This window comes from Chelon labrosus, assembly GCF_963514085.1.
Source record: "Chelon labrosus genome assembly, chromosome: 2".
NCBI lineage: Eukaryota > Metazoa > Chordata > Actinopteri > Mugiliformes > Mugilidae > Chelon > Chelon labrosus.
The window spans coordinates 10,982,857-11,127,035 of NC_140338.1; the positions used below are offsets into that span (position 1 = coordinate 10,982,857).

Genomic DNA, 144,179 nt, shown 5'->3' on the forward strand with positions numbered 1-144,179 from the left:
TGGGACAAATCAAGACACAAATTGTGTGAATCACAATTTAATGACTTAACCGTAGTGTGTGAGTAAGACGCACAATGCATAAAGCCGCCTTACGGGAGTTTGTGTGTCCATTTTAATCCACTTCCTGTCCGGTGTGTGTCTTCCTGGACGCTTTGCTTCCTTGACTCTCTTATGACTTGCTTTGAAATCTAATTCTGTGATATCAAGGCCACATTTATTTCGCTGAAACAATGAGTGAAAAGAAAGAACAACAGGATATGGGATATATCATTCTTCGTGTGGGGGAAGCGTGTTTTTATTTTTTCTCTCTCTCTCTCTCTCTCTCTCTCTCTCTCCCCCTCTCTGTGTGAAACAGGTGTTTCCCGCTCCACATGCACAAAGGCACAACCCTCATTTACCACGTCGCTAATGAGGGTGCAGATTGAAATACAATCCGTGTAGGTTGCAATCGGTTAAACAATGATTTCTTGTACGGCGAGTCACGCGGTTGTACGGTATGCATGGATAGATAAGCAGATGGGCGCTCGCTTGGGGATGCCGTATTTGTACATATTAGAATCATTCACTCCAGAGTTAACAAAACTATGTTTATTCAGGCAAAGCTGCAATTTTAACAAGCTCTTTTACCTGCCCAGCTAACACACACACAAGCACACACGCACGCAAGTCATTTTAAAAGAATTATTTGGCAATTTCATGATTAAAATATTCAAACAAATGTGGTTAAACACAAAAAAAGAAGTATTCCAGCTGTAGCACCGAACACATTTACACACTCCTTATCCGTTGTCGCCACCCAGCATGAATACAGGCTCATTGTCTTATTGTGCGACCTTTGCCTCGAGTTCACAGGCCTTTGTCCCGAGACAATGGGGTCCATATTGTAAACCATGCCAGTCAATGCCGTCCGTGCAGCTGCCTTCGAATGGGTGCAGACTGTCCAGGGTCCGAGTTGACGGCTTTGAGGCGGGGACGTGCGCCGCGTCTCGTCTGCTCTCGTGCGTTTTCCGTCCGCGCTGCTTGTGTCTGCGAGACGGACGCCTGTTTTCCAGAATCAGCAGATGGACCTGCGCAATTAGACTCGGCCTTCTTCTGTGTGCAAATGCACACAAACAGAAGAAACCCACACGCGGGCACACAGAGGAAGCACACCCAGGCTGGGTGTGAAGCAGATGTCTCTGAAACACTAGACCTGACGGATACTGTAATGGAGGAGGAAACTGTAGAATGAGTTCTGTGTGACTGTCAGGGCCGGCTGAGGAATCTGTTCTATATATATATTTATATATATCTGCTGGTGAATTTATAATACAATTTTTAACAATTTATTGTTGATCAGGTTAGTTAAACACTATCATATTTATGTTTTGCACGTATAGAGAGTTTAATCTCAAGTAATTTATCACAATTCTGGGCTTAAGTTAAGTAAATTATAAGTTTATTTTCATGCTATTCTTTCTTTTGTGTACCTTAATAGTGCCATACATGCAATAGCTTAGATCAGGCCGATCAGGCATAACATTACGACCACCTGCCCAATATTCAGTTGTGACTCATCAGAGAATGGACATGGGCCTTCTGAGGGTGTCCTGTGGTGTCTGGCAACAGGATGTTGTTATTGGGGGGCCTTTGGGTCCTGTGGGTTGAGAGGAGGGGCCTCTGTGGATCAGGCTTGTTCCATTGCATCCCACAGATACTTGATCCGTTTGGGATCTAGTGAATTTGGAGGTCAGGTCAACACCTTGTGCCGTTTTTCACGTTTTTTTTTTTTTAGTTGTTCCTGAACCGTTTTTGTGTGTGTGTCTGTGTCAGGCTGCATCCTGCTGGGGATGGCTGCTGCCATCAAGGAGTGTCATTGCTATGGGGTGGGGGTGCCTGGTCTGGTCTAGGTGGGTGCTACATGTCTAAGTGACATTCACATAGATGCCAGGTCCAAACGTTTGCCGGCAGAACACTGAATTGTTACAAGATGGTCAATGTTATTTACTGGTGATAATGTTGTGGCTGATTGGTGCAAGCTCACAGCATAGAAAGGTGATCATTTTACCAATGATTTGGTTCACGTTTGCCTCATTACGATAAATATTGATTTTGGAAAAGTGTCTATTTGACTCGATCAAACGAATGGTTCAAACTAGACGTGGAACGGCTGGTTGATCAATAGATTTGTCCGCGTGCAGAAAATCACTTAGCAGCTGTATTAATCCTTTGGCAAGCAGTTCATTAAGGCATTTTTCAATCAAAAATGCTAAACAGCTTTTCAACTTTTTAAGTGTAGTACCTTTTTTATGTCATATTTGATTTTAAATACATAACTTGTCGCTTTGGGACGTTATGAAACCGGTGTTCCTCAATGTTCTGACATCTAATGGGGTAAGTGATTAATGGAGAACACATTTTGTTGATGACTGTGAAGGTTCTCAGTCATCCAGGTCATGGTATATCCAAAAACGTTAAGAAAAATGTCAACATTTCAGGATATTTTGTCAATGAATCGACTATGGAGAAAAGGGCGAGTTGCGGCCCCGTCAGTCATATCCTATCAACAAAAGATAGTTACAAAACTCAGCACATCCTCTCTGCATTTAGCCTTGCCAGTCATGTATTGACCCGCAGTAACAGATAGGCTCAGAGGAAACGAACTTGTGACTGAAAGGTCACGGTTTAAAAAAACTGAGTGGTATGGTAGCTGCGAAAATCCTGGCGGTTTAAATCCCTCCACGGCTACCATCAGGGCTGCGACCTCTGGGCACTTAACCTTTAACTGTTCCAATGGAGCAGCTCTGTGTCCGATAGTGCGAGACTGCGCTTGTGCGCCCGGGCTGCACAGCTCCCAGGTGTGACTGTGCTAATGTGTGAATGTAGTCCTGCCCTTCTATCCCCTCGGCTACTCCCCCCTCCCGTCAGCCATTCATGCAAACACGAATGTGTTCTTTCTTAGTCAATGAGCCCGGCTAAGTGAAGCTGTTGATGGTTTTCTAAACGTGTGGCATATTGAGTTTATTATTCCGGGTTTGAGTGGCGATGCACTGCACTGCCGACAGCGAGCGTGAATTCTGTTTTGTTTGCTCCTGGCTGTGTATCCTGTTGACTGTGCTAAAGATACCAAGTCTTTCCCTCATGCGCTCCCTCTTCCCTCCTAAGATCGAGACGGGGCATCTGGGGAGAAAACGCGCACACTCACACACATATACACACCTCACCCAACAAACACAAACACACGTACGCCACTTACAAGCACAAATACACTGCCACCTGAGTGCAGTGGCACACACAACCCCCAACACGCATGCACACACGCTTGACGACAGGGAATTGCCCACAGAGATGCTCTTTGTCAACAACTTGGAAAAAGCAAGCTATTTAGGGCCTCTGTATTCCAGGAAGGATAAAGCCATCTTATTTGTGTGAAGAGCCTGTGTGAAACAAAACAAGTTATGGCAGTAACCATCACTTTTTTTTTTACCCCCCCCCCCCCGCCCTCCTCTCCGCCCGCCGATTCTTCGCCTGTTTGTGGTGTTCTGCTTCTGAACCGGCGCTAATTGCGTAAAGCAGGGATATATTGCGAATGCAGATCTCCGACGGGCCTGGCGTGATGACGAGCAGATGCACTCGCAGAAGTTTTCCCTCCATGTGTCTGTTTACCAGTTCAATTATCCCTATCGCGTACTGTAGAGATTTGTTGTTCTATCTGGGCGCTCCGGCGTGGATTCCCAACGAAAAAACACCAGTTACTGAAGTAACACGAGGCCCGGCGCTAACGCCGTTCGAGTCCGATTAGCTTGATACGTTTGGGAGTGTGGAAACGCTGAAAAATAAAACCACATAAACGCATCAAATACATTACGCAGCGCGTCTGAAAATATATCTCGTTCAAAGATCTTTATGTTGCAGAAGCATATCTGTTTTTGTTTGCGACGTTCACAGAAGGCTTTAGGGTTCAGATTTTCATACTTCGAATCTGCAAACAAATGAGTCCTTTCCTGTCCATTGTTGTGGCGGAAGCTTAAACGCCGTGTGAATGTGCTCTCTGAACGCACTTCCAGTTATTCTAAGGGAGAACGCGCAGCCCACGGGCGTCCATATGTAATCCTCGCATTCTGTTCATGTTTTAGGAACTTGAATCCATCCAGCGTGCGCTCCTGAAAGGGAATCGATGCTCGAGACCTCTGGCTAGAGCCTGAATGTGAGATCTGACCAGCATAAGAGGAATTTTTGATCAAATATGTTCCTCGCTGGCAGTGGTTAAGCATTGATGAAACGAGGAGCGAACAAAGTTTTGCACGCCCATGCCTTTCTTTTGTTCCCAACTCGAAGAAAATAAAACATTCTCTTGCCATCTCTGAATATACCTCTGTAAAGAAAGCCTAAAGAAACATTAACATACATGCGGAACGACGTGTCTCTGCTTCAGAGCTAAACATTCATTCCAAGCATTGTGATCCGTCTGCTAGCGCCACTGAATCATTGTGTTTTCAATGCATCTGCCTGCTCTGGTTTGCTGATTGGAGCACATCAGCACACCAGGGATATGAAATTGCAATAAGATCCAGGCCTTCACCCTGCGTGATTTGAATATGAAATGATTAGGTTATTGATTTTGGTTATTTGGGTCTCCTGCCCGAGGAGATATTGTGGCGGCGCAATCACCGCGGCTGACATTTAGCACTGTGTTTACCTTCGCTGTCACCATTGATTGCCTCAAAATCACCGCCCATACATCCCGCCGGAGCTCATTGTAGCGTCAGTTTTACGCCGTTTCGGAAAAAAAAAAAGTGATGGATGCAGCTTATCAAAAATGCAACAGTTGCGGTCTGTGTCGGTGCATAAAATAAGCACATTGCCCTGCAATCACGGCACGGTGTTTCTCGCAGGTTTGCATTTCAAACACCGTTGAATCTCATTACGAAGACGGCTGATGCAATTCATATCTGTGTTGTATTACTCCAAAATAGGTCTTTAACATACGCTTGATAACACAGGGAGGATGTTTATAGCGTTTATAGCCAGCGAGACAGATGAGGGTTAGAACTTAAATCCAAGGAAAACTGCCTGCTGAATACTGAAGCCTCATCCCAGCAGGGAACGGTAATAAGTCTTGATATTTATTTTTTTCTTCTATGTATTATACTTCCAGGTACATTTCTAGCTCTGAACAACCACCCCGATGTGCCTCCTCAATCCCAGTAAACTTTGAAGAAAATCTCTTCTTCGGTTTAGATTTCTTTTTTTCGATCTTGTGTTTCCGGAGAGAAGTGAAAATGTAATATCTAACAGAAGTGTTTGCTGACAAATACTCCCATATCACTGTGGACATGTGTCGTGAGACATTTCCCACGCATCGCTGCTCTGAAGCCGCGCCGCCGTCAGTGTTGCTCGAAAAGACTGCGGCGTTTAATGCCTTATATGATATGTGAAAGAAGAAGATTCCCTTTGTGTCCAGCGATGCACTTTCCTGCACATAAGTCAAGGTGACGTTCTGCAAATGAACGTACTCTCCCCTTTAGGTGGACCTCTCCGCGTTTTCCAACGCCATTCTCTCAGCAGTTAGGCAATCCAGCATTAAGTGCCTTCTTTTATATTTATATACCCGTGTTGGTGCTTATGCATTATTAAATGCCCAGTAAGCATCCCCAGAAAGGCTCCTTTGAATAAATATTTCATATACACAGTTCATATCTGCTGTTATGCAAGAGCAAAGGTTCGGCCCTAATGTCTAATGCAGATTTCTTTCTTTTTTTTTTTTTTTTTTTTTGCCTAACTGAATCAGTTGAGTCTAGTTTTTGAAGTCTGCTGATTCGGGAAAAAAAATAAATGTTTGAAAGTTTGCGTGTGCGTGTTTCCGAGAAAGCATCGGGATCCAGCATTGAGGAGTAAGGGCCTCATTATGTAGAGTCTCTGCAAGTCTTTCTTGTAATGTTAGTTTGAAATGGAAAACAATGGGCGGGGAGCACCTGGAGATGTTTTGTTTTTTTGTACAGAGACTGATATGGAAGATGGAAGAGTCGGAATGAAAGAAGCCAACGCTTAGAAGTAGACTGGATGCAGGATGGCAGTTAGGGTTGAGAATAAATAAAAGGAACAAATAGCTGGAAAAAAGAAGAAGATAAATGGATGATAAAGCTCAAAAACAAGAGCGAGTATGAAGACTGGAGAGTCCTCTCCTGCAAACCAAACCCCGGCCCTTTCATGAGGGTTTAAATCTAGGTCATGAGTGTCGTATCCTGCCTGTTTGTCTCCCTCCTCTTTAATGCAGCATCATTCACTGCTGAGGTGGCTGTTCTCTGTGCTGTACAGGACAACTTTCTCTCCCTCCCTCCCTCTCTCCTCTTCTTCTTCTCTCGCAATCACACGGACACACATACACTCACACACGAACTCGCTCAGCCGCTGGCTTTAAGGCAAGGCTCTGACAGATCCATTGTGACAGTACTGGGTTTAGAGCGCAGTGACAGAGAGGGAGAAGAGAGGGAGACGGCGACGGGGAAGAGAAAGGGTGGTATGAAGGAGAAGACGGATGAATCAAAGGCAGGAAAACAACAGCAGCGGCAGTGAAATCAGCATCGCTGCGTCTCTAGTTGACTTAATTGATTTCATCAGGTTTTGAAACCATTAACCTCCCCCCCAAATAGGTGAACCCAGACTTGAAAGACCTATGTACGTATGGCTGTGCGCTTATAGCATGCATATGGCAGATTTGTTTGTTGTGTGCATCGGTTAATTTGTTTTTGTTTACTTTCTTATTACCTAAGGATACTCGAATCACCCAGTCTTATATGCGTCTTAGTGTTTTTTTTCCCCCCGCAGTATATAAAGAGTGTATTTTCCAACATTTTGAGTATTTCACCGAGCTAACGCTATAACCCAATATGGAGTGGAAGTGAAGCAACAGCCTGTGATTCATTATCCTCCCAAAGTAAAGCTGTAGACTACTTAAAGCTGAGCAGTCATCAAATCAAGCGTGTGTTATGCTGTGATAATTGTGTTGATGCAAAGGGCTCTTCTGCAGTAGCATTACATAAACACAACTCTACCAACTTGTATAAACTAACATATGATCTTGCACAATTAGTGTTGTGGAGAATGCACGACTTCAGCGAGCACATGATCGTTCATGGACAGGACGAAGAAAGTTCATGGACAGGACGCAATCATCTTGGGTGGTGCTTAAACCGGGATGCAGTAATATTTTCTGTGGGGACCATTTTAGGTCTGGAGAAGCTCACATGAAGAGTAAAAAACACAGACAAGATGCTAGCTGCCAAATAAGGTTGTGTGAAGTGAAACAACTTACAAATTCTGAGTATGGCCACTAGCTTATGCTGCTTGCAGGGTATAAAGTTGCGGCAAACTGATTCTGATTGACGACGGCCATTTCAGAAAACGCACATCCCTGTTACGCCGTGGATCTTTACAACCATTCACAGAAGTTGAATGGTGCCGATCATCAAGGAGGTTGCTAGTGTCCTGTAGCAATTAGGAATTTGAAAGTGGTAAGATGCAGACGTTGAAAGCAGATGAAAATACAATGTCAAATACTTATTGTGTGTGAGCGTCAAGCTTCGTCGCAACTCTCTACACCTTGAGAGTCAGACTATCACAAGTGAACGACAAGATGGAAGCATAGACTGTAGGAAAAAAGTGTGCGCCATGACTGTTGCAGTATAGGTCATAAGCTCCACCTCCTCCATATTAGTGGATGGGACTTGGGCCAAACTAAAACACTAAAGTACACATCAAATAATTTTTTTTCAAGGATGGTTTCTGTCATTTTAGGCAATTAATATAATACTGATGTATGTTCAGTGTCAATTTTCCTGCAAAGTTTTTGTTTAGTTATTTGATGCTATATAAACAGGATGTGACATCATGATTAATGACAGTTGCCATTGACAACCAATCAGTGAAGAGGTCCTGTGGGACCGTGAGAGTAAGAAAAACTATAAAAAATGAAGTGTAGTATATAATCCCAACATTTCTTTGTAAATGGCGGAGGTAGAGGAGAGCGCAGTATTAACCAAACACGAACGCAGTGGGCAGTACTGCGCAGACTCTGGCTCCAAACTCACACGATGGTGTCCCGGGAATTCTAGCATCCGTGTCGCCAATAGGAGGTAGTGGAGACTCGCTGTCCATTTTATTTAATATTTTTTTACAGTCTGTGAATGGATGTAGCTAAAGGTTGGTGGGCGTAGACCAAAACCACTTTTGCTAGACTCAGTGGATTTAAGCAGTACCAGTTTATCTGACGTTATCCGTCTTCTCTGTTACGATTGGATTTAGCGTTAGCTCTGCCACGTATACAGTTCAATAACCACAATGTTGTAGCTTTTAAGTAAATAGTTCTAATAGTTCAGAAAATGAGATTACACACATAGCCAAGGCTAGCTGTTGGATGATGTGTTTGCTAGGGCGTCTTAGCTCGGTTAGTTAGCCTTTAGCATGACTTAATTGGTTTGCTGTTGCATTTTTCTCCGTGTTGATTCAATGTTACTACAGCAATACCTGCAATACGTATGGTGTGATGGTATACACACAGGTATTATTATTATTGTTATGACATAAGTAGGTCAGAAAAAAAACTTTCCAATCTTCGACCTCTCTCTTGCTAGCTAGCTAACTAGCTGTAGTCAGTGATTAAGTTTATCTATAATTTTATTTAGTGTAATTATCAATTTCTAATATTTTTATTGGGCAAAGCAGTTGTCAAAATCAAAACATATATATATATTGGGCTAATCTGTCGGCTAGTCACTGTGTTTTGAGAATTCTAGGAAAGTATAGTATGGGAAATATTTCTCCTGTTACAGTTGACAGTTCTGACATCTCAGGGCTTTTTTTCATAAAACTCCAGTCAAATATTTGACGGCACAGATTGACAGGGAGAAGAAAAGACAAATGTCCTTGGCTATTAGCTTTCTTTAAGATCCCATCGATTCCCTCTGATCGGTTTTGGCTTTCTCTGTCTCTCACTGCCTCTCGCCATCCTCTCTGTCTCCGTCCCTGTGTCACTGCAGTTTAAATCCATCCCTCAGTCTCTTATTTTTCCTTCCTGACCTCTTCCATATATTTCCTACTTCATCTTTTCCCCTCCTCTAATATATTCTCCTCTCTCTCCACCCCACCCATCTCCTCCTTTCCTCCTCTCCTCCTCTCCTCCTCCTCTGTCAGTTCTTGCTCCACGCATCCCCACCTTAGCCCGTCTTGTCTCGTGAGAGCGGAAGGGGCGCATAGAGTTGATTAGACTGGAGCATTAGAAAAAAATTCAGAGCTGAGCAGAGCGTGGTGTCTAGCCGCCAGGCAGAGAGGAATCAAAACGGCTGCGCCTTACAGACGAGGTCATTGGCGGTGGATTTTCAGGGTGGTTTCGGTGCATCGGGTTTCTGGGAGCATCCTCGGAGCAGTCAGAGGCGGCGATGCGGAAACTGCAGCGCTCCGGTCAAAGCCAGAGCCTCCCCAGATGCAATTTTCTGACGGGCGTTGCATGTCTAACACGGAGAGAGAGGATGAGGTGCTCAGCCCAAAGCTTTCAACTCTTTTGTGCGGAAATGATTTTAAAGGGATATGTCTTCTTTCTGTTTTTTTTCCTCTCTTTTTCTTTTAAATACGAACCTCTAAACTATAGCACAGTTTTAAGCTTCTTTACAGAGGAACAGAGGGAACTGGACGCATCGCTGCCCACACTTTTGCATAAGACAATTTTGTCTTATGCAAAATGCAAAAGAGGCCTGATTCAAGCCTGATCTGCTCCGTCACAGTCCATTATCCCTTATCGTAACGTGTTCAAACAGAATAAATGCTTTGATTAAATTAAATGCTGCATAAAGGCGAAATGAAACCGATAATATAAAACCCACCTTTGTGTTACATATGACAAGACAGCGCCAAACTGTTTATTTTTCACCGAGGAGGACATTAAATCGAGGCCCCGCTGACTAAAACATGTCACACTGATGTGGGGGTGACCTATACCTTTAAGGCTGCACTCCAGCACTCTGCAGTACTTCGCTGCTCAACCACACAAAGGATTTACAACCAGCGCTGTGTGAAATAAATTGCCAGCCGGGCCACTTGTCTTCAGGGCACTGATGACAATTGTGTGCACATTCCTACACACACACACACACACACATATGCGCTCGCCCGTGTGTATATATACTGTACATGTTCAGAAATAGCTAGTGGGAGCATGCACTCCGCTGCATCTGTCTGCACCAGCCAGATATATAGATTCAAAATGAGGGACGCAAGCTGACATGACTGTTTGTCTCGTCGAGTTAAGATTTGGCCGGCAACAAACATGTGACACTGACTCATTATTAATTGTGATTTTAATGTGGTCCGAGGGGGCTTGTATGCGAACTCCCGCTTTCCCAAAACACGCATGCAACAGTACGGATACGTGTTGTGGCTGAGACGTCGGGGCGCTCATATCGTCGGGAGTTGACAGTATGTTTTCCCCGAGACCTCCAGTCCCTCCGAGGGGCCACTCGCTGCTAATCAGTTTCTTAGGCTTCATCAGGCACAGGGCAATTATGAGGGCGGGCCTTCCCTTCAGAAATCACTCATGGTGGCAAACGTGTGCATGCTTGTTATTTGTGTCTGTATGTGTGTGTGTCTTTGTTTGCATTTTTCATACTCGGCGCGAGCTTGCGCACGCGTGTGCTCGGGTCTTACGTCTCTCATTATAGGCCACAGGCCACACTCCCACCAGGTTCCACCCTGATTAGTCATCTCTTCGGCTCCACACTGCCAAATTAGCTACCTGAATGTGTGTGTGTGTGTCTGTGCGCATGGTCACTCTAATCAAAATTCTCCCAGCCTGTCTACCTTTGCTGATGATAATTTGCCACAGTACCTATACCCACTCACACTCACCCACACAACCTCATTCCAAACCTCTCCATCACACACACACACACACACACACATAGAAATGGTCCACGGTGGTTAAACCTACCCTAGCAAGCCAACTGGAGGTAATTTACCGTAGCTTGGCGGACACATGCCATTTTACTGAACATGGTGCATAGCCCCCTGAGCTTTGTTCCGCTCAGACTTCTCTCCAGCAGAGCAAAGAACGAACAAGTGAAAAGACTAAAGCGAGGGAAGAAAAGAACAGGTGAGGAAAAACTAAGTGAAGCAAAATGGCAAGGGAAGCAGGGGGGGAAAAAAAAAAGAAGCATGCATAAACCGCCCGCGTTTCTTCATGTGCAATTACAGCACGCTGCAAATTCAAACCCGGTGCGACTGAATATGCGTATAATACGACATTTGAAGATATATGCATCAGCGTGTCATTATATTTGGACAAACACATTATTCCTCAGGCTGCGTTCGACAAATATCTCAAATCACTTCCTGAAATTGAAGGGCTTAACTAATGACGAGCGTGTTTTCTTTCCAAACAGAAGAGATGGTTTTCTTCTGCTCTAATTATGGAGAGTATACAGTTACGGCTACAAAATACTCGAATTTTTGAAGCATCTACGTCTTTTCTTCTTCTTCTTCGATCTACCGCGTAGGCAGCTTTCCCTAATGTGCACGGTATCCTTTTAGGGCGCGGGGTGGACTACAAATGCAGCATGGACACATTTGAGGCTCTCTGCCTGGAGGCTGAGAGAGCAGGGCATCTGGTCTCCTAGCGATAAGCATGTGTGTGTGTGTGTGTGTGTGTGTGAGCGAGCGAGTGTGTGTGTGTGAGTGAAAAGGCGCGCATGCGGGTGCGCGGGACGCATGTTGACAAGGTAGCCCAGTCCGGTCAGCACTCATTAGCGAAAGAGAGAATCCCAGAATGAGGAGTGCTGTGACAGGCAGGACTCTCGTTAGGGGACCGCAGCACACACACACCCACCCACACACACACACACGGGGGTCAGGCTGCCTTGGTGCACGGAATGAGCCCAACATCAATTAGTTCATGGATGCATGCAATATAGTCTGTGAGTGTAGCGGCCTCGGCAACAGCTCTGTTAATGCCGACCCTGTAGGAAATGAAGATTCAGGGCAGAAAAATATAGGACATAGAGACCGTGTCACTTATTCATGCAAGACGACTGGGGGCGGGAGAGGGGGGGAGCAGATTGTCCTCTTGGTACACTAAATAATATAGTGTTGTTAAGACAGTTAACCAAATTAATTGCGCTAATTAAATATAAATTCTCAAAATAAAAAGAGAGTATCTACAGTACTTATAGTATATCCTTCTAAACTTTGTTGCCAGATAGTTGAGAAATGCGGCGCGTACTCGTGAAATAATTAACAGATGTCTTCTGCGTCGAGATGGATGGGAACAGCAGGTGAGTCCCAGGTCTTGGATCTAGGGGAGGGATATTTGTTTTGGTCTGATCCTGCTTATTAGCTGATGTTTTGCTCCGTCTTATGCAGATGCTCCTTACTGCTAGGGAGCATCTCGAGCGGGATATGAGAGGCTCGAGATACGAGATATTGAGTCTAATTTCTTAAAAAAATGAATATATATGTGGCTTCATTATTTCATCATTTTTACAGTGAGTAGGTTCAGAGGGGACATGCGATGTTTTCCAAACCTTATGCGCGCTATCAACTGATGGATGCAGAGTGCAAACGCTGTGCATATGTTCTGATAATTAGCACAATTACCGCCTGTTTAATCCTAATATATTAACCGATCAACACGTTGAGATAATGAAAGGAAACAGGTTAGATAAACAGGGGCGATGCTCCGGGCCATCGTCGTTGTTTATGCATTATGGACTCTGTAGATGGAACATATTTCAATGTGATTATGCGAACATATGGAAGTATGCAGCCCTGCTGAATTATGGACGTAACTTGAGTGATTTCGAGTTTGGATCGGCCCTGGACTGCCGCGGGCTGTCACGCAACTATTGTCTATGAGCAGTGAGCACGGATGGACGGAGAGGGTTAATTAACTGATGGGCGAGAAGGTGGCGGAGCATACGAGGGGGGTGGGGGTGGGGGTGGGGTGGGGCGGCGGGTGATGGAATAAGCTTTTGAATTATGAAACAGAGGAACGCTGGTGGCTGGTGGCGTCCGGCCATATGTCAGCATGCGCCTTCCTCTGTCTAGCTGGGGACAGCTGGTCAGATTGCTCACGTTCAACCGAGTTAGGGACCAATCAATCAAAAACGGAGGGGCAGCTCGTTCACTTGTTTAAGTGGAGGCAAGAATAATACACAGGAGTCTGTTGTGAGTCTATCGCTTTAGGGCCGTGAGGGATTTGTCAAGAACTGTTAAGGGATATAAAATTGCGCTCAATTGGAATCAGTTGCACCACCGGATATTTAGGAGGCAGTACGTTGGTAGCATTTGAGGTTATTGAAGAGAAAGCCTGAGGTGATCCAAGAAATTGTGGGACTGAAACCTAACTCTTCCATTAACTGTTATTTTTTCTTCATCTGGTATTTTTTTTAGTTTTAGTTTGTGTATCAGAGCTGTGCTGCTGTTTTGACCAGTACTTAAAGGGGAACTACTGTTTTTTACAACCTGGACCTTATTTCTGGCACAAAATACGGTAGTTTACTCACCCATATAACTTTGCTGTAATTCATATTCCTTCGGGAGATAATTAGCTCAGCGTATCTAGTGGGAGTGAATGGGGCACCGAAACGCAGCCTCTAAATAACGCATTATCTGCCGCGAAACTCATTCATTTCACCAATATTTTGTTATTGTACGCTAGTGCTATTCCCCGGTGAGTCCGGAGTTACGTGTTATCATCAAAAAACTAGCAGTGACTAATTATAGGCAAGCAAGCCGACCGTCGCAGGTGCGCGCGGCGCTCAGCGACGACATCATCCAGGTCAGAAGACATCATCCGGGGTTTATAGGTCAATCTACAGACCCTGGATGATGATAACAGCTAACTCCAGACTCAACGGGGAATAGCACTAGCGTACGATAACAAAATATTGAAAATATTGAAATGAACAAGTTTCGAAGCAGATTATGCGTTATTTAGAGGCTGCGTTTCGGTGCCCCAGTCACTCCCACTATATGGATATACGCAGATCTAAATATCTCTCGAAGGAATACGAATTTCCTAAAAGTTATATGGGTGAGTAAACAATCGTATTTTATGCCAGAAATAAGGTCCACGTTGTAAAAAACAGTAGTTCCCCTTTAACAGAAAAATAGGTGTTTTATTGATTTTTTTTGTGCCAGGCTGGTTAAAACACTTCGGATTCTGTAAATGTGCAGCATCTTCGTTATATTTCTTAAAATTACAGGGTAGTGCTGTGGTTTTTGAACTCATGAAGGGAAGGTGGTAAGCTTTCGCGGACTTATCAACGGGAAACGTAAAGCAAATGTAAAGTCTCTTCCAGTCATGTAAAAGCTAAAACTGATAATGGTGGGCGACCAGACATTTTGGATAAAATACTGAATGCAAATGTTCAAACTGAGATAAAATTAAGTTCCGTTTTTTTTTTTTTTTTTTATCACAATAATTCGAAATGCATTTTCGTTCAAAATTTATTCTGACATCGACAAAAGGCCAGAGTCAATAAAATCCCAGATGACTACAACGCTCTTATCGCGCTCCCCTTCGTTCCCTGAGATTCAGATTGTGCAGAGCCCACATGCCTCTGGGTGTATCCGTCTGTCTGTCTGCAGTGTGTGGCCTTTTTTTATATTTTTTTTTTGTCATTGCAGACTCTCAGAGGGTGCGTTATGCAGATGTAGTATGTTTCTGGTGCTTATAAAAAGGTCTGCGTCGTTCTGTCATTCTTCTATCAGTAAAAATGCATATTTCCAGATAACAGCAACCGTGGCAGTGGCTAATGTGTGCGGGAGGGACCGTGCAAAGAGCGGCTACTTGCCATGGAGGCATGGCATGATGGAGATGGCTGGTTATTGTCTTATAGTCTCTGCTGGGCCAAAATGATATGGTCACGCTGATCAATAGTCTCTGTTACACATGATGTATTTCCCATGGCTCTGGCTGTCTGCTTTGCTCCATCTGTCCTCGGGTGTTGCAAATTTCTGCAGCCTCTCTCTCTCTCTCTCTCTCTCTCTCTCTCTGCCAGTCACACACAAACACACACAGACTTGACATGCTTGTTTACTTGGAGCTGGGTTATGGGTTCCCCCGAGAACAGCGAACATTTAGGCACAAAATAAGACCTTCAAACTACTCCCATGAAAAAAAAAAGGATGTGTATTTGACTAGGATGATTGAATAATGCCGGTGACACGTTTTGACCCTTTTTTTTTTAAACTCTCGAAAAGCACGATACAAAAAACGTTCAGCATCTTCTGAGGAAATCCGTAAATATCCTCACTTTTCGTGAATTTACGAGCGGAGAAATACAGCAGTTGAATTGTTTGTTGCGGGACTGGAATAACGCTGGTCTGCTTAATCGGAAAGAAACGCAGACGAGATGATGCTCGCCGGTATGCCACCGATACGACTTATGTCAAAGACCCTCCTCTTTATTAATTGTTTGTCGCTGATGGGGCGTGAAATGAACAATTAGATTGGGACATCAATACATTTCACACTTTGATACTGATGTGAAATATCATCTGAAGGGAATCCTAATATAGGCAGGAGCATATTTATGCCAACGTGTAGCCCAACACGTAGCATTTAGTCTCTCAATTCTCTAGTATGTGTGTTCATTCTTTTTGCAAGATCGTATGGGGACTCTGAAGAGACGACAACAAGACATTTTTTAGAATAACTTAATGACGGATAAACTACTTAGCTCAAATTAAACAAACGCGTATCGAATCACGCATTGCAAATATTGCACATTTATGCCCCAGTGCAGGATGTGCACTAATACGTGCATAATCGTGTATAATTAAATGGATCAGTTTCCAAAGTTTTCAAAGCTTAGACCTAATCTTGTTCTTCTTGTTGATTGATATTCTCTTATACAGTCTTTTAAGCAGGCTCTATAGAAAAGCCTTATTTTCCAACCAACGGACATCCCTAATCCATGCCTAACTTTGATATTGCCGAAAGTTGATTCATATTGAGCTGTTAATGATAGCTAGTGCTGCTATTATACTTCTTAATCATCTGTTTCTTCCAGTATTGTTTAAGACAAATATTGATTCTCACCGAGCCCACGTCGATATGACTCTCTAGGAAGCTGCACCCACCTGAGTGAAGTGCTGTTAAAATGTCATAAATCTTTGTAGGTGTCCGTTGTTTAAGCTGCCTATCAGTAATATTCAAGAACGTTAAAGAGAGGCAGCTGGACTTGTAGAGTTTCTTGAAGACGTAGCTTCTTCAGTTCCAAGTTGATGTTTCAATAGGAGCATCCGTGGGTGTAGGCCATCAGAAAGTTGCTTGACTAGTGTCTCAAGCAAGTTGCTGCACTTACAGATGTTCCTGTTAAACCTCATCTCGCCACCGGCCCCTTGGAACTGAAGAAGCTACTTAGATGACTGGCGAAAACATCTTCAAGAAACCTTTTGGATACAGCATGAGAACCTTCCCAGACACATCTATCAGTAATAATACAGAAGCTGATCTGTTTCTTAAAATATCCAGGAATACTTTTTATAGGTGCGCTTGGTAAACTGTTAACGAATCTGCAGCTGTGAAAAGAAATTGTGAAAATTCACTGTTAGCGCCAATGCTCGCTGGTGATTTTCGTGCACTGATACACTCATGACGGCACCCCGTGCTTTTACAGACGTGCCCCGGTGGCCTGCATGAGGCATCTTAAAGTGTTAAGACGTGGCAAGCAAGTGAGCAAATCCCTCTCTGTGTGACATTTGCAGGCCTGTATGGTGTCAGAAACACTGAGCTGTGAGAGAAACAGCTCACCACAAGACCGTCTGGGCTCAGCAGGAAGTACCTCCGCGTCTACTTCCAGGTCAACCTCGGACGTCATGTGGACCAGATGCTTGCTCTTCATCTCAGCCTTGTTTGCCCCAATTGCCACTGGTAAGAGATCACCCTTCCTTTTCTTTCCTTTTTTTTTTCTTAATCATAGTAGAGTTTTGTTAAAGATAACCTCCAAATGACTCTAAAGTTACACATCTACAGTACATGCAGCAACAGAAAAACGAGAGGCTGTGGTTTGGAAGTATTTACTGACCGCCAGCAGCTAGCTCATTGTTAACCAACGTTAAGTACGCACAACTCACATGGATTTTTGACAGCAAGACCAACGCAGGTGGTCACACAGCCACATATTACTGGCTCGCTGGCACTCTTTGGGTAGAACAGTGTCATGGTTAATGCAGTTCATGTTGTTAGGAGCAGCTGACAAGTCTGCTTAGACTAAGGCCTATAGCTGCAAGTTTAAATATTAAAAAATATATATATATATATATTATTATTATTTGTCGCAGTGCTATTGTAAGGAGCTCCATTTCATTTGTGTTTTCCCCCCTGCTAGCGCTGCATAAATCTGCAAACGCTCGCAGGCGTGTGTCAATTTATATACATATTTACAGCACATGCAGCGATCCGATGTATATTTTTGGTTTTGCATGTGTTAATCTGCCATATAAGAAATCAGATAGTCCCAAACTGCAGTGTGGTACCTTATTTTAGAGCTTTCACTCCTCAGCCACCTTCACATTTATGTCGCTCTGTACATTTATACAAACTGGACGCACACATGCACGCTGCAGATGCAGCCCCAGTAGGCCATCTGTATGTTTCTTCTCCTCCCCTGCGACGGTGGGCTTTGAAGTCTCCAAGAGGGAGCTCTGGCCCACTTGGACTTAATCCTATTAATGGCTGCTGTCAATCATAACGCGTGACACATACACACATGCATGCACACATGTATGACTCCTGGTGCCATACATGCACACAGATGATACACTTTGAACACTGGAATACCGCGCACCCTCATTGGCACAGATCCTTCTTAATAACACGCACACACACACACACGCAAGAAGTGCTCACGGGCAGCCGCTAACACACACGTGCACACACCAAGAGATGAGTTTGAGTCAAAGGTATTTGCATCAGCGTCTAAAGAATAAGTCGACATATGCAAATCACGCTGTTTATACTTAGCGAGGATTAGTTGAAACAAAGACAGTTTAGCTTGAGGACACACAGCAGCGAGCTCTCCATCTCCTCCACCAAGCCGTGTCTTGTCATTATTTCAGCATCATGAAGACGAATGAAAAAGGGAAACGGGGAAACAACCATTTTCAAAAAGAAATCACAGAAAAATGTAACTTTTTTTTTTTTTTTTTTTACCCCCAAAGGCTTAGAGTATATTTTTGGCACGAAGACATGAGTCGTTACCTGACAGAGTGGACTTGTTGATCGTGCTTGAGCTTGAACAAAAAAGTGAAGATAGCCGTAGACCACACACACACTGTAGCAAATACCAGAGCATTTCAAAATAAAGTGTAATGCTAATGCGCTGTAGGAAATAAGTGTTCCTCAGTTGTGTGTTTGTAATTCTTTTAAAAAAAAATAGATTTATTTGGACAGTTACGGGACAAACATATTTGCATATTTAGGCATCTTTTCAGTCAGGGGTCTTTTACAAGCACCCCTTGAGGACACGCCGCAGCCAGCCACCCATCTTCTCCAATGAGCCGTGTCTTGTCATTATTTCAGGGTTATGAATGTTTGTAATTTACTCATCTTAAAAGCGCCTCTGCGATAGATGTCACGCACGACAATGAAAGCTTTTTCTGATTCTAATTTCTAATTCTAAATAAAGAGGGACGGTTTCAAACAAAAAGCAGATTTATTTATGTCTTATACAAACATTCTGGGGCTTGGCATATTGCGAGATGTGCCTCGCACGAGTGTACTTGTTGATCATGACCTGTGTTGTGGACAACGAACACACATATTATTTTCTATTCTATTACAGGGCTGTCCACACTTTTTTTTTTTTTGGCTTGCGAGCTACTTTTACACTGACCGAGTCAAGACAAGAGACAAGACGAGAGGTTTTATTTGTCACATGCACAGTTATACATAGTACAGTGTACAGTGAAATGTATTTTTGTACCTGCAGCCAATAGTAGGAAGTAATACAGTAAAAACAGTAATACTTACACTCAGCACATAAGGTAAAAAAATGTAAGTATGAATGTATAACTGAGAAAAATAAAATAAAATATAGACTGTAAACTTAAAATGTAAACTTAAAGGGGGTAGCTCTATATACATTTACACAATTTAAAAACAGCTGTATGATTAAAGTGCAGCGATGCAGTGGCACTTAAGTCCAGCTAAGGCTCAGAGTTGAGCAGACGGACGGGTTGGGGATTGAAACTCTTCTTCCGCCTCTCAGTCTTTGTCCTCAGACACCAGAAAAACACCGGGCTGTTCTAGGATCTTCTTTGCCGTTAACCTGCAACGACTTGTATAAATGTCCTGCAGGTTGGGGAGGGGGGGTTCTGATGGTTCGCCACACTGAACGGACCACCCTTTTGAGGGCCTGCCTGGTGCAGTTTCCCATCCAGGTGGTGATGCTCCCACACAAGATGCTCTCTATGGTGCAGGTGTAAAAGTTCCTGAGCACCTTGAGAGAAAGTGTCCACTCCTTCCACCTCAGAGTCACTGATAATAAGTGGATGCAAGTCCCTCTGCTGTTTCAAAGTGATCTACGTACATATATAATATATTTAGATATATATACGGTATCCATATAACCTACCCCAAGTCGTATTAATTGTTGCTACAGCGTTAAAAGCTCTATCCATCTTAGTTTTTATTTTTCTAAGAAGAAAATTTGTAGCTTTTAGAAAAATGGCGCCGTCCCTTTAAGAAAGACGGTAGCCTTGAGTAGTTGTTGTTGTTGATGTTGTGCATGGCTGAGGATGTGTGCCGCTGAACTGAGGGCATGTTGCACGAAGAAAAAAAGAAGATGATAGACATCTAAAACATTTTTTTCAACGGCACGCCATCTACCCGCACCACAATCGAGGTGTTGGGCACCCCTGGGGTGCAGAAAATGCCATTAAAAGACCACATCTTGCCACATGTTTTCATCTGAGACTTTCTGATGGTAGCCCACCTTAAATACCTTAAATAAAGGGAATTATTGATACTGAATTACTGATACTTTTCAGTAAATGTTACCTGTGTTAGGGAACTATTTCCAGCCATGGCATTAATAAATTACAAAAGTTGAAAAGTTTAAATGAATAAAACAAATACGTTTAGATTTTTTTTTGGACACTCGTAGGAAAACGATCTCTGTATTCATATATATAAGCATCTTTTCGGTCAGAAGACATATCTGGTCAAACTTTGCTTCAGTATAATTGATGAGCAGTGATCTACCAACGTGGTGTAAACAGCCAGTGCAGAGTCAAAAACAAGAGGCTATATAAAGTTTTGGCCGCACAAGCTGCACTCATTAGGATCAGTTCATGTCTTGTTTACAGTTTATATATATATATATATATATATATATTTATTTATATATAGTTTGCCTTACCCTTTAAAACGTGCTCTAACTCTGGACCCACACAGAACCATCACCGGCCAAACGTTTTGGCAGCTCCAGTGAGAGATCACCTTTTAAATCTCTCTCCTCTTCCCTTTCACCCTCTCCTTCTCCTTCCTTCCATCTCCCCACCTCTTTCGCCACTCTCTTGTTCTTGGCCCAAATGTAAAAATCGATATCCTTTTGTTTCAGCCCCCCCGAGGCAACGAGAGTGTCTGACTAAGATTGTCTATATTGCCTGTGGTTGCCAAGTTTCTGTCACCACTTACACAACTAATGACAGACACATTAACATGCACTCGCCGGCTCGCACGTTATTACACGTCCGCGGAAGGCGCCGGGCTAAATATGGCCACGCGGCGCATGCGTGTATGTGCTGTCGCGTGTCTGCGTCAAGTGGCGCGGCGTGATTGCTTGTTTGGGGGAAAGAAAATAAGCGGCAGGGACATGTGTGGAGCGAGTCCTTTTTCGGAGGCAGGTTGAACAATGCGGTTTTATAGGTGCGGCAGCTGGTTTGAAGAGATAAATTAAAAGGTGACAGATGAGACGGGATGTTGCGCGCAAGTTAAAGCGTTTACTGCGGCTTATGAATGCAGAGTGGTTTTTAATTGGCACACGGAAGACCCCTCGTTTGAAGCGTGAGTGCGAGCGTTTGTCCTCGTGTCATAGAACTCGCTTTATCCCCTGAAGGGACCTCGCGAGGCAACACTGTAAGACATCTGATCCAAAGCTAGTCTAGACAGCTGCCTTACAATACAGTATTGATCCCTGCATGCTTCAATTAACCCTCTGTTCAAAATTCATATTCATGCTCACCAGGCAGTCATAATGCGAGCACCGAGAAACTAATAAACTCACACTCGCATTAACACAATAACGACCCAGTGCCCTAAGCACCGCTCTGGCTTGCACCCGAAGACGCACCGTGTCCGTCAGATTCTCGGCAGCTACCGGGACACGTGTCCCGTCTGAATGCGTGCTTGCGCTTTAATCATAGCCTGCAGTGATGTACCTACGCGTGTGCGTGTGTGTGCATGTGTCTGTTCATTAGAGAGGATATTTTGAGTAAATGTCACTTATATATCATTCTTATCTCTAAGCTAGAGCTTGCCATTATCAATGTTATGCCCTCAGGTAGCAGCACTACACAGATATCGGCTGCACGGCCTCTGAAATCCAGCCTCTACATTCCATCACTAGGAACATTTGTATGCGTGTGTGTGTGCGCGCGCGCGTGCGTGTGCGTGTGTGTCCGTGTGATGTGGTGAAGGGCAGTATTAAGTTGAGTCCGGGCAGAGTGTCATTGAGCTCATTCAGATTCTTCGCTGCGTTTGTGTAACCATGACGCTCCTCTAACCAATGAGGAGAGCCAAGGAAGGGAGGACGGGGGTTGCTATGGTTACCGTGACAGGGAGAGCCAGGAAGGAAGGTGGTGCCGCGTCCCGCTTTTGAGGATGTCTCGGGTCCGCCGATTGTCGGGCCCGCGCTCGCACGCACGCACGTGTGTGTGTGTGTGTGTGTGCTCTTGAGAAATTATTTGGGATTTCTCCAACAGATGCATAATATTATTTTAATAAAAAAATAAATCGACGTGAAATGAAACGGCAAGTCTCAAGAGCACGGCCACAAATGACAGACACTTGTTTTCTCCGGATTTAATATACTTTATTTGTTTATTCAACAGGGGGGAAAAAATGCATAGCCTACTGCTTTTGACACGCAGCGTAACGTATTAAACCTAATAAAATATGTATTAATATGATAGTAGGGGTAGGTAATGAAAAAATACAAAAACAAGCACAAACACCTCCGCTGATAATGTATCTATCAGGGGGATGACGGCTGATGCTCCCAGGGATCTCTGCACTCAAGAAGAGGGAAAAACAACATTCGAGCTATACCACAACAACCAATATCCCTGGGAAAATCCAGCCCCACGCCGCCAAAATCACAGCGCGCACACTGTATCCCGCTATATCAATGTTTGAATGCGATGCACAATTAAAGAATGGGGACAAGCGTCGAAGTTGATCTGTTATCTTGCCTTCTTTTTATTCAGCTGTTAGATGGCAGTTGAGCTGTATGGCGCATATGCTTAGAAAGCAGCAGCAAAAAAGATCTGAGCTCAGTAGATTCAATCTCTGCGGAATTAATAAACGTCTCCCCATGTCGGTACAGCACGAGCGGGACGCATGGATCGAATGTGCAACTTCTGAGAATAATTAGGCATTCCCGTCTTTGAATAATCTCTGCAACTCTAAATATCTGTTGAAGTTACCAGGCAATTACTCCCTATCTGGTCGGAAACTGCTAACTGCAAAACAGTAATTACCAAGTCAGTTCACTTGCGACAGGGACATGCCCTTTTATGATGCCATTGTCTACATACAGTGTGGATAATTAAGTCTATACGACAAGGGTACAAATACAGTTTTAGTTGGAAACAGGCTAATTTTGTATGACTTAGGCCTGCTCATGGATTAAAAACACTTACACAAATAGGCCAGGCAGTCGTCATCACGCCAAATAACATCTCTGTAACGCTGTTTTTGTGTGTCCAGCCGATGGACGTGCCCCCATCCCCATGGCAGTAGTCCGCCGGGAGCTGTCATGTGAGTCCTACCCCATCGAGCTGCGCTGCCCAGGCACAGACGTCATCATGATCGAGAGCGCCAACTACGGCCGCACCGACGACAAGATCTGCGACTCCGACCCCGCCCAGATGGAGAACACGCGGTGCTACCTGCCCGATGCGTACAAGATCATGTCTCTCAGGTCAGTGCGAGTTGGTGTGTCTGCGTGTGTTTGGGAAGTACAAATGTGTGTGGGAGTACGAAGCCCCTTGTCTGATGCTCACATTTTTTTTTCTTTCTGAGGACTGTAGAACAAAAACCGGACAACCGCAGTGAACATAATTAGTTCTGTGTATTGCTTTGTTAATTATGCCGGTCCCATGGTACGCTTTGGTGCAATGTGCGAGGCTGACTAATGGCGCAAAAACAGAGACAAAACAGAAACACTGTGAATTGATTTACTTCTCCAAGTCCCAGAGATCCTAGCCACAGTAGGTACCGAGTGTCAACCGTTAAATGAGCAGTCATCCTATTTGTGTCGAGTTTTCACTTGATCTATGTGGTAACCTACTTCCAAAGAAGTTTGTGGCAAACAACAACAGCGCAAAACAACAAAAGAATGCTGCAAACTTACCAGACTTGGTGTACTGTCAAAGAGGACAAAGGTGAGGGAAAACCAGAAACCAGAACACAGCGCAGTGTAGCACAATGCCACAAAGCTGCAGAGCCTTATCCGACACTGGGCACTACTCAGGTAACATGTTGTCTACACACCTCTAAGGTATGACCGCCTCATGTCCAGATAGTACTGTTGGCACCACAGTAATTGTAGTCATGGCTGTGACATTCCTTATTGTTAGGAGGCCTAAACAGCTATAGGTTTGATAGAATATGTTAAAATGATAACCTGGCAAACTCATACGACTCGTGCGACTGTTTTTTACGACCTGGACCTTATTTCTGGCATAAAATACAGTCGTTTACTCACCCATATAACTTTTGTGTAATTTGTATTCATTTGGGAGATAATTAGATCAGTGTATATCCATGTAGTGGGAGTGAATGGGGCACCGAAACGCAGCCTCTAAATAACGCCACGAAACTCGTTCATTCCACCAATATTTTATTATAATATAATGATAACAGCTAACTCCGGAGTCAACGCGGAATAGCATTAGCGTACCATAACAAAATATTGGTGAAATGAACGAGTTTTGCGGCAGATAATGCGTTATTTAGAGGCTGCGTTTCGGTGCCCCAGTCACTCCCACTACATGGATATACACTGATCTAATTATCTCCCGAAGGAATACAAATTACATAAAAGTTATATGGGTGAGTAAACTACCGTATTTTATGCCAGAAATAAGGTCCAGGTTGTAAAAAACAGCAGTTCCCCTTTAAGTCTTGTAACACAGCATTGAGATTTCATTACAAGACGTTCAACCGGCAACCGATACAGCAACAGGATAGTCTTACAACCAATCAGTGACATTTTGCTTTAAACCAGTTCAAGTAAATAGCTCCCAGATGACATGCATGAATATGTTGCTGTTGCTCTTCTGTCCATTACTTCATAAAGCCCGTCCAAACAATTTGATTGGCTCGGCAGATCTTTGCCGGAACATAATACTCCCAATGACAAAAATCTTTAACAGACATGCATGTTACATTTGGTAACAGTGCTTAATGTCGGGCCTATTTAGATGTAATGATACTGTCTAACACTATTTCTAAAGTCTTGGGATTATACTTTTATTAACACAGTATACAGAGTACTGTTTTACTTACCTTTTGATAATCAAATCCTTTTTTGGAGCTAAACCTTGCTGTTAACACCTGCCAGCTTAAAGTGTAGAGATGTGTTCGTGTGGTTTTTGCTCTTCTTGAATGGAAATTGTCCAGTACACGACGGTCTCTACACTCTGCATTATCAACTTAGTGGAAACCTGTAAATGCATTCAGTGGTGGCAACTAACCGGGAAATAATAGCCTGACAAAGCTAGCAATGCGAGGAAAGCAGTGCTCTCTAATGAGAATGTCTGGGTCTAAATAATTCATCATAGTAACCATTAGTATCTCGATTTTTCGGATCACATGTTAATCTGGCTTTGAGTGCTCTGCCCTGCTGTCCCATTGTTTCTTCTCATGTCTGTTTTCCGTCTCAGCGTTGCAGTCATATTTCTCCCTCCTCTGTTTCTCCATCAGACCACCTGTCCGTGTCATGCGGTGGCGCTCTGAATGCGATTGCTTTGGCCTGGCTCTGGCTCCACTCGCTCTGGCAGCTGCTGCTTGTGTGGCCACTCTCCTACGGCCCATTCCATCCATAATTTATACACAGGCGCACACTCGCACGCACACTCACACAAACACAAACACAGAGCATGTACCGCACACAGCATACACTGCCCAGGGGCTACACCAGACTTTAAGCTCCAATTAGCAGAGCCAGAGGCCAGACTTAATCTTGAGGGATCCTCTGTGGAGGTGACTCAGACTGGAAGCAACTGTTTGTCACATATATTTTGTGCGCTGCGAGAGGCTCCGAGTGAGCCTTTGTGGGTGTCTTGGAGGACGGCGCTATATGTGCACGGACACGAACTGAGCTCATATATGCTCATGCATGCAGTGAGAGTGTTTTAAAGGCACACCGTGAAACACAGAAATGCACACAGTGGGCACGTGAGTTTGTACTCATGCACATGTCTAATGTACACTGTGTGACAGGTGAAGTAAATAACATTGACCATCTTGTGACAATCTGAATCTTGTGACAATATAATGTTCTGCTGCGAGACTTTTGGACCTGACATGTGCCACCCACCTAGACCAGACCAGGGCTAACAACCACCCCATAGCAATGACACTCCTTGATGGCAGCAGCCATCCCCAGCAGGATGCAGTCTGACACAGGCACACACACAAAAACAGTAGAGGAACAACTCGAAAACAACATGAAAAACAGCACAAGGTGTTAACCTGGCCTCTAAATTCACTAGATCCCAAACTGAGCAAGTATCTGTGGGATGATCCACACAGGATCCTCCCCTCAACCCATAGGAATGCCAAGAACGGGTTGCGGGGAATGGAGATTTGGACCCAAACGCAGGACTTTAAAGGCAGGAGTAGGCAAAAAGGATATTTAATACAAAAAAACAAAACTTACAAAAACTAAGGTCGCTGCTGACGTGGCAGAAAATCTAAGAACAAACGAAAATCAAAACACTATCAATACTACAACTTGGCATGAAACGACATGGACAAGGCTGACAAACAGTATGACACAACAAGGAACGCAGGGCTATATATAGACACACAAGGAACATAGGGGTGACAAGACACAGGTGAAGGTGAAACCAATGACCTAATCAAAAGGAAAAAAGACATGGAGTAACAAAAACAGGAAGTCCAGAACTTAACAAAATAAAACAGGAAACAGAACAGAAAAACTAAACACTAACCATGACTATGAAAAAACCAAGAACTTAACAAAATACAATAAACAGAATCCCAAGAAACTAAACCATGACTGTGAAGACAGAAGAAACCATGACTATGAAAACCCAAGAAAGGAAGACATGACGGAAGACGTGACGGAAAACGTGACAGAAAACATGACAAGGACCCACCTTTAGAAGGCCCTTATCATCTCTGATGAGTCACAACTGTTTTGGAGGCACAAGGGAGACCTACACAATATTAGGAAGTTATGACTGATCGGTGTTATTGCACTTGTTAATACCGAGCCATAGCAATCAGGGCTGAACAATGCAATCAATGGGCTTTTACCACAAATTACACATCTCGTCAAGTACTGTCCAAATGACCTGGATGTGTTTCTGTTGCCTTGCCTGCTTATTGCAGACGCATTGGGATGTAAATTGTGTGGACTTAGAACAGCTAGGTATCCCAGAATGCACGACGAGGGTGGCATCAAGTACGCTGCTGTTCCAAATTACGGAATGAATGCACTTCATAGTCAAACTTATTAAAAGTCTGAACTGCCCTATAGGGCACCGACGAAGGCCCAGTGTGTTAAAACCCTTTAGCTAAATTCCCCATTCATGACAACTGAACATTTTTAGATGAAGCCTCAACAAGGAGGGTTCAGTCATTTTTATATACAGTGCACACTCAGTGTCCATTAAATGCTCCATTGGGGTTTTTGTACCCATTGCAGTTTTACTTCTGTGTATGTGCATTCACTCCTTTCTCCTTTCCACACATGTCTCTCCTTCAGTCTGTTTCGGCCTGTCTGGTCTCTGCTCTCTCATCCCCTCTACGTCTGTATCGTCTCTGGCTTTCAAGCTCAGCTCAACTGACTGATAAAATCAGAGCATGTTCCGCCTGCCCAGTGTTTTCCTCAGTATCACGTTCGCTCTTTGTTTTCCTCTCTACCACTCTCCAAGGCCAGGGAGCATGTAGGAGTGTGCGTGCGTGCGTGCCGCGCGCGAGCGAGCGTGTTTCCGAATGCGTGCATGCACGTATGCTTATGTTTGTGTGTATTTGTGTGTGTGTGTGTGTGTGTGTGTGTGTGTGTGTGCCCATACCACATAATTGGTCTTGATATCAAAGCCTCATATCTCCAGAGGGTCTCGCAAGGCTTCTCAGGCAACCTAGAAAGGACCTGATACTGCTGCATTTCCCAGATTATCTCCCCACTGGGATGCACTGGGTTGAAGAGGGGGGGGCGGAAACGAAGCCGCGGCCATGAAAGTTACGCTTAATCTGTTTTAGTGATATACTCGCCTCAGCTCAATGACTCAATCTGTTTTATCAGGTATTGAATCGAAAACGCCTCTATATCAGTGGCTGCCTTTGTTTTAAGGACATTTACAAGTGTTCTTTTGATATCTTACCTTTAATTAATTTTATAATTTATTAGACTCCCCGCGCCGTGCGAGCCTCCCTAGCTCTTTTCCAAAAAAACATCAATTTAATCTTCTCGAATTTTGGTTACGGTTCAGGTTTGCTTCGGCTGAGTCTGCTTAAAGTGTCACGGGGGAGAGTTATATCAGAAACATTTTGAAGGTTGGTTGATTTGCGCAGGGTTGCAAGCATAACTCTGGGAAATGCCTTCAACTTATGGTGATTCATTGAAAATGTCTTGACGGCTTCTAGGGAGACGCTTCACAATGGACTCCTTGTCCCCCTCATTGATACTTGAGTGCTTCATGGAGCAAGTACCTTTCAGTGCTCTCGGCCTCATTCTCGCACTTAATCTCGCACACACGCATTCGGGCGCTCGGGGCTGCAAATGCGGACGGTGTGAAGAAGGTGTAAGCGGCGCACACACCCAGGCACACGCGCGCAGGCACACACAGTCTGTTTTGCTACCTGTGCCACAGCTAGCGCATTCGAAAATTGCGTCTAGACTTCAAACAGACTTTCCCTCGAAAAGCTCTGCGGCACCCATTCCACCTTGTCACCTTGTTTGCCCTTCTCCCTCTCTTTTTTTTCCGGTGTTGCTCATCTTTTTCTCTCGCTTTGCTTTCCATCACTCTTGACTGAGTCCCTCAACACGGAGGAGAGAGAAAAAGAAAAAAAAAACACGCCGTGACAAGAAAGACAAGGGTAGGGACTTGTTCTCCCTTCTCCTCTGTTCCCCTTCAAATTCCTTGCTTTTGGAGGTGTTTAATAACAACATGCTTCATTTATTATTCTCCTATCTGCCCTCTTGATATTTCAATTTCCAGTTTTTATTCCTTCCCTCCTCTCATTCCTCAAACTGCTTCTCACTCCCCATTTCTCACCCTCGCTGTCACTTTTTCTTTCTCCCTCGCCATCTGTTTTAGCTTTCACTGCCTTTCCTGTTTATGTTTTTTTTTTTTTTTGTATTATTTGCTTTTTTTCTTTCTATTGGGAAATGTAGGGTAGAAGCTAAAGTGCAGGGGTCTTATGGTTTCCAGTACCTATGTTTTCCAGATTTTGGCCCTACGTTGACCGAATACCCCAGCCTCAACGGCCAACGAAACATCCTAGGCCTTAGGTGGCTGGTTTATACCTCTGTGTCAATTTTGACGCTGTAGCTACGGCGTCAGCCCAGACCCTAATGCCGTAGCCTGACGTGCACCTCCCCAGAAATGTAACCACGTGTCACGGTGACGCAGACCGCAAGAGCTGGGATTGGTCCGCTTGGTAGTAGCGTATATCCGCTTTAGTATTTCCAACTGCTTCTCCATCTGCACAGTTTTCAAATTGATTGTTTTGGATCAATAAAGATGGAACACATCGAGGAAAGGTTAACTGAGGAGGTCACAAACATTTGTACGACTGAGCTCGGCAACATTTTTGCGAAAGTTTCAGTCGCATTGTTGAAAGTAAAGCGGGAAGTAGACTCAGAAATGAAGCCGACCGACGAGTGCACAAGTATAAATGGCTCGCGCCGAAGGTATAAACAGCACTCAAAAGCACAGTCGCTACAAACAACATAAACAACTACGCACGAGCCCAGTACATGTTTGCATGAACACGCTTGTTTGTTCATGCAAACGTGCTCACGTGCTCTCTTGCTAAGACAACATTCACGCGGAAGGAACTTGGGAGGGAGTTTCTGAGCTCGGCCAACTTGTTCTGGCAGCGTGTCTCTGAGTCTAAGCCTTCAAAGCATCAGGCTAGTGTGCACGAAGGCTTTTTTGTGTAGAGAGATATATATATATATGAGTGGGATACGTGGCGATGTGTGCAAACGTGTAAATGCGCGCACCTATGGTTGATTCTTTTGTACGCGAGTGTGTATGTGTTAGTGGGCAAACATCAGCATGTTTGAACCGTCCACGCAGGAGGCTCTGAAGAAACCTCTGAAGTTCTTTTGCCTCTGACTCTTTGAATTATAGAAAAGCACTTGAATCGCAGACTGCAATCTAGTGTTAGCCATGCGCCGCAGACTAAGACTGCATAACCAGTGAACTATGCCGTGCAGTCTGGCACTATTTTTTCTCTTTTTTTCAGGAGTACCTACACTTCATCTGTCTCTCCAATATGAGTCTAATCCATCTCTGTAAATGCAGAAGGGGGGAGAAGGGGGAGGCGGAACAGAAAATGACAGACACAGATAAATACGTTCTCTAAACCTCGCCTAAATACATAAATCTTACACTTTTTGTGATTATTCCAGCCCAGCGACTCTAAGTACAAAAACAATACTATCTGCTAAATTGAAGCTTTGCGCTGAGGTATCTGAGGCCGTGACTGTGTTTTGTATGTGTGTGATATCCCGCGCAGGTACACTCAACACTATATATTAACAATCTTGTTATTATATCTGTCTCTGACTATTTTTTCCGTTTCAGACTCTTTGTTTCTCCTCCTTCGATTAACTCTCCTGCTTCCTTACTGAATGAGGTCATATCTGGAAACGTCCTACATAATGTGTGTGTGTGTGTGTGTTGCCACCCTCCCATAGTCACCACAGTTACAGGAGATGCCCTGCGGCACCCTGGGGGCCCAACTGTCACCCTTGCTCAGTGCGGTAATTAGGGCCCACACACATACATATGTGTAGACACACGCACACACAAAGGTAGATGCATTAGAGCTGAGGTAGACTTTTAGATTCTGTGAAAGTGAAACACATGCACAGGAACTTTCCTTCTGACAGCGATGAACGCGTATGTTCCTTTGCAATCTCATCAGTTAATAATATTGTCGTCCATCCACCCTATCACCCTGACTGTGCTGTTTCCTTCAAACCTCTATTTATTTATTTTTCCACTCGTCACCACCGCCTGACCCTTTTCTCGCGTCACCACGCCTCTGCTAACCTTAGTTATCATGCTCCACCGAGCACCAAAGCTACACGGCTGCCTGAAAAAGGCCCAGACGCCGCGCCGCTCTCTCCCTTTCTCCCACGCATCGCGCACGAAGTCTGACACATCCGGCAACTGGCACGTGAACCAGTGCCTCAGACATGACGGCTTTGCGTAGACAGTGGCCGACCACCTGATTGACTTGATGCTTTGACACTGAAGTGCAAATCCAAACCAGGGCTCGAGGAAGAGCCTGTCTCCCCTGTGCACATGCACCACATCCCAATTTCCTTCGCGCTTTGCAAGGTGAGGCTCGCTAAATCCTACAAGTCGCCTTGATGGTGACGCCGTCTTACACGCTCGTCGGCTTCTCACCGGAACGGGACAGACAACCTGAGACGCTACACGTCTTTTGGCTTTTGGGAGGATTTGGAGTTTGCGCGAGCAGGTGGTTTCGGATTAATCTGCTAAAGACGGAGGTGTCACGTCGAGAAAAGTCGGCGCGCACGCGGAAGGCAGAGAGAGACACGGGGATATCAGCAAAGGAATGTTACTGGGCGGAAGCGGGAGGAAGACTCCCCGAGTGTGTCCTGGAATCGGACGACGTAGGGGTTGCCATGGTTACCGGCGGAAGAGGAGAAGGGAGGGAGGGAAGGAGAGATGGCGGAGCGCAAAAACTGTACTTGGCCGTCAGCCTGCTAGGAAGGGGGAGGGAGGGAGGGAGGGAGGGAAAAGTGTGCTTGTTCCTCCGTGGATGAGAAGACGCACGGTAGCATAATTGTTGCTAAGCTGTGTTCTTTAAGGGAAACACTTTTAATTCTTCTAAAGTGTTTATTCAAATATGATATACCAACAAAATAAGGTCATGGATTAAAACAATTAAGTTCGACTGATTTCATTATCACCTTGCTTCAAACATATTCAGCAGCCATACTGAAATCCGATTGTGTTGTCATATCATATATTATCTTAACAGTGTCACAGGCATTATGCAGACCTCAGAAATGTATGCACTGTTTCTTTTTTTTTTCCCCCTACATTTGCATATAAATGGTCCTCATGCAGAGAGAGAGAGAGAGAGAGAGAGGCTTGCGACGACTGCGCCCGATTTTTTAAGGATAATACTTTATCTGCTCACGTGCGCAGAATGCGGCCGACTTCGCCGAATTACTCGACTGCGGGTTGAAGGACGGGATTCGGATTCAGAATTTTGTTTACTTTTCTAGTACCCTTGACTTGAGCGGTTTGAGAGACATCTTTCTGTTTTTTTTTTTTTCTCCCCCCAGTCTGTCAGGATACAAAACCTATTGTGCATGCTTGAGAATGACAGGGAAACAATGAGGCGCCGTGCGTTTGACGGAAGTTGCACGCTGGACCATAATGGAGCGTTATATATAACCACACATATTGCGCAGCATATATATTGTGTTTTGTTATGTCAAAAAAAATGACACTTGATATTGTTAGATAGAGTAGGGAGAAGAAAAAGAAGAAGAGAGTGGCATCCTCCAGCCAAATATTAATAATGTAACACATTTCAAAGTTTATTGCCAGCAGGGAAAACAACATTATTTTACCTGTGCCTTGTCTGACAGGCTACTCGAGAACTGACAGAAAACACATTCAGGGGGCTGCGGTGGATTGTGTTACTGTTTGTGTGTATGTGTGTGGGGAGAAAAAGAAAAAAAAAAAAAAAAGACAAAGAGAAAGAGACACGTCTGTCAGATCTTTCATCGTAAGTGTGGTGCTGGCACAGGATGCGATGCATCTGCTCGACTATACCCCACGGTAGACACATATATATGTATACTGTACACAGGCGTCAGTCTTTTGCTCCCTCTCTCTTACCTCTGTCAATCACAAGCCCTGCATCGCTCTTCAATTACTCACAACACCCCAGCATCCCCTGCATCCTTCCACAGCTTCTGCCCTTTCCTTTCCTCTCCTCTCCTCTCCTCTCCTTCCGTCCATTCCCATCACTCCATCCGTACATCTCCCGCAACAGCCTTACTGTATATGTGTGCGTAACCACATCAGGGAGCTAATAAAGCAGAAATGAGGCCAGCAGCAGAGGAAGCTCACGCGTGTGTGAGAGAGGGAGAGGGGGAGAGAGTGGCCGGCTTAACAGCTTTTTATCCTGTAGTGAGATACAGTAACTGTGCTCTGTCTGCTGTCAAATGGGTTTCCTGAACTCCCGCAGGACATAAAGAGCCCCGCCAAATCATCTCTACCCCTTCCTTTTGTTATTTCCACAAACTGCCTTTTATTTTATGTTTTTCCAATTGCGGAACTCCCACTGCTTATTTTTATTTTTCCCCAGTTTGGGGATTCCAGATTAATTTCTTTTCACAATGAGCTACAAGCTTTTAATATCTTCTTTTATTTTTATTTTTTTTTGGTGGTGGTGGTGTTTTCTTTTTTAATATGGGAAATAGTTGAGGCTCAGTGCAATACTCTACTCAGGATAATTTGGGCTATTGATGCGCTGTAATTCATGTGCTATTATCCATACACCAATCAGCCATAACATTATGACAGGAGAAGTAAATAAAATTGACCATCTTGTGACAATACAATGTTCTGCTGGGAAACTTTTGCACCTGGCATTCATTCATGTGGACGTTACTTAGACATGTACCACCCACCTAGACCAGACCAGGCACCCCCACCCCATAGCAATGACACTCCTTGATGGCAGCAGCCATCCCCAGCAGGATGCAGCCTGACACAAGCAAAAACATGAAAACGAACATGAGGTGTTGACCTGGCCTCCAAATTCCCTATCTCCCAAACTGATCAAGTATCTGTGGGATGCACTGGAACAAGCCTGATCCGCAGAGGCCCCTCCCCTCAACCCATAGGACCCAAATGCCCCCACTCACAACATCCTGTTGCCAGACACCACAGGACACCCTCAGAAGGTCCATGTCCGTTCTCTGATGAGTCACAACTGTTTTGGAGGCACAAGGGAGACCTACACAATAATAGGAAGGTGGTCATAATGTTATGCCTGATTGGTGTGTATAATTTTTCTGGAGAAGAGTTTATTTGCAAAACATTTTTTTTTCTTCAAATTTCCTAAGTAAATTGAAATGACAGCAAACAGTGGGAAGAAACTGTGATAATTACAGAGACATAATCAACACCAAGAACGAACAGATTGTATATCTTGTATAAACAAAAGGCAAACATTGTCACAAGGTACACCTGAATGGGATTCAAATCTGACTTTTGTTTTACTTAAATTTTCGCTTCACAAAATTTCAGCTCGTCTCGAGCCATCCCAAACATCCCCCACCTTCAACTCCATTCACTGCCCAATTTTGGGATTATGTATCCCAACTGTCAAAACTAGAGGAAATGTTTATTTTTTTTTCCCCACACTGTTTTCTGCGAGTTACCTCACAGTGTGGGTGAACGAGCCGAGAAAAATAACATGGCGGCATTATGCGCACCGTGAGCCCATATTGCTTGTTCCGACCATTGCACAACTCTCAGAGGGAGCTCTACCAGGAGATTTCTCAGTATTCTGAACCATCGGTGTTCCTGCCGGTGCAAAGAGGGAAGCCAAAAGATGCTCGGTAATGCGCTTATACAACACGATTTTAATTAGACTGGAAGACAGCCCGAACTGCCCCTTCAAACAAACGTTTTGTTGGGGGAGGGGGGATGATAGTCTGGAGTCACTTTACTGGGAACCGATTATGACCTGGCAAAGATCTAACAGACCATTCAAATATTTTGGGCTCCATGTATGCGGTGATGGACAGAAGAATAACAGGAAGGTTGTACACACTCATCTGAGCTCTGTTGAGTTGATTTTGTAAACGACAAAATGGCTCTGATTGGTTGCGTGCAGAGGTTCTCTTTCCTCTGTATCGGACTATACCAGGCTAGATTGTGTTTCTGATGTGTAGAAATAGGAAAAAGTAACGTACCTTGGTTTAATCCATTATACATAATATTGATTAATTTAAGATTTTAGACATGAGTTGTTGTTATTAAGTGTCATCACTGTGAGGTATAGAGCCACAGCCATGGGTTGTATTTGAATTACGAGAACTTGATACCACAAGATTCAAAAAGGGCATCCTATTAATTCCTATGAAAATGTTTCCCAGAGAATCAAGCAGCATTGCTCTGTGAAGGTTCTCAGTCATTCAGGTCATGGTGTATCTAAAAACGTTGACGAAGGGCAACTGAGATTGTAGAGTTTCTTGTAGACGTTTCACCATCATCATCCAAGTAGCTTCTTCAGGTCTAAGGGACTGGTGGGGAGAACATCTGTGGGTGTAGCCCAGGGGTGCCCAATACGTCGATTGCGATTGACTAGTAGATTGCGATGGTAGTGCGCCATTGAAAAAATTATGTATCTGCTGTACCTCCAGAACAAACAGCAGAGACAAATGCTCATATTCTCAACTAGAGACTACTGTCTTTCTTAAAGGGACAGCATGATGTTTCTAGGTGCTGTGCAACAAATTTTATTCTTAGAAAATAAAAACAGCCCTGCGATGGACTGGCGAGCTGTCCAGGGTGTACCCCGCCTCTCGCCCAATGAGAGCTGGGATAGGCTCCAGCCGCCCCCACGACCCTTCACAGGACAAGCGGTTACAGAAGATGAATGAATGAATGAAAATAAAAACAAAGATGGACAGAGCTTTTAACACTGTAGCAACAATTAATATGAGTTAATATATATATTTTATGTGTAAAGACTTTGACTTGGTCATTGTAAAAGTAGTTCACAAGCCAAAAAAGTGTGGGCACCCCTGGTGTAGCCCATCAGACACTTAACGTAACTAGTGTCCGTTAATGTCCTCTTTCTCCAGTTAATGGTTCTCTAACGACCATTATCAACCAGAGGCTCCAATCTCTGCTACCGCTCTCTGTTTGAAAAGTGGAAAGTCGACATTGCCCCTGCTCCGTTTGGCTTCACCCTGCGCTTCAAGCCTGTTATGGTCATGGTGAACCCAAGTAGCGGAGGGTGTTTGCTTGCAGAGAACGTTTGAGGAACTGTGCTTGTGTCACTCTCCGATTGGTCGTCTCCTCAGTTGCATTGCCTCAAAGTTGACGTTAGCTCAACGCTTTACCCGTCAGTGATTTTCCATTTGCCTGTTGTGATTTCGCTGAATTTCATTAAAATTCAATGGTCTATTGTCGCAACATTGCTGGCGGTCGCTTCTTGTGCGTACTTAAGAGTCATTTTTGACAGCTTCAGTGTTCTTCCGTGGGATGCTTAGAATTTTCATGGACCACCATCTATCGTCTGTGTATTGTGTCTTCCGCGTTTGTTTGTGATATTCGCACACTAATTCAGAAAGTGCGCATGTGTCACGCGTGTTCACACACGGCCGCAGATGACTCAGGAGCCGCTCTGGAGTGGTTCGACTGCGTTCGAATGTTGATTCCAGAGGACTTTGCCGAGGCTTTGTGCGTCACCCGCTCTCAGACGCCTCTTTCAACTCACAAGGATTAGCTCCCAGCTCTCACTTGTTGTGTAATTATATAGTTCTTCAACGCACCTGCATCCGAGCGCACGCACGCACAGACAGACACACACACGCGCGGGCGGGCGCAATCAAGTATTTATTCCCCGCTTTACATCTGCTCGCAGCCGCACGCATGTGCTGGCACACGCGCATAAACACAGCCACACACATGCTCCGGCAGCCAGCCTCGTCAAATCATCAGTCGGTCGGTTGTGTTTATACGAGGGGATAGAGACGGAGAGACGGAGATGGAGTGAAGGGAGGTCTGCCAAACAAAGTGAAAAACATCAGAAGCAATAACAACAGCAGCACCCACTGCAGCATCGAAGCTTTCTCTTCCCCTGCCTGCCACAGCTCGGCTTTGTTAGTGAATAGTTTGTTTGTGTGTGTGTGTTTGTTGCACGTTGCAAGGAAGAAAGCCAGCGGGCAAGGCGGTATCCAGGCCACTGCCTTGTTTTGATGTGGTCATGCTAATTAAAAAAAAAAAAGAAAAAAAAAGGAGTTTTTCTGCCAACACCAAGAAAAAACACACAGGAAGCATATAAGGCCGTTTTGGGTTTCGAGAGAATAGGTTGCAAAGGTGTGTGTGCGTGGGGGTGTGTGTGCAGTGCATGTTCTGCATCTGCATTAGTCACGGGTCACAACGCAGAGAGGACGCCGAATTGTAATTTTTTGTTTTTATGTTTTGTTTGGCTGCTGGATAAACACGTTGGCAGGGAGGGAGAAGGAGACGGAGGTAGTGGGGACACGAGGGAGTCTTTTTTGGATCTGACTCAGACTACTGGCTCAGACAGAGCGGTGACGTCAGCCCGGGCTTCGCCGAGGACGCAGGACGCGAGGGAGAAACGGGGGGAGGCTGGAGATGACGCCCCCGGGGGAGGCAGGGATGAGAAAGGTATTAGGGAGGGGAGAGGAAGAGAGAGCGGCGGCGGCAATAAGAGGCCCACCACATATATCTGGGTGTGACTTCGGAAACGGCAGCTAAGTGGGTTTAAGACAGATAAACAGACGGAAAAAAACAGACAGCCAGAATGAGAGACAAAGAAGGAGGAACGGAGAGGAATAAATCCTTGGCGAGAAGACGGAAGACAAAGCCTGAAAAAAAGAAATTGGTTTATTATCTCGGCTTAGAGACTGTGGGGAGAAGCAAGAAGAAAGGTAGTGCAGACAGAAATAGTCAGAGAAACGAGGAGTGATAGCAGAGAGATATAGCACACAGGAGATTATGTCAAATCTTTGGTCTGTACCCTTTATTTAAAATACCAGTCAATAACCCTCTGTGCTTTATGACTCAGCCGTAAAAGTCCTGAGCTGCTTTTTATTATTATTTTTTTCCTCCCGTGTCATAAAGCAGGAATAAATACACAAATACACAAATCCGCATCCAGTTCAAAACTTAAATTTTCTCCCCTGCGCGCTCTCTAACCCATTTGCATCCGTCCTTTCTTCTCGCCCTCCCGCTCCCTGCACTCGTTTGAAAGATTGCGTTTCAGTTATTTATGGATTTCGTTGGGTTTGTACAATGACTTTTTAATAAAATGTGGTTTCACTGCCCAGTTCACTTGGATCTTTTTGTGTCAGATGTTTTAATATTTTTTTTATTTTTTTTATTTTTTTTTTGTACTTCTTCAGGGATGACATATTATTTTTTTATAAAGCCCCTAGACTTCTCGGTGCTGCCGGTGGTCAGGTTTCCTCTTCTTAAAGTCTGTGCGTGGAAATAATTAATCCTGCAAATCTGAGCCCGTGGCAGTGCTTGTGAATCGGTTCGCTCCGATTGCCAGAGTTGTGACGTTGGCGAACGAACCGAATCTATTGAACGGCTCTTTGAAACAAACGATGGGAACCAAAGTGTAATATGGGTCCGAGCTTTATGTTGTTGGTGGTATAGCATCTATGCTATGTTGAGCATAGATGCTATACTACTTCCGCCTCTCAAGCAGCTAATCCGAGTTCGATTCCTGGTTTAACGCAAAGGTCTTTACCGAATTTGCCATCCGATAAATAAAGTATCTATCGAGAATCAATATTCGCAAAATAATTCAGGTAGCCCACCAGTGGAATTTAGTTTAAATGAGTCTGATCCGCTTCTTACCCTAATTATTACTCCCAGTGATTAATTCCCAGATAAAACGAGTCAGTCTTTTGAACGACTCTTTAAAAGGAACTGATCCACAAGATCCGGCTCGCTTTTAAGAGCCGCAAATCCCATCTCTGCTGATCACTCGTCTCCCGGTGTGATGACTAGCGGACGCTTTAAACGTTTTAACGTGGTCCTCAAAGGGGGTAACGTGTTCTGATTCACCAGGACGGGCCAGTCAGTCGTGTCCGTTGGGTGGCGTTGGGAGCAAAGTTGTGGCGCCGTTGTGTCAGTTTTGTGTCATCCCCCCCTCCCCACCTCCACCACCGAGTCCACAACTTGCGCTGATGACAGGTGACCGATGATGAAGGCACCGGGGCAAGAAATTAAAAAGCACAGGGGCGAGAAAAAAGAAGCGAGGGAGAGGGGAGGGAAGATGGGTGGGTATTGTTATTAGAATATGACAGACGTCGCAACAGGGCGAGTTTTTCAACCTTTTAAACTCCGCTAACCCTTCACTTGGCCGCAGACACGCTGGACATCGGTGCCAATAAATGTCACAGTAAGTAGTGCTCTGTAGCCTACATTAGTCCTCTGTGCAATATGTGAATATTGAACTAAGAAATTAAATCAGCTCTCATACATTTTTCATTATGCAAATTCTTGAATGATACCGTAAGAAAGGAGACTTGAGGGGTTTCGCGCGCTCATTAAAAATATCTCAGTGGGCAAATCGGAATGTTTTTAATGTAAATGTCGTCTGTTTGACAGGTGTGCTGAGAGGGAAAGACAGCACAGTTTTACTAATTGAAAGGAAATATTCAGAGGAGAAGAGAGGCAGCTCATCGGCCTTCTCAAAATAGCCCCCTTCTCTTCTCGTGTGTCCTTTGTCCCTATTCTTGTACATAATACATTCACGTGATTTCAATAATTTATTTAAACCAGGAAGTGCCATTGAGATAAAGTGGCACTCCAGCGTTGGGTAGCATTTTATGTTATTGCGCATATCCATCATTGGAGTCTACGGGCTCCGATTTGTCGCCGCCCAACAAATCATCTCTGGTCGCGGAGGAGTGGCCGCTGCGGGTTCAGTTACATCTAAAAATGTCATGTGTGCATTTTTATAGATACACACAAGCCCTCACAGGCACGTAGTAACTATACGTAGTGCTCTGCCTTACATAACCTGTGTTAATAGGAGTTAGAAATACTTACTTTTTGTGTGTCAGATGAGAGGGCCCCCCTGATAATTAGAATTAATTATCTTGAGTCTGGGGCGAAATGCTCTTAAAGACATAGGTCGTCGTTCTCGCTGCTGTACGCGGCGCACTCACTCACACATACACAAGTGTCCTTGTGCCACGGCTCTTCAGCATCCATTGTCAGCCGCCTCGTGTACGAGTGAACTCAGCGATTCCATTACTGTAATGTTCACTCCAAGTCTACCAGTAAGGACACATTACAGGTTCTGCGGCCAACATAAAGGGTCCTTAAACACAGATGACTCTTGAGTGTCAGGGTGAATGTGGTGCATTATATCGGTGGATGCGATCCGTCTCATTCTATATTACATCACGTAACGTCAAGATCTTGCATTGCAGAGCGGCCTTGCACAAAATCTTTCCTTTTACTAAGGCCAGGGTGTTCGACTTTTTGTTGAACCAAGGCCTGTTCAGACTTTGCATTAAGATCAGATCTGGTTAGTCCGATCGCAGGTTGACCTGGCGTTAACATGCGTATCCAGATCCGATCTCAGTTTCATGCTCTGTGTACAAGTAAACACCAGTGTCATCTGGGGCGCAGTAGAACAGTACAACAGCTACTGTCTTTAATGGATCTCTACCGCTGCTCCATAACCGAGAACAGCGCTGTTTTATGTATGTGCCTTATGACTTCTTTACAAGAAAAGTTATTATTTATTGATCTCCACCCTGATGTTAGTTAGACCAGCATTATAACTCCAACCCTGGAAGTTTCCATATGCACCGTAATCTCCGGTTAGAAAAATAAATAAAGACACCGGTAAATGAGGAAGTACTTAACCACACAAGGCTGCTCATGCATCAACACGACCGCATCAATAATTAACAGAATCGCACTTGCGTACTCATACTCATACTTTTCATTTGTAAATTCTTACTTGAACGCATTTATTTTTTAGTTAACAGCTACAAGGACAGACTATTTTAAAAGGCTCCCATTACTAATGAAGACGATCGCCCAGATTGGATCTTAATGCGAGGTCTGAACAGGCCCTTAGATGTTGATTGAGCCGCACAATTATTTTGGAAGATGGTGCCACTTAAGCGTATTATTTTACACTTAATTTGGTTAATTTGACCTGATTTCCGTCAAGCTAAAGAATCACCTGTCTGTATGAAGCAATGCAGTTCACACTGTGCGGATAGGCTTTTAAATACTGTACAAACCGACATCCTTTACATTGAAGCTCTTGCCAAGAAAGTTCACGCGTTGCCTACTAAGCCGAGGTTAATTGCTTCGTATATTTTTTCATTCCATGCACCGGTAGTGATGCGTTTTATATTGAGCAGCAATGATTGAGCTGAAGAGGGAACTATGAGCAACTATGAATAAAGCAGGGAGTAAAAAAGAGTTATGAATGTAACTTGGGTTCTATGAATTGACCGTCTACGGGAGTCAGTGAGACAATACAGACACTTCATATCTTGAAAGCAATGAAAAGTTACTCAAGCTTCAGATAAAGAAACTCAATATTAAGAGGAAGAACAGTCTAAAGAAACAACAGCCAGTTGCCGTGGTTTTCTTCGTTGGAAAAAAAAGGGGGGCCGAGTAGCTGTAGACATACATCATTTCAGTGTGTCAACGGTGCTTGTGTAATGACTTTCCCTGGCGCAAAAGATCCACACTGTAGCTCTAATGAAGGTGCGGTATTCGTCTGAAATCAATGGAGCTAGATTCTTTAGATGCATTTGATTCTGTGCTCAACTAACATCTGCCACTTCACCCTTCTCCTCCTCCTTGTTGTAGATGCAACAACCGTACCCAGTGTGCGGTGGTGGCCGGCCCTGACGTCTTCCCCGACCCCTGCCCCGGCACGTACAAGTACCTGGAAGTCCAGTACGAGTGTGTCCCTTACAGTAAGCACTCTTCTTTTTCTGTTTTTTAAATCTCTATAATTCGCCTGTAATGCCAGAGCCACTAGTCGTCAGCAACTACGTTCATCCACATGAAACTGGTCCACACACATAATTTCGTGGTAACTAACAAAATGCGCTGCAGGAGTAAGCTTATACAGAACGTTATAATGACATCACTCCCTGGGAAAGTACGAGGGAGGAAGGAAGGAGAAGGAGGACAGGCTCAAATGTTGACAGATGGTGATATGACCTTTGACCAGGTGGTAACAGACTGCGAGGTCGTATTCGCTGGGGTGAAACATTCGTGGGACATGTTAACAAAATACCCCAGCAACTGTGAAACTTTACCAGCGTAGTGCTCCCCCCGCACCCAAAAAAAAAAAAAAAAAAAGAAATATATAAAAAATCTAGGTTACAGCTCACTGCATAATAAATGCATGAGGGATCAGCATGTGGAGACTTAGCGGATTAAAGGCAGCTTTTTTTGTCCTTGATGCTTATTTTACGCTACATTCCAGCTTAGAGGGTATGTCCAAAGGCAAAGGTAAAACGCAACTTCAGCGTCTTATTTAGGAAACGGCTGACTCTCAAGCCAATCCCCAAGTGATGCCTTTAACTCCACTGTTGTCCGTAGAGGTGGAATGATTTTGTTTTCAGACGCATTCCTCTTTTTTTTATTCCTATTAACACTCGTCAGCTGTATGTTTGGAAGAGACTGATCGGTACAGTTTTGAGAAGATATGCACTTTATCTGTCGAGAATAAATCACATTGTCGCAATCATTTCATGAGAACAGGTAAAACAGTGTAGTTACTTTTCTGTCATAACAGGCATCCACGTTTTGAATTATGCTAATGTTATTCTTATGAGAGTTACGCTCGATCGTTGAAACATGTCGAAGTGCAACACCTATAATCAAGTGAAAAGCCAGTTGTTGAAATAGTTTTCAAAGCTATAAACTGCAAATAAAATACACTTCCACCAAGAAAGGACACATTGTCCAGTTAGTATTTTAGGCACTGAACTGAGCAGAAGATGCAGACTAACTTTCTTAATCCAACAGCAGACTCTCATTATACAATGACAATATCCAAACATGACTTTCAGATGAAAATTGATGATAATTACCTTCTCTCGAAGACATTTTCTTTTTATATATGTATATGATCGTACATACAGGCTCACATAATGAACACACGCCAACTGTCATCCTAGTGGAGTACATAAACCATATGTTTTCAATAAAAATGCTAATTAGCTTCACACCACAGCACCGTCAGGTTAACACATTTTCTGTATGTGTGCGCGCATGAGAAACAGAAAGGTCGGGGGGGAAAAAACAACACAAGAGGCATCTGGGGTACATCAAGCCTCAGATGAAAATTGATGATCTCTTCTAGTCAGAAACGTTTTGTTCCCTTCTCCTTGAATCTGGATGTCTCCAACGCGGCTTGAAGGAAAGTGGATGTGAAACATGTATCCGTTTTTGTTCGCGTGTGATTCCGTGTGTCTCGCTGTTGACATGTTTTTGTTTGCCGTGAACGTTGCTGCGGTGGCGCAACGTCACGAGAGACCTGGAGACGTAGACCTGGAGAGTTTTAATTGGAGGATTTATTTCCTGCGTGTTTCCATCTCCAATTCATAGCTGTAAATCTAACCAAAATTAAAGGGGAATTACCGTTTTTTTCAACCTGGACCTTATTTCTGGCATAAAATACGATTGTTAACTCACCCATATAACTTTGGTGTAATTTGGAGACATTCGGACGATATTTAGATCTGTGTATATCCATATAGTGGGAGTGAATGGGGCACCGAAACGCAGCCTCTAAATAACGCATTATCTGCCGCGAAACTTGCTCATTTCACCAATATTTTGTTATGACACGCTAGTGCTATTCCCGTTGAGTCCGGATATTGTGATAATGTGTTATTTAGCAGCTGCGTTCCGGTGCCCCAGTCACTCCCACTATATGGATATACGCGGATCTAAGTATTGTCCGAATGACTCCAAATTACACCAAAGTTATATGGGTGAGTGAATGATTGTATTTTATGCCAGAAATAAGGTCCAGGTTGTAAAAAGTGGTAGTTCCCGTTTAATCCAATACGCACACCAAGCCTAATTTGTTCTAGAGAAATTTGAAATTCATCCGTTTCAAATGTGTTACAGAAACTTCTAGTTTAGGGTGTATAAAGTTTTTATTGACCTTCTCACCGTACGAAATGACGAAATGTTTGCGTCGGCTACGATAGATCCGAAAGAAATGTGTTGAATTTAGCTCGTAACCCCATCCCAAAGCCGTGCAGAACTCAAAGGCTCATCTCGAGTCTTTCTCAAACAACGTCTACCGCCCTGGCACCACCGTCCATACAGACGGCCAAGGTGATCTCCCCACACTGAAGCATTCAATTATGTCTGGCTAAACGGCTCTTGCCTGGCGTCTAGAATGACCAGCAGATTAAATAATAGGACTATCAGAGCCCTCTCTGGAGCAGATGGAAACACAACCTGATACCTGCTTAATGCCCCACCAGGCACGCACGCACACACTCGCACGGCGCACACATCCAGGCCTCACAAAAAAAAAAAAAAAACGAGCGTGTACCAGTGTACGCTTTCACTCTTCAAATCGAGACCTGTCTGCATGTTCCGTCTTTATCTTTGATATAACTGCCAGCCCGCTTGAAAATAGAGAACGATTTATTTCATGGATTCGCCACCGTAAGGAACACTGGCTTAGCAACAACCGAGTGCAAATGGATATGAGGCCCGTGCGGATCTGATAAACAATGGGTCAGCCGGGGTAACATTTCTTCTCTGCAAAAAATAGACAGCATCCGAAACTGAGTCATTAGAGGGCTCAGCTAACACAAGGAGGGACGCGGCGAGGGAGACGGAGCACTGGAGAAAAAAGACAGTGAATGAGAGAGTTTGACAGTACATTAGCATCTTGTGCGTGCCGACTAAAGTGTTCTGGCAGGATCAGGTAGTGCTGCGATGCGCTACCCGGCTCCTGTGGGGTAGCCGTGAGACGGATGAGAGGAAATCTGTTTTGCAAAAGTGGAGCTCCGTGGATCCCGTGACTCCACGGTTTGCCCGATCCCGTCCGCCGCCACTCAGCCGAGAGCAAATCAATGCTGTCAGCGGCGTCGTTGCCAGAGATGCATAATGTGCGACATTAAGCGGTGAAACATCCCCAAAAAACGTTGCAATAACTCAAGACGGAGCAGTGGAGGAGGCTCGTCTTCTGAAACGCAAGACGGACCGCCGCCTGTCTAGGTCGAGCTTTAGTAAAACATTATATTTACGTTTGAAGGCGGGCTGCGCGGCGCACTCAAGCGGCTGCGGCGTCGAGGGACGTCCTCCCGCGACATTAGTCACACCGGTGGCTGCCGCTTGTTGAGCGTAAACACCTGAACCCTGGCAGTCACCTCTGAGGCCAGGTGTTGCTAATCACAAACCGCGCCGCATGGAAAGAAAATAAGCCGAGCTCCGAAGAGACTCGACTTTGGGCTGTACTTTTTTTTTTTTTCTTCCCGAGCGCCGCAGTTCAAGCCCAATTGGTATGTTTCCCCGCTACGTGGATATTGTAAACAATTCTCAAAGTGGGTTGAAACGCAGGTAATTAAATTATGCACGGTTCAGTTTTTAGAGAAATTGTGCTCCTCCATCTCCTCTCTCTTTTTTTTTTTTTTTTGTGTTTTTTTCTCTTCGTGAGGATTTTTTGGCTCGCGCGAACCGTCACAACTCCTCATCCCTCTTCACTGCACTGCAGGTTTTTGGCCGTTTTCCAAAGCTACAATCAAGTGCTGTCTCTTTGCTCTCTCCCCGGCTCCCTCTGTGGTACGAGTGTGTGGCGGTCGTGTGCCAAACTAGCCGGCTAGCTTTGGCAGTAATTAGCCACCTGTGTATAGTTGCTCATAGCACTGCGGGCAGACTATAAATATCCATACATTAGCGCGCTGCTGCACACAGCGGTTCTCCTAGGCAACTCTCACACACGGATGGCTTTCTGTAATCATGCCATGCGCAGGCGGGGGAGAAAAAAAAAAAAAAAGAAATGATGACAGGTATTGTTTCATTCGTGTTAGCCCGTTAAAAAAACAGCCGGGAACGCTCGGGATTATGTCTATCCATCACCTCATCTTCATCGTGTGGCGTACCCTGGCTCTCCTGACTGCTGTTATGAAGCAATTAGCCTACTACCACATTTAGTGTATTAATCAGAAAAGCCAGTGATATGTTATGCAATACCCATGCAGTCTATTTTAGACAATAGAGCTTGGCTCGGTAGGAAAGCTAATTAAAAGATAAAATCACCTTCTTGTCTGTCCAATTAAAGACTTCTGTCAGATTGGACCCTTGGAATAACTTCATCGCGATGACATGAGAGGGGCTGTGTGCGAGCCTACGCGTGCGTTGCAGTGGCAACAATTGCCCGCCGCTAGCATCCCGTCCTTGCGCGCGTGTCTTGGTGTTTGTGTGGCCACATATGCAGGCGTTTTCTGTGTTTCCCGGAGAGAGCAAGGGAAGATGGGAAAGGAACCAAAGAGACAGAAGGAGAGACAGCAGAGCGACAGCTGAAACGGAGATAGAGAGAAATAGGTTAGACGAGGCCAGCAGACGAGGAACAGAAAGAATGAATTAACTGATAAAAGACTCTCTGTGAGAGGTGGACAGGGTTTTGGGCTGGGGCGGGGGCGGCGGGGTACAGATACAGAGGAGGTAACGGAGGGAATGAAACAAGGGAGAGAGCATCGGATGAAATAATGAAAACGGAATGGCAGGTGAGGACAAGAGGACGGGAGAAAACGAACGGAATAATGGAGAAGGGGAGGAAAATGTCGGTGTCCATAAATGACCTTGGGCTTTAGCCGGGCTGAGCTGATTGGAGATCAGAGATAATAGCGGCGAGGCTGCTGTCGCCGCTCGCCGCGCGGAGGGCGCGCACGCGACCGCGCACACGGGTCCAACACATACCTCCTAGATGAAGACCTCCTTAATAAACCATACGTTTTCAATAAAAATGCTAATTATCTTTACACCGCAGCAGCACAGTCAGGTTAACACTGCTCCTCTCTGTGTGCGCGTATGAGAAATAGAAAGAGAGAGGTGGGGAGGAAAAAAAGCACCCAAGGCGTTCAAGGTACAATGTAAGAGAAGATTTTTATAAAATATTGACTCCAGATATTAATGAATTATTAGATGGTTTTTAATGCAAGTGAGACTAGACAGGGAGCACATCCTTACAACGCAGCATTTTTGTAAGCGTTATTATTCTGCCATTGTTTTCTAATATTTATCCAACGCCCTGCCAGGAATAAATGAGGAGATTTTTTTCCCTCTCTCTCTCGCTCTCTCTGTCTCTGTACCTGCGTAGCTAACTATTGAATAGTGCACCTCAAGTGGTTTTGCAAATGATCACTCAAAGACAGAGGATAGATTAAACATGCCGCTGCCTCTGCCGAATTCAATTATGAGAACAACATTGAGGGAAAAGGCGGCGAGGAAAACGCTTTCTTGTTGACGTTTTTTCTCGGAGGCGAGTACATTTTCTTGCGAGTTGTCATACTTTTTCTTCTACTTCTTCATTTAGTGGCTGAATTAGCGGGACCACAAAAGGCTTCTCATCGCTTGCATCATGCCGCGTGCTCGGGCTAACCTTGGCGAAACCTTGGGCTCCTAACAAACGCATCGCCAACCCTTGTTCGCCGAATACACGGACGGCTGTGATTCATGAAAATCTTTTCATTGCTTACCCTCGTCCTGGAGATTAAAGCGGAGATACATAAAAAAAAAAAGAAAAAGAAAAGAAAAACTCCAATGAGCTCACCGACGGAGACGTCCATTAATCTAGCGAAGCGACGGGCGGCGGTACAAACTGAATGACATTTGTTTGACATTTCCCGTGCCGTTTTTGCGTACCTGTTGCTGCCACACTTTTTCATTTGAAATCTATTAGTCGCTGGCAACCTTGAACTCTGCGCGTGTTTTTCCCGCGTGTCGGCGAGGCCGCGCGCGAGCCTCGGGTAATGTGAATGCCACGTTGTTTGCCGTCATTAATCCCTGTCTCCTCACCCACGTAAGCGTGTCTCTTTGCATTGTTTTACGCGTGCAAGTGCGCGAGCGCGCCGCTATCTGTCGTTCCATCGCGCGCGAAACCTGAAAGATCTGCTTTCTCTCCCTGCCGTGGCCACGGGGGAACCGCTTCCTCGCGGCGAACCGTTTTACATCTCCGCTCGCACAACAAGCCCGCGTGCACACGAGCGCGCACACGCTTGTTTTAGGTTTAACACGATCTTCTCCCAGAGATTGCTTATTTATCGGGAGTTGTGCTAAGCCGCACGAGTTACCATGCATTTTTCATGAGCCTAGGATTTAATGGTTGCGCGTGTGTGTGTGTTTCTGTGTGCGTCACACGTGTTTGTGTATGTCTTGTGGTCTGTGACGAGTTTTGGCTTTAATGCGTTAAAGGATTTATGCATCCACTATGCAATATGTAGTATAAGAACATGGGCCATCCGGAAGTTAGTCCAAATGTTATTCCTGTGAGGACTCTGCCTCCCTCTCCTCTCCTCTCCTCTCCTCTCCTCTCCTCTCCTCTCCTCTCCTCCCCAAGCTCCCCCCTCCCCTCCCCTCCCCTCCCCTCTCAGGGGACCAGTTCCATTCAGCAGGTCTCTAACGGTCTTGAAAGACACAAGGGCACTGCCGGCAGGATTAGGTTTCTGCCGTGTTCACATTCCACCCGTCCCCCCCCCCCCCCCCCCCCCCCGGGAGCAAGGTGGAATGAAATTCATATGTTTTAAGAGGTTTTCGAGCGAGCGCGCCCGTTTCATTGCGGGGCCCGACACGAGCAACCTTTTTTTTTCTGGAGCTCTGAGGACAGCGCTTTGAATATAATAGACAGGGAATTGGTGTTGTAGCAAAAACCGGTGTGCTCTCGCCTCCTCACACAAACACACACACACACAGAGTCACACAGATTACATGACACAAATGCACAAAGCATTAGCTCACCCACTGTGCGTCTGAAGGCATTTTAGTGTGGCAATTTTTGGCCGGTCCAGTGAAATGCAATCCCGGTAATCAAATCAATTTCCTGGTTTTCATTGCTCGTTCGCTATTAGCATACTTTAAAGAGCTTATTATCTCAGGTCATTTTGTGTCGCGCAGTTTTGTCGGAGTGCCACCACCCCCCTCCCCCCCGGACGCTGACATGTGTTTGCTTTGTTGCGCTCCTGTGCGTTCGCTCCTTCTTGTCTGTGACACGTGCGCCTCTGTTTCCCCATGTGTACGCGCGCAACATATGCGAGATGCAACGCTGTCAGATAGCTTCCCGATTGCAGTGCAGTCTTCTCAGACGCTTATGTAATGTTATTACCGATCACACATGGAGAGCATCCTGGCACTCTCACAAGGTTAGGATGAAATATGAGGACGATTATGGAGATCCGAGATTGTATTATCATGATTTCCTTATTATTGCATCATTAATCTATTTTTGTCTCTTGTCTCTGTCTTTCTTTCTTTCTTTCTTCCCCTCTCCGATTCTCCGTCTTTTTCCCCTTCAAATCTTTCGCCTATGGCTCCTGCAGAAGTGGAACAAAAAGGTAAGTCTGCGGCGCGAGCACGCCCACATCCGCGCACGCACGCGCGCTCAAAACCCCGGGATTGGCGTCACTTTTTTTGATGCCAGCGCCTGAAGTGTTTCGTACCTTGCGGCAGCGTGACATCTCTTTCAAAGTCACTGCTGCTATATTAAGACAGCTTGATCTCAGCGTATAGAGGCAATTTAGAAACACTGGTTCTCATTAGGCACACTCCGGGCCCGTATTATTCCGTGGCATTGTGTAGAATGTCACTTAACAAACTCTCCGTGGGTCGAGAACATTTTTATGATGAGCCAATGAGACAGGAATTAGACCGAGATTTAATATTTGCAATACTTCTTAGCGATATGAAGATGATGCCAGTGCTTCAAAGAGCCAGTAGAAATTCAGTCGATATTCCCAGCCCTTTGCGTGTGATCTGGAATTCTATTATTGAGCCGAATGGGAAAACCACAGCGCACATCTGGCAATATCTGTGTGTGGATGTGACAACATTCCTGTTAAATTACAAAGGTTCATATGACTTTGGTCACACTGGCTCCCCAGAATTTACTATGTCTCCCACAACCCTCATAAAACATGACCCCGGTATTCCAGGATGGGAATACGGAGCGTGGGGTGGGAAAGGAATTATTGTAAGAATTGCAAAAACAGCAGACGATAAAAGATGTGCCGGGTACAGTTGGTTGTTCCTGACAGAAATAGAAAGGGAGTGAAGGGAAGAAAGGGTTGTGAGACTAATGAGGAGCCGAGGAGGGAGAGAGAAATGGGAATAGAAGGGAAAGGGTGGAAAGTAGAACAAAACGTGCCACTTTCTCTTCATGTCTGGGAGCAGAGTGTTATCTGTTGAATGTAAATGCATACTGTTGCTGTGCTTAGGAATGACAGCGACTATGCATCCAAGTCACAACACAGCAAGCCTATCATGTCGTCATCATGCAGCGGCGGTTACGCCAAAACACAGTGTTGTATTATTATTAGGGATGCACCGAAAATTTTCAGCCGAAAACCAAAAATGCACTTTCGGCCAAAAAATTTTCTCCGAAACAACAAAGCTGAAACAGGATGTTGTGATGATGCAAGCAACAACCGCAGCGATTTTCGAAAATAGCCCAAAAGTGCATTTTCAGTTTTTCGGCCGAAAATTGCTGCGGTTGTTGCTTGAACGTGTTGTTTCAGCGATAAAAGTCCGAAATTTTTCTTCCGAAAAACCGAAAAATGCACTTCCGGGGGAAAAATTCTAGCGCCGAAACAACAACCGGAACAGGATGTTGTGATGATGCAAGCAACAACCGCAGCAATTTTCGAAAATAGCCCAAAATTGCATTTTCGTTTTTTCGGCCGAAAATTGCTGCGGTATTGCTTCAGCGATAAAAGTCAGAAAATTTTCTGCCGAAAATGCACTTTCGGCCAAAAATTTATCGCCGAAACAACACAGCCGAAACAGGATGTTGTGATGATGCAAGCAACAACCGCAGCAATTTTCGAAAATGTCCCAAAAGTGCATTTTCGTTTTTTCGGCTGAAAATTTTTGGTGCGTCCTTAATTATTATTTTTGAACATTTATGAAAAGAGGCAAACAGTTTGCACTTCAGAAACTCTGCAGTGTTAGGTTTGCATGAACCGTGACGACACTAATGTGAAAATGCTGTTATGTGTTCCTTAGTATTCCTGTGTCCTGGCATTCTGCGGGGAGTATACCAAAGCGAACACCTCTTTGAGTCAGACCACCAGTCAGGTGCATGGTGCAAAGACCCGCTGCAGGCCTCCGACAAGATCTATTACATGCCGTGGACGCCGTACCGCACCGACACGCTTACAGAGTACTCGTCAAAGGAGGACTTCATCGCGGGCCGTCCCACCACCACGTACAAACTCCCGCACCGCGTGGACGGGACTGGCTTCGTCGTCTACGACGGCGCGCTGTTCTTCAACAAGGAGCGCACCCGCAACATCGTGAAGTTTGACCTGCGCACGCGCATCAAGAGCGGCGAGGCGATCATCGCCAACGCCAACTACCACGACACCTCGCCGTACCGCTGGGGGGGCAAGTCGGACATTGACCTGGCGGTGGACGAGAACGGACTGTGGGTGATCTATGCAACGGAGCAGAACAACGGGCGCATCGTGGTGAGCCAGCTCAACCCCTACACCCTGCGCATCGAAGGCTCCTGGGACACCAGCTACGACAAGCGCTCGGCCTCCAACGCCTTCATGATCTGCGGAGTCCTGTACGTCGTCAAGACCGTGTACGAAGATGACGACAATGAAGGGACAGGGAACAAGATCGACTACATGTACAACACCGACAAAGGAAAGGAGATGACGGTCAACATACCATTCCCTAATTCCTACCAGTACATAGCGGCAGTGGATTACAACCCTAGAGACAACCTTCTGTACGTGTGGAATAACTACCACGTGGTCAAGTACTCCCTGGATTTTGGCAACAACGGTAGGTCCATCCTTATTCTATCTTCTTCTATATCACTTTCTCCTTTCATATTTTTCTTCTTGATCATTTCCAAACTAATATTGGGTATAGAAAGAAGAAAATTATGCCGGTTTGAGAACACTTCCGCACTAAAATCGATTGCACAGACTGCGATGCCTTTTTTTTTTTTTAAATTACATGAAATACCTTGGCATATTTGTACTGCTTTTAATATTAATTTTAATGATAAGTGGTTTTGTTTTTGTTGTGACATAAGGAATACTTACAGGCACTAATCTACCTCCGATGATTAATTCGGCAAAATAATTTGGAGAGGAAGAAAAGAGAAAAGCTCCATCTGTGCTGTCACGGTTCTCAATAATGCGTCTTCCCGCAGCCGTGATACGTCTGCACGTATCGGGAACGCAAATTAAAAACAAAAAACTTCCGCAGCCGTTCCTGGATGCACTGATGTCGCTGAAATTGTGGAAGTTAGCAGCGTTGCTATGTGGAATTGGGAGTCAGTGACATCAAAAAGACTACTGTACCTTGATCTCTACTTTAACCCTCGCCAACGACGTTATGCTGAGCTTTACATACTGTAAATGCTCCTTGCCTTTTTTTACTGCAGCACTTTCCAGCAGCTTTCTCTCCGGCTTCCCCGGCTGCCTAACAAATCATAATGCACTCCTCCTTGTGAATGGAGCCAGAGGTGTCTGTGGGGGGAGGGAGAAAGAGCTGATTATTGCTTTTACAGGACATCTGTGTGTGACGACAATCTGAAGACGCATTAACCTGTCTTTGACCTGAGCGTTTAACGTTTATTTTTGACTCATTCATCTGCCTGCTGCAAAAGGTTGTGAAAATATATTCCCAGTGGAAACGTATTTCCATTAAACCATTAGTAATTTAATAAGAACTATTCAGTAGAGGTCAGTTACGGCAAGAATAGTTGACTGTGTGCGATAGTTCCAATAGTTCCAGTGACGACACACAACGTGAGATGAGCTGCTCGTTGTAGCGTAATCACACATGATTCTGAGTAGACGTTGCAGTCCACCAAGAACATTTAAGCTCACTGGATTAGTTTAATAGCCTCCAACGTCTCTGTTTTGGTTTAGTCTCGCTGCTCTCAGCCACATTTTTTAGCAAAAAGGCTTCGACGAACCGACTGTAAACAAGTGTTGCCTTTCAATCCTTTGAGCGCCGCATATGCAGTGCGTCCGTTTGTGTTTGTTCGGCGTCGGAAATCCAACAGATGGAAATCAAATCTTTGGATGATTAACTACCAGCGAGGCCAGGAGTAATTGGAGTCAATTGGACCTTCGTGCTTGGTTGGTCGTCGACTGCAGGAATCGGGTCAAATGAAGGTTAAAGTGAAACCTGTTGTTTCGCAGCCTGATCCGTTTCCAAACCAGGCGGGGGATGAATTCAGTTTGAAGGTTGGGCCGTTTTGATCAACAAACCGGTTTTAAATAACATTGCCTCGCCCCGTTCGGAGGACTTGGGAATGTCGTCAAAACCCCAGACTGAATCTCTTTTAACTCTGGTGTGAGGTTAGAGTCCGCCCACCTCTTCTTATTTCCTCTGGATGAAGGGCTTAGGCCCCTGGAGCCTGAAGGGCTATTTGCCCAGCGTAATTGCCTTTCAGCACCTTTCTATGGAGTGGTCAAGGCAGTCTGGCTGTGTGTCTTATTAAATGATGTCTGAATTAACACATGCTCTTACACGCAGTTAGGAGGCGCAGTACAAGAAATTATAGAGAGAGGCAGCATTAAACTTGGTTTCCAACGATCAGTGTGTGCGTGCGTGTGGGGAGGGAAGACGTGCTGTAAAAAAAAAAAAAAAGTTGTGCATATGTGAGTGTTTACATATGCATAATGCCTGTGTGCTAAGGTACTTTACAGCACAGTGGGAGTTTGTCTTTCTCTATTCATGAGTGTGCATACATGTTTATCGGTGTATGCATGAGAATGTGATCACTCTCATAATGGAGCTCGGGGGGGGTGTCTCAGGAGGCTCTAAAGAGGAGATCAATGGGGATTCAATGTGGAGAATGACCTCCAGTGCACAGCAACAAGCCAGACTGCTGACCAGCGGGAGATAAATACATGCAATCAATGCTGCTCTGCTCTTTAACGCTTCTTCTCGCTCTGCACCCTCACTCAATGAAGACAAGGAATAAATTAGCTACCTTAACTGCATGATTTTCTCATTCCGCGGAAAACGGGACGACTAGTCGATTCATCCGAGTTTTACTTTGTCGAATCTTGACTCCGGATCTCGACACTAGCCCCTTAATGCCTTCCAAACAAAGGTTTTCTTTTTAATTCTCTATAAACGCATGAAGTATACACCGTAAGGTCAAGCTTGCCATGTTCCAGCTCTGCTTTCTTTCCCTTCCCGTAGTCGGCTCAGGAAACAGAGCAAGGAAGCAAGGGGCCATTCAGAGGGTTTCCACTCATTATGATGGAGCTTAATGCGCACCCTGTTTTGGTTTCGGCTCATATGGACTTGTTACGATATAAAAATGAGACAGGAAATGGGCCACGGTCTAAGAGAAGGACGCGGTAGGCCACAGAGGACTGAGTGTAATTGGGGTACGACACAGAGAGCACCAAGCGCTTTGTTATGTCTGTCCCGACTGGAAAAACAAAAGGCAGACGGTTTTAAAAAAGGGTCCACTCTGGCGAACATTTGAATACTTTCAAATGCGAATACTTTTTCGTCCAGATTTGAATACACCCAAATTCTGCAGGCCGGGGATGAAAGGAGTGCTAGAGAACTGAACTCCAGTGAAAGTACTGTTACTTAAAAGAGCGTTTTAAGAAGAAAAACTATATTTATAATGTCCTTATGCATAAAAAAAAGAAAAGAAAATGTATGGAAGTAAATGGTACACCTATTTTTGCATAATTCCTTATGCATTCCATAGACAGGCATTTTTATTCCGTGCACACACCTGAAATCACAAATGTACTCACAAATTATGAAAAGATGACAATTAAACTAAGTTGATTGACAATAAATAAAGGCGGTAACTAATTACGGTGCAAATGGCTTCTATAATTTCCAAGCTACACGTAACCTCCCACTTGCCCCAGAATCATCGGCGAACACATTAAATATCATTATCTGAGGCAGGGAAGACGGAGATAATCCAAAAAAAAAAAAAAAAAAAACTCACAACACAACAGCCGCAGCCGCAAACACATTTAAATTAAAAAAAAAAAAAAAAAAAAGAATAAAACGAATGCCCTGACGGCTAGGGAGCTCGCCCACACACTAGCGAAATCCTACATTGCTAGGTAACGCCGTCGGTTGTTTGCATTCTTCTCTGAGCGGCGGTGATATCAGGGGCGTGTTGTTGCGCTCGCCCCTCCGATCGAGCGCGGCGAAGTCGGCCCCTCATCGGCGCCTGTAGGCTCTCATCCCGTTCATCAGTTTCATTCGGCCCTTACCTTTCCCACTCTTGCTCGTCAAGGCTTTGAAAAACTTGAAGACGCTTGCAGTCACAACTCTGAGGAATATTTACAGTCGAGGTAGCCAGAAGGTGGTGCAGATCTCGCTGAAACAGAAGGTGCTTGTTAAATATAGAAGTAGCAGCTGAAGGGGTCCGTATCCACCAGTAGGGCTGGTTATTGAGTCTTTATCACGGTTGCCATGGTTATTCTGTGCCGGCAAAGTCCTAGTGTTGTTACATGTGCTGGGGCAACATAGGACGCCGTTTGTAGCGTCAAAGTATACAAAGATCGGATCTAAACGTCTGTCTCTATATTAGCACACGAGGTTTACTTTAAGTATTTTCACTGTGAAACAATAACCGAAGCGTGTTTAGTTCACCTTGGGCTAACACATTATAAAGGTTTACTCCATCTCATCACGCCGTCGATGCGGCCTCAGCAGAAAACGATCTTTTTTGAAATGTATATCCCGTCTCCCTCGCCGCTTAACAAGAAAGCACAACTGCCTCTTTACATTTATTGCTTCTCGTGTCTGTTTGTGTTTCGCCTTTGTCTGTTAAATCCCCCGTTCTTTCTCACACTGTCTCTCGCACAAACACTCACAATGGCAGGAATCTCAATATTTCCTCTTCTGCTTCTCATACATCTTTCTCTTTAACGCCGCGTTTTTTTTTTTTTCCTCCTCCCGGGTTGTTCTCATCCGCCGCCTAATCTGGCCTCCTTTTGTGCTCCCCAGCCCTTTCCCACATCACACGGGGCTTTTTTTTTTTTTTTTCACGGAGCGTCCTCAGATGTATATATTATGTGGGCCTTGAACGCCTATACGAAGTCAGAGTCGCTTGTCTCGGCATCACCCCTTTCTCCCAAATGCGCTCTCATTCTCTGCTGTTTATGGACTTGTTTCATCATGTCTTCTTACATGCATATTATAGAGGCTTGCCCTACGCAAGCAGCATGGCTCCGATGAAACATTTGAATAATTTATCACCTCCAGTCTGCCTTGCCACACTTTAGAAAGTTTTCCCAACAAAGTCTCAAAATTATTCATGTTATCTGCATCTTCGGGCTGGGAGGGGCAAAAAAAAAAACAAAAAAAACGGAGAAGATGGCAACTGCCTTTCTTTTCTCCGCTCGTCCTCCCTCTCCTTTCATATTCTCTTTCCACTCCGCTCCTCTTGTAATTTTTCCTCTGCTCGCTGCAAACTTTCACACGTTCTCACAAGTGCTATATATTCTCCTGCTGGGGCTGTCCCGCTGCCCTTTAAGGTGATGATACTACTTAAGGTCTTGTTTCGTATTCTGTTGGATAGAGGCGGTACGGTGAAATTGGTTTAAAAAGAAAGATGCATAATTATTGGAGTTCGGTGAGCAGCCTTGGGGGAATTTATTGTTTTTTTTTGTTCTCTCAAATAGAGGCAGTGTTGAAGAAGTTAATCAGAGCGAGACAAAAGATTTGACTGTCATTTGAAAGTGTAATTTCTTATGGATTATAAGTCAGTGATAACTTTGTCAAAACAACTTAAGAGCAATCCCTTTTTACATTCATGTACTTTATTAAATATATATATATATATATTTAAATATTGGCTATAGTTCATTTCCCCCAGCATGTACTTGCTTCTTAGCAGTATTCAGAGATTTAACAGCTAATACATTTTTAATGCTATATTTCTTATTTTGCATTGTGTTTAAGAATCGATTTCCCATACGATGCTAATCCGCCTGGGTCTGATTTACTCCTCCATGGTCTCATAGCGGGCGGCACAGTGGTGTGGTGGTTAGCACTGATGCCCTGTTTCTGCGTGGGTTCTCACCAGCTTCCTCCCACCGTCCAAAGACATGCTCTTTAGGTGAATTGGTGATTCTAAATTGGCCGTAGGTGTGAGTGTAAATGGTTGTCTGTCTCTCTGTGTTGGCCCTGTGATAGACTGGGCGACCTGTCCAGGGCGCCTTTCGCGCAATTACAGCTGGGATAGGCTCCAGCCCCCCCTCCGTGACCCTCCAGAGGACAAGCGGTTACAGAAGATGAATGAATGAACGAATGGATTCTCTCATAGCGAATCGGAAATGTTTTCGCACGTTTGAAACAGCGTGGCGCTTTGGTTGTTTTTCCTATTGCTCCCGAAAGCTCTTCCTCGCTCGCTAATTTCCAAATTCGCCTTCCCCCACTGTCCCCCCTCCACAAACACCGGCCGCTCACCTGATCTGTACTGAATTTGAGCCGATGGAGATAATGGCACGGACAACTCATGTAGCATGTGGCGCTATTTGTGTTGTTTTCTAATAAAAATTGATGTTGCCGCCACTTTTTAAAACCCGATATTTGTGTGTTTGATTTTTTAGACCGTGGAGATTTACGATTATTTAAAGACAGTTGGCCAAAACCAAAATTAAACGACTCCAGACATAACGCAAACTACTAGCTTAACTTTATACGCGCTAGCTAGCAAAGACAGATCGAAAGTCAACTGTTTACTATAAAACAGATTAATTTGCTGATACTTTATTTAATTTTACATACATTCGTGAACAGAACACCACATTTCAACAGCTTATGTTTAGTTTTCTTGCATATAAGCTGCACAGGATGCTGCTAACTGTCGCTAAATCCAATATTCGCGTTTTTACGCTAATTTATGACGGACTGATACTAAATGCAGGCTCTTATTTTATGTGCCATATACTGTATAAATAGTTGGGATAGCATCATAGTTTGGTGCTTTTGTTAAGACAGTAGAACCCCCCTCCCCTTACCAAAAAAAAAGCCAGGGTCTTGGACGTGGCATTGTCAATCTCACTTAGAGGGCAATCAAACACTGGAATTCAATTAAATCTATTAAACACACAGCTCCAGAGAGGCGACCTTTACTTGTCACCCCGTCGGGTTACAAAAATTTAAAGGTTCACCTTTGAACCCTTAATGGTCGACAGCCACAGAGTTCCATTTCCTAAGGAAGTCAAGCATGGAGCATCTATTGTCTTTAGCCTGTCTCCAGCTATTTACTCCACCGCCTCCCCTCCGCTCCCCTCCCTTGCCCTGCCCTCCCATCCCCTCCCCTCCCTTATTTGGCACCAGATTGCAATCAAGCAGCAAGGCTAAGCAGTGCAGGAAATGTTGGAAACAAGCTAAAGTGGAGAGAATAACAAGAGTTAATGGTTGAAGTGGAGACCCTCTTTCACCAGATCACTGATTAGAATAACCCTAAGCGCATTTCTGGCTTGTCAGACTAAGTGTGTGTGTGTGTGTGTGTGTGTGTGCGTGCGTGCATAATTTCAGAATGTGTGCTAGGCCCTTGAGCTGTGCACACAGCTTGAGAGGGTTCAGCTCTGCTAAAAAATGAGACAGGTTTTACTTTGCATGTTTAATGATTGCACACAGAGTTGGAATTCTGTTTTGAGAATCCTATACTCCTCATATCTGGAGATATCATCACAAAAATAAATGTCAAAGGAAACTGTTCATGTGTTAATCCCTAAGTCAAAACATGTCATGCGCATCTTGTGACATACAGCATAATAGGAATCATTTCCAGACTCTCGCCGCTGTGCCACCGGTGAACATCACCCCACAATGAAACATGTACCTCAACGCTGTCTACACTCCCACTTCTGCCCTCGCTCTTCTTTGTCTTCTCCACCTGCATTCATCACCCGCTTGTCTGCCCCCCCCCCAGCCTCCCCTGCCCGTCTCCCTCTGTCCCAAATAGATTACGACAGAGCGGCCTCTGCAGAGACTGAACTCTGCTTCACAGAGTTTGCCTCACCTGTTCCTCGCCTGCAGTGTGTCCTTATCGATTGGATAGCCCCAGCCAGGTCCTCTGTGTGTGAGCGCTTGGCTTCGGCACCGCTTCGCCTCTGCCAAACAGCAGATGCCAAATTAAGCGGGCCCAGCCAAGACAATGGGGTGGAAGGGAAACCCAAAGCCTTGCAGGAAGTAGACACAAACGAGAGCAGCTAGCAGAGCGTGTTACCATGGCTCTATTCTCTTCAGAGTTTTATTTTGGACAATATATATAAAATGTGCATGTTAAAAATGGGATGCAGACTTAATTATTGAACGACGGGCTTCACAATAAACTGGGAAGCAAAGTACTGAATCTGTACAGCGTCACATGTTGAAGGCAGGTGTCCTCGAACTTGACAGAAATTCGTTGCATGTCTGGAGAAGATAAGGCCACAATCTGGGCTTTAAGTAAACATGTACACCGATCAGGCATAACATTATGACCACTGACAGGAGAAGTAAATGTCTTTGAGCATCTTGTTCTGCTGGGAAACTCAACTGGCATTCATGTGGATGTTACTTAGACATGTAGCACCCACCTAGACCAGACCAGGCACCCCCACCCCATAGCAATGACACTCCTTGATGGCAGCAGCCACCCCCAGCAGGATGCAGCCTGGCACGGGCACACACACAATAACAGTTTAGGAACAACTCAAAAGAAACATGAAGAACGGCACAAGGTGTTGACCTGGCCTCCAAATTCACTAGATCCCAAACTGATCAAGTATCTGTGGGGTGATCCACAGAGGCCCCTCCCCTCAACCCATAGGACCCAAAGGCCCCCCTCTAACAACATTCTGTTGCCAGACACCACAGGACACCATCAGAAGACCCATGTCCATTCTCTGATGAGTCACAACTGTTTTGGAGGCACAAGGGAGACCTACACAATATTAGGAAGGTGGTCATAATGTTATGCCTGATTGGTGTACGTGTCTCCTCACATTATAAAATGAATCAACAAAACATGAAGTATCCTATTAGCTCCTTGCTTTGAACAAGCGAACTTCACCCTGATTAAGAAAGAAGCGTATAATTGGCTAACTTGCTGCAGGTGCCTCCGAACCCAGCAGAGGGACGACACGTGAGCCAACGCGGCCGAGCGGCGACGCTCCCGCCGGCTGCGGGAACGTGTCGGTGCCCGGCAGCCATTTTGAGGGGAGGCTGTATTAGTCAAGGTTGTGTTTTTTTCTTCTTTTTTATATATTTTTTATCTAAAAGTATCACTGCTTTGAAGTGCTCCATTCTGTCTTATCAGCCGGCTTGAGCCACGAGCTCTTCGCTCGGTTCGTGTGCTGCGCCGCACACGAGCACGCGGGCAGCTCGGCGCACAACCCGGGCAAAAACGAAGCGTCTTGACGAGGGAGGCGCCTTTTTTGTGTGTGTGTGTGCGCTCCAGCCACAGTGCGTTATCTCAGTACGCAGCGCCCATTGAGTGTGTGCGCGCCGCTATCCAGCCTAGAAAGCTTTGTGCCCTCTGGTCAGATTATCGTTTTGCAGCTACCCCTCCGGATCCCTCCTTCCCTACTGTTCAGGGCGGTGCGAGTATGTGTGCTCGACTAGATGAAGGCTTTAACTTTTAAACGAAGAAGCGCAAGAAGTACGTAGTCATCTTGCATATTAACAAGTGCAACACTTCATCTCAGCCCCGCGAAACCTCCCCCTTAATTCAAGTCCCTCTTCTCTTTGCATCCGCGTCACTCTTCCCCTCCCTCTCACTCTCTCTTCCCCGCTGTCGCTTTCTTTCCGACGGTGTGGGAATCTTGCCAGGGGAAGTTTGTGTTTTCCCACTCCTCCATCCTCCTCTCTTGCCTTCTACCTTTTGTTTTGTGGATTTACCATCCCTCTGTTTACCGAGCGAGGAGTCAACAAGAGCATTCTCGGCAACAGAGCAGAGGCAGAGACAGGCTGTCTTACCCGCACACGGATAAAAAACAAAAACATTTCACACACACACACACACACACACTCATGCTCAATGTCTGTCTGCACGTCAGACGATCATGTGCTTGCATCCCGGGCTGACAGACGGCATCTCTGTGGCCCCTCCGATGCGGTGACAGATGACAACTTCAGGAACAAGTTTACTGCCAGCCTGTCATTGTCTCACCTTCCCCAGGGCTCGCTACAGGTCAGGAAAACAAATAGAATAAAGTAGAATACAATACAATAGAGTAGAAGATGGCCTTTTTTTTTTTTTTTTTGTGAAGCACCTTACGCCTTCTTTTGTTTGCTCAAAAGCTCACACTGAATGTTTATCCTTGACCGAGGAGTCAACAGATAACGCGGTTATCTCACCACAGGGCCCATTAGTGGCTGATCCGCCGCTTTCAATCATATCACACGAGCTTCCTCATCAGATGAAGAGAAGATTTCCCAGTACGGTTGAATAAAATTACGGGCAATTATTCAGTCTCATTGTTTATCAGCTTCATTGTTCCGTTGTGATGTGATCATATTGTGTTACGCGGGTATAGTATCACAATGAGTTGTTTCAAAAGAATTATAGTTAACATCTGAGAAAATGAGAGATTATGGATTCATCCGTTTGAAGACGGCGCTCCATCGCTCATTTTGTTGACTATTAATTTGATCGTTTTTTATATTTGTCATGTTGGGATATACACCGATTGGGCATAACATTATGACCACCTTCCTAATATTGTGTAGGTCTCCCTTGTGCCTCCAAAACACTTGTGACTCATCAGAGAGTGGACATGGGCCTTCTGAGGGTGTCCTGTGGTGTTGTTAGTGGGGGACTTTGGGTCCTGTGGGTTGAGGGGAGGGTCCTCTGTGGATCATCCCACAGATACTTGATCAGTTTGGGATCTAGTGAATTTTGAAGGCCAGGTCAACACGTTATGCCATCCTGCTGCCATCAAGGAGTGTCATTGCTATGGGTTGGGGGTTCCTGGTCTGGTCTAGGTGGGTGCTTCATGTCTAAGTAACATCCACACGAATGCCAGGTCCAAAAGTTTCCCAGCAGAACGTTGTATTGTCACAATATGGTCAATGTTATGTACTTCTCCTGTCAGTTGTTTTAATGTTGTGGCTGATCAGTGTATAATTGATACCGGGAAAACTCACATTTACTGTCCTATTGATTTTCTTATTGCTCTGCTGTAAATAGAATAGTTAATGCCCTCAGTGTGGAAAGCCAACATAGCAGCAAACCTACGTATACATGTGTTTCGTAGAATTCCTGATGTGGCATGGCAGATCGTGTCGTAACCGACGCTTCTCCCGAAACGTGTTTGTTCTAATGTCACCCACGAGCATGTGTGGTTCACGGAGAAAGTTCACGAGCTTTCAGACTGTACATTTGCCTGCTCTCGCCGCGTCGGTTTTGTCACCGGGCGCGATTTTTATTTCGGTTAGCCGTTAGCTGACATCTTGAAGTTGTCTAAGCGCGTTTACTTGAGGTTTCCTACGCTTAAACGCGGGGAGATATGTCAGTCCCCGCGAGTACAACCTCTAGCCTTTTTCCTCTATAAATGTTTCATGAACCTGTTTCGTCACATTCCTTCCCCGAACCCTCTTTCACAGCACCCAGACTGATGCAAGTGATGAGCACATCACGTTTAAACAGCAATCGATGGAGGTCGGAATAAGCTCAGGAAGGAGCGCACACGTTAAAGAGAGCCCCTTCGGAAAATGTGGAATTTGAGATTAGCGGAACGAAAGAACAATGGGCGCTTAAAAGTGTTTGAAAAGAGAGTTTAGATCGGGATAAGATCGGGCGAAAAATGTCAAGAGAACGGAGAGCGGCGGGAGGAAGGAAGGGGAAAGGGAAGGGGGCGAGAGGCAGAGATGCATGTCCAGTGGAGCGATGTGGCCTCATGCCTGGGATACTCTCAGACTTTTGTGTTACCTCACCCTAAGCTGCCAGCCGCCGTGTTTTCCGCCCTGTACTCAGATGACAGCAGACATCAACCTCAGACGCGCGCATGCACACGCCATTACTCTCCCATTGTTGTGGCACAGCCCCTAATGGAGCTTCCCGTTTGAGTCCAGATAGTCCACACACACACACACACACACACACACACACACACACATACTCAGTCTCTGCCTCATAAGTACAAACGCACACATACACACACGCGCGCAGATTGACAGCCGGTCCCTAGGCCACCGCTGCCACGCATGATTGATGGCAATGTTCCGTGGAGAATGCATGAGGCAGGGCGGCAGTGATTCAGGAATGGAGTCGGGGAAGGGGGGGCTGCAGTTTAGGTACGGAAACACTCCATTGAGTTGTGGAGGAAGAGAACAGAACGTACAGGAGGAGAGGGGACGTTACACGGCTGTCAGTCAAGCAGACGGACAGAAAAGGGAGGAAGACGGAGAGAGGCAGAGACGTAGGGTTGTCTTTAATTAAACTTCGAATCCGCGGGAAGAGGGGCGACTTCGGTTCACGGTAAATAATGTAAAAACCCTCACACTTCTTCGTTCTCCGCTCTCTTCGCGCCCTTCACCCCCTCCAACATTTACCGGTGCGCCACAGAAACTTGGGCCGGTCACGTGCTGTTGCCTCCGATTATGCAGAATACGGTGCAGTTGGCCCCTTCTCTCCAGCAAAGCAGCCACACCGAGAGACGACAAACCTGAAACCCTTCAATGTCAATGACCACCATGTAGTACATATTATAGCCCAAGGCACTCCAGGAGAAACACAAGTGCCCGCGCTTTCCGTTTTTTTTTTTTTTTTTTTGCTGAAAGTCATGAAATTGTGATTTGAGCTGCATAAGGCAACTCTCTACCTCCGCTATTACAACTGGCAGCTGGGTTTTCTTCATTTTTTTTTGAAAGCTCAACGGACTTCATTAATCAGAGCTCAGGTAGCGTGATTTGGGGGAAATAGCACACTCTTTTTTAACAAACAAGACAAAACAAATCTTATTCAAGGATCCGGGTGGGCCTGGAGAGAAAGGGAAAGTGGAGCAGGGTTCGGTTTCCTCTGGACAGGTTTTTAGCTTGAGGTTTGTTCTAAAATATACATTTCTGTCATATAGCATGAAGTTGTGACAGTTCATATTGGCGCACCCTTGGGATTTAGGATAGCTGCTCTGTTTGCCCCTTTGTTTGCGTACTTCAGGAGCTATACCGAGCCAAGACACTGTTATCAGCCTCATGCCGTAGGCCTTCAAGCAGTGCTGTGTTGATTTTGCATGAAAAAACTCAAAGCTGTAATTGAAATACAAAAAAGGAAAGGGAATAAAAGTTTATAAAATACTCAATGTTCAAATATAGTCCGCAGACAAACTAATTCACATGACGCAAAAAAATCTCCAAAGTAGGTTCAAATTCGAAAACACAGATATCTGTAATTAGAATTTTCCTAAAAATGTTCTCGAGGATAATTTGCAGATTTAATTCCACAACGCTCGGCTGTACGGTGAAACTGGGGCCGGGCGCGCTTTATGAAAGCAAAGATGCGGATTTAGAAAATATGCTCCAGCTGCGCACCGTATTACCCGTAATGACTTCCTAACGATTCGAGACTAATAAAATAATTCAAAGGGGAAACTGTAAATAACTACTCGGCTTTCATTCCTTGCGATGCGCGCGCCTTGTGCCCGTGCGTGGCTAAAAGCAACAGGAGCGAAAAAAAAAACGCGGGCGCGGTGGCGGGAACGCTTCACAGACACACGCCCCCACCCCCTCCCCTCTCTCCTTCGCCCCTCTCTCTCTCTTTCCATCATCTCGTCCGTTCATTCATTCTTTATTCCTGTCCCCCAGTGTGAATAATTGAGCCTTTTTTACAATGAAATATTGACAGTAAAAGAGTGTGGCATATGCATTTAAGTGGCCTCCCTCTCCCCTTGTGATGTCACTGTCTTATAAATCATGCCCGACTCTGAAAGAATGTTTTTTTCTGCCAGGTTAGGCAGCAAGAACCGCTACTGTGCTACCAGTCCCATAGGAAAGGCTGGTAATCCTGCGCAGGGAAAATCAATCAGTGGTCCTGCATACGGCAGGGCTGGAGATTTGGAGTTTAATTATAAAAGTTTCAGCAGCCCCCGCCCCCCCGCCTTGTTTTAGCACGCCGACTCAAACGGGCCGAGTTGCTCAGAAACACGTCTTGCACTTGTGCGCGATAAATAACGCCGCAAAGATCTGGCATGTGACGAGGGATGAAACGCTAACATGGGGGAGTCGACGGAAACATGAGCTACCCTCTGTCAAAGCTGTTTAGCGCCCTGCAAACGAATGCCTGCGCATGTGTTTGCGTCCGTCACCGTTATCCATGCTCGTGGGACAGCTCTCGGGCACACTTGGTTCTAATCCAGATGTTCGTTTCTGTCAGAGTTCTTTGAATTCTATTGTCCTTACTTTTCCTTCCCGGCCTTTGAACTCTTGTTCTGCTCATAAAAACATCCGCATTCCAATCACGTTTGGTTCCACTAATCTGCGCAACACATTTTAGGCTTCTGGCTTCCCCTCGTGGAGCTGCGTTTTCTCAAACCGTCTTTTCTGTTCTGTCCTTTCAGACTATCGTCCGCCTCCCATGATGCCCCCAAACCGGGGAGCGGGACCGGCCGGCGGGGGAGGAGGCTCCTCCTCCTCCTCGTCGACCAGCAGGGCCACCACCACGCGTTCTCCTCCCTACTACACCACGCCGAGGCCTCTCCTCACCACCTCCCCCGGCCAGCGGTACCGGACGACCACCACGGTCCGCCAGCCCATCCTGGTCACCGGCCGGGGCTCTTCGTCCGACGCCAATCAGATTCCCGACACCAATAAGAAACCTCCAGCGCAGGTCCCGCCGGCAGCGGCCCCGCAGCCCCCCGCCCTCCCGCCCCAAGACTTCTGCAGTCCGAGGGTGACGGCAGACATATCGTGGCCCAGGACGCAGCAAGGCCAGACGGCCAAGCAGCCTTGCCCTGTAGGGACACTGGGTAAGGAACCTGCACAGATAGCGGACTATTTAACTGGCATGACTTCTTTCATGGCAAAACTTTAAGTGAAATAGGTGAAAACTTTTTGAAGTAGGTGTATCAATGCTGCTATTGAAGACAAAACCAAAAGCTGCGGAAAACAGCCAACAAGCAATGGTGCATTACATTTTACGAGCTAAGCGTTAGCATGTGAAACCTTATCCTTAAGCTAACTATCTACTACCTCCAACAGATGAATGTGGTAAAGTTTATTTCATTTTAATTGGGAGTAAAGGGTTAAAAGTTGAGGATCTGAAATGCAAAAGAGGGACCGGAACAAAGTGAAACAGATATTTTATATTTCCCGCTCAAAACATTTTTATCCGCTAGCTGCCACGAAAAAGAAGATTCTTCCTTCCTCCATCTAGCATCCACACACACACACACACACACGGGCGAATACTGCAAACACCCCTAGCGAACCTCGGGCACCTCAAGAGTCTTGCCGTCTCCCGGTGAATGTCAGGCTGTCTCACCCTGTTTGCTTTGCTTATCTTGCAGGCGTGGCTACATACGTGTGCGTGGCCCATTTGGGCTACTGGGATCCCCGAGGCCCTGACCTCAGCAACTGCACGTCGCCCTGGGTCAACCACATCATGCAGAAAGTAAGTCTGATCGCTGCTGGCCCTCGTGGCTCCCACCGAGCCCTGGTTTAAGGGTACGCGATACGGATAAAGTCCCGGAGCAGCGGCACCTCACGCATGAAGAAGCACCGGCTACGGGGGGGAAGGATTTAGGCCGTGTATCCGTCTTCATTTGTTAACCCTAACGCGCGTTTAAGATCTGAACGGTGCCGCATAGCTGTAGGGGGGGGGGGTAGAAATGCGCTATCATCAGAATAGGCTGACAACGGGCTTCATGATAGGCTAATTTGATGTATGCATAAATGTTTCATTGGGGAGGTTATTGCTTTTGATTCCTCAGGATCCTCTGGCTGGGAAAAGTGTCTCCACAGTTATCGTAATTGACTTCATTGCTTCATGTTGGTTCTCACATGAGCCTTAATCCTTTTTTTTTAATAAGACCTAACTTGGAAATCAGCATTGCAATGGCACGCTTCTATAAAGTGTTCTTTAATGTCTTTATGATAACTTTCACAAGCTGCCGGACACATTACACCGAACGATCTAACCTATTAAACTGAATGCACTTCCCGTTTTTTTCTCTTCTCTTCACATTTACATCTGCTCCTCCATCCGTCCATCACCTCTCTGTCCTTCCTCTACTGCCTTCCCTCCTCTTCCTCACCCTTTTCCAACTTTCCCTTCGTTTCTCACGTCACCCGACTCCCTTTGTGCCACGTCTTCGTCTCGCAGCTCCGGTCGGGCGAGACGGCGGCGATCGTCGCCAGGGAGCTGGCCGAGCAGACCAAGGGGCTCCTGCGCCCCGGCGACGTGCCGTCCACGGTGCGGGCCATGGCCCAGCTGGTGGAGCTGCTGGACGTCCAGCTCAGGAACCTCACCCCCGGGGGCAAGGACAGCGCCGCCCGCAGCCTCACCAAGGTACGGCCTCGAGAAGAAACGGGAGGCGAATGCGTTTCCGAGTGACGGAGCGAGATAAAGATTTTCTCTTAAGCGCACGCACGGAGAGGCCGGCGGTTTAATTGACGCGAAATGAAAACAAAGAGGAGCGACGGGGCGAAGAGGGAAGAGACGGAGGGGCTCTTTCAGGTTAACAGTGAGATGAATGCCGTCGGCGGTTAGCGCCTTTGTTTTGCACTCGTTCTCAGGGTTAAGAAAGTCTCTTGAACAAGGATCGTACGTAACACCACTGATGATAAATAGCCACTTTCAGATGTTGCTTTCTTCTTCAGTTTGTGGCTCTTTTGTAAAAAAAAACTTTGCTCGAGATTATGAGTGATGGATAAGTGCTTTTAGTCTTCGGCAAGGTTTTCTCAACTCTTCTGAGATCAGGACTGAAACTTAATAAAAACTCTGTCGCCCCGGCGTGGGAGTTATTCTTAATAAAACAAACAGCACAGGCCCTGGACACATTTTACATCACGGCTCATTGTTTAATGAACTTCAGCCCTTGAGCTTGGGGCTGTGAAGACGCCGTTGACAATCAGGCTTGAGTGCTTACTTCAGGATTACATTAATGGAAACCCGATCCGGAGCGCGCTAAGGATCTGTTTTACGACGGCGGTAGAAAGACTTTGGTTCTGTACTTTGTTCGCCATTCAATTAAAGTGAGTTAAATCACTTGGGAAAGGCTGACTGGCTGGCTGACTGACTGACTGACTGACTGGATGGTGGACCGCTTCTTGATGGTCTCTGCCGAGGTCGACGGTGATGGGCGGGGTTTAGCAGCCAGATTGACAGCTGCTGCCTAAACAGCCACTCTCATTTGTTTTATTTAGCCTCAGCCCCCGGGGTCCTCCTGCGCTTTCCCTCTTCGTCTCGTTATCGCGCCCGGCACATCTCCTCTACTTCCTCTCCGTAATTCAGCAAACACGTGTGAAGCGGATACATTTTCCCGGAGCACGTGCAAGCGGAATCGTTTAAGCCGCCGTTTTGCCGCTGACCACGTCGGCCCATTAAAGGTGGAATTTGTCGACGGAAAGGGAAAAGCGTTCCAATAATGGCCCAATTATGCACACGCTGTACATCCAGTTGAGTCATGCGATAGCTTATTATGCAAATTCGTGGTTGGGAAATCGAATATGACCAGTCGCGCACGAGTGGCGTCATAATTAACGCCATCAATTCACTTGACAGTAGATGCAGAGAATGAGTAGGGAAAGAAATGGAGGAAGAGAGGAAGTTATTAGGGGGAAAGAAAAAGTACGGCGGTCGAGGAGAATAACATTGTATTTTTTTTTTTTTTGCGACCTAAGTCCTTTTTTTTTTGTTTTGCGCAGTGTTAATGAAGTGGGCGTGCGCGCCTTTGTGTGTCAGTGTGTGACTGAGAGGTGTTACATCGCTAACAGCTGACTTGTTTGAATTTGCAGCTCCAGAAGAGAGAAAGGTCCTGCAGGTTTTTCACACAGGTATTTCCGCTCTCCTGGTATGGTTGATTACTTTGCCACACCATAGTCCCACATCTTTTTTTTTTCTATTTTTTTTTTTTTTTTTACACTCAGCATGCAATCCGCTAAGCAGGCTCGTGCGCCGCATATGTGTGTGTGTGTATGTGCAACGCTCTCAGTAGAATTCAAACCCAGCGCCGCAGCAGTCCCCTTTTAATTTGCAACCGAACCCTTTGAGGAGGGTCTGCCCCCACGGTGCGGGTTTGGATCGCCGGCAACTGATGCCGCCGCCCCCGCTGATGTCTCCTAACAAAAGTTTTTAGTCTCCTCAAAGGGTTCTTCTGCTGCCATTCTTTTGTTTTCAATTTCACTTGGTTTTTTATTATTTCTTTTTTCTTTTTCGCATTCCCAATCAATGGCGCTGATAAGAGGCCGTGATCAATATCAATAATAGCTCATCTGTTTTGCAGTTCTGTCTGCGGAATTGTAAACAGGTGCGCCTGGAACCAAACGGCTCGCCATCCATCTCCATTGAGTGAAAAGCCCTCTCTGCTGCTGCTGCATCGGAGCGAAGGGACGACTGAGCATGATGGATACCCCGTTGCATATTGCTTGATCACGGCCTCAGCGCCTTTAAAAAAAAAATATATATATATAATAATAATACCAGCCTGTGTTTGCGGCTCGGTATTAATTTATTCCCCCGTCCTTCGTGGTCTGCTTGCATTGATGTATGTTCGTGTTGACGCCACGGGCCCGCACCATTAACGGGAGAATCTAGCATCAATTAAGCATGTTTGTGGTCAGCTGAAATCACTATTCAGGACATCAAAGCCCACCCCCCCCAAACACACACACACACACACACACCCACCCACCTTCCTCATCCATGTGCCGTGGATAGACTGCAGAGTCTATCTCTGTCTGCACCCTCCGACGCACACACACTTGATGGGGTAGCTCTTTTTCTCCTGATGCAGGCTTTTTTTTTTTTTTTTTTTTCTCTCTTTCCTCCCCACTCTCTCCCCTGAAAAGTCTTAACGTCAGCACCAGTCAGCAATGTCACATCACAGAACATGGCTTAGGACTGTATGCGAGCTGACACGCACACACTGGCTCACACACACACACATGCACACGCCACAAATACACACAAGTATTTTTAACAGGCGCGCGTTTAAGAGCGTTAATCTAACAAGAAGCGTTCGGAGGCGTGGCTCCGTTCAGGCAGCCGGCGACGGGTCAAAATAAAAATTAAAACAACAAAAAAAAAAACGTTACGCCGCACACCTTGGGTACTGCAGGGGGCTGGGAGTGATCGATTATATAATTAGCCTTAGTAATGTGAAACAAAATTATACCAACAGTCCCTTACCCTGCCAGATAGAAGTGTGCGTGATGAGGGATGTGGTGTGGCGCTGCCCTCTCCTCGTTAATTATCTACAGCACTAATTGCCAAGTGAGGAGAGTGGGCAGGAGGTTTGGGTTCTTAATAGAGACAAAAAATAATTGAATTCTCTCTCTCTCTCTCCATCTATCTCTCCTTTTTCTCTCTCCTTTTCTCTCTTTCTCCCCTTCCCTCTCACACTTTGTCTCCCCTCCTCTCTCACTCTCCGCGTGGGGAGCTGGGGACTCGTTTCATGTATACTAAATTGGCAATTTATTCATGATGAAGTTGGCGGCGTGGAGAGGCTTTGATGCTTTAGGGTGGTGGATTGACGGAGGGAGGTGGAGTCTGCAAGGTAGACGGAGGGAGAGAGAGGGAGGGAGCAGAAATTAAACAGAGAGAGAGAGTCACAGAAACAGAAATGGAATGGGAGAAAGCGAAAAAAAAACAATAAAGGGGAGCAGCGAGGAGACAGTGATGCTCAATGACAATGTCTAATTTGCCCTCTATTTATGGATGGCGGGTCAGAACATGGCATGCGGTGAATTTAAAGCCTGATTTAGCTGCGAACTCATCCTGTCAGGGGAAGACAAACTCCAACAACAACTGACAGATAAGCCTGCTCCTCTGATGAAAACATTTTTTCATTTTTTATTTTTTTAAATGTGCACTTTCTCGGAGCTCAGCCAAGCGAGTAAAAGAAAAAAATCCGCTCTGCTCTCGCCCCCTTTTTCCATACTTTGAGCATCCTTGTTTCACCCGTTTCCGTGCGCGGGCTCACGCGTACGTGCGCGCGCCCGTGTTCCCCCCCTCGTAGTCGTGGACCGGCCCGGCTCTAGTCTGCTTTACTGCTGCTGTTTACGCTGGATTTACCCCGACGCTTCAAAGCATTTCACTTCTGCCCCATTTACTGACGCGCAATGCCGTGTGCGAGCGTGCACGCGTTTCCCTACCCCGAAACGCGTAGCCTCGCTTAGGCATGCACACACACTCGCTCACTCGCTCGCACACAAACGACACCCTTATCTGTCTCTGCAGAGTCTCTCCCCTCTTTGAAGACCCCTAAAAAAAACCTGTCTCTATTTTAGCCCTCAAGTCCTCGTACTTGTGCGGATAGAAATGTCACCACTGGCAAGAGAGCTTACAGGCACATCCACCCACCCCCCTGCCACACACACACATCCACACACACACACATATCCACACACATATCCACATACACATATTCCATCTCCGGCTTTCTGATGCGGAGATGTCAAGGAAATCACTCCGCTTCCAGAGATGTAATCAATTATATGAAATTGAAAATGCGAGATATTCAAAAGTTCAATAAAAAGCATTGGGAAGTTTAATGAGGGTAAAAAAAAAAAAAAGGGTTATCTGCAACACATCAAAGCACTGCACCAGCAGCTAGAGCGAATGGAAAGCAATGCCACTGCTCTTGTATCTGCCATCCCTTCCTCTCTCTCTCTCCCTTTCTCTCTTTCTCTTTGTTGCCCGGACGGCTACTACTGTACAGGAAGTGGAGCAGAATGATGCACAGCGATGCTTCTCCCAGCCGCTTGTGCACACCCTCAACTGCACACACAGACACAGAGACAGAGACAGACACACACACACGTTGGAATGCTAATTCACTCGCAGGCACGCGGTCCCATTCAATATGCGCCGCGCACATTCTTTCACACGCGCCCACGCCATGTATGTACGGCACGTGCGTCTCTAAATATAATTCCAGCTGGAAGACATCTGATTCTCATTTGATATTATTTATGTATCCTTTTTTTTTTTTTTTTAGTGAGAGAGAAGCAGGAGATACGTGTCAGACGCTCCACAGGTGTGCTAAACTTCAACGGGAGAAAAAAGTTGAATATGTGAACAGCATAATCTTTGCACCCCTAAATATTTGTCGGCTCCTTTAAAACCGATAACTGATGAACATTTTTTTTTTTTTTTTGCAATTAATCATAAAATGTCACAAAGACGAGCTGGAAATAATTTCACTATTATTTGTCCACAATTAAATGAATTAATCTTCCAGTAGTTCGTCCTTATAAAATGTCAGAAAAGTGCAAAAAAAAAATCAAAAATAGATAAATATTCCATGCAAGACAGGAAAAAACAAAAAGCAGAAAATCCCCACATTTGAGAAGCAGGAGAGAAGCAAGATGTTTGCTGCTGCGTTTTTGCCGCTCATATAATTGCTTTAACACTGTAGTCTGTTTTTAATCAGTCATTTGTCTGACCACTTCTTACCCATCAAGGCTCTTACGTCTTGAATATGAATTTCATAACAGACAGTACAGATGGGCAAATCTGCAAAAAAAAAAACAAAAAAAACAAACGCACAGAGGAAAGACTCAACCCGAGCCGTATTAAATGAGAATTTTCCTTGAAGTGCTTGTGAAGCTCGCACGCCGCTGAAAGGGATGAAACAGGTTCCGTCGGTGCGTGCGCTTGCGCGTGTGCGTCTTCAGAATCCACTCCCGCTTATTCTCGTTGTTTGCCGAAGCAGTGGATTAATTAGTTTTTGTTTACATGTATCCCTCCCAAACTCATTCAATATGCAGCCCCGCTAATTAGCTGCTAGTGCTAAAAGCGGACATAATATTATCATATTAACTTGTTGGCTAAGCACCAATTCCATGTGTGTGATACACTGTATCTACATATGGATATCACATCGCCCCCCGAAAATAAACAGGTAGGATTAGTTCTAATTACAGAGGCCGACTGCGCATTTTGTAGCACATGTCATCGACACTTGCATGAGTCATTGTCTTCACCGCGCGCACACACACACAAGCAAACGCTTGCTGTGTACCGCCGCTCGCCTCCCTCCTCCCTCCTCCCTCCTCCCTCCCGGTCTCTCACTTCTTCTTAACCCCGAGCGAAAGGAACAAGGAGGAAGTCAAACGGAGGATGTGTGAATGCCAGTAAGCGGACGTTTCTCACTCTCCCTCCCTGCCCTCGCAACTCCCCACTGGAGGCCCCCGCTCGCTCGTATAATGGCACCTGCCTTACTTTTTTCCACTCTCGCATCCAGCCTCCCCCCGCGAGAGAGGGAAGCACTGAAAGAGTGAGAGACGAGTGAGGGATGGGAGTGTGTTTGCCGAAAGGGGCGGCTCACGGAGAAAGGGAAAATAAAGAACCAGACGGGAGTGTGAGATGTGTGCGTTTGATAGCACCTGTGTTCGCTTTTCCGCCTCTCTTGTTCCCAGTGGACGCCTGTCACCATGGACTCACTGGACTGTTTTATCGCTCTCCCATGGCTCTGCTCCCCTCTCTCTCTCCCTCCCCTCCTCTGCACCGGCTCTCTTTTCTCCCTGCCTCTTTATCTCCTCCGGGGTCTTTTAAGATGTGTATATCTGCGAATGTGTGGCATTCGTGTCTGAAAACGAGGAGGTGAACTCTTAGGAGCATAGAGGAATGTGAGCCGGAGACAAAATAAGTATTGTTTCGCCGAGAACACTTCATCTGTGCGAGCCAGCTCTCCTCCGTTTTAATTCGGTAATATTTTTGGATTCAAAACCGTTCTGCACGGCTGGATATGACCCAGCAGACATTATCTGATAAAACTCTAATTTCTTCTCGGGCCCTCAAGCACAAGTTTTCTAACTCGGAGATAAGACTGTTTCTTTAAAAGGAAAAAAGAGAGAGAGAGAGAGAGAAAGAAACTGAACCAGGTTTTTGGGGTGTAGACACATGGTGATTGCAATCAGCTAATTAGCTTAGCTTGATTTTCAGAACATCTGTGATGGATTTTCTATCACAACATCTTCACATAAAGAGAATTTTGAAAAGAAAAGGCTGATAATAAGCATTAAAACCTGCGTGGTACGACTTTGAAGGTTTAATTCAATGGCTTCTGTGTTCTTGCTTTTGTCGTGTCTGCATGGGAATGCCACGTTTGCATCGCCGACATGTTCATGTGTCGTGATTTATCAGCGCCATGAATGAAAAGCCGCCGCATTCTCGCCGTTTGCTTCCCGCTGTCTGCTGCCTTCGCTAGTCAGGGGAGGGTAGCAATGGGTGGATTTGCATTCATTTTCACATTAGCGCCGTTGACTGGAAGTTGCAACAGTGTTAGCGTTAGCTTCCTCTCTGTGACCTCCGTGTCTCTGCTGCTGCCCCAGGCCATGGTGGAGACGGTGAATAATCTGCTGCACCCACGAGCCCAGACGGCGTGGAGAGAGCTGTCCACCGGCGAGCAGCTGCACTCGGCTACCATGCTTCTCGACACGGTGGAGACCGGGGCTTTCATGCTGGCTGACAACCTCCTGAAGACCGACACCGTGCAGGAGACCACCGACTACATCCGTGAGTACATTTTTTAGGTTCTGTCCTCAAAACTCGGTTAGACCTTGCAGCCGTCGAGAAGCCCGGTTGAGATGCCCTCGAGCAAGGCACTTAGCCTCCATTTGCTAGAGCGGATCAGAATAGTGTCCGAGAGTGGAAGGCTGTGACTGCACTGCTAACGCCTCAGGTGTCGGACTTGGGCACCTGCAGTCGTATTTACCTGACCGCAAAGTAACAGAGGGAAGCATTTCTAGAACTTTGGCAGAAATGGAGTTCTTAGATGTCACAGTTGTCTTTGTTTTTTTGTTTTTTTTTTATCTTTTACAGATCTTGTAACAACATAAACCAGATCAGGCTGCTTAAGATCTAAGAATATGATGTAATGTGATAGTAAGAGGGAACGCTGACAGCAGACCTCGCCACATCTGCAGCCTCAGATCTATGTTTTATAATGCAAATGAGAATCAAAGTGTACTGACTGCACATCATCCTTCATGTGTGAAAGCACACACATATGAGTGGACGCAAATGGAAATGGGGCAGAATAATGCTACTGTTTTATTGCTCAGAGGGTTGAGAGAGAATCGAACATGAACATATGCAAGACTTTATTATATATTATTATATCAAGAGGATAGCTGTAAAAATAGATTTCTATTTGCACAAACATATAAAATGTATCTGTCGTGTTTTATACAGCACTATGTGTGCTTTCCGAAGAATTTTACTTTATATAGAGAGGTCCAAAAGAGAAAACAAAACATGGGAGACTGAGAGAATATGATTCTCTGATTTGCTTTTGCATCCACAAATGTTTTTCTTTTCTTCAGACATATTTTAAGACTATTTTTTAGATGTAAAAAATCTTTGATCAATTGAATGCAATACTTGTTAAGTCATACTGTCAAATTAATACAGTTGTGGGCATGAATGAACAGTAAAGTAGATTAAAGGAGTGGGAATGTGTTATCAGAGGTGTCAAGTAACGAAGTACAAATACTTCGTTACTGTACTTAAGTAGATTTTTCAGGTATCTGTACTTTACTTGACTATTTCTTTTTCTGACGACTTTTTACTTTTACTCCCTACATTTCTACACAAATATCTGTACTTTCTACTCCTTACATTTGAAAAACAAGCTCGTTACTTTTTTAACCTCCACGTAAAAGACGTGACATGATCGGACATGACTAAAGAATATTATTATTATAGAGAATCGGACTAGAGAAGGAAAGTCGACGATGCGCTTCCTGTGTTCTTCTTCTACTGTTTTGAACAGGCAGCCTGTTGGTTAGTTTGAGCTCTGCTGCCACCTAGTGACTGGAGGCGTGTTTATCGTTCAAGCATCAATAAAGACAGTAATACTGAAAGTCCACCTGACCCCACTATTTGAGAACTACTGGTCTAATGTGAAAAAACTAATTCATGTGTGGTGTGGTTTCTGTTGCTATCATTAGCTTTTTGAGGATTTTTTGGAAGCTAGTTTACAATGTTAGCAATGCTATGGGAACACATCGTTTTGATAGTTTATAGCTAACACTAGCTAGCGGTTTAAAAACAACAACCCAATAACCCTCAATTTATTATTAAAAATTATTCAGATGTTCACGCAGGACATCTGGTCCATTCAGTCTAGATTATTCTGCTAGAACTTTTTCATTTTGCAAAATTAACGGATGAATTGTTTCATTAATGGCAAAATCATTTTTACTTTTTACTTAAGTACATTTCAGAGCCTGTACTTTCTTACTTTTACTTGAGTAAAGGAGTTGAATCAGTACTTTTACTTTTACCAGAGTATTTTTTTACACAAGTATCCGTACTTTTACTTAAGTACAGAATGTGAATACTTTTGACACCTCTGTGTGTTATCTCGATCCAAAATCCAACTGGTTCCAAAACAATCCCATGTTTAAATTCAGACTTATTTCCAATACAAAGGGACTGTTGAAACAACACCTGTTATTTTATTTTTTTTCTAACAGAGTTGTGGAACAATCAGAATTTGTATTCAGCAATCTGATGGCATCTCTGTGCTAAAATCTAAAATCACTGATCTGCCTTCTGGAGCCATAACTCTGACCCCCCCTACCCCCCCAAGCTACAATACTTTATACTCTAATTTTGTAGATTGTGTACATATCATAGACTGTATAAAGATGAACAGCGGAACAGCTCCTTAAAGGTGAATCCAAAACAAGTAGAGCTCCCCCTGGTGTCTGGCTGCAGTATAGAACATAAGCTCCGCCTCCTCCATGTTGGTGGGTGGGCCGAACTGAAAAACTGAAATACACGTCAGATATTTTCAAGGATAGTTCTCCTGTCATTTTAGGTAGTTAATGTATGCTGATGAATGTTCAAGTGTAATTTTTTTTCCTGATACGTTTCAGTTAGTCAGTTGACCCCATAGAGACAGGATGTGACCTCATGATGACTACCAGTTGCCATGCCAACCGCTCTGTAAAGCGGTCCTATAGGGCCGTGAGAGTAGGAAATTTAAAAAAAAAAAAATAAATAACTACAGTGTATAGTCCAACACTTCTTTGTAACTGGTGGAGGTAGAGCAGAGCGTAGTATTAATTAAACGAAAATGCGAATGAGTCTGGCAGAAGAGTGGGCGGGTCATCAGGATCGCGGCTCCACGTGGCTCCACCCACGGGCTGTACTGCGCAGACTCCGCCTCCAAACTCGAAAGATGGCGCCGCCCATTTCGTCTGGAAAATAGCACCAGTTTGACCAAAGCAAGGAAGTAGGGATGCATTGTCCATATTTATATACAGTCTATGTTACACATACAATCACTTGCCAAAACATTAGGTACACAAGTGAAAACTTATGCATTATAATGTAACTAAGTCATCCGGCACTAAATCCCCCTTCATGATTTATGTTCAGTTATGGCTGAAACAGCGTCAGAAAGGTGGTAATTCAACTGTTTGACCATTTCGGAAGATGCGGTATCTGATTATGAAACACAAAATGGGGTTGTCAAAATAATAGAAACATGCATCAGTACAACACAATACAACAGATCAATACTACAACAATCCACAGCCTCCAAAACGAAAACACGATTGAATCAACAGCTCTCTCTGTTGTTTTCAACAAATACTGAATACCGTAACCTTAACGAAGCTTAGATGTAGTGCAGGACTGTTACATTAGAGTGCATTCATTTTCACTAGTGTACCTAATGAACTGGCAAACGAGTGCATTATAAATATTTGCAAACCAATTACAGATTTGTGCACAAAAATGTGAAAACATCCTGTGGTTGCTATCTATTAAACTTATAGAAGCACAAAAAAAAGGACCTAAAGCAGAATCCGTGATTACATTTGCCAGAGATGAAATATTCATGCGGAAATCCAACGTTTTGGTCGCGATGGCATCAGCAACATGTACAGACTGCCTGTATTTACAGCTTTGAATGCCTGCTTTGTTATGTTATGTACGTGTGTGAAGATGTGACAGGGAGGTCACGGTGAAGACATCTGGGTCGTTGCGCGGGAGGCTCTGAAGGGTCAAACCCGTGGAGATCCTCATCCAGCAGAATGCAGTAAAAGCATTGGCCGTAGTCAGGCATGGATTGTTTTCCAGTCATTTTTATTTATTTATATATCTGTTTAGCCGTATTTTCCTCCCTCCACTTGTAGGCGGAATTGACAAAGCAGAACAGAGCTAGTTACGATGGCGCCTTGCACACATCGCTCTCCTCCCCTCTCCTTCTCCTCTTTTCCATCATCTCTCGCTGATCACCTCGCCACATGGCCACGGAGCGAGGCAGATTTTGCTGGAGAGCGCAAATCCCCCTTTTGCTTTCCCATGCCTTCAGATGATGATGATGATACATCTGCGAGCCGCCGTTTCATCCGCGCCCAGAACAGCGCGCCGCGCTCACTCATGTCCCCCCTCGGTTATCCTCCTGTTTTGCTCCCCCGTTTGATTTGATATTTCAAAATTTCCTCCACATCATTTCCCAATTACCAGCACTCGCTGGGCTCGTCTGTTCCTCGGCCGGAGATGAAAAGCCGCGGATGAGGAGGAGCGGGGAGAGGAAACCGGCGGTGATAAAGTAAAGAAGGAGACCGGATGAGTGCGTGCTCGAGGGTTGATGGTGGTGGTGGAATGTCAAATGATGCTCTCAGGGTTTCGTCGCGCGCTTTCACATCAGTAAGCAATGAAATTACAGCTATTTAAGTCGCTCAGCGTGGTGATAACATTACAGCATTTCATCTTATCAAAGGCAGACGGCACAGCCAGATAAGGCTCCACAAAGTCACCCCCCCCCCCCCCCAACGCGACTTTGTCTCGATTAACTTTAAAGCACAACAGTTCATCCCGTCGACCGACACCCTGCAACGGCTTCACCTTGGCATAATTTCACACTTGCGTCACCTCCAAATTTGTTTTATTTTTTATTTATTTCCTCCCCTCTTCCTCCTCGAACGCGGTTACATAAACAGCCGCAGAGATGCGCCGAGATGCTGCTGCTGCGTCTCTGAGGAAACTTAAAACAGGAAGTGCTCTTTTTGTGGAGAAATCTCCTCATTCCTCCTCCTTTTTCTTTTTTTTTTTTGGCGCCGTTAATCTTCCCTCCCAGCTAATCCAGTGGGCAGATCCACCGTGATTATCTCTCCTCTTTATTCATAACCGGCTCCGTGCAGCCTGTCATCTCTCTCTTTCTCTTCTCCCCTCCTCACTTCTGCCTTCCTCTCTGCGATTCCTCCATCCCTGCTCTCTTCCTCGCACTTGCTAAGCAGCCCCCTCCCCTCCTCTCCCCTCCCCTCCCCTCGCCTCTTTTTTATTTATTTTTTTTTCCTTTTACAAGCCTTTCAGATGAGAGTGACAAGAATAAATTATTTGGCGCATTTTAAAGAAGCACTGCAGCTAGTGTTAGTGATATAATTGTGTTACATTGCATGTGTGTGTGTGTGTGTGTGTGTGTGTGAGTCGTGGTATTAGGCAGATGCATAAATAGTGTTATTATTAGAGTCAAAACAGTGATTTGAAGGGATAACACAGCGGTAACAGTGTGCGCGTGTGATAACGATAATGAACAAGTGTGTTTCTTGGGAGGAGGATTGTCGTGACAGGGATGCTTTAATTAGATTAGACTCAGCGTGTTTTGACGCCCCGTCGATGTGTGCTGCACGTGTGTGTGTGTGTGTACGGTGCGTTGATATGTTAATACGTGCGTAGCCGAAATGTTCAAGCGATGGGGGGACACTTAACCAGCGATTCTCCTTTCCTTTTTTTTTTTTGGCCGTGTTTGCGCCTCCGCCGTCTGTCTGTGTTTGTGTCTGCCTGCCTCGCTCTGCCTCCGTTTCCGCTCCTCTCCCACACTTTCCCAAGCCCCGTCTCTTGTGCGCCGTTGGAGAACGCGGTCGCCCCTCTAAACACATCCGCTCGTTAACCCGCCTCGCTCTTTCTTTCGGATCTCCCGTTCGGCCCGTCCTCTCGCCTCTTTTCCCTTTTGCCTCCTTCCCAAACACTTCTCCTCCCTGACCTCTTCAAGCCTCTCTCCCTTTCCTTTCCGCCTCTCACCCCTCTCCACCGCCTCCATCCGAGTCGTCCTTGTGTTGGGTTTGTTTGGTCGGGGGGGTGGCGGTGGGAGAGCTGTTTTTCCGCCGTGAAGAAGTGAAGAAGCCGTCTGCAAATCACTCAGAAGCACAAGATAGCGATACACCAAAGGTATAATTAGTCCTTAATTGGATACTTTATCCAATACTTTACATGGACTCAATCGGGAATGTGCTAACGAACCGGGATGGTGAAATTAGATTCTCACAATACAAGAAGAGAGGCAGGATAATCCACCTCAATGAGCTGGACCTGTTGCCTGGAGACATAGTTGCTTTTTTTAGTAAAAGAAAAATTATTTCACTTTGATTCCTATCAGATTTTTTTTTTTCCTTTTTCATTTTCTTTGTTTAGGAGGAGCTGGAAACTGCTTCGGGATTTGTGCCCCGTGTTCTGCCGTGAAGCACTTAGTGAGAAAACATGGTTGTTACAAGAGCGCGCAAGCCAAATTTGATGCTGTGAATTGACATTAGGGTTTGTTTGTGTGTGTGTGTGTGTGTGTGTGTGTGTGCGTTGCAGAGCTGGAAGTGGCCCGGCTCAGCACGGACGGGAACCTCGCAGACCTGACGTTCCCTCAGACGGAGCAACATGGAAACTCCATCCAGCTGTCAGCCAGCACTCTCAAACAGCACGGCAGAAACGGTACGCGATGAAATCTCACGTTCTCTCTTCATGCCATCCCGCTCTTTCTCCCCGTCCGACTCACGTATTACCCAGATCTCTTGTTTTCCCCTCCTCACGTCCACCTTTTCCAGTCTGTCGTTGTAGTTTAAACCTCCGATCACCAACGCCGTCCCCTTTATGTCTCCTCACAGGCGAGATCAGGATGGCGTTCGTCCTGTACAGGAACCTGGGCGCCTACCTGTCCACGGAGAACGCCAGCGTTAGACTGAGCAGCGAGGCGGTCTATCCGAATTACTCCGTCATCGTCAACTCCCCGGTCATCACGGCGTCCATTAACAAGGAGAGCAACAAGGTTTACCTGTCTGAGCCTGTGGTCTTCACTGTCAAACACCTGCAGGTAAGTGAAGTGCGCGGTGAAGACCGAAGCTTTTTGGACAGAAATGTACTCGCTGTGAGATGATGAGACAGAAACAGAGGCTAAGAGAGTCTTTCTTATGACAAAAAAAGGTACTAGGCACAGCTTTACATTCAACATTACCCTGAGCAATACACCCATCAGCCACAACATTAAGACCACTGACAGGAGAAGTGAATAACGTTGACCATCTTGTGACAATACAATGTTCTGTTGGGAAACGTTTGGACCTGGCATTTGTGTGGATGTTACTTAGACATATAGCACCCACCTAGACCAGACCAGGCACCCCCACCCCATAGCAATGACACTCCTTGATGGCAGCAGCCATCCCCAGTAGACCAGTTTTCCAAAAAACGTGCACAAGGTGTTGACCTGGCCTCCAAATTCACTAGATCCCAAACTGATCTGTGGGATGATCCACAGAGGCCCCTCCCCTCAACCCATAGGACCCAAAGGCCCCCCACTAACAACATCCTGTTGCCAGACACCACAGGACACCCTCAGAAGGCCCATGTCTATTCTCTGATGAGTCACAACTGTTTTGGACGCTTAAGGGAGACCTACATAATATTAGGAAGGTGGTCATAATGTTATGCCTGATACGTGTGTAAGGCTATTGTTGTCAAAGAAATTCAAAAACACATTAGTCATCACTAAACAGACAATTTACTCAGTTTATTTACCCAGTCCCAAATCCTAACCTAAGTCACTCCAGGCACCGCTGCTACAACAATACAACATTATAAAGAATAAACACAGGATTCCCTCTTGAGCGAGCACTGTCTTGGCAACAGTGGAGAGGGAGAAAGGTCCATTTCAACAGGAAGAAACCTCAGACAGAGCCAGCATCCACCGGTCGGGGCGAGAGGAGAGAAAGTCGGAAAAAAGCAAAAAAAAGATAAGTGTGGAGAAACGATAAACAGTGAGCAGGTTAAACGCGGATCGGAAACATGCAGCACTGGAGCCGGAGACACCCGGTGGAAAAAACAAGAGAGAGAGGGAGAAGCGCCGTTTACCGAACTTGATGTTCTTTGTCCGGAACTGCTGGCCTTAGAGCTGAATGCCATCAGAGGCCTGAAAGAGCCTCACATTTGTCAGTAGCGTTACTCTTTATTCTCAAATCCCTGGTTTAAGTAGCAGCGGTAACACAAGTTGGAGACTCTTTAAGAGTTGGAGACAAAAAAAACTAATCCTTCAGTTTTTTTTTTTTTTAACTTAGTGCCAGATTGAATATTTAATTCTTCTGCCTTAGCTTAAGAAGTCCTTGGTCGCGGCTTTAAAAGAGAATAAAGTGGTAAAATGTTCCGTCGTTTACGGCCGGCGTTTAAAGATCTGAAAGTCTTTTGAAGACTTGCGAACCGCTTTGACAAGACACGGCTCAGCTGTCTTCGCCTTGCCCCGGATGACACTCGGCGAGATCGGCTCTGACACTTGCAGTATCGCCGACTTGAATTCAACATTTCCTCATAAGGTTTTAAAAAAAAAATAAAAAAATTTATGTGTGTGTGAGAGTGTGTTTCTCATCCAACAAACAAGCCCTCATCCAGTTGGTGATCCAGCTTGTTGGCAGCGGAAAATAGCCTCGACTGTTTTCCCTTGCTCTTTTTTTTTTTTTTTTTTTTTTGGGAGTATCTTTACAAACCCAACACACACACACGCACACACACACACACAGCTCCATCAGTTTACACAACACGAGCGGCTCCTACACTCCAGAATCTCACACAACAAGCGCGGACGCAGCACTGTCACCTCCTGCCATGGCTCCGTGTTTATTTGTTGCACTCTCGCATTCTGTCCCTTCTGTTTGTTGTTTTGTTGTTGTGGTGTGTGTTTGACTCCCTCGCTGCGTTTCCTCCTCTCCCTCCTTTTTTCTCCGACAGTCCCATCCCACCGTTTTCTCACTTCTTTTTTTTTTTTTTTTATCATTTATTTTTTCATAAGCTCTCCAGCCCGTCCACGTTCCTGCCTCCCACCTCTCCGCGGCCAAGTATCTGTTTGTCTCCGGCTTCCTGTTATCTAACCCATCCTGCTTTTTGTCTCTCTCGATTTTCTTCCTGTCTGTTTTTGCTCAATCGCGCTTTATTTATCTCTCCCCCTCTCCCTCTTTCTGTTCCTCCAGCATTCGGAAAAGAATTTCAATCCCAACTGCTCGTTCTGGAGCTACTCCAAGCGCACCATGACGGGATTCTGGTCCACGCAGGACTGTCGTCTGCTGGCCACCAACCGCACGCACACCAGCTGCTCCTGCACACACCTCACCAGCTTTGCGGTGCTCATGGCCCACGTTGAGGTCAAGGTAGGCGTTTTATTCTGCAGGGCCCGCCAGAGAGAGAGAGAGGGAGGGAGGGAGGGGGGGAGGGCGGTGGGCAATATCAAAGGGTCAGTTATTCATCATTTTGGTTAGCTGGCCAAAAAGAAAAAAAAAAAATGGGGGGTTGGAAGGAAGGAAGGAAGGAAGAGATGAACACTACCAACATCTGGAAAATAAGTTTCAAACTCTCCAGAGTCTGAATAATCAGTCTTGGCGGTGGGAAAACATTTGCAATTGATTTGTCAAGCCTTGTGATGACACGGCTGACAAAAAAAAAATAAAATATGCGCTTCTTCCAACCGGTGCAGTTCTGGGTTTGTTAAAAAGCGATGCGTTTATTATGATATCCGCGAGCCACCAGTGGGAGGGGGATAAAAACCGCCGTTGTCCCGTCCACGTGTGGGATAAGTGCTCATTGTATCCCTCTTTTGTTGCTTTAAGATTCTTTTCGCAAATCTTTTGACTCCGTGGATGTTGTGTGACACTCGTCCCCCCGCCCCACACACACACGCCTCCCCCCCTCCCTCCGGACCATAGGATGTGTGTTACTTCCAAAGGGGTCATGGTCAGACCTAGCTTGGCAACCCCGTGTGAACAACACAGTGTGAGGGTTTGAGCAGTAGATCCATCACAGCAGTGCTGTGTTGAACATTGCTCTGCCTGCCAGGCTGCAGGACACTGATGGATAGAGCCGGCACACCTGTGCAACGCGGCGTAACGTTGTGGCCCTGAACGCTCGGCGACACACAGCCGGCAGACTCGCATCAGTCAGGGCGGGGCAGGGCGGGGGGGTTGTCGTCTGTACGTCTGTTCCCGCAGTATGTTTCATCCAGCAGCAATATGACTCACGTTTTTTGGTTGTTTTCCCGCAGGCCGAAGCTAAACATTGCTACGGTGGCTGTAAAATATTATTAAATATAATACCCACTCAGGCTTTTCTCCCTTTTCTTTGCACCGCTCGCAGAAAGCCGACAGCATGCACGACGTGCTCCTGGATGTCATCACATGGGTGGGCATCCTGCTGTCGCTGGTGTGCCTGCTCATCTGCATCTTCACCTTTTGCTTCTTCCGCGGGCTGCAGAGCGACCGCAACACCATCCACAAGAACCTCTGCATCAGCCTCTTCATCGCTGAGTCACTGTTCCTGGTCGGCATCAACAAGGCGGATCAGCCGGTAAGAAGTGTGGAGCCATGTGTGCGCCCATGTGTGCGCGCATGTGTGTGTGTGTGTGTGTTAACTCATGTCACAGCCTCGGCGTAACAGTCCACTAATCAATACCAGTACAATACAAGTGAATCGTAAAAATGTTTGCTTCATGAATAATAAATAACGCATTGATTCGAGGAACACATGCAGCGTCCCCGGAATAAATCAAAAACAGACGTTTCTCTGGGTGGCTTTTAAACAAACCACATCTTTGTATTCAGACCAGCCCGGAATTGTGATACTTGCTTTCTCATAAATCGCGAACGGGGATTTACTGGCATTGTCTTTGCCGCACATGCTCAGTTTTTCATGCCATCACCGCTGCGTCGAGACGTGACCTCAGATTAACGGCGTCGCAATTTGCGGCTAAATTACGGCAAATGCACGGCGAAGACCAGGGGGTTACGTTATTGTGCTTCTTGAATGGCGCTGTAGCTTAAATGTTACAACTGTGTAAAATCCAAAGGACCTCATCTCTGATCCATTCCCACTCCGCATAATAATGACTTGCAATATAAAGTTCACGGCTCATGCATTAGCTTTGTGTTAGCTTGGGTGATGTCAGGGCCTTGTTAACCTTCCTCACAGCAAGAGGCAAGATTTATATGCATTTGCGCCGGGGTGCTGTTCGAGTTAAACTGAGCCCTCAGTCTGCATCCATGTATAAATATGAGGTAAAGTGCAGGAGTCTGTGCTCGACAGAAACCGAAGACTTTGATTTTGAAGTGTTTATGTTGGAGATGATGATTTTTTTTTGTGCCTTTTTCTAAAAGTTTAGTTTGCTGTTCAAGTACCTCCTGAGACTGAGTGGAGCATAAAATGTTTGTGGTGGAGACGCTGCTATTCAGACCAGGGATTTGTTTTGTGTTAGTGTTCATGAATGCAGCAGCGTTGCTACTCTCTACATTAATTATGTTGGTGTAAATTGGAGTCTAGAGAAACCTGCATCATCAAGTGAGTTGGTCCTTCACCTTGAGAATGTGGATCATCCCACAGATACTTGATCAGTGTGGGATCTAGTGAATTCGGAGGCCAGGTCGACACCTTTTCATGTTTTTTCGAGTTGTTCCTAAAGCGTTTTTGTGTGTGCGTGCCTGTGTCAGGCTGCATCCTGATGGGGATGGCTGCTGACATCAAGGAGTGTCATTGCTATGGAGTCGGGGTGCCTGGTGTGGTCTAGGTGGGTGCTACATGTCTAAGTAACATCCACACGAATGAATGCCAGGTATAAAAGTTTCCCAGCAGAACATTGAACTGTCACAAGATGGTCAATGTTATTTACTTCTCCTATCAGTGGTCATAATGTTGTGGCTAATCAGTATATACTCTATAGCAGGGGTGTCAACACACATTTTAGTTCGGGGGGCACATACAGCCCAATTTGATCTAAAGTGGGCCGGTCCAGTAAGATAATAGTATAATAACCTATGAGTCCATTTGTTTTAGTGCAAAGAAGATCAAGTAAATTAGGAGAATGTTTACATTTAATGAACTACCCTTCAAAAAAAAAAAATGAAATTTTGTTAGAAAAATAAGTGCAATTTGAGCACATTGCTGCGTCTGCTGTTTAGTCCTGGGTCTCTGTGTTGTGTTCTGTCCACTTCTCTTACTAAAACAGTGGACAACTTAGGGATAGCAGTTATTTTCATAAAAAAAATTGCAGTTTTCTAACTTTGCAAATTCACACTGCGGGCCAGATTAGGCCCTCTGGCGGGCCGCTTTTGGCCCGCGGGCCGTATGTTTGACACCTGTGCTCTATAGGGTCATCCTTCAGTGTACCATTCATGGTTCCTGACTTCAAATTTCATGTTAGGTTTGCCTAAAAATCTTAAGGCACTGATATTAAGACAAGATGGCCTCCTTTAATTTTTTAAGGCAAGGTCACTCAAATAATAATCTCCATAAAAGAAAACTTTTTATTTGTGCGTCTCTCGGGAAGAAAGTGCTCAAGGCTGTATCCTCTTCTATCGCATTCAAGAAGCCCCCGGGCCTTGGCGACCTGCTGAGCTTTCAACGAGAGCGAGCGCGTTTTTTCATCGCCGACGATGAATGGACGAAATAAATAAATTTGAAGCGTCGTGCGTTTTCGACAGCGGCGCTTGTGTACTTCTCTTTGTTTGTGTTTTGTGTGTGTGTGTGTGTCGGCGTGGGAGGGATCGCGTTCCTCCGCTCGCTCGCGCGCGCTCGTGCGCGCTCGTGCCGCTCCGCCGTTAATTACCGGTGACTATTCGTGACCTCCATTAACATCTTCGGCATCACTTAGCTCGCAGCCGGTTAAGCCAGTAATTCCGGCAGGAAAACGAAATGACTTTGCATAAGCAGCCGCTTTTTTTCTATACCTGCCTGTGTGGCGGCGTGATGAAAGCTACACTGCGCGATCATTAGAAATGGAAATGAGTGACTCCCTCGCCCCCTAAACTCATTGTCTCTCAGACATTAGGTAATTCTCTCTCTCTTGTTGCAAACCCGTCCATTACAAAAGTCCGTCAATTAGCTCTTCCATTCAGTGCTTTAGGAGCGACCCTTTAGATTAGAGAGTTGCCGTGAACTTTACGGGCGCAGTCTCACCTCATCCTTTGCTCGCCATCTTCTCCCGAGCACCGATCTTTTCTTCCCGTCCTATTGCCTAAATTATAAATGTGTTCTTTTAGGTTTGAAACCCCTCCCCTTTCATTTTCCTACTCCTCATCTTTTGCTGTTTTTCTCAAGGGACTTCTGCGCAGGGCTTCTCTGAGTATGTTATCATCTACCCCTGTAACTCCCTTGCACCCCTTTCATCCGTCACCATTCACTGGCTACTAACAATGCCATTTAAAATCCATTCACGCCCCTTTCAGTGTGAATGTTTAATCACGGGGGTTTGGCGCTGATGGATTCAAATATTATCACTTCTGTTTGGTTTTCGATAATTACCATTTTGCGAGGAGCCAAATTAACGGCGTACAACAGTATTTTGATTGCGTTCGCATGCGCTTCGGGGCTCCATTGAAAGCCCCCGAAATTGTATTTTCCACCAACTATCCAAAGTTTTTTCAAAGCTTAGAAAAGACAAATTAAATTTTTCTTTTTTTTTTTTCCATCATACCAAGTTGCTGAGTCATTTTTCGCAGCCGCTCCACTTATTTTGTTCACATTGTGTTTTCGCCAGCGTTGGCCGGGTAATTTCGCCCTCCTCAACGCGCTCCTTCCTTTTTTTCCCCGGCCCCCCCGTTGAAAGCGCTTTGCTACTTCAGTCGGACGTGTGGTCAATCAGCCACACCACCCCGCCGCTTGCGTTTTCTCTTCTGTCTTCTCAGATGTTGTAGATTGTCGTAGACAGCGAGTAAAGCGTGAAGGAGGCTCTGCTAATATTGAGTTTTCAGTCATTCTTTGAGTCACCTGAAATTGCCGTCACGGTACGCAACGATCGCGCCACAGTTCCTTTCACCGTATCCTCTCCCTCTCCTGTCCGTTCCAGTACTGGCGATCCAATTTTTAATCCCTAACATTTTCTCCCTTATGTTAATGTGATAAATTAGTGCGTTCTAAATCTGACTCATACCCTTATCGCCTGCAGTATTTGCAACTTTATTCCCCTCTACTTTCCAACTAATCAGCACAAGTGTCCTCCAGATTAAATATTTCCTGAGAATTTTTTTTTTTTCTGTGAAGCGTTACTGTATTTTTAAATCCTCTCAATCTTTTCTGTCCCCCGCCAGATTGTCTGCGCAGTCTTTGCGGCCTTGCTCCATTTCTTCTTCTTGGCAGCGTTCACCTGGATGTTCCTGGAAGGGGTGCAGCTCTACATCATGCTGGTAGAGGTGTTTGAGAGCGAACACTCCAGGACTAAGTACTTCTACCTGGCAGGATACGGAGTGCCTGCTGTCATAGTGGCCGTCTCTGCTGCGGTGGACTACAGGAGCTACGGCACCGACCGAGTGTAAGGAGGGCGGCGGAGGGACGCGTTGCGTGGAGGAAGGATGGATGACGGGGCACGAGAGGAGGGAGGAGGGAGGAGGGAGGCTGGAGTGCCTGCTGTCATTTTGGCTGCGTCTGCCACGTTGGGCTCTACAAGCTGTGGCACTTCTCAAGAGTCAATACAGAGAGGCTGAGAGTGGAGGGGGTGGGGGGGGGAGCATGGAGGATGCACCACAGAGTGCCTGCATGAGCGCAGCGGCGACAATGTGTGAATATGGAAGGATTTAACAGGCGGGATGGAAGGAGGGGTGGGGGGGTTGCAGAGTGGAGCAAACTGAGGGGGGAAAAGAGTGGTTTAAGTGTGAGAATGGAGGCATGTGGAAGGTAGTGATGGAGTAGACTGTCAGGGCGTGCACACATCCATACTGGTTTGGCGCCTGTGCGTCCCTCTCTGGAGGAAATGCAGCACGGTGGATGGAGGATGAGAACATACATTAAAAGCAAAAGCTAACATATTCATGCATGCTTGACTTGTCCCACCCCGGGATATAGGCTGAATCCAAGAAAAGGCAGCCAGCATCTCATTTATATGAGATATATGCATAACAGGCAACCTACAAATACGCAGGAGTCGACATAATAACAGTTTTACTTGCTTGACCTGTCCACAGCACATTCAGACTGAGAGTCTGAAAGGAGGCCATTATTTTATCCATACAGTGTAGTGTTTCCCCTGCTATTATACCCCCCCCCAGTTACCTTTCCTATAGAACAGGTCTATACCTTGTTCTTTATTTGAACAAACTAAATAGTCTTATCTTTCATTCATTTCCTGTAACCTCTTGTCCTCTGGAGGGTCGCGGGGGGGCACTTTCGCGCCATTCTCGCGCCATTCTCGCGCCATTTTCGGCCAAAATTGCTGCAGTTCTTGCTTGCATCACCACAACATCCTGTTTCTCCGATAAATTTTCGGCCGAAAATGGCCCGAAAGTGCATTTTCGTTTCTTTCGTCTGAAAAGTTTTGGACTTTTATCGCCGAAACAACACGTGCAAGCAACAACCGCAGCAATTTTTGGCCGAAAATGGCCCGAGGTGACAAAAAACATACCAATGAATACCAATGGATAGGCTCCAGCCCCCCGCGACCCTCCAGAGGACAAGAGGTTACAGGAAATGAATGAAAGATAAGGCTTTTTAGTTTGTTCAAATAAAGAACAAGGTATAGACCTGTTCTATAGGAAAGGTAACCGGGGGGGGGGGGGGGGGGGTCTCTTGCATTTTCGGTTTTCGGCCGGAAATTTTCGGTGCCTCCCTAATGTTTTTGGACAGTGGGAGGAAGCCAGAGCCCACGCAGACACAGGGAGAACATGCAAACCCGGCACCGAAAGGCCCCAGTCGAACCCAGAGCCTCCTTAAGCTGTGAGGCACCAGTGCTAAGCTCCATGCCACTGTGCCGCCCCAGCCCTATCTTATTTATCTTATTTGCACGAAGGCATGTCATCTCTGTCTCTACCTGATTGAGCGTTCACAGTTCGCACGGACTTCCGCCCCACAGGTGAGCAAACTCCCTCCAGGGGACTGAGACCACGCATGGAAAAATATATGGCGTCATCCCAATGAAAAACAGACAGCAATCGCCCCCTCATAGCCGTAAACCTAGGGGGAAACACTGCAGCGCATAGAATTATTAAACCCAAGTACATACGATGCACTATATATATGGCCTTGTCCCGTCCTCCTCTCTTTGACTATGTGAAATCTATGCAAAGAGAACCTCGCATTAGCAAAATCTCATCCCTCAATTGCTTATAAATGAGCAGCTTCATATAGTATGTGGAAAGTGGCAGGAAGCTAAAGCGCCTTTAAATGATTCACGGGCCCAAATGCTCGCGTTCGCCCGCCGCCGCCGCCGCTTCCTTCTGGGACCTTTTGTAGTTCAGACGTCACGGCTTTCCGCCTGGCTGCGCATCGCCTGGTAGGGTTTGAAAGGTGAGAGAAGGGTCGTATTTAGCTGTGTTTAAGCATCAAGCCGTACCAATCCGCGCACCACTCGGATCAATATTTCATTTAATTGGGGGGGGGGGGGTGCGATCATTTAAACATGAGAGTCTGAATGCGGAGCTCTGGATGAATAATCAGACCGAATACCATTACCCGACAGACTTGAGACGATCGCTGTGGTTTAGAAGAGTGGAGTAGAACACCTCGCACAAATTGAAAGATTCACACCATCAAAAAAATAGTCTGTAGCCTTAGTTAATGTTGCACCCAAACAGTAAATCCTCTTCCTTTTTTAATGGTCCTTGTGGATTTGGAAAGTAATTGACACCTTTTTTCCGCGAAAGTACTTTTCATTAAAAGCAGAAACTGGCTTACATGACTCATTTATCAGTCTAGACTCGAAAATAATGCTGCCTTCCGTTTTTTTTTTTTTTTTTTTTTTTGACACAACACATTGAGACAAAAACCTCCTGAAAATACCACATGCCATCCCTGCTGTGTCACCTTGTCACGTAACGGCCCTATTCTTCCCCATATTAGCCAGTGGCACTGAATCTCATTCAGGTCCCATAATGAAGGAGGCTATGACTTAGCAAAGGAGCCCTAATGGAGGATACTGTGACACAGTCAGGGACCCGTAATGGAGGGCTCTCTAATGTGGTGGAAATTGAAAGATTAATAATTCAAAAGCAGCTGGTCATGAATCAGTTGGCCATTTTGCTCCAGCGGTTTTCTCTCTGGCACCTTATTCTGCAACCAGTTGGGTCTGACCTCGGTGGAGGGCACACTGGGACGTGTTCTTTCTTTCTTTCTCTTTTTTTTTTTTTTTTGCCTTTCCCCCGTGCTCGCTGCAGTTGATGAGCGAAGATGTTTTGGGGTGCTGTAATTTAGCATACAGCAGTATATCTTTTACTACCAAAGCTAACCCTGTGGTCAGAAATGACTGCCTCTCTCTCTCTCTCTCTCTCTCTCTGGGTATGCGTGCCTCCATGTGTGTCCTCCGTCCCTGGCTGTGTGGGTGCGTGTTTGCGCGGCATAGATTATGTGTCCCTCCTCTCTCCTTTAACCTCACCGCAGCCATTCCCAGACTCCATAAATAGCCCGGTATGAGGACGGCGTCCATAACTCAGTATTCAAATGAACACAGTCGTGTCATATTTTTGCGGCCGCAGGATGTGGCCGTGTCATATATCTGCGGCCCTAAGGGGGAAGTAAAGGTTTATTTATCACAGGTGCTCATCCCTCGCCGTCTCCCCCCATCCCCCCTCCCCACCTCTTCTGCGTGTGATGTATGTTTGAAGTGAGCGTCTGGTCTATTTTCCTCCGTCCTGCGACGCCTTTCCGATTTTTTCCTCATCTCTTTTACTTTTTCATTCACCCCTATACCTTTTGTCCCCACTCTGTCGTGATGCATTTGATATACTGTACGTGATGTAAAGCGAGCGCTGTGGTTGCCTGTTCTGTGGGGTGACGTGTGTGTGTATAGCCGTGATCCATGTCCTGTCCTCTACATCCATCTGGGGCTGGAGCATGTTTTTCAAATCCCCTACGCGCCTATCGTCTCTCCTGTTCCTGTTCCCTCTTCTCATGCATGATGTCTCTCTCCGCCGCCTCCCTCTTACTCCCCTTTTTCTCTGTCTCCCTGTCTCTAGGTGCTGGCTGCGACTGGATACGTACTTTATCTGGAGCTTCATAGGCCCTGCGACGCTAATCATTATGGTGAGACACACATACATGCACGCACGCTCACCCTCCAGCTTGACATGTTACCGAGTAGAATGGCTGCCAGGTCTTCATGCAGGCAACGACGGGTTACACGAAGGTGTCTGTTAATCTCTTGCGAGGTTTGCCTTAGCTCCTCTGCGGCGTGAGTCGGAAGGAACTTTTTATGTCAGTTTAATAATTCTCAGCCGTGGATTAACTCTCAAGTGAGCACATATTCCTACAAGCCAGAAATCTTCGGAGGGGACGCAGGAGCTCCGTGTCGCATAGATTATGATGAGAAGTTGGCAAACTTACACCGCAGCCACAGCATTATGACCACTGACAGGAGAAGTGAATAGCATTGGCCATCTTGTGACAATGCAATGTTCTTAGATATGTAGCATTTATCTAGACCAGACCAGGCTCCCCCACCTCATAGCAATGACACTCCTTGTTGGCAGCAGACATCCCCGAGCAGGATGCAGCCTGACACAGGCACACACACAAAAATGGTTTAGGAACAACTCAAAAAAACAAAAAAAAACATGAAGAACAGCACAAGGTGTTGACCTGGGGCCTCATGTACGAACGTTGCGTAAGTACAAAAACGTTACGTAAGTACTCATTTACGTAAAAGTTCAGATGTATCAACAGTGAAAGGTCCGTAACTTACGTACATTCCTACGGCAACTATTTTGCTGGCGTAAGTAGGATTCTACAGATCAGAGGTGATGCCGGGAAACTGTCATCAATGTGAAAACTATTACTCCGACCGATCGGGACTGTGCCGGTCGACCCTGAGCAGAGCCATGCCAGCCGCGTGGGACGGAGTTATCCTCATGTCAGCCAGGTATATCAGATTCCCATACAATGCATCTGGACAGGTCAACATTAAAGAGCAATCTGCAGCCAGAGACGGTTTTCTGAATGTAATCAGAGCTATCGACTGCACACACATTGATATAAAAGCGCCATCGCATGAATTTGTAAATGTCAACAGGAAGATCATACGTGATGCGCAAATGCAAGTAAACATTGTGGCAGCGTGCCAAAGAGCACATTTTACGTATCTCCACCCCAGTGAGTAGCGTCTCCAATTCTCTTTCTGTGAAGTTCTTCTTCTTTCCCGTCTTACTCATTCTTATATTTTCGTTTTCTGATCGCGCAGAGAGGGGAATCTCAGGTGCAGGGTCAATTTAAATATGATTTCCATATTTAAAATGGGCGTGGACAGAGAGTTGCATATTTAAAAAGGGCGTGGACCGGGATTTGCATATTTAAAAGGGGCGTGGACAGGGAGGGGTCCGGTACGCTCGATCGGGATGTACAAAGGAAATGTGCTTATAAATGCTTGTAGATTTGAGCTTACGTTCCGATTTAAGTGGAAATCTACGCAACTGTTAGTACATGAGGCCCCAGGCCTCTAAATTCACTAGATCCCAAACTGATCAAGTATCTGTGGGATGTACTGGGACAAGCCTGATCCGGAGAGGTCCATCCCCTCAACCCATAGGACCCAAAGGCCCCCACTAACAACATTCTGTTGACAGAGAATCACAGGAAACCCTCAGAAGGCCCATCTCCATTCTCTGATGAGTCACAACTGTTTTGGAGACCTACGCAATATAAGGCAGGTGGTCATAATGTTATGCCTGATCAGCGTATATCGCTATAAGGGACTCATTTGATGATCCCAAGAACTGCATTCCCTTCTTCCTCCTAACTCAACAGTGGAAAGGGGAACGCGGGGCCGCCAGAGAGTCCGACCATTTTTCTTGTGCTTTCAAAGAGCCGAGCAATGAATGTTGTTTTGTAAGTCAGCAAACTGTTCTGAGTAGCGGGAACAGGCAACCCACCTTCCACAAGTAAACAGAGACCGAAATAGAGTTAGATGACTCGGCAGACGCACAGACAGCAAAAGGAAAAATAGAAAAAGCAGCGTTTGATACAGAGAAAATGAAAGCCACGGGACACGTTCCCAGTTGCTCTGTACTCATTTTGGAAATGTCAGGCAGGCCATCACTGATCTAACTGGGCCGCAAAAGGGGGTAGAAGCGCAGGTGAGGCTGCCGCTCTTATGACGATGCGCTCGCTGGTGACATATGCCGCCGCCGAGACCCGGACAGGCGTTATGAAAACAAGCCCATCCGCCGTGTGCATTAGCGGACCAATCAAAAAGACGGCGCCTGTGAGAATTGGGTTTCTATTGTAACAATGATCCTCAATGGATGTAATGACTGCTGCATTTTCCCTGATGCCCCAGCCGCTGCATTTGGAGCACATAAAGGGACTGTTGATTGTGGGCCGATACCGCGTCCCCAAGCCAATTACAGCCGAAGGGGGGAAAAAAAATGAAATGATATGCGCTGTGGTGACATTGTGTCTTTAATTAGTCTCATTGCTGCCGAATATTAACTTGTACGTCTGTGTGTTTCAGCTGAATGTAATCTTCCTCGGTATCGCTCTTTATAAGATGTTCCATCATACAGCCATTCTCAAACCAGACTCTGGGTGTCTGGACAACATCAAGTAAGTTCCTCCGTGCAAACGAGGCTGTCATCTCACCGGTGCACCTGGGTTTTAAAGTGTGTGATTATGCATAATTGTGTGAATGAATTAAGCTGAAGAGTTTGACATTTTGGACAAAAATATAACACTTGTTTTGGTTTTTCCAATATGAGAAGACTGATACAACTCTTATGTCTGTAAATGCAAAATGTAGCAGCAGTCAGTAGACGTTTAGCTTTGCTAATCAAGCAGACCAGAAACAGGGAGAGACAGCTAGCCTGTCTATGTCCACTGGTGCAAAATATGCATGCTGGCACATCTAAAGCTCAGTCACAGCTTAGCACTGAATTCGCTTTTTGTTGAATTCACATTTAATGCGAAAAAGACAACTGGTGTGCCTAAAATATGCCGTATTGTTTCTTAGAGAAATAATCCTGCTCTCAAATTGTCAGTTTTTTCCTCCTTCCAGATATGTGCGGAAAATGTGTACGGTCGTCGAGGGCAAGAGAGGCAAATAACGTCTTGATCCTGTTTTAATGGTGTCATTAAACAAACATAAAACGGTTCAGTTTTAAAGATGATTTTGTCATAAGTGTTTGGTGGGAAGGTAGTAAAGAATGACTGGTGGGGGGGGGGTTAGGTTTTTATTGGGAACATCTGGGGGTGGTGCACACCAGAAACGACCAAATCTGGGTTGTTGCTTTAGTTTTGACTTTGTTTTTGGATGAAGTACCAGTTAATTTTGCGTGAAAGTGCTCAGCGAACTCAAATAAACGCAATATACGTCACCGATAGGGCCACTCACTTTGCCACATTATACATAATTTATCCAAAATAAACTATTAAAAGAGGTGAAATCACAACTATTATCTACTGCAGTAGTAGAAACTTTCATGACATATGCGTGTGCAGTACTTTAACAGCTTTAGAACAAACTACTACCTTCTTGCAAAATCATCTTTTAGGGACCTGCACTTTGTTATATTGTACAGGGGATTAAAAAAAGTACCACCATACAGTTAAAAAATATATATATATTTTTGTACCAGACCGAATAAACATGTTTGTTTCTGTTGTAAAGCTGGGCATTCTAACAAAGTAGTCTATAGGGATAGACTTTCTTTGGGAGCCTGCCCCTAGTGGCCATTTGAGGATCTGCTATTTTTTTGTCTTCATCAGCCTCAAAGCTAACTTTACTGACCTTAAGAATTTTGTTCCCAAAATACGGAAAAGGGACTTTAACGGCTTACTTACCTTAGCGTTACCTTTGGACTGAGCTTCACATATTTTTTTTATGCTAAGCGATCTAACTCCGGCTCCGGCTTCCTACTTTTGCTGCACAGACGTAAATGTGGCATCAGTCTTCTCTTCAAACTCCGAAATGTTGAGCTAAATTTCCTTCTGCCTTTTTTCATGTTCCCATTTTCTGCAAGAAAGTGAGTGAACATATTCCCCACAGTGTTGGACCTATTCCTTTAAACAGATAAAAACGTTTTTTTTGTTTACCTAGCATGAAGCACATTTCTCATTCATCTCACGTCATTTTGAAATGCACTGAATTCATCATATCATTATTTACAGTCATGTCCCTGTTACTCTCGCAACCCTTAGAGAATGTCACTGACTTAATTTCCATTGAATACTGAATACCTCGTAAGCCACCTAAAAGGGAATTAGTATTTCCCTGCTCCTGTCCAGCTTGAGACATAAAAAGAAGTCTCGGTGTAATTCAGACAGAATATGCCACGGCTTGAATCGCTAATGTAAACCACAGAGTGACATTCCTCCAGTTATCATTTAAATATTATTGGCAGTGTCGTGACAGCAGTTTCTGCAACTCGCGTGTCTGAAGCTAAAATAAAAACCAGCTGATCTGTGCTTTTAGTGCGGTTTCGGGGGGAATGTAATGAAAAAATAAATAAATAAAAACCCTGATGAAAGATGGCTTAGTATTTCTGAGCACACACTGAAAGCTGGCTGCATTTTGATCTGTTTCGCTTCATTGGTTGTGTCTGATTGTGGTTCATTTGCTCGTTAATTACCTTCATGCCGTTTTTGTCTTATTTTTGTTTTTCTTCCTTTTGCTTTCTTTGTCTCCTTAATTCCAAGCCATCATAAGTTATCTTTGTTGTGGATTGGCTCTGGTAAGGCCACTCTCCAGTCACTTTTTTTTTTATTTTTTGTCCTCCCAGAGACGCTTTGTTCGGTTTGCTGTCTGTCTCATTTGTCCGTAGAACCTGGCTAGAGTCCGTGCATATCCTTAATTTAAACACTTGTAAAATGGATTTCTTGTTTATGTGTGATTTGTGTGGCTCCACAGCCTATACACCCAGTGAGCTATTGAAATGTGGTAACGGTGATTTGTGAATTCGGGGGGGAAACGGGGCTCAGAGAGAAACCATGATTCAGGGGAGCACTGGAGGGAGAGGTGGGACGGTGGGATGGAAGAGGAAGAGATGACTGTACCCTTTATTGAAGAGGGTCGTCAGACGAGCTTTATTGGAGGTTCTGTCTCGCCTGAACGGTGCCACAGAGGGCAGCGTCGAATCAATCACCTCAGTCTCACTCACTTACCCTCCTCCTCTGTCTCTCTTCCTTCTTTCACGACTCTCCTAATATCTCCCCCTCTGTGTTTTTCTCCCTCCCGTCCTCCCACTTCCTTTGTCTCTGTCCCTCGCATTAGAGGTGATCACTGCCCAGTCAGCCAATCAAATTAACGGCCATCATCGCGGGCCGCGGCAGGCCCAAAACTGTGACCTTTAGTGGGGAAATGTCATTTATAATGGCTGTAATGTCCCTCTACTTACTGCCCTGTGAAGCCGACTCGCATGGACACTCACGCACAAACACACACACACACACACACACGATCGGGCACGGACTTACAACGCAGACACATGCCTCAACATGACCAAACTTCGATGGCATTTGGCCTTTATGACTCACTCCTTCGTAAGCCTTTATTTGAAGTGAAGGTTCGCGGCCTTCAAAACTTTTTATTAAGTTTAATTTCTTTTAACGGTTATAGTCACAGATGCGCTAACCCACGTCGGGGCCCACTTCTGCCTGTCAAAACGTTTGGCTGTAACCTGGATATAGTAGGTTCGCCTTTCCCGACGGCGGCGGCTGACATCAGCTAGTTTATAACCTTCCCTCCCTCTCTTGAGATCCAAATGAGAAGATCCACTCTGACTGACTCGTCTCACCCGTTTTTGTAAGACTATAATTCTTTTAAGCAGAACCCCTACTGTTTTCTCCGTCATACTCCCACCGTGTTGGAGCTCCGAGCGAACCCTCCCCCGCTCCCTTCCCCCTTGCCTCATGCTTCCACGTGCATTTGTTTTTTCTGATCCAGCAAAAAAATTCTCACGTTTGATTTTTTTTTTAATTGGAACACATTCTCTCTTTTAATTATCTACCTTTACCTTTTGCAGGTCTTGGGTGATTGGGGCCATAGCCCTGCTGTGTCTGCTGGGGCTGACCTGGGCTTTCGGCCTCATGTACATCAACGAGAGCACCGTGATCATGGCCTACCTTTTCACCATCTTCAACTCCCTGCAGGGCATGTTCATCTTCATCTTCCACTGCATCCTGCAGAAAAAGGTGAGCGAGCCGAAGCCAGGCAGGCAGGCAGGCAGGCGCAGATAGACAAGCTGACAGGCGGGCGGGCGGGCGAGCGCGAACCCGTGCACACATGCTAGCAACGATCAGCGGGGACACCGCAGATATCTGCAGAGCTGTCACGGGTTTGATTGGTCGTTCAGTTTTCCCCGCTAGGCTGCTCGATTCTCTCACTTTTTTTTTTTTTTACCCCGTTTTGCTAACTCGCACACGCTCCGTCTATCTTCTGCCGCCTGCCTTGACTCGTGGCAGCGGGTAACAAACCGAGTTGCGAGTCTTACAACGTGAATGTTTCCCTCCCCAGCACAGCGAAGGTTTTTCATCATCGGGCAGGGTCATCACACAGGAAATAGCTTGTTAAAAAACGTCTTTGACTGTCCTAATTGTCGGACACTTGAAGAGGAAGTACTTTTTGATGCCACAACTTTGTTCACATCAACACAGAGCTCCCCCTTAAATTTTCATTTGAAAAAGACAACCTCTTATATATGTTTTGGGTTTGGTTAGCTTAAGGGATTATTGCTGTTTGTGAGACATGTATTACTTTTTTTTTTTTTTTTTTTTTTTAGTTATATGTGGCTTCCAGGAAGAGCCTACACATCCTGGGATATTTTTACTGTACTCCCACACACTGTCAGTGCCTGGGAGTACAGAAGAGGAGGAAGATATGGGAAGAAAATTTATCAAAATGCTTAATACTCTCATCTGGCTGCCGTCCCGTAGAGGTTTTTTTTTTTTTTTTTTTTCTAGTTTTTAAGTGTGTGACCAGTAAACAAGTGCAGTGTGTGTCCGCGTGCGCGCTACGCTTAGGTATGTGTTAGGCCGCGAGGTCAGGTATCCTGAGAGATGTCCTCAGAACGGGGCTGAGGTTTTCTTTGGCAGCGGCCCAACGTGGTTTCTCCCAAGATGCATGGAGGAACTCAACGCACAGCTGTTCAAACAGAGCATGTGGCAATACACGTCTGCCAGTCCAACAAGCTTGTTAAAAAGCAATTACGGTCTTATTTGTTCTAACTTGATTGGGATCTAAATGCAGATGTTCGGTGTGTGCAAGTGCATCATATGTCTCCCGGAGGAGTGTGTCCATTTCGCTGCATATGTGGCATTTAGGATTCGGGATGTTGGTGAGGGAAAGTTTCTGAAGTTAATCTTTTAATGTTGAAATTTTATGGGTTTGCTCAAGGAAATTTAATGTGCTTTAATATGCGCAAGATTAAAGGATAACTCTAGGATTTTCCAACCATGGCTTCATTTCCCTGTGTATTTGAGCGTAAGTGATTGATAGGGACACCAAAACTTTGCTAAAACTTTGCGATGCGTGAACTATTGTACAAGAACGGCACAACCGGAGTCTTAGAAATGGCCAAAACATAATCCGAAAGGGTCATTTAGCTATCATCGCCAAAGTACGTCCTCAAAAACCTCTTGTTTTTCGCCACGGATTGACTCAGTTGATGCATCGTACATACTCCAGGCTCGCCGAGCGACTGTTTTTTTCTGTCGTCCTGACAAGCTGTTGTGTGTACTGATCAATAAAACGGTCAACAGAATAATTTCAGCTAATGGCTTTGCCTTCATTCTTTCATTTCTCCACTCTTAGAACAGCCTTTTTTCTTCGTATAAAAGCTTTTCAGTGTGAGATTTATACTTGTGTTTGACTGGAAACTGTCACCCCAGTCAAAATAATCACTGCAAACACAATGGTCTGCGCGGTGCAGTGTACGGACAGGAGTGCTTTCATCCATTTGTCGGACCGCTAGCTGCAACCTGAGCGTGTCCAGGCAGCCTGTGAAAGCTTCACAGAGTGTTTCGGAACTTTTGCCCCCCGCCCCTCCCAGCTATTGTTTTTCCTTTTTTAAAAAAATCTTTTAGAAGCCAGTGATGTTGCTCTGAAATGTGAGTTCAGCTCCCTCTGACTTTGACTCACCTTCCCGTTGTTGTCTTCCTGCGACAACTGATTTCAGAACGACACTGCCTCTTGAGTGAGACATCTGCTGGATGTCAGACACACTTATATCTCTGTCGGGATCCTTTCCATAACGTTGTCAGTCACTTATAATAACAGTCTGAGCCTGTCGGTGGCATGAACAAGCCATTTTAGAATTTATACAGATCAGGCTTAACATTATGACCACCTTCCTAATATCGTGTAGGTCTCCCTTGTGCCTCCAAAACAGTTGTGACTCATCAGAGAATGGACATGGGCCTTCTGAGGGTGTCCTGTGGTGTCTGGCAACAGAATGTTATTAGTGGGGGCCTTTGGGACCTATGGGTTGAGGGGACCTGTGTATCATCCCATAGATACTTGATCAGTTTGGGATCTAGTGAATTTGGAGGCCAGGTCAACACCTTCTGCTGTCTTCTGCCAATCAAGGAGTGTCATTGCTATGGGGTGGAGGTGCCTGGTCTGGTCTAGGTGGGTGCTACATGTCTAAGTAACATCCACACTAATGAATGCCAGGTCCAAAAGTTTCCCAGCAGAACATTGTATTGTCACAAGACGGTCAACGGGATTTACTTCTCCTGTCAGTGGTCACAATGTTATGGCAGATCGGTGCAGGTTGCAGGTCGAGTTCTAAAATTCTTGACTGACGGCGACATTTCTCATCATCCGCGCAGGTGCGTAAGGAGTACGGCAAATGCCTGCGCACTCACTGCTGCAGCGGCAAGAGCGTGGAGACCTCCATCTCCTCCTCCAGCAAGACCACCACCTCACGGACCCCGGGCCGCTACTCCACGGGCTCACAGGTGAGCTTACCTGCCTGCACACCCGGACGATACAGCACAGCAGACTCGCAGGTGAGGCCGGAGCACGCCATGAGGGCTTTGGGTTATCGCTGTTCAACTTTCAACTAGTCGAAAAATCATTTTTATTACCAGGTAGATCTTACGACACAATCCATTGTGGACTGATGTGAATATATGGTAGAAAAGCATTAGCTGTAATTGAAGACTTTAAAAAGAAAATGTAGATTATTCGTTGAAAGTGAGATATCCCAAACCCTGACGTACGCAGATATTTCGCTGACACACAGGTATGCGCTGTTTAAATGACACTGATGCACGATTACTTTTTCTTACCCTTTTCTCTCTTATTGGTTGTTCCTTTGCTTTTTTCCCCCCTCCTTTACTGCCTCTCCTGCACTAATTGATCATTATTTTGCTCATCATATTCCACATATACATTCTCACCATATTTCCCTTCCTCTCTTGTCATCATGTCTATCCTCCTTCATCTCGTTCCCCCTTATTTATTTAAATGTCTTCCCCCTTTCTTTCCCCTTTCATTATCACTCCTTATTGTTGTCTTTGTCCACACCTTCTCCACCCGTCTGTCGCTTCCCCCCCCTCTCTCCCTTCTTTCTGTCCCGCGTGCAGAGTCGCATCAGGCGCATGTGGAACGACACCGTGAGGAAACAGGAGTCCTCCTTCATCACCGGAGACATCAACAGCTCCGCCACGCTCAACAGAGGTAACGGCAGGATACCTACCGCTCGCATCCTCATCACTGTCACCGTATCTTTATTAATAGCGGGAGGCTCGGGGCGCGCGCGCGTTGTCATTTAGCAAAGTGGTAGGAGTCCAAACTTCTGATAATGATATTGTGTTCTTGAAGAGGGGAGGATTAGCGGAACGGAGCGGAGATGTCTCCGCGTGCCACTTTTCTTCCTTCGGAGGGCGACTTTACGGGGAGGGAGAGGTGGGGGGGCCGGACCTGTCGAAACTGTAACATCAGCCAGTTTGAGGTCCTATTGTACTGTAAAACTGCAGAGTGCGAAGACAAGAGGTTTTTTTTTTTTTTCCGAGAGCAGATGTGTTTTGAAGCATTCTGCGAGAGTAATCCTTTAATTTAGGTTGTGTTAAAGTCTTTGACACCTTTACTTTTATACTGCACGGTATGCAGTTCTACTATTACCAGCTGGATGTAGCATAGTTTAAACTACTACCCACCTCTAGAAATGTACAGAATCGTAGTGAAAAGCCCATGCAGGGGTAATTCACTGGAGAATCTGTAAATTCAGCCCAGCTTGTCTTATTAGACCAAGGCCACTATTAGGCTGGTGTCTTTCTGCTGTATTCAGAGCTCTATATTGCTGCCCCTCCGGAGCAAGACACTGTAATGGGCTGTGGGAACGGGTCCATGAGTATGGCTGTCTAAGGGCTAGGGTAATGAGGGCATAGACACCCAAACGGCCAGACAGTTTGACACACACACACACAGACACACACACTCTTTGGAACGCATGCTGCCATTTGTTAGTCTCCAAGTTGAGGTGTGGCCCTCGCTTTCTTCGGGCCACTAATAAGCTGTTAGCATGACAGATTGATACTAAAGCAGACACGGTGTGTGTCAGCGCTTGAATTATCGCACACTTAGCGAGGCGGTCCTTACGACACCCCCACCTCCTCCAGCCCTCGCACTTTAAAGTATGCGGCGCAGAGCCTTTTAGCCGGTAGGGTTTGCAAATAACTACACACAGTGACTTTGTGATTAAGGGTGGAGTGGCCTAATTTGGATAACCACATGCAGGCCTTACTTGTTGAACTCAGAGGTGGGTGTCTGGCCCCGGCTTGTTTAGGCTGTGACAGCATTCTGTAACAAATAAGGAGGGTCTGCGGCAGCTCAGTTAAGCCAATTAAGTCAAATTAAAAATAAGCCAATTTGGATATGGGCAGGTGCTAACCTAGCACAATCGAACCAAATGAAAATCAGGATTCGTTGAAGCTGCAGCCAAATCTGATTAGTTTCTCAAATCCGATCTTTAGGCTGCACTGTCCGCTTGTTTTCTCCCCAACCTAACTGCACGGATTGTTTGCAGAAAGCCTCTCAGTGTTCTCCTCCGTTCTTTCCGTAATGGAAGTAGTAGGGAAGTTTTACTCATGTGAACTGAGATAACCCTCAGACGCACACTTCAGAACCACAATGTGCCTGCTGCTTACCACTGCTGGCTGACACTACGTCGCGCAAAGTGTTGTTGTCGCGTGACGTTGAATATACATTAAATGAGAAGACACCTCTGCTTTTCTCTTGAACGACATCAGCCCCGGCAGTGAGAAAATAGTTCGCTGGAGTCGCAACAATGACAGTAAGCCGACACCGTTTCCTTGGTGACGCCCGCCCCTGTTAGTTTTGTCAGTCAAACGCACTTGAGTTGAGTAATGGCAGCAGCAGCAGCTGGCAATGACACAATAAGAGCAAAGGAAGGCAGTTGTATGTAATGTGGAAATGATTCTGCTGAGTCCGGTGTCAGACAGACAGTGCACAGCTGCATATCATATGGACTCAGCAGAAAAAAAAAACAACAAAAAGAAAAAAACATCTGTTTTGAAGATAGAGACTGGAAACGATTGACATTTGTCCCGCTGGAAAAGTTTTAGTGAAATGTCATTAAGAATGATTTTCTGTGAGGCTTTGCGTTTTCATTTAAGGGAAACACAAAATACAGTTATTCATAAAGCAAACATTTGTTTATCTTGTCTCGTGTTGTATCAGACTCACACTGTCTCCTGTCAAGACTCTTAAAGCAGTCAGAACCGCTTTTTTTCCCCCCCCCTTTTTGAGCTCATCATCTGTGACAGCTGTAATTCTTGACAGCTTGACAGATTCTCTCCTTTGTTGAAACATCAGGAGACACTCTGAACTCATTTTCAGGCATTGTGACTTCATGTCGCGAGCGGGAACTGAAACTGGAACGCGTTAAGGGCTGCAGACGGTCTGAAAAATAAAAACACCCACTAACCTAGCAACTCCGAGGAGTGATGTCATGCCACGTGACCAACCAGCGCTAAGGTCATGACACACAGCAGCGCGCACCTGCATCACGCTGGCTCATGACTCATGGCGGGGCCAATGACTCCAACATCTGCATACGGAAATCTCGCCATGAAGTTGACAAATTGATTCGAGTAATTGCAGCTAAAGTCTTAATAATATTATTGATGGCTTGCAGCAGTGGTGATGAGATATGTATAGATTCTCACATTATTATCCTGCAGTACCAATAAGTGCGAGTTTTTGGTATTTGCAGGATACTTGGATATGTATCAATTTTATCCTACTAAATACTTCTACTGAAGTGCATCACATTATTAAAAATATATAAATACATAAATAACTGACAGATGTAATCACTAGTTTCAGATAAAGATTTTAATTGGACAACCAGGTGCAAGTTTCTTTACTGTAAAGCTGGTTTGTTGCAAAGAAATTGATCATTTATATTGTGCATTTGCTTGGCATTTGTCTTTATTAAAAATAATAATTTAATGAAACAATGGCGACACTCTTCACTACAGTGAGAGTATGCTTTATATTTTTATTTACACCACACATATAAGACAGAGTCATAGAAAGAAAGATGACAGAAAGTAGCAGCATACTGTAGTAGCTAGTTCAGTCATTTTAGATCCTACAGTCAGGAGTGACAACTATGTAGGAGGTGACCATAGACTGTATATAAATATGCACAATGCGTCCCCACTTCCTTGCACTGGCCAAACTAACGCTAGTTTCCTGGGTTTCCCCGAGGACGGCGCCATCTTGCGAGTTTGAAGCCGGCCCTACATGGGGGAGCGGTTGGCATGGCAACTGGTAGTCAGCATGAGGTCACATCCTGTTTCTATAACGTCAAATAACTTAACTAAAACGAAATTGACACTTGGACATGCATCAACATTACATTAACTATATAAAGTGACAGAAACCATACTTGAAAAAAATAAAAATTATTTTGAAGTGTGCTTTAGTGTTAGTCCCATCCACTCACATGGAGGAGGCGGAGCTTATGACCTATATTGCAGCCAGCCACCAGGGGGAGCTCTACTTGCTTTGGCTTCACTTTTAAGGAACTGTGTAGGGATATCACACAGGGTGATATTTTTAACCCCCCCCCCCCCCATGGAAAGACTCAAGCATGATGCAGACTGTATACGCATTACTGACGTCCACAGTGGTATGCCACGCAAAATGACATCACTTCATCTTACTCAGGGTCCCTTTTTGTTTATTCGCACATATATAGCCCTTGTTGCTGAGTAAAACTGTATAACTTTAATATTATTTACTATTTTTTTTAACCTGTCTTGAGCCTACATGTTTCTTTCCCTCTATATGACACATACATAGACACAGGAGCAGTAGAAGAGGGGTTGTGTGTTGCTCAGTATAGTGAGGAGCATAACATGAGGATGAATGGATGGGACCTGTGATGGTCATTATTCTTCAGATTTTTTTTGATTTTTTTTTCCCAGCCTTAATGTGTACATGATCTGTCTCCCACCAGGGAACAAAATGCACTGAACACATTTTTGTGGCCCTTTTGTCCATTAACTATCCTGTAGTCAAGCTTCTCTGCTCGAGCGTATTGAACTGCAGCACGGTCTGCTCCGAGCTATGCCGCTCTCTCTTTGTCTCTCTCTCTCTCTCTCGCTCTGTCATTCCCTCCCTCAGCCTGTATGCGGCGGCCGCAAGAATGACTTGTCGAGCTTTTTTCTTGGCTTTCTCCCTAAACTGTGTTTGCTTGTTTGATTTACTTGTCCTCTCCTTTCTCTCCTCTTTCTTCCACACACTCACTTTCCATCTCACGCTCTCTTCTTCCTTTTTCCTCCTCGCCTACTTCCACTCTGCAACGGCTACACGCTCTCTCCCCTGACCTCTATCTCCGCTCTGCCTTTTTTCCCTCCCTTTCTCTTGAGTGATTCTCTCTTTTTCTCTCTTGACTTGGCTGTTGCTTTTCCTCTCTCTCTCTCTCTCTCCTCCTCTCTCGACTTGGCTGTTGCTCTTCCTCTCTCTTTCTCTATCTGCCTGTACCAGGAGCCATGGCTAATCATCTTATAACTAATGCTCTCCTTCGTCCCCATGGTACTAACAATCCTTATAACACTCTCCTGGGGGATTCTGCAGTCTATAACAACCCAGCCGTGGGCATGTACAACACCCAAGGTGTGCAAGATGTTCCTATTATACACATGCAACGTTTAGAAACGCAGATTAGAGTTATTTCTTCAACATGAGTGTTTTTTTTTTTTGCATGGTCGTATTTTAATTTTGTTATTATTGTGGTTCCCAAGTGACATAATAGGTCCCATTGCAATAAACTGCACATACAGTATATATATATATACCATACACAAGTACAAACTGTATGTGTGCGATTGTCTTTTTTGGAAATTGGCTATATCATTAAAGTATTTCTTCTATTTTATGTAAATTTTCAACAGTACACACTTCATTTCATTGGGGCCTTGCTTGTGCATGTTTCCTGTGCATGCATTGTGCATTGCATGATTATACGTGGTGTGTGTTAGCACTTTCACTGTGTTAAATATGCTAATAAACCGTATAATTAAAGGGGAACTACTGTTTTTTTACAACCTGGACCTTATTTCTAGCATAAAATACGATCGTTTACTCACCCAACAAGCTCAGAGGTGACATCATCCAGGTCAGAAGACATCATCCGGGGTCCGTAGGTTAATCTACAGACCCCGGATAATGATAACAGTTAACTCCGGACTCAACGGGGAATAGCACTAGCGTACGATAACAAAATATTGGGTGAAATGAACAAGTTTTTTCAGATAATGCGTTATTTAGAGGCTGCGTCTCGGTGCCCCAGTCACTCCCACTATATGGATATACGCTGATGTAATTATTTCCTAAACGAGTGCAGATAACACCAAAGTTATATGGGTGAGTAAACGATTGTATTTTATGCTAGAAATAAGGTCCAGGTTGTAAAAAACAGTAGTTCCCCTTTAACAACAGAGCAGGCTCGGATGTTTAAAACCTGTCAGAAAAATGCAGATTTTTGGAGTTGTTTGTAATTTGCTTGTCTCGATGTATGAACTCACATGTGTATCTGTTTTTTTTTCCCTCTCTCTCCTCCCTCATGCTGTCCATTAGCACCTTACCGAGACACAAGTACGGGAAATTTAATTCTCTACTACTTAAACCTTTTTCCTCTTGCACTCTAACATTTTTAGTCCAACTTTTCTTTTTTTTTTCCTTTTGCCGTAGCCTTTTCCTCAACTCATTAGTCAGTCTGTGTAATACACTTGTGTCATCCTGTTGGGCACGCAATTTTCTCATTCCTTAAGGCGCTATATCTACATGCATTTTAAAAAATAAAAAATAAATGAATAAGCGCTGCTGCTAAACCTCACCGCAATTAAAATATTTTGCATCAAATCTGTAAATTGACATTTGAGTTATAATTGAGATTCTGCATATTTGCCCTTTAAAATTACTTGTAGTATAATTATTTTAAGCGCCACTTAAACATTTTTCCTATTTTGCTGTGAAACGCATAACTTTTGTCTTCGTATCGCCGTAGCGCTGGCAGTAATTTAAAAAAAAAAAGAAGAAGCTTCTCTTAAATGAATTAAGGACGCTTGAAGCATTTTTCCTTCCAAGAAAATCATCACCGCTATCCCCAGTTCACACTGCACGCTATGATATGAAACAATAATTAAAATCTTTCTTCTGAGTCATCCACTTGCAGTTTATTTAAGAATTATAATAATTATTGTTTGTTTTTGTTTTTTTTGTTTTTTTAATTATATCTTCCTCAGAGGGGATCCTGAACAATGCGAGAGACTCCAGTGTTATGGATACGCTCCCTCTTAATGGTAACCATGCCAACAACTACAGCATGGCCAGCAGCGAGTACTTGAGCGACTGCGTCCAGATTCTGGATCGTAGCGGCGGCTACGGCACCCACGGCAACCACAAGGAGACGACCCTGGAGAAGAAGATCCTCAAGGAGCTGACCTCCAACTACATCCCGTCGTACCTCAACAACCACGAGAGGGCCACCACCGAGCGGAACCACAACCTGATGAACAAGCTGGTCAACAGCAGCATGGCCAATGGAGGTGAATGTGGGTCCAGTTAAATCACTTTCGGGTTTGACCGTCGCGCGTGAAGCCTTTTGATTTGTCTAGATGGGAAACTGTTGTAGACTAACTACGACAGAAACATTATGTGACGATGTACGCCGATCAGCCACAACATTATGACCACTGACTGGAGAAGCGAATGACAATGACCACCTTTTGACAATTCGGTGTTCTGCTGGGAAGCTTTTAGACCTGGCATTCATTCGTGTGGATGTTGCTTAGACATGTAGCACCCACCTAGACCAGACCAGGCACCCCCACCCCATAGCAATGACACTCCTTGATGGCAGCAGCCATCCCCAGCAGGATGCAGCCTGACACAGACACACAGTTTAGGAACAACTAAAAAAAAAAAACATGAAAAACAGCACAAGGTGTTGACCTGGCCTCCAAATTCACTAGATCCCAAACTGATCAAGTATCTGTGGGATGATCCACAGAGGCCCCTCTCCTCAAAGACCCCCCACTAACAACATTCTGTTGCCAGACACCACAGGACACCCTCAGAAGGTCCATATCCGTTCTCTGATGAGTCATAACTGTTTTGGAGGCACAAGGGAGACCTACACAGTATTAGGAAGGTGGTCATAATTTTATGACAGATTGGTGTATATTATGTTTATGTTGTTCATGGGCAACATTCAAGAAATGAGTTATCCTGGCAATAATTTCGACCGCCTTTGATACGTCCATATGACCAACTTGTTAGCATCTTGGTTGCCCGCATACAACATTCAACACATACTGTGCTGAGCAACAGCAGCATTCATCTAAAGCCGCGTTCCTCCATCTCCAGTAGCTTCTCGCTGACTCACTTCTGTGCCATTTGGTGCAGGGCGGGTGGATCACACAATAGGTTTTCAGAGGGTTTCTTTTTTCAGCTGGAAAACCACCATCTGCTCATAGTGATAAGCTGACGCAAAGCAGTTATTTTGCAAGTCAGAAAACAAAGATGCTGACACCTTTCAAACAGCTGAGGCAGCCTTCGAGGTCAGGTGGTAGTCGTCTGTGGGTCCGTCGCTTCGGCCAGCGCCTCCCTCGTTGTGCATAGTAACTGGAGACGCAGTACTCGGAGAACAATTCAGTGGCATCCACCCCTCGCCCCACTCTCCCTTTCCAAGCACACGGAAAAAATCCACGACGGCCACAAAAAAGGGCCGTGCAACAGGCACTCTAGAGCCAGTGATTGGTTTGTTGGTTCTTTGCCGCAGCAGAAACGTGGCAGAGAACTTCCACAGTAGTTCTGTGGAAGATGAATAGCCCTCTTTGTAGATGTGATGGAATGAAATCACAATGATTCTTATTTTCATGTGATTATACACTAATAACAATATTATATCCAACTTATGGCAATAGATCTTCCTGTAGTCTCTACTCTGGTGTGTTAATGTCCAAAATGTTTATTAAAGCTTTAAAAAGTCAGATTTAGCCTTCAGTCTGCACTGTGGGGAGCTAAAAGCATTACCTCGTTACCTTGTTCAAAATTAATAATATCACCATTGTGCTCTAGCATGCTATATAATATGCTGTGTAATAAAATCCCTGCCTGGTTCTTTCAGGGAGCATGGCAGGGGGCAGCAGCAGCAGCAGCAGCAGTGGAGTTGGTGGGTGTGTGGGCAGCAGTAAAGAGGACAATAGCCCCATGGTGCTGGACAACCCTGCGGCCTTCCCCCACGAGGAGAACCTGGGTTTGGAGATAATCAGAGAGGAGTCCAACGCGCCCCTTCTCCCGCCTCGCCCCCCTCCACCGGACAGCCACCCGCCTCCGCCGCCTCCTCCCCACAGCTTCTCTCGGCCGCGCCGCATCCCCCAGGAGACCAGCGAGAGCTTCTTCCCCCTGCTGACCAACGAGCACACCGACGAGCACACGCATTCGCCGAACCACAGAGACTCACTCTACACCAGCATGCCGGTGCTGACGGACCTCCCAGACGCGCAGATGAACGGTTTAACAGACGGAGAGGAAGACAGCTCCGGGGAGCTGCAGCCCTGTAAGAGTGCCACCGCTCCGGAGCTGGATGACGTCTATTATAAGAGCATGCCAAACCTGGGCTCCAGGAACCACCTTCACGAGCTGCAGAGCTACTACCACATGGGCCGTGGTGGCAGCGACGGATACATGGTGTCCGGGAGCAAGGAGGAGTCCGACTCATCGCCTGAGGAGCCGCCCGTAGACCCTTCTCACCTGGTGACCAGTCTATAGAGCCAGTCGAGACTTTTGTCCCTCCCCAGTCCACATTCACACTTTCAACCTTCCAATGAAAACATTCTGTGTCGTTGACTGACAGACTGAGCTGTTCCCTGGACTGAAGTACTGTGCGTGACATTAACTACGGTTCATGACAATATGCTCGGGGTACCGATGGTCAGATGGAAAGTTGGGATTGAATGTATTGTCATAAATGGTGCAGACTGAGAGGGCGGCTCTGAAAAGACTTTTTGTGAACTTCGAACGGGAGTGGAACGCCTAAGAGTGGAAACGTAAAGGGGGAGGGATTCTGTAATTTTATCGTACCTGTTACTTTAATTTGGAATCTTGGATTGACCGTAGCCCCACAAGTTCCCCCATTAAGGACCTCTAGCAGATCATAGCATATAGTCTCCACTACCACCACTACAGGGGCCGTGGCCCCCAGCCCCGGTTAAAGGAGCTGCCTGTCTGTTTGTCTATTTGTCTGTCTCTCTGTCCAACTCCTAAAGACACGTACTGGGATGATGTTTCAACCTCTCCAAAGGTTAGAACGGGATATATTCACGACATAAACTGGCCCCAAAGAAGCACCACTACCTGCCAATCAAGTGAAGGATGAATGATACATGCCCTCACAACCAATCATCCCAAAAAAAAAAAGAAAAACTCTTTTGTTTGGACGACCGAACTTGATCCATATCACGCCGACGTCCTGGATTCTCTTCCTGTTCGTATCTGCTAAACTGGAGTTGTGTCTGGGCTGGTGTAACATTCCTGCAAGTTGTAGTGACTGCGGCTACTGTGTATTCCTCTGAAAACGAAGAAGGAAGGAAGATCCTATTTCAAACAGACTCAAATAGTAAAAAAAAAAAGAAAAAAGAAAAAAAAGGGTTCCATTTCTTCTCCTTTCTTCTGTAAACGTTTTCAGTTATCAAAGGATTACGAGGAAATCACAAACAGTTTCTATGTATTGTACAGAATACAGATACAGATGTTGCATATGACCAAGTCTTTTATTTTTTAATTATGAGTTGCAAAACCTTCTGTCTGTGGAACTGTTTCCGAAACGTCACGGTGCGCTCTGGGGACGACAGATCGAGCAAGGAACAATCTTTCATGTCACTCTTTCGTAAAGTCCCAGAGACAGCTGCGCACTCTTTGATTAATACGCATATACCCGACGCACACTTCATTCTGGTCCTTTTATAGCAACACCACTGTCACTTACGTTTTGCAAATCGATTGTTACTATATACTTTACCACTGTGTAGATTTCTGAAGTAAAAAGGAAAATGAAGCGGTTGAAGTGATGAAGGAGGGGAGCACCGCGGAAAACGCTTCGCCTTTGCTGGGAGCGGGTCTCGTCTCATTTTGACCCCGAAGGAAGAGGAGGAGGAGGAGAAGGAGGAAGAGGAGCCAGCGTGACAAAAACCTGATGCCAGATTCACGGAGAAACGTTTATGAGTCACATCCTCTCGATTGCCAAATAATCTATCAATTGACATTACCTTGCTGTGCCGTTTTAGATCTCGTTGTATAGAAAAAGATTGCTGAGAACGGTTAAATGTTATTCTCTAAAGTGAAAAAAAAAAAGAGAGAAGAAATTCCCCTATTTGAATAAAAGGGTGGGCCTCACCTGTGAAATGCCATGTGTGTGCACTGAAGACGTGGGAACTCTGCACACAACAGCACTGTCCAATGTGGAAAAGCCAACGTTTACTTATTTAGGAGGAAAAAATTCATATGTGTATGAAGTGTAGCTTGCACATGTATCCCACAAAGCCCCCCTCCCCCCTCCGTGTCCCCAAGAGAGAAATTATTTATTTATCTGTTTATTGGTTTAAAGACAGCAAAAACAAGCTTGAAGCAAAGGGAGCTGGCTTTAGGCGGGAGTAAATAAAGTGGCACTGGGTTTGGTTTTGTTTCTTTTCTTTCTCTTTTTTTTTGGTTTCTTTTTTTAAATTATTACGACCATGATTATTATTACAATATTACTGCTAATTATTTATTCTTTTTGTATGGGTTCCAAGTTGAATGATCTCATAACTAATATTTGTTGTAACAGTGAAAGTTGTTTGCCAACAAATAAATTACTGACATAGCTTTGCGGTTCTTCCGCCTCTTGAGTGTCGTCGGTTATTATTGCGGTGAAACTCAACGCAAGCAGTCTGTGAAGCTTCACAATTTCCCTGGAGACATTTTAGCCATAGCGAGTCTGCAGACATTTTGCTACGTGCATTTTTAAGGGATTTCTCTGATTAAAATCTGTAAGAACAGCTCTGTAGAAGTTTTTGAGTGTCCTAGGGTAGCTAGGTTCAGTTCTACACTGTATTATGGTCTAACATCTATCCACATACAGTAGGAGTTGTACCGATTAGTCGACTAGTCGACTTTACTGCTGCGCCATGACGCGTTTTAAAGCAGGAAGTCGGATAGTCAGTCACCGATCACGTGACCATACAACACGTACGCCTCCGAGAAGACAGGTGAGGAGCCCGGCGAACTAGCAGCGGTTCATCAAGTGTGTGGAAATACTTCACTAAAGATGAAGCCCATTCTACCGTGACATGCAGAATATGTGAGTGCTGAAATAAAAGTACTACTGTAATGTATACTCATCTGAAAAGACATCCGCTAACACCAATCCTCTCAGCGGTAGTCAGTTAACAACTTCACCTGCGATAACAGAGGGAAGGAGGCTGTAAATCAACAATTTGCTGGTGAATTTCATTGTCTAAAGTTATTAGACCTCTAGCTGCTATACGCGAAAAGGCTTCGGAGATATACTGTTTTTTTTTTTATTATCCCGGCTACATTATCCTATCTTATAAATATGAAGTACTATTTAACACTATTGACGACGCCGATATAGGCTAAACATATCTGTAGCTCACGTGTTTTGTTCAGTGTTGTGTTAGTGGTTGTAGAGCTGTTTTTTTTTTTTTTTTTTTGCCACTTACCTTAGAAAAGCCTCCATAGCTTATTCTGTGTGAAACGCTACAATATAGTATATTCAGGTCAAGAATATAGATTTCTTTGTTGTAAAGCATTATTTTCTACTGTGTCGTATGTGTGACGTCATCGACTAGTCGACTCGACTTTCGCCACATATTAATCGACCTTAGAATATCCGGAGTCGTTCTACCCCTAATATACAGTACGCAGGGGACTGACCCACAGGTGTTGAGAAGAACTGCTTTCAAACAAACCAGCCGTTCTACATAAAAGGACCTGTGCAACTAACCTTAAGTGGTCACTTAGAGGAGGTTAGATAATTGTGTTTGGTCAATCAGACAACCTTCACTACTCAAACACATGCTCTAAGATAAAAAAACAAACAAAAAACGTGATATTTGCAAATGTCATTTGCGTGGACGGGTGACTGGGGGCTTTCTGTGTGAAGTTTGCATGTTCTCCCTGTGTCTGTGTGGGTTCTCTCCGGGTACTTCCTCCCACCGTCCAAAGACATGCTCCTTAGGTTAACTGGTGATTCTAAATTGGCCGTAGGTGTGTGAGAATGACGTCTGCCTTTCTGTGTTAGCCCCGAGATGGAGTTTGGATCTGTTTATCTGCACATGTTCCTGTTTAGTTATGATAACTCGCTTTGTGGTCGGTACTGACCCTGGTCATTTAGAACTGAACAAGTTACTGGGATGCATGGGAAACGTCTTCAAGAAGTCCAGTTGCCCTTGTTTAATTATTATTAAACAAGGGCAATTATTATGTACTTCTTTGACCATCACAGACCTATCACCCAAAGTTTACAAAGGTAGCCAACTGATTTACACTGATCAGCCATAACATTATGACCACTGACAGGAGAAGATAAGATCACATGCACAGTTATACATAGTACAATGCGCAGTGAAATGTGTTTTTGTATCTGCAGCCGGTAGTAAAAAAAAAAGTACTACAGTAAAACAGTAATAATTGCACATAACACACAAGGTAAACAATATAAGTGTAAATGTAAACCGAGAAAAATAAAATAAAATATGGACTGTAAACTCAAAATGTAAACTTAGAGGGGGTTAGCTCGTATATATACACATTTACAGTATTGAATAACATTGACCATCTTGTGACAATACAGTGTTCTGCTGGGAAACATTTGGACCTGGCATTCATATGGATGTTACTTACACATGTAGCACGCACCTAGACCAGACCAGACCAGGCACCCCCTCCCCATAGCAATGACACTCTTTGATGGCAGCAGCCATCCCCAGCAGGATGCAGCCTGACACCCCTCCCCTCAACCCATCAGACCTAAAAGGCCCCCACTAACAACATTCACAGCACAGGAGTCAGAACTATTTTGGAGGCGTGAGGAAACCTACAGAATGTTAGGCAGGTGATCATAATGTTATGCCTGATTGCTTCTGGTGTGTGGCAAACAATTGGCAGGACTCATCAGTGGGAAACCGGTGCAGCAAATCAAGTTTGCTGGTCTGCCAAGTGTGAATTGGCAGCAACTAGGACAAAGGAAAGTTGAAAGAAAACGTAAATGATAAGAATAAACAGCATCTCATCATTGATGAGATGGTTACACTGTTGTTAACAGATGACATTCTGGTCGTTTTGGGATATGTTTGTTCTTGGTTTACTAAACAAGTACAAGGTTTTGTCTGCTTCACTTTTTGCAACAAATTAGTGCCTTCAAGATAAACTCATGCTAAATGTTTATGTGCCTGAAAGACTTGCATCGTATGATCAAAGTGGACGGTGTGGTTGTAGCATTCGACACCAGCAGGCTGGATGATTTAATAGAGTTTCACTGGGAATCCTCTTTAGAGGGAGTGCACCAGAAGCAGTTTATCTCCAATTACAGGTCAGTCTTTGGTTGTTAACAGATACTAATCATGTGAGTTTTCGATGGGTAACACCCACAGATGTTCCTGTGTAAACCCCATCGCCCCACCAGTCTCTTAGAACTGAAGAAGCTACTTGGATGAGTGGTGAAATGCAACTACATATCCACTTGTCCTTGTTTCAGCTTTTTTTAGCTATATGATGACCTGGATGACTGAGAACCTTCACACACATATTCACCAGAAGCATTAGTTCTATTCAGTCCACACTGACTCCACTGAAGGGAAAGCAACTAGAAAAGTATAACAAAAACTCTATGTATGTCACCTCTACAGAGTGTAAAGTAAAGTTAAACCAGAATATTCACTGGTCACAGCGGGAGCCTGATCAACCATTTTAGATTCCATTAAAAAGTTTATAAAATTTGAATATCAGGAGATTTATATGCTTTAAGTAGTTCGATGTAGAGACTAGGCTTTTGCTAAGTGCTTCTTTACCAAAGTTGTAAAAACTATAGGGTTTCCAGAGTCAATCTGATTTTGTGACAGCTTCCAGGCCTCAAGACCTACTTCCTGATTTTGAGGAGTGGTTCATTAGTAGTGACGGCTGACACCTGGACTGGTGTGATTGCTAACCTGTATTTGTAGGTGTCTGAGCAGCCCTTCTCTGTACTCTGGTTTGGCTTGGTTGTGTTGAGCTTTGGTTTATCCTGTGTTCTCCTTTTCTAGCATTCACCTCACTCTGGTCTCCAGATTTTGTTCTTCCTTTGAGCCAGGCCGTGACAATTCGACAAAACGGAGGTCTGTGTATTACATGCGACGGGACAGTGAGTCAAAAACACTTTTAAGAAACTTTCCATGTGAATTTAGCTCGTAAGGTGATCCATGTTTGTGGGCCATCCGCCTGTAGATCGCTTGAACAAAGGAAGGTTCCAACCCAGAAGATTTGAAGGGCAGATGTTAGGTGTTGGACAGCTGGGATAGGCTTGAGGCCACGTTTACACGTACGAAAACGATCTTTTCCCTCTCCGTTTTCGATGGCATCGTTTCAAGAAATATCCGCGTCCACACAGATCCGTTTCAGTACGACTGAAAACGCTACTTCATATTCCAGGCCTATAGGTGGCGCTGTTTCGGTTTCAGAAATTCACCAAAAACGGAGAGGAAGAGGCGGAGCATGCGCACAAAGCTTGAGCGCTGTTTACAAATCGGCTTTAGAAGAAAACAAACTCAAGGAGAAATTATATTTTGTCCTGGTAACCCTAATAGGATCAATATCTTCTCCAGCAGGAACACGAGCATGTAGTCCGCCATTGTTGTTGATGTTGTTATGAGACGTCTCGCGGGATATAAGAGGTGGAAGGCTCGAGGGGTGTGGCGATGACATCATCGTTTTCGCCGAACCCCATTTCTCCCAGTTGACACGGCAACACATAACCGGCGTTATCAGAAATCTCCACTTTGGCCGGAGTTTTTAGAAATAATCGTTTTCTGTGACAAAAACGGGGTTTTCGTGTAAATGAGAGGCCAAACCGCAGGGAAATATCTGCGTTTTCCCTTCGTGTAAACGGGGCCTCAGCCTCCCCCGCGACCCTTCACAGAACAAGCAGTTACAGAAGACGATGAATGTTAGATGTTGAGCTCGTCCTTTGAGTGGATCTAAAGCCCCATCCACGTATGAAGCCATTTTCTCCTCGCATGGTGCTTAGCTGGAGGTTGGTTACCAGTGGAGGTTCCCGGTCTTTTGTGCGTTTCCCATCCCAAATGTTTCTTTAATGCCGCCCTCGTGAAATGAAACTTCCGCTTTCTGGGTTCTGGGTTCACCTGGTGCTGCAAACCTGATTGCAGCAAAGTGCAATACCGCTGATTTTTTTCTTGCCCACAAGTCATTATTCTACCATTAGTTAAATTGTGCTGCGGGTTCTTTGGAACATACGTCCGTAATTAAAGAGATGTTAGACCTCAAAGAGAGCTGTGTTGTGGCGCATGCCTGACTTGATTGGTATGTTTCGTCTATGATCAGAGAGCAGCGATAGCTTGTCGAGTGTGTCCTCATCACCGGGGCACCAAACGCTGTCATTTTGTCAGAGCTGCTGGCGTCACGGAGATACGCAGAAGGCGCCCTTTGCCATCGGCGGTGTTGGTAACTCATGGAGTTTGAAACTGACTCCAAAGTTAATACTTCCACCTGTGGAAATATTAGATGCCATGTGATTTGTGAAGCCAAATATCTTGCACTTTTTTTTCTGTTAATTTTCAGGCTACAAGTTTTTCTTCTTTGTTGCTTTTTTGAGTTTTGGTGCCTAAACTCTAATCTTACCAGCAGGTGAACACAAAATTAACATCTAAAAAAAATCGGCCCCCAAACAGGATCCCAAACCTTGTTATGCTATGACCAAAAATCTCAACTTGTGGCCATAGCGTGTGTCAGATAACGGTATATGACACATGGTGGTGAGCCCACAATGAATTTTTATCACGTGCGTGGAAAAAAAGAGACGTAGTATGAATATCAAAGGCTTACTGACATGCCTACATAGCCATTTATTCGTAGCTGCGCCAACATCTACGCTTCTTTTGACTCAGTCCGGTATAGTCTCTGCACCGTATCTGTGTATTATTGAAGAATTTTGCCATCTTTTATGTGCTTTGATCATAGATCCATTTTATAGAAGCGAAATAAAGGAAAATAATGGAGCAATAGGAGTTTGAAAATAATGAGAAAAAGGCAGACAGCCCAGCAAGAATAATAGTGTGGGCAAAAGAGTAAAAAAGAAGCATTGAAGAAATTGATTTTTTATATATATATATAAATATATATATATATATATATATGTATGTATTTTAGTTTTCTCTAAAACTAACTGAAGCCACCTAACACTCGCACCCCTCTCCCCCCGCCATCCCTCCCTCCCTCCCGCTCCCTCGTTCCTCTGCCAGTAGCTGGCTGATTAAACGAGCATTGGGCTATGTGGGTCATATCTCTGCTGGAGTGCTCTGATCGGTTAGTGCTGCCTGGCTGTGTTATCTCCCCGCTCTCTCTGTTTCCTTCCTTCAAGGGAAGGCATTCAGCATGTCTCACAAGGTGACATGTCTTTCAGACTCAACTCGCAGACCAAAGGCAGAAGACGGCGAAGACGAGGGGGAGTATGAATTAAAGGGAATCAATAAGTTCGTCTTATTTGTTTACAATGAATTAATGAGTTTGTCGAGGGGAGGGAGGGAGTAAATGTGCAACTGCAACAATCTAAACAGTAGTTTAGAAGTGCGCAATAAGGATCTTGAAAGCAGCTCATTGCTTAAAATAGCTGTTAGGATACAGTTGTTAAAAAAGTACAGGTTCAGAAATAATGTTCCTCAGGCTATGCTGAGACATAACAATATGAAAATTCAAATTAAGCAAGCCAGGATGCTATAAAACACATTCAGAAGTTGTGCTCGGAGACTGTTCAAGAAATACATCATTTACTGAAGGATCGTTTTGGATACACCATATATAATTTAGATTTAAGACAAATGACTCGAGCTCGCGTTACTTGAGAGCCTTGATTAGTTATTTCCTGGGATTTAACCACAGTCTTCCTCAGTGGATGGAGTGTTCTAATATGGTATGATTTCTTTTTAGATGCAAATGTTGATTGGCAGTGTTGCATTCATGGCCGATCCGCCCGCTCCTTTCCGCCAGCAGGTCCCTGAATGCTTACCGGTGGACGTAACCTGGTATTCAAGCGGAATCCAGTGTTTGCGGCGGTGAATACTGGCACGGCAACAAGCCAGCCGCCATTGTGGAGCTGGTATTACATTGTGGTGTCTGTTAATTAAGGCAACTATGACATTTAAAGCCGGGCCTGAATTTGATTAAATGCGGAAAATCGGCCCGTCCATATACAGTATGACATTTCGATATTTTCCGTCCCATTTCCTCCTCCTGCACCGCTGAGCGCTAGAAAGCTCGGGAGGCACATCTCCACGGCCGTTCCGGAATCTGGTTGGAACGGAACACGCGGTGACCTCACAGTCAAGAATTCCCCCGGACCGCCGCTGAAATTTACAGTATCAAATGATATCGGCCGGGAATTCCATCAGTCATAATGTGGCCATTCCTTCCGTTATTAGAGGCTTTCCGCGAGGGGGAAGCTAATTAGTCTTTCTCCAAGCCACATCACATTAGCGTCTGAATGACTAGCCTTGCCCTGACCCCCGGAAAACACATCAGAATGCACAGCGGTCCGACCGCTGACCTGCGCCAGTGCGTGTATGCACAGCGATGCCCGTGCCAGCTCATCTGCTTCCGCCGTCCTGCTCGGCTGTGGCAACATATGCGCTGCTGATCGTCGTCTCCTCACCTCAATTTTCCGTGAGAGTGCTCGCCGGAAGAAAAACACTTAACAGGTACACACGGGCCAGCCTGAATAATTCACTTTAATTGGTAAAAAAATAAAAAAATAAAAAAAAATACGTCGACAAGCTTTGGCTGAAGAGTGACGGAGGGCGAGCTGCAGAGTGGGAGGAATGGGGGAAGAGCGAGTGGCCATCCATCCATCCACTGGCTTTTTTGAGGTCACATACACTCCCATGCATGTTTAATTGGCTTTGGGATGGCATGGTGTTTCTGCTGCCTCTGCTGTGAGTCAGACTTTGCTGTTTCTTGGAGCGTGCCTTTTCACGGAGGCTCAGCAATGGAGAGACTATTTTAGGAACACATTAAGAGCCCAGAAAACACTGACATTTAGACTATCTCCGGGATGGCTGGGAAAGGGAGAGGGCTAGTCACCAGTGTATTCCACAGACAGACATTGGGTTATTGCCAGTGTGCTTCTGCTCCGAGCCGTAGTACAGTAGGCCAGACCGGTGTCAAATCACGTTCAGAGAGGGATTCGTTTGCTTCTTTTGAACTGACCGCGCTTCACGAGCAAAAAAAACAAACAAAAAAAAACACTGATTAGATTTTCCCAAACGTGCAAACCACTCATAATTCATGCTTCACAATAGAGACAAAGTTTAAACGAGGAAACGCTTTCAATTAATAATTCAGCGTGGTCACACAGGAGGAACGGCAAGGCAAATTAAAAGATGTACCGACATCCCTCATGGCGCTCATGACAACGTTTACCTTTAGCAAGGTACTGTGGTGCATTTTAAACCTAGACTGTGCACTCTCTGCTCTCGTAACAACACGCCGTCTGACCAAAAAACGAGAAATGATATATTGCTCGTCTGAAAAAGAACCGAAGGCTTGCACCTTTGCACCTTTTTTCCTTGGTTAAGTTTTGGACAAAATGTACGTTAGCCCTGCTGCCGGTGGGAGCCGTGACGCGGGACTACATGGCGAGTAATGTGTCATGTTTTGCGGAGTTACTGTATTAATTCAATTCAATTCAATTTTATTTATATAGCGTCAATAACAATACAAAATCGTCTCAAGACGCTTTACAAAAACCCGGCCTGAAACCCCCAGAGCAAGCCTGAAGGCAACGGTGGCAAGGAAAAACTCCCTTTTAACAGGAAGAAACCTCGAGCAGAACCCAGCTCATATGGAGGGACCCATCTGCCTAAGGCCAGCCGGGTACAGACAGAAGAAAGAGAGAAGAGAACAGCAAAGAGAGAAGAGAAGAGAACAGCAAGATAAACATACATCTGTCATAGATACAAATATCTGACTAAAGCAATTTGCATTGTAAATTGGTAATAATGCTGCTCAAGTAAAATGAAAAACAAATTCCTGAGTACTATTGTCATTTCACTAACAAGACCACACCTCAGTGTGTACAAAGAAGTTTATGTTGACCAGCTTAAGGGGAGGGAAAGGTAGGGGGATGGGATGAGAGGGGTCGAGGGGATGGGATGAAGAAAGATGTAGAGACCAATCGTGGTCCTCTGATGTTCGGATGGAGGAACCCCGGGAGTGAGATTCAGGCATATCTCAGGCAGCTTTGGCTCCGTGTCCCCCGGTTCCTGCAGTGAAATTGTAAAGGAGAAGAAAGAACAGCGAGGGTTGGGGGGAGGGGTTTGAGAACTGAGCCAAACAGGCGAGGAGAGGTTAGACGCGCCTATATATAGGCAGGTGCAGGTAATTGGCTGTTATATAATGTTAACCCTAATAATGCTAACCCTAACCCTAACTTCATTTAGTTTAATATGGTATATACCATTGTATATTTTCAGCATACTTAATACAAACAATGCACTGAGAGGTTATTGGCCAGTAACACCAGACTCAAACTAGATACCGTCATCTACCCTGCCTCATCTTCACAGAGCCGAAGGGGAACCCAAAGCTTTTTTTTTTTTTTTCTCTTCTGGATGCTAAATGGAACCAGCGCGCTCGCCTTTTCCACCTTTCTCCTGATCTCAAACAACACCCATCTTATAATAAAATCTAATTGCGGATAATATGTATTATTTAAACCACCGTTCTGGGTAATTGCCTGTGTTACCAAGTTAAAAGCGCCGGGTCCGGGGGTTTAGAGTTCAGCCGTTAAAATTGTAATGAAATTTTCCACCAACAGAAAAACAGCAGCTCCGGTTTTTACCACGAAAGCCCAAAGTGGCAGGCTGCGCATACACAAATAATTATGAAAGGTTATTTGCAATTAGGAAAGGAAATATGTCGCATGTCCTTGCCCGCTCTATTGTAGCGCAGAGAAACATCATGCTCAAGGACCTCGCACTGTCACCGAGGTGACCTCTGCTTTTTCTGTTTATTTTTCTAACTTCAGTTTTCTTGTCTTCAGTGTGCCTACAGATGCAGTCCTTCAGCACCAAGCTCCACATTTTACATTTTACATTACACACTGTGGTGTGTCTGTTTCTGTTGATGTTGCTTATCTAGCTCACTTAAACTCACTTTTGACCACAACACAGTCACTTCAATCACATCAGAGGACACTACATAGCTTTCATTCAGTTTTATAAGATTTACTCTCAGCCCAAACATAACCAATTGTTGCCTAACCCCATCACTCAATGATTTACATGGACTTGCTTTATGTCCCCCCCCCCAAAAGCAGTCAAGACCCCACAATGAACAGCTCATGTTGGAGGTGGAGCTTATAAATGTTGGACGACAGTTACTTAAGAGAGAAGACGTCTGAGTAGATCGGTGTTTAGGAAGCAGAAAGAAGGTACGTTTTCTGAGACCGTGGATGACAGACGTTGGGGTCTGTGTCTATGCAAACACAACCACATCGTGCACCTTCAAGCTAAAGTGCAGTTTATACCTCTGCGGGACTTGTGAGCTTGTCAGTCGGGCTCTCTCTGTAAAATGCCACCCAAACGCTAATCGCCGCTGTGTCTTTTTTGCTTGTCGGGTTAATATTTGTTTCTACTTCCTGCTTCACTTTCAACAATGGCGACTGAAACTTTCTCCGAAGACGAGTCGTGCACCTGCTTGTGTCTTCCTCCTCCTCAGTTAACCTTTCCTCGATGTGTTCCATCGTTATTGATCCAAAACAATCAATTTGAAAATTGGAGATTGAAGATGGAGATGGAGAAGCAGCCTGGAAATACTGAGGCGGAAATACACTACAATCAAACGGACCAATCGCAGCTCTTGTCTAAGTCAGGCCTGCGTCACCGTGAAGCGTAGTTGCATTTCTGGGGAGGTGCATGTCAGGCTACGGCGTTAGGTTCTGCGTAGGCGTAGCTGTGGAACCAAATTAACGCAAAAGCACGAACCGCGCATAAGACAGAGGAACAGAGCTACGCCGTACCCTCAACGTGCCAATAACGTGCATCCGAAGCGGAAGTTTAACACGTTAGCTGGCTTGCCAACAGGGTATTCTGCCTCTGGGCAATACTACAAACAGAAACCAGGAAGCTCGTCCTTTGCCAACAGATTCTGCATATCCTTGCAGAACGGAGACTCCCAGGGTGTGAACATGTCAACAGATTTGTCGCTCCGCAGCATGAGTAAAAGAGACCACACACCTACCCAAAGAAACACTAACACTCACACAACCATTGTCAGATAATTTAGTTTGAGTTCACTGCACACTCAAAAGCATTGTTGCTCTGTAGAAAATCCAAAACAAATGCCATAAACCATAAAAGGGAGTTTGACAAAAGTAATTAAATGTTTATAATAATTTATTCTAAATGATTTCAAATCTGATGACAAATGACCCACCTTTGATATTTTTCATTTCATACAATCCTTAGTAACCTACATCTATCATCCATCCATCCATCATATTCACTATAATATATTACATTAGGCAAAGTAGTAGCAGCCCGCCTCTGTGACTTGTTAATGCATTTTTGAAAATAATTGGGCCGCGCAGCAATCCTGGCAACGAATGCAGTCTTCAAGTTCCCACTTTTTTTTTTCGTGACAAACAAACTGTGCTGTTATCCGCGGAAAAACGAATGCGCGCACAAAGAGAGGCAGAAACAAAGGGCCGACGTGCAGAAACAAAGCTACCCAGCAACAGAGCGGCGAGAGCGGCAAGGTGCGAATGACGCGCAAACACAGAAGACACGAGATAAACAGGAGCGAGGGAGAGCATCCTCCGCGCCTCATCTCCCCCACGCAACGCCACAGTCAAGACTGGTTTTACCTCAGGGACCCCATCTCAGTTTTTCTTCTGATTGGTAATGAGACACAGCTGCCTTATAGTGGCCCCAGCAGGCAGGGCCTTGATTGCCGCCGCTTACTTAAGCAGGCAAAATGTGCCAAAGACTACCGGATTGCAATATTACCGTAATAAAAGGGGACTTTTGGTGATGAAGAGATCCCAGGCTTGGTTATTATAATTCAGAACAGTATTCTCAGCTCTGCAAAATACAATTCACAAGCAATTCCGGCTTGCTTTTTATGTTTTCAAATTGCAGTGAATGTGGTAGGTTTCTTTTTTTTTTTTTTTTTTTTTTTAAATGTGGCTAAGCTTTCTCAATAATGCTTTTGAAGCAAAAGGAGAAAAAAAAAAAGGAAGAAAGTTGTACTGATGCAAGCCTGAGAACGCAGTGAAAGAAGTATGATTGCACATTGCGTGTATTTTCTACAAGAACATGAAACACCGGGTCATGCTTTCCCTGCGCTATTCACACCATTATCTCTGACTGACATAAAACCCGACATCGTCACATCCTCTTAATTGATCCACTTCCTCGACTGGCGAATTTGAAAATCTTCTGGTGTGAATCCGCAAAGCAGAGCTGCCAGCCGTACTTCACTCGCTCCTGCCGGCACGAGAAGGTTATTGCCTCTTCTTACCAGTCTCACGTCAACGCTGCCGAGATCACGAGAGGCACGCCGAAAAAAGAAAAACAGTGACCGCGAGCCATGCGGTTAGGCTGAGGCGAGCCGAGGGATGAGCGGGAATGTTTTTGTTTATTTGTTTTGTGCTTGGCCCCTCCTCCTCACAGCTGTCATTTTGACTGTCTGGGGGTGGCGGTTTACTTCAGTATATTTGGATTCTCAGGCTGTTGTTGTTTGGATATGAATCACGAATCCTTTTCTCATTCCCTCCAGGAGATGCTGGGTGCCAGTTGCTATGGCTACGGCGCATCGTGGCTCGGAGAGACACCTTGTGAGATAAATTTGACCAGTGAGACTTCTTTTGTCTGTCTTTCACTCTTTGCTGTTCTCGGCAGCCCACAGCCTCTTGTGAATAAACCCTTTTATTAACTTGAGGGTGCTGAGGGTTCGGGTGCAAGGATGAGTAGTTCATATTTTCAAGGTTTTTCTTTTTTTCTTTTCCCCTGCTATATCCTATGAAAATGCACTTCAGGAGTTTGATTTGAATGCGGAAAATATCAGAAAAATCAGAAGAAAATCTTTATTTTCTCTCTCTTTACACACGCCGCAGTGCCTAAATCTCAAACTACACTGATTTATGCGAGCTAACTATAGCTCGCATAAATCAGCGAATGCAAGAATCCCGCGCACCTACACGAAACTCAGGAAAACAAACTGTTTGGCTCGGTAGTTAGCGCTCGTGAAGTATGTGGGTTGAATGTTGGGTGCGCGCATTCACGAGCTCATATCTACCATCCTGCATCCATGTACCTGCCTGTCATTATTTGCACACATCAGAAGACGTTTGCATAGAGTCAGTGGGTGAGCAGAGTTGGTACTGTAGACTATTGACAATAACCAATGGGTATTTTGCCCGACGAGAGCCTCTGTAAATGTTGGGAGTTTGCACAAGAAATTGCAGAAGCATCATCAAACATTCGCTTTGATTAGATTTCTGCTAGCGTGATTACCTGCTTTGATGGAGGCGCCTGATTGAAAGGCTGTTAATTAATTTACACGGAGGATGTGGGCGCAAACTTAACACGTAAGGCGGGCGCGCGTACCCGCACACATGCCGGCGCACCATACGTCTCTCGCTTCTCCGGGAAAAGGGTGTCTGATTATCAAAGCCTGGCATGGGAGTGGCGTGCAAAAAAAATTAAGTGAAGTGCATTTTGATTGGCTGCTTGTTCCTTCCTGCGCTGCCTCTGTCGGAACTGGATGCCCTGAGCCCTCCCTCAGCGAACAGGACAACGCATTTGTCAGCCAACTGAAACAGCTCATCTAAATTTAAAATGTAATTTAAGAACCATTCGAATGTATAAGCCGCAGTGCACCTAGCAATATTAACAATTTACCAACACGCTCGCAGCATGGATGCCGGTCACCTGGGAAGACGTGTGTGTGTGTGTGTGTGTGTTTATTATGTACGTTCCCACATCCATATTTGTCTGTGCTTTTCATGAACTGCCGCTTTTTTTCCTGCACCTGTTCTGCATCTATCTGAGGTTTGGCCAAATTCAGAATGTCACTACTGTGTGTTTGTAGATATTCAACACCCGATTAAAAACCTGACTATTTGCTGTAGCGCCCAAGGACACTTCATTATGTATCTGCAGCCCTCTTTTCAAATCACAGATGCAAGAAGTACGCTCTCGTATGACAGAGAGGGTCGTGGCGTTGGCGGCGGGAGGGGGGGGGGGCATGTATGTGTGTTGTGGAGTATATGTGCGGAGGAATGGAGGTCCTTGTACTGTTATGTTCAGACAAAGGTTTCCACGGCAACCGCATGCACCACAGTCCCCTTATCAAAACTGAGGGATAAAGCGCCTCAATTACCCTTCGTTCTCAAGCACGCACGCACTGGCAACCCTCAGATCTGCAAGGGTTTCTAAGCCTTTGACGGAGGATACCTTTGTGCGAGTGGCACCGCCGTGCGCGGAGGACAACACGGGGGCGGGGATCTCTTGACTGACGGGGAAGAGACCCTCGAGGACGAAGGACAGTGGCCGATTTCTGAGAAAACAATGCTGCAAGTAGAAAGAAGGGGCTCTTTGAAGGAGCTGACATGCTTTTTAAAACCATTACAAAACCTTCTTTAGATTACTTAACATGAGGGCCTGTGATAAACCTCATATGACCTTGACAGACAAGCAGTCATGTGCTTGTGAAAGACTAATCCTGTAAGCAGATAAAACCAAAGCAGTCGTATAGGTGGAAGAAAGGGAATTCAAACGTTTTATCAGATAGCATAGGTTGACATGAAAGCTATGAATGAAGAAACTTTAACTTTTACCCAGTGATTCATCACAAAGGTTTATTGAATGCAGACCTACTTAGGAAAGGTCCTGTTTGCTACATTCTTCCATTGATTAGCATACACAGTGTCGGGTATAATTTAACTTCAGCGGCTTCTTGTGCTGATTGTAAATGGGAATGCAGCTGCATTTATTTACATTCAAAAGGTTGTTTAGAGCCTAATGGAACTCTACGTCATTTAGTTTTATAGGTTAATATGCGCAAACTTCTTAAAACTTACAAGTGAGCTGGAAGCTAGCGTTGCGGTGCTATCCATTAGCATCTGCCCTAGGTAGTTTTCATCAAATTGTTGTCCGAAACACAACAGATGAAGACACAAAAGTGACTAACAGGCGACCGAGAATCCCACAAATTTCTGTCGTATGGTTTGTTTGAGGTTGGGAAGCCGGCAGATCTTCGGTGTTGAGGTGCATTAACAGTTGTGGTTCTATGGAGGGCTGTCATGGATCTCAGTTCCTATGCTTCTCATAAATGCATTCTGGCTTTTTTGGACTCTTTTTCAGCGCGCCTGGCATAAACGGAAACACTGCGACACTTCAACGAATTCTGCGCAAATCCACCTATTTATGTGGCCATGCGTACTTTGATGCGTTGCTGCCACCCCACTCGCATCAGCTGATTGGCATCACGTCATCGTCTAACTGGTGCTTTGTCATTTTTTGTCAGATGACCACTTCATCAATTCAAATTCACACTGAGGACTGCATATAAGGGGTTGTACCGACTAGTCAACTTTACTGCTATGCTACTGCAATGCATACTCATCTGAAAAGACATCAGCTAACCCTAGCAGAGGAACGGTCCAAATCCTCTCAGCGGCAACAACTTCACCAAACGGCCTGTAGTAACAGAAAGAATGAGGCTGAAAATCAACGATTTGATGGTGAATTTCATTGTCTAAAGTTATCAGACCTTTACCTGCTACACACGGCAAAGCCTTCGGAAATATATCGCTTTTTATTTTATCCCGGCTACATTATCCTATCTTACAGCCTACTGTGAAGTACTATTAAACGCTATTGACGGCGCACAGTATTGACAAGCGCAATTGTGTTATGTTTTGTTAGTCGACATTGTTGCCGTGGTTGTAGAGCGTGTTTTTTGTCCTTGATGTCAGTTTATGTCGAGGGATGAGAGTAATGGTAGAGCTGAGAGTTAGCCGAGTGATAGCTGCATGTTAGAAGTTTCAGACTGACGGTGTTTATGGCATTAACGTGGGCTACGGCCGAAAGCAGACAGAAAGCAGACAGTCGTTCAACCCCTACTGCGAATAAGAATCTATGCCGTGATTTCTGGAGAGCGGTTTTAATGTTCAGTGGGATGGCCCGACCGCTCAAATGTCTGATGCCTAATGCACAACTGCACATTTTTCTTTGCTTTCTAAATCAGAGGACAAACATCTCATAAATTGTAAGGAAGTTTCGGTGGTCCTTAAAGGCTGTAATCTGGTATCGAGAGGACCGTTCTGAATTGAGTATTACTTTCAGTGTTTGCAGAGATTTCGTACTGTTTGTGAAGTTTCTTCCAAAGCTGTAGCTGAACTGCACACCTGTTTCCATCCTGGCTCTGTGATATGGAAACTACCCTCTTCTCTTTTATTCGTTTTCTGTTAAAGCCACTATGTACAGACATCCTACAATTCAACCAGAGACTGGATGGTGGAGATAATCCTTAACTCATTATTCACTCAACCTGTGTCTCAAAAGATTCTCCTCAGATCAATCTACTTGTTAGGGAAGAAGCAGAAGGTCCCAGAGTGACCAAGGAAATCCCTTAACTTTAATGGAATTGGCTGTAAATGTTTAATTACAAATTCTTACATGCTCGCAGCGACTGTAAAGATGTCCAGCGTGAGACTACGTGTCCATGACCCACAGCTTGTTTGCCAAAAACGAAATAATTCCTGCTGGCTCTATCATAATTCCCCAACTTTCTAAAGGCACTTATTTTGCAGTTTTGTAAACTATTCACTTAACGGTTTAGTTCAGGGTTTCGGGAAACGTCGTCCGTGCTTTTTAAAATTCTTCACTCTCCCTTCAAAGATCCTGACATTGTGGACAAGCAAAGCACAAGTCACTCAACAACCGGCCTTTTCCCCGACCCCTCCATTTCCTAAATTTAGAGTAAAGGCCAGGTTATGGTCTCTCAGAGCTACCTATTAGGACATGCCGTCCAACCACTTGATTCGAATAATAGCGGAAAGTGGAGTGAAAAGCCGGCCAACGTGGGAGGAGGAGGGCAGCCTTCTTACGGAGGATGGGGGGGCATATCATTTTAAAAGAGGGGACAATGGTGCACATTTTTCAGAGAGCCTCTCCAGGGAGATGACTGGGTTGGACATGTGAAATTGCCACAAATAGCTGAGTAAATAATAAAAAAAGAAGAGAGAAAATTCCTGGCTCCTTTTCTCAGCGCAGCGCAGCTGGAGAAGTGGATGTGAATGACAGATTGCTGTAAAGTTACAGACTGGTGACACAGACACCCCTCGTCCAACATCTGATAGGTGTAGGGGAGGGGCACCCAACGCTGTCTGACAACCTGACGAGTCATTTTTAACTCGCCATATGTCTGGCGGAAGCCCATCAGCACTGCCACATACAAGTATTCAGGCAAAACTAATTATAGACCTTTCAGCTTTCTTTAGCGAAAATTCAAATGACATTCCCTTTTTCTGGAGTGATTATGCAGACTCATCTGTCTCCTCCACCGTCAGCTTTGGATGCTTTAAAAATCAGTGGTTTTCATGGTCAAAAGAAAAATTAGCTCTGCCTTCAACACGTTATCTATCGCTCTTTAGAGCACAGTTGTAGTATGCATTTTGTGGGGGCATCGCTGGGTAAGGAAGCACGTAATAGTTAATGTTAATAGGTTTCAGTCATAATGAAAGCTTATTCTTCCAGTTCTTTCATCAATGAGCTAATGAGGTGCCATTAAATTTCGCTCTTAAAGGAGCTCATATTCCAGGTTTATAGTACAAGATGGCTGACGCTCTATCTCATTTCAGATTTCAAGGGTTCTCGGATATCCTCGCTGGCATCCAAAGGTAATGACAACACGCTTGCCGCTTCGCATAAGAAGACACACTTATGTGAACATGTGTCCTTGCGTCAAGACACAAGTAGTACACCAATCAAACAAAACAGTATGACCAAAGATTTGCATTGACCATCTTGTGACTGGTGGGAAGCTTTTGCACCTGGCATTGGTGTGGATGTTACTTAGACCAGACCATGCACCCCCAATCCCATAGCAATGGCACTCCTTGATGGCAGCAGCCATCCCCAGCCTCCTAATTCACTAGATCCCAAACTGATCAAGTATCTGTGGGATGATCCACAGAGGCCCCTCCCCTCAACCCATAGGACCCAAAGGCCCCTACTAACATCATTCTGTTGCCAGACACCACAGGACACCCTCAGAAGGCCCATGGCCATTCTTTGATGAGTCACAACTGTTTCGGAAGCACAAGGGAGACCTACACAATTAAAACCAGGAGCAACATTTGCCTTCTTCGCCCTTCAGAGAAAGATGCAGCAGGAACTTGGTTTTATCTTTACGTTTTTAAGTTATTCAGAGAACTTGCTTAGCTTGCTTGCTTGGGTTTTAGAATGCGCCTTAAGTCATAATGGGTTAAATGCCGGATATTGGATCACGGGGGCTCTATTGTTCCAGGGGCTTTTAGTGCGTTCCCGGCTTGCAGTAATTTTGTTTTGGGGGATTAGCTCACTAAGCAGAATCCTCGTTATTGCTCAGATTTACTGAGAGCTACCTCAAACAGCAGAGTTTTCAGTCAAATCTTAACGGCAGAACCATTTACAGCTAATTAATTGACAAAAGTGCCTCTGACTGAAACAAATCATGGCTTGATGTAGTTAAAGCAGTGCACTAAAGTTACATGCACGTCAGCATCATATCATTATCTTACTGATGCAGCACGTGGTTGTTATAAGTGGGTGGGGATCCCGTATCATTTAATTATGTTCAAACAAGTGTGTTAAGTAGCCTTTATACACGGATCAGGCATAACATTATGACCTGGGCCTTCTGAGGGTGTCCTGTGGCGTTTTTTCATGTTTTTTAAGTCACATCCACACAAATGTTTCCCAGCAGAACATTGTATTGTCACAAGATGGTCAGTGTTATTCAGTGTTATGTCAGTGGTTTTAATGTTGTGGCTGATGGGTGTAAAGTGCTGATTTATAACAGCAGATGTCTGCCACTCCACCAACCTGAACTCGTCCCAGTGTCACTGAAGGGCTTGTGTTTGAGAATACGCTATGCCGTATTGAACATGTTTTGGAGATTACCTGTCTCTGCAGAATTGTTATTGCTGCTCAGATTTATTTAGAGATCTGTTAAAAAGCACAGTTTTCTATGCCTGGATGAACATTTCAACGACACAAGTATCTCTCACTTAGAAGCATATCATATCACCTAGATTGGAATTTGGTTCATTTATGCAGCGTCTGCTAGAAGAATAATGCAACTGCCTTAATCTGTGTGTGTGGGAATGAAGCATTTGCGTTAGCGTAAAAAGGATGTAAACTCCAGAGGTAATATATTACCAGTATATGTATTGAATGTGATCAAATCATATAGATATTCATGAACGGTGGAACAGCAGAGGCCAACACACGGGGGGGATGCACAAACCACATACAGACGCATGCCCAGTCCCTCATCCGTACTTGCTTATCCAATCATAGGGCCTGGCACTGGATGACAATCTGGGGATTGCACCATCATCAGAATAAATCCAACCCAAAGGATCCCAGCTCTCAGGTGTAGAGACAGCCATCTCAGCTCATCAGGTCAGGGCCAGAAGACTGCTGGGTTGAGAAATGATACTCTGATTTCAGCCTGCTGGACTGAATACCAATGGTCATTCCGCCGTATCTCCTCACACTACATCGGTGTAAATAACAAGACGAAAACTAGTTTGTATGGGTCCTGTTTACAGTTTGATAGTTATTTTACCTACAAAAGAAACCATGCTGAACATGCAACACACATATGGGCTCTTTATCCTTTTATGTCTTTTGCATCTACTGTATAAATACTTAAAAGTAGCTTCTGTGATCCCTCCTGGATCTTTTTCTACAGTAATTTTGAGTTAATTTCATCAAATTAGCTGTTTCCTATGATTCCTACTGCTGTCCACCACGGTGCAGGACATGTCTCTAGTTTAATTGCCTCTCCTGAATGCTTTTCTTAGGGCAGTAGTACTAGGTATGGAAGTGTCAGTATGTCATTCAAGTTGACAGACCTTGGTCGGTCAACGACTTCATGCCAGACAGAAATGTCTCAACAAATATTAAGTTAAAATACAATAAAACTAAAGAAAAAAACTTTGTACAGACAGCCTGGTCCTACTGATTCTAATAATCCCTTGAGTTTTCCATGTGACGTTGACAATTTAGTTTTTCATTAAAGATGGTGCCAGTGTCTCAGCAGCTATTGGCTGGACCGCCATGAACTTAGGTAACCATCGTTGCCCAGAGGGCAGATCCTAATGACTTTGGTGATCCCCTGTCTTTTCCTGCAGCTCATCCGGGCAGGTTGACATTTCTGGGTCTATTTTAACAATATTCGATTGACTGACATGAAACATGGTGCAGACATTCACATGTCATTTAGGAAGAATTGTCATCACAATTATGAACTCTTCACTGTCTGAACAGTGCCATCACGCGGTCAAAAGTCTTATTTGACTGACAGTTTTTATTTGTGACCAAATAGCTCCCGCAAGTGTCATTTCCACCGACCTCTACTGTACGTCATCTAGCAGATGTAAGCATGCTAATAGGGTAAATTATAATAGTAAACAGTGGAGCATTGAACTCAGATGAGCTCGTTTGGCTCAAAATAATACTCTGCCTAAATGTAGCCTCACACAGCCTCTACTCTGGGAGCTGTCTCTTAAGAAACCAGTGTATTCCATCAGAACTGCTTGATAAGAGTGGAATCGCTTTGGAAACCCCCCTTTTTCTTTCCTTACACAACTATTTCTGTCACTTTTCATGTGACCAGCTGAGCGCCACAGTATGAAGGTCTTCCACAGTTACTCCCATTTTTAAACAATGGGTTTCTCCTGCCTCTCTGCAAAGCTCTGCTTTTCTTTCCGCCTTCCAATGCGGCTGTTCAGAGAGAACAGCTTTGACTGCCATGGTTGGATAAAACATTGTTGCTAGAACATTGTAGCGCCAACCAGGTCACGTATAACTTGACCCTTAGTCCAAATCCAATGTTTCATATGTTAATATGCAGGTTTCTTTCTTTCTTGTTCCCTCATTTCCAATGCATTTATGTGTGGGTAGGTTTTTCATGTTTTCATCAGAGTGTGAAACCTTACTACAGTGGGTGTGTAAAGCCTCCAGAACTATTCTATGTCAAGGGGGATACACAAGTGAACCTGAATGGATTTTCAGGTACGCAATAGATAATAAGTACAAACAAAGCACACCGCAGCAGTGTGTCCAGGGTAACCGTTGTTCCTTCCGTGAATGTGGATCACCTTTCTGCTTGTGCCTTTAATGAGCTAGTGTAGGTGGACAATAGCCTTAAGGGACGATCTCGCAAAAATAGCCAATACAGCACAGTGATCGAGCTGTGTGACCTGTTCACCCTAATGACATTGCTGAACTTCCTTTGAAGATCTGCAGTTTCACAATGCAGCCTTCTTCGCATCGGGATCACGGCATTAGCACGAGAGCACAAAGACTCTGAGGAATCCTGGTCGTGTTCTCATTCAGGACCGAAAGAGGTGAAGTACTGTGTATCAGTGATCGGTAATCAGTGAATTGCACGCCACAAGCTCCTACACTCACAGTTGTATACTGTACAAAACATGGAGCATTTGCAACCTGTCTTGACATTTCACTCAAAAAAAGATATTTGCACACGCACACCAAAATGAACCCGAGACACCAACACATACACACACAAATAGCCTCACAAACACACAACCTGCAGATTGATTGATGGCTCTCAGATCTGCTGCGCTAAGCTTCAAATATTTATCATGCACTCTTGTGGTCTCTCATCTACTGCCACATGTTCATCGACCCAGTGGCCCTCTTGACATTTCCGTGCGTTTGTGTGTGTGTGTGTGTGTGTGTGTGTGTGTGTGTGTGTGTTGTCGTGGAGGCCAAACTCTTTTCTATGCACCGCAGCTTTTTAGACGTTAGGACCAGTTTTAGGGTAAGTGTTACAACAAATTAGGGTGAGGGGTAGGGAATGTGTGTGAGCATGTGTTTGAAATTCTTTTAACAATTTTACTAAAGCTTTGTGGATTTTACCACCAGTAAATTATGACAAACCTAAGACAGTCAAATTAGATCATCATCCAGAGGGATCAGAACCACATGGAGTACTTCAAGGTTGGATTTGAAAGACTTAAATCAAATTCAGTTCATCCCAATTCTCTCTATCACTATCTATTATTTCTTTCAAGCATTTGGCACAGTAGCCGTTACCTCTACCGCTTGCATCACTTTGATTTTTGTATAGGTGATAATTTGATGGTTCACTTGCCACTTTTCTTGTTTCCATCTTGCCCCTCTTAAAAATAGATATGCAAAAAACAGATGGCTGCACCGGTTACCTTAAACGAAATACGAGAACCTGCTTTGCTGCATGGTTGAACCCAGAACTACACCTGTCCTTCCTGAAATCTGTAGATGAATAATAAATCACTTTTGAGTAAATATGGACTTCATACACAGAGATTGTTGCAGTTTATCTTAAAATGGAACTACTGTTTTTTACAACCTGGACCTTATTTCTGGCATAAAATACGGTTGCCTTTTGTGTAATTTGTATTCCTTCGGGAGATAATTAAATCAGCGTACATCCATGTAGTGGGAGTGAATGGGGCACCGAAACGCAGCCTCTAAATAACGCATTATCTGCCACGAAACTCGTTCATTTCACCAATATTTTGTTATCGTACGCTAGTGCTATTCCTGTAATATAACAATATTGGTGAAATGAACGAGTTTCGTGGCAGATAATGCGTTATTTAGAGGCTGCGTTTCGGTGCCCCAGTCACTTCCACTACATGGATGTACGCTGATCTAATTATCTCCCAAAGGAATACAAATTACACAAAGGTTATATGGGTGAGTAAACAATCGTATTTTATGCCAGAAATAAGGTCCAGGTTGTAAAAAACAATAGTTCCCCTTTAAAGGTGTGTCTGGTAAGGAAATGTCTTAAAAATGTTGTACAGAAATGCAGCTAATATGCAGTTTATACCTGTTTAGGCATGACGCAGCGGTTCTGCTTCTGCAAACATTTTTTTCCTGCAGTCTTGATTCTAGGTGGTTAGTTTTTGAAACGTCATCCTAAGTTTGTTGATGTATACTTGTAAACATCTTTTAAAGTGGATAGAGGACACGCTGTATGTCCCTGAAAGTCGTACTAAATACGGTTTCTTTTATGTTTATATTTTTTTCCTGCGGCCATATATGACTTACAACACAATCGGCAGTTACGTCGTGCGGGTAAACACGTACGTCTTATTCACTGTGAACACTTCTGTATCAAGGCTCTATGGAGTGCATTCTGTTTAAATTCACACTGGGAGTCAATTATAGACTGCTGCCAAAACCAGGCCTCGTCTCCCTGGTGAGATAGTTTGGTGTGGCTTGCAGCCAGCTGGCCTTCCAGTGTGGCTCAAGTGAAGGAAGGAAACAGACCACCAGAGCCCGTCTCATGATTTTCCTGTTGTTTACAGGTCAATAAAAAAAAGATAAATCATGCATCCAAAATAAGTTATGTTTGTTAGGAATGTGATGTGTGGTCAGTCTGCTGAAGCTAGTGCAGTGCCGGCGAGCTTAGACCACCTAGTGTGCCGTCACCGTTTTGCGTCTATTTTAGCCCGTTCTTGCTTATTTTAGTCGTTTTAGAAGTACACGTGTTGTTTATGTGTTCCTTTAGTTAGAGTCTTCTAACAACCAGCCAAAAATAGGTGCATTTGTTTGTACACTTGGTAAAATTGTATTTTCATGTCTGCAGGTGTAGGAGATTTTATTCTTTTAGAATGGGGTATAAATTAAGATGAGTAAACAAACTATTTGTAAATGTATGTAGAACCCGTGGAAAATGGTGGAATAATGATTGTTTATTTATTGTACATGTACCAAGGCCAGGGGTCGAAAACACACATTTTAAAAAAAGAAAGCAGTTTTTCACTGACAAAATCATATAAACATGTCACCCTGAACCCATTACCTAGTGTGCCATCACTGTTTTGCATGTATCCTAGTCCGTTTAGAAGTACACGTGTTGTTTATGTGTTCCTCACTTAGATTGCTTCTGCCGATGGTGATGATCTAACAACCAGCCAAAAATAGGTGCATTTATTTGTACACTTGGTAAAACTGTATTTTCATGTCTTTGAAAAATCATAGGCACAGTGGGTATAGGAGATTTTAGTTTTTTAGAATGGGGTATAAATAACATGAGTAAACAAGTGTGTATAAAACTCAATGTATAGTTGAAAAATAAAGTCAAGCAAAAGTGAAGGAAGTCAACATGGATAATGGTGGAATAATGATGTTTTTTTCTTTGTTTGTTTATTTGCTCTTATGTGCTCATTTAATTCACGAGGACGTAAACACATTGTGCATCAACCTGTGGATATACACCTGTATCGGATTCCCTACAAGAAATAATTTCAACATAAATAAATATTCTGAATACATGTCCACATGTCTCAAGACCAGGGGTCGAAAACACACGTTTTGAAAAAAAGTGAGCATTTTTTTCCCCGACAAAACAATAAACATGTCACCCTGAACCCACTACCAGCTGTGCATGGGTGAAATTGTTCATTATATTTTCCACAGCTTTCATCCCCCTCAGTGCAAATTCACAGTGCTGTGAGGTGAATGTGCAGTGAACAACGTGCATGTGCGCGTGTACACAGTACGTGTGTGTGTGTGTGTGTTTGCTACATCACCGGCTTTAGGGGCTCCATGCTGACGGAGGCCTGTGGGTCCAACATCTGCTTGCTGCTGGTGGGAGATGTGCAAAAAAGCCTTCGATCCGCAGCTCATTTCTCTCATCTTCTACCCACTCACACCATGGCGCTTCCCTTTCGCTTATCCCAACTCCCATCCCTCGTTCCTTTAATCCCAGATCTCCTGATCTTGTCCCATGTCTTCTTTATCTTTACCTCACTAGAGATTATTTTTTGTCTAATGAAGCCATGGAGTTCAAGAGATTGAGACATGGCATTAAAAATAAAAATTTGCTTCAGGTATTACAGAGAGCAGGTGACCTAACAAATTGAAAATGAGAGGCAGTGGATTTGCTCTAAATTCTCTATGAATATTAAAAAGATTTCTTGGAGTGTCCATTCAAAGAGTCATTTGATTTCAAATGCAGCCTAAGTTCTGTATTTTCAGTAAAAAGAAACTCCACTAATATTACTAAAGGAATGATTCCTCTGATGTATGAAACAGGTTTAATGTATTTTAACAGGGCCATGCGATATATTAACTTCGATATTATTGATAATAAACACTGCTGAGACAGGTATGCAGTTAAAAAAAAAAGAAAAAAAAAAGATGTCAACTGTAAGGAAGCAACAGGTGTAAGTAAACTCTTCAGACTGTGAGAGAGATGTGTAGCTGTTACGCTTCCTGCCGGGTAGGCAGAACACACACATTAGGAAGTCCCGGTTGCACTGGGCTAAGTACATACAGCACACTATGGAGAAAATGAGAGTTTGCACACAGCCAAAAATGGACAGGCTTGGCAGTAATTGGCCTTTTCCCCATCTTTCCGTGATGATTTGATTTTAAGCTGCACGCTGCATGAGTCTATACACGGCAGGGCACAGTGCAAGGAATCAGTTACCTCGCTGAGAAGTCCGAGGTGCGCAGCCTCTCGCCTGCAGCTCTTCATCTAACAGCTCACTGCGGATTCTCCATCTTAATCCATTACTCCCTGCAGCATTTAAAACTGATGCAATGCCAAAAATGCCAGAAAAAAAATGTCTCTTGTTTTGAAGGCTCATTTCTGATGAACAGTAACTGACAAAACATATTTGCTCTGACTACTTCATCCTAAAAGTCAACTCATGTTTTGGCAGTAATACTTTTAATGTTCAGTTTATACTGGCAGTAATCTCTGAGCCCATCGGCGATTGTCTGGTGAGCCTTCTGCTTTCGTATCCAGATATCATTTTGTAGAGATTACATTAGCAGTAACTTAATACAACAAGCGTTTTCCAGGAATGGAAACAAGCTTTTTCATCATCGCTGCCCTAGCCTCAGCTGCCATTATATTGCCTAGGTAGAAACGTTTATTTGATTAAAAAATCTTCAGAATTGCCACTTGAACTTTATCACAAGGTGCTTGGAATAACATTCAGAAATCAGTTCACTGTTGGATATCGCATGGAGTTTGGCAGTAGCTTTGGGCCAGTTTGAATATTCCAGCGTCCATCTGGTCACTGGCGAGCTGTTCGAGTCTTTCTCCATCTAAAAAACGTGACCAATTCAAACACATGCAATGCATGTCCAGTCAAGCAATGGTTTGTTTTACCTTTGCTGTATCTTCCTGGCTGTCTCGCACCGCTGGTATGAAATGTTTTCTCTTGGGGAAGCCTTGATTACACAGTAGCAGGGGTTGGCCAGGATTGACGTACTCAACCTGAAACCTGTCTGGTCTCATGTGGTATGAGACTGTAATCCGTTACCTGGAGGACTAAAGGGTAAGGGAATCAGACCAATCCCCAAAACAATCCCGAACCCAGAAATGGGGGAAGGTTGGGCTTGGGGCCAGCAACCAGACCTCCTAAAAAACAGACATATGCAACAGAAACATTGAACACAGAAAGACAGACTCCAAACCTGATAGAGGAAGGTTCTTCTCTAAGAAGAAGTATGACGCTGGGTGATGAAAGCCGCAAAGTCTCGGAAGTCACTGAACCGGAGCCCCTTCTCAGAGGCAGACCCAAGAACACCTGGCGCAGGGACCTTGAGGCTGACATCAAGCAGTGTGGTATGACATGGAAATAGATGGAAAAGAAGGCCCAGGATAGAGGACTCTGGTGGACTGTGATCAATGGCCTATGCTCCACGAAGGAGCGCTAGGCAAAGAAGAAGAAGAAGTATCTTCCAGAGATTTCTCTCAATCTCCAATGGCCTCGACCCACTGTGTTGAAATGTTCAGCTTTATATTTTGGGACTTTCACTTAGAAACTGGAAAGTTTGACACCGGAAGTGCTGGAAGTTCTGGTTTCACTGGCTCCAGTGCAAATATCTACCAGTAATTCTCCTAATGGACTATCAAAAGTATGTGTAACATCTTGTACCCATTAGTGTATACACATACTTCTCAAAACTTACCCTAACACTAAACCTAAACCTAACCCCAAAGCTTGTTACTTACTCAGAGAGAAGTGAGGAATTCATTCTAGTATATAGTTATAGCTCATGGGAAGCTCTACTGCCAAACTCTGGGGAAGTCCTCACAGGGCCTTCCCACCACAGCATAGGCCACATGTGCTAAGCATTGTGGGAGATGCGGGAGATGGATGACGAGAGGCACTTTTCTTGTTATTTTGGTATGTCAGCCAGTCGTTTTGACGACTGTGTAGCATTGTCGCTTTTCCATATTAACCACACCCACTTCCAGTTTCTAACCAATCATAGAATGGTTGCCGGACACCACACGAGAAAAAAGTTCTGCCCGGTTGATGTGTCGAGAACAAGCTGCAAGAACTCCCAAACGAGGGCTGCAAGAAGAAACTTCTCGCTTCTTCTCCCTATCCCCAACGGCATGAAATTGCTCCTGGATTTAGACATTATCCTTGCATATTGATGTTATAGCAAACTCTGCAGTCGGTGTGAGCTGCCTCAGTCCCAGCAAGCCTACAGCTCGTAGCTAATTTTGAGCTAAACTCTTCGTCTGATCAGTCACATATAGCATGAGTAGGCTAACAGTCCAGGTGGCCGTTAACAATACTAATGATATTTGAATTCAGCCCCTTGCCAACAACGCTGTTGCCTGCCCACATAATTCATTCTATGTCACACTTTAAGTTGGAGAGTCCACCAACACGCACGAAACAACACCTCAGGCCTGAAAAAGTCTCGCCTACAGATGCCATGGATCCCAGCAGGCACATGCAGTTTAAGAAAAGAAAAAGAAAATCACATTTAACTTTTGTACATAGTGAAAGGAAACAAAGCTTCACTACTGCCCTCTTTTGTTCCCGTCAAAACATCAAAACGACGAGTGTTTTTTTTCTGTAATACTGGCACCAAACACTTACACGTACTCAACGAGTGAAGCAATCAAGTGATTTAAAATGTCCTAAAAATGTCAGCTTCTTTGCTGCGGATGGTCAAGATCCGTAACTTCTATGGCGTCCAGAGGGCTTTGTCACAAACACGTGTACCGAAAGATTTGACAGTTTCAACTTAGCATTTTTGTCATTTATGGAGTGGTGTGCAGCATCCAGCTTTGGTTATACAAGGATATAAGATCTCGTTTTGAGTTTAAAGGCCCAATCACATCAGCATTTAGTAAAGCAAAAGCACATAAAAAAGAAATACTTCTGAAAAGTCTGTCAATTTCTGTAATTGACCAAAATTCAATTGGCAGTTCTGACCTCTGAAGGAACAGAGAGTGAGAGTGAAAAGTCAAGGAAAAAACTGCCAGAGAGTTACAACAGAAGACGTCAATGTAGCATATTAGCTGGATTAAAAGTTTTACTCAACCTCTTTGTTGGAGCATGCTGCACAGAAAAGGCAGGCGTTGACAGCAGCCAGTACAATTTGTGACCTTGCTATAACATACATATATTAAAAATCAGATCACACATTCCATGATTGTGTACCATGTTCTCATCTCAATTGAAAAATAATAGTATTTTTTGGGGCCCACAGAGCACGAATATTAAAGATTTCCTGCTGGCTTTCACATTGGCATACCCATTAACCGCATGACATCATTTACTGATCCTGCTCTTGTAGGCTTTCCAGGTTTTGCTGAACCTAATGGTTCAAAATCTGGTAATACAAGGAGTTATTTTGGGTTTCACTGAGTCAGAGGATGTTTACGTAGAACTGTGACATCTTTCCCCCTTTCTCCTTTTGAGGTAACTGTGTATAGGTCTTCAGGTCCACGACCTTCTGCCGCCATGTATTTCTAATGAAAAGAGGGGAAAACTGTACCACATATCGACCTATTATTTTATAGAGGAGACACACACACATGTACACTTATGTACCGGATTTTCCTTCGGCCCCTGTTTCTTAATCGATCTCTACCTTCCATTTTCTCACGATTTATCTTTTCTGTCCGTCCCTCTTAGGCACCCACATGGCACCACATTCTCCCTCCCACTGCGAGCTATCTGTACTACACCACATAAATGTACTGCATAGCTAAAAGAGAGAAGGAGGGATGATATGGCAGAGAGGGAGAGAGAGAGACTGCACGCAGGTAAGAAGGACTGAACGCCTACAGTACATGCATACAGAAAGGCACCAGCACCGGCTGAGATATTGACACCCACATCCCATCTGTCACATGAGAACCTTAAACCAATAATGACACTTTTCTCTTGATATGACACTTTTCATAATACTTCAGAGCGAAACTTTTGTTACACCATACATATTAACATTTTAATAATAGAAGCATCGCCCTTCCTGTCACGGTTACAGTAGATTAAAGTGACCGACAGCGTCTATCTGTGTCTGTGAAACAGTCTGATTCATGCTGCAGCGTCGAGGTCAGGCTTTTGTATATTTTTAGTACAGCGGGGGCAAAATGAAACCCACAGAGTGGAGTTTCCCTATTATTTAGTTTATTTATAGCATAAAACATTTGCATGTGCTCAGAAAGTAATTAAAATATAAACTAAAGGCAACTTCAACTTCATAAAAACATGCGTTGGATCCTTGGCTTAAATCCAGCGGTCTATTATTATCTGGTTTATTACCTGTGCTGACGAACACCAACAGTGGCGGTCTGAATTTGCTGCCAGAAGCAAAGTGACTACTGTCAGGAGAAAGCCTTGCACCCCATTAATACTTGTGTTTTATCAGCTTGTCTGCAATGTGTGAATGTTAAAACATCAATTTATTACTGCTTCTCTCCGTTTCGGTGCCGAAAATAGTCTTGCGATGTGATACATCGCCTCCGGAACCACGAAAGAACGTGGACCGCATCCCACTGAACAGGTAGGTGACAAATAACAACCACTCAAAAGAATTATATTCCAGATCGAGCATCTAAAGTGTGATAATCAATCGTGAGAAAACATATAAATATTGCAAAAATATTATTAATAAGTGGGACGCTTAAAACAGACGCTAAAGCAATCCATCTGGATAAAAAAGACATAAACAAAAAACACAGAAGAAACCACCAACACTCGAAAAAACTTTAATTTTTTCATATTTACTACCGTTTGGAAGTTTATGACAAAGAACTTAAAGAATAAAAGGGAGAAGAGAGAGTTCGCCATCCTTCTGAGATTGTTTTGAGTGTCAGCCAAGTCAACCAGAGTGGTGAAGAAGCAGATGGTAATATTAAGCAATTTGCCATTTAGAAAGAAAATTGTATTTTCCGTCTGCATCGTCTCATCAGAGTCTGCTTTGTTTCTCTTGACTGTGACAGCACTCACCGTCCATGACCCCGCTCACCACACACCACCCCGCCTACATCACTTCAAACAGCACAAAGAGCAGTATACAGAACATCGAATATCATTACAAATCCATTCATAGGCACCGGAGCACAGGTATAGGACCGCCATGCACATATTACCTTTATATTTACGCACAGGTTTATTGCCAAGCATTGCATCTTGGATATTTTACATATCCAAGATGCTGATATTGTCACTTATATGCCCAAATTCAGTCAGTAACAGCTCCACATCAGTATGGAAAGAATGGCGTCCACCCTTCAGGGGACAAAATATGTACGGTGACCAGTGGCAAAAGACAAATCATTCTTTGATCCCAACTGAAGTGTGCTATGAATTACACATATGAGCTTGGTCAAGATAACTTTGTCAGTCAAAAAAACAAAAGTTACAGTTTTGTAAAGATAGTAAAGCATCACTCACTTTATGTGTTTAACTGGTCAGGAAACAACAGCTCTTAAGACATGGCCATCACTTCGAGAAGAGACAAAATCCCTACGACCATCTCCCTATCTTGATCCTCAGCGGCTCTGAGGTAGCTTGTGGAGAGGGAAAGTTAGAATAATGTCACAAGTTTTATACTTTTATACTTAATAGTTTGAATAAACCGTGACTTTCTTGACTTGCAAAATTATCTTTTAAATTGACACCATGTGCATTATTCATGGAACAATTTCAACTGGATTAAAAAAATTGTATTTGTTTGTCCATGTGCTTTTTAGTATTTCAAGTCTGAAGCTTGGCTAGGTAAAGAAACATCTGAAAATGTTGCACAGCACATGCTGACATAATGACCCACACCTGAGAGAGCGGTGTACAAGCGTTGATTGCTGCAAATGCCAGATATGGGCTACTTCCAGGTTCATTGAACGAAAAATACGGGAATTTTTTTGTTTTGTTTTTGACTTGCTGTATTTTACGTTTTCAATTGCAGTGGTAGAGAGAAAATTAAGTCTGACATGAACTTTCCTTTTTCGTTTTAGACTACAGAATAAAAGAAGTGCGTCTTTTTTTCAGGTTTTTAAAAGCAAACTTGAGATACCAATGAATGCACGTACCATCACCATTGACAGCCTTACCTATTCTTCTTCTTCTTCTGAAATAAGGACTGAAATGAAGAGTGGGACTTTGATTCTCTATTGCGTTTCCCTTTTTCCCTCGTCACCAGGCCAGAGTGAAGTTTAAAGAACCGTTTCACCCACCTACCTCACTCTATCAGATGACAGCTTTTGTGAGCCATTTGTAAGTCTTGACATATTGTAACCTCAGTTTGACTGAATTCGCAAGTTCTAAAATACTTTGAGATTTAATTTAGATGTGTCAACAGCCAGAAATACTGGAGGTTTCAGTGGTACCAAAATAAATGGATCAGTATGGATTAAGTTTGCTAAATGTTGATTTGCCTGTAGCACTGATGCCTCACAGCAAGAAGGTTCTGGGTTTCGAATCCATGCATGTTCTCCCTCTGTCTGTGTGGGTTCTCTCCAGGTACTCCGGCTTCCTCCCACCATCCAAAAACATGTTCTTTAGGTTAATTGGTGATTCTAAATTGGCCGTAGGTGTGAGTGTGAATGGTTGTCTGTCTCTCTGTGTTAGCCCTGTGATGGACTGGCGACCTGTCCAGGGTGTACCCCGCCTCTCGCCCGGTGACAGCTGGGATAGGCTCCAGCCCACCCGCAACCCTCCAGAGGACAAGCGGTTACAGAAAACGAATGAATGATTTGCCTGTCAGAAAAAAAGGGTGAACACTGAGTTATGAAAAGTTAACTGCAGCTCAACTTCGAATATTACCAATGTCAGCTCTGTCAAGCACCACCAAAAGCAATCTCATTAAAAAAAGAAAAGAAAAAAAA

The 144,179-nt window shown here is 44.8% G+C and overlaps 1 protein-coding gene across 1 annotated transcript; it reads left to right on the top strand.

The window, feature by feature from the left end:
• The first annotated feature begins 16,118 nt into the window (after nt 1-16,118).
• Nucleotides 16,119-112,426, top strand: adgrl3.1 (adhesion G protein-coupled receptor L3.1). Its single transcript, XM_084556912.1, has 24 exons — nt 16,119-16,906; nt 22,967-23,180; nt 41,308-41,417; nt 49,017-49,031; nt 50,698-51,486; nt 65,211-65,618; nt 66,159-66,262; nt 66,974-67,159; nt 68,608-68,646; nt 74,149-74,332; nt 80,414-80,536; nt 80,710-80,915; nt 83,059-83,235; nt 84,215-84,424; nt 88,156-88,376; nt 92,008-92,074; nt 94,497-94,588; nt 98,002-98,170; nt 100,808-100,936; nt 101,567-101,660; nt 106,002-106,130; nt 107,094-107,111; nt 107,762-108,064; nt 109,648-112,426. Exons 1-24 carry the CDS (start codon nt 16,747-16,749, stop codon nt 110,289-110,291), a joined length of 4,791 nt encoding a protein of 1,596 aa, XP_084413038.1. The 5' UTR covers nt 16,119-16,746; the 3' UTR covers nt 110,292-112,426.
• The last annotated feature ends 31,753 nt before the right edge of the window (nt 112,427-144,179 follow it).

Excerpts from the sequence above, each read along its gene's own strand:
- adgrl3.1 (XM_084556912.1), top strand. The coding sequence starts at position 16,747 with ATGGTGTCAGAAACACTGAGCTGTGAGAGAAACAGCTCACCACAAGAC. Across the intron at positions 23,181-41,307 it reads TACAAGATCATGTCTCTCAG|ATGCAACAACCGTACCCAGT; the intron begins GTCAGTGCGAGT and ends TCCTTGTTGTAG. Across the intron at positions 80,916-83,058 it reads TCACTGTCAAACACCTGCAG|CATTCGGAAAAGAATTTCAA; the intron begins GTAAGTGAAGTG and ends CTGTTCCTCCAG.